Genomic DNA, 142,895 nt, shown 5'->3' on the forward strand with positions numbered 1-142,895 from the left:
GTGCCTGCAGAGCTCGGAGCTAACGCGCAGCGCGGTCGCAGCCTGGCCTGCGCGGCCTGCCTTCCTCTGCCCGTGCGATAGCTTGCTGAAAATGAATGCATAAAGAAACGGTTGTATTTAGAACAGGCCAGGTAATTGTTCTTCCCTTGTGAAAAGTCACAGTGAAATTAAATGTTTTATTTATTTACATAGCTTTTCCACGTTTTCATTAACAAATGAAGCACACGATTTTGCTTTTCAGCAAAAACATCTGTAGTTTGTATGTGTGTGCGAGTATTTTTGATTTACCAGCTTTTCCCCTTGTGCTTGGCACGCTGCAGAGCAAGTTAAGCAAACAAGCCACCCAAAGACGCTTTTAATCCTTTTTTTTTTTAATGTATAACAGTTATGCCTGAGTTACAGAGAGACACCTACAGGCAGCAGGTAGTTAAAGCAAATACCAGTTTCTCTTTCTACTATACTACTCCATATAGCTGAATAAATTATGGTGCGATTATATATATACACACGCACGCACGCAGGCACACAGGCGCACGCACACATACTCCCACGCAGGCATACACATGGAGCAAAATGGCTATGAGTCAAACACAGAAGCAACATATCCGCAGTTACTAGGAATAAGGAATGTCCTATAGTGCTATGTAGATATTCCCCGGGTGGGTATATGGAGGTGTTAGGGATGATGGGTTAGAAGCATTAAATACACAAAGTCTCTGAGCAACAGGAGCCAATCTGCTGAGTTACTGGACACGGTGAGGAAATGTCCATTTTGTGGTCTCAGGACGGCGCTGAGAGGTGAAGGCAGGGGCGTGGGGAGGTACAAGAAATCCACTCGGCGGTTTTCCTTTCCCCCAGGGATGTCAGTTCTCATCTGCAGGCATGGAAGAAACGTCGACCTGAGAGCGCGTCTCCGGAGTGCGTCCCTTCGCTTGGTGGTTTGTTTGGATGAGGCGCAGAACGATTTTTGGATTCCCAGGCACCCTCAGAGTCACCGGTAGTGAGTATCTGCTCAGTCCCCGTTTGGTCTGCCTCGAGCGACCGCCACCGCACGTTCTTCAGGGTCTCGCTGTCCAACGCTTGTCTGCTGCTGAGTGCTACTCTTCCATGCTCGGTTTTGTTTCGCCTTCAAGGCACCTCCCTCTGTTCTGTCCCCCCCTCCCCGTCCCACCCCATCCCCTGAGTTTGTCTCTTTTCAGCAGAACCGAGGTTGGCACTCCATAAAACAAAACAAAACAAAACAAAAAATACTTGGACTTTCATACATGAACGTACCTTAAAACAAAACAAAGAAACCAAAAAAATCCCCAAATCAAACCCATCCCACCCCAAAGCTTCTGGAATGTATTTTGAAAACACACGATAGGCAAATTTCTACAGTTCATCCCCCCTCCCCCATTTTTTTTTCTTTTTTAACTAGCACGGCACTCACTGTGGTTTTAGTATAAAAAAATGTCAACTTTCTATAAACATACAGCACATGACCAAATTTCCAACTAATGTACAAAGTGCGACCACGAGGGAAAGGTCAGAGAATAGCTATTTGCGCTAGCATGGGGCGTTTTTCGTATTCCTCTAAGAACTCTATTTACAGCAGTGCCCGGGTGTTCACGGACTTTCTGGTGAAGGTAATTGGCAAATAGGTTTCTACAGCGCTCCCTCTTTTTAATACTTTTTATTTTCAGGGTCCTGCACTCTGCGCTGAGCTCAGCTTAAGTCCTCCTCGACAAGGTGCTCGCTGCGAGGACCAAGTGTCCCCTGCCGAGGGATGCTTGGGGGACGCGTACAGATAACGGCGAGAAGAGAGAACGGCGGGGAGAAGGGAGCTGACAGGTTTGGCGAGCCGGAGCAGCGGACAAGCAATTCTCATGACAAACCGAAACTTTCCTTCTCGTCTAGCAGGCAGCTAGGAATACATTTGGTCAGAAATTTCAGTAGAAAGAACAAGGGATTGCAACTGTCTGGGGCAGATACGGGGCCAACAACCACCATCTACAAACCACCATCCAGTGGTAAGGAGGCTGTAGATCTGAAGGTGCTCCCAGACGGGGTGATTATCGGCATTTGGCCTCTTAAATACTATTAAATGTGGCACGCAAGAAAATCCTGGGCTCTGTTGTTTTAGCAGTCAGCTCAGAATGATACCGAGTCACAGGAGCAAATTCAAACAGGGGCTTCAGTCATGAATCCCTACGCTGGTGTCTACGGCAGACACCCTTGCTCTCACCCTCGATCCCCCAGTTCAGGTGAGGCTGAAGGTTACTGCTGTCGGGAATGACATTTAAGCCAGGACTGGAATTCAAAAGGGATTTAAAGCTTTGTGATCCAAGGAAAGTCTTTTGCAACTAGAGGGAAGCTGTATGTGTGATATAGCTGGACAAGCAGAGGCAGAATCGGGATCTCCGGAGCGTAAATGACAGCAATACAGCTTCTGGATGCGGACGTCGCCCCGCACAGAGCTCCTGCGCAGGAACAGGCGTGTGAGCGTGCGAGAGGCAGAGTAGCCAAGCTGGTGCAATAATATGCTTTTAGGAATGTAGAGTAGGCTCCGTCACAAGCGTAAAGCAAAGCTGATGAAAGCCGTATGTGGTTCTGCTAGGATGCTGAGCAACGTAAGCAGCACAACTCTGCTTTGGTCAGAACGGGTATTGTCCTCATGGCTCAAGAGAAAGTGGCTTGATGGTTCATGATAAATGATGTTGGGGCAAGGCAGGGGATAGTTCCCCAGAAAAATGTTGTTTCAGCTGCAAAAACAAGATCAGATTATTTGAGAAAAACGGAAGAAGCAGCAGCAACAGAAGAGAGCACAAGAGAAGCATCTCCTTTAACAACCTAGGAGCATATGCTAGACCAGAACTCATCCTACCACGTGGCCCCCATTATCGCCAGCGGACAAAAGCAGACATTCATTATCCTAAAGTAGACGTATAAAATAGTAAGTGTATTATAAACCCTAACAGTCTGTAGATGACTTTACGTACTGCCTGTTGCCATTGGACTTTACACATCAGCTACTGGCTGGCAGAGATTCTGTGCACCGGGGTGGTTATCTCGGGGGCAGCTTTCCTTGCCCTCTCCAGGTCACATTTCAGTGCGTTCTTGAAGTGAGCAGGAAGGTGAGGGGAAAAAAGTCTATAATATTAGCCATCTGCTTAAGAATCATCAAGGATCATCACCACATGCAAAAGGGAAACTATTTAAAAACCCATGTGGGTCACGACTTAGGAATAACATCTTATTGTTGGCTGCTTTTGTCTGAGCAGTGCGATGAGCAGAATTGTGAGCCGATACAAAAGCGAGAGCACTGGCTGCTACAGAAAAGTGAGGTGATAAATCCAGAGAACAAGATCTGGCTTAGAGAGAGAGAGGCTCCACCACCAAAATGAAAAGCAGAGGGAAGGGACTGCGAGATTTGAGTTGTACAGAATAGTACACGAAATGAGAGGGGTGGGGAAAGAGCCGGGAGGATGGACAGGGGCAAGCACTTCTCCTGGCAGCCAGAGGATAAAGAATGCCATCGGTAAGGTAAATCTTTTCCTGCAGTACAAATAGGTGCAATGTTGCAGCTGAGAGCACCTTTCCCTCCCAGCTGCTGTTAGAAAGACTCTTCAGGTCACCTTCCCTCTGGCTCCACAGCCACGTCCATCCCTCAGCGAGAGGCAGCTGCGGGAAAGCACCTTCGGAACAAGCACCATTTTCTTTCAGATGGCCCTTTACTGGTAGAAGAACCTGGCTTTGCATACTGACCCCTCCAGGCAGGCAGCTAACGAACACCTCTGACTCTTCCCTCTCCTGTCTTTGCTCTCATGGCCAGCTTCTCTCCAGCTGAGTGAAAGAAGGGCCACCGACAGTCCTCGCCCTTCTCGACTGGACGGGCAAAAGCTCCAATGCGATCGGCTGTATCTGATGCCCTTCCTCTGTGCGTGCAAGGCCAGCGTTCGCTATCGCATCTCCTGCTGCTATCTGATGCCCGTGTCTTTTCAGTGATCATCAGGTCTAAACTGGTCCCTAAGAGGAAAAGTAAATGTTGCTCGTGCCTGCGCCCATAATCTCCAGTCCTCATGCAGCAATTTACATTTACACTTTCCAAAGGTCCCAGGCTGGACGGACTTACACCCTGCCCCTGCGTAGCAGCAATCCGGCCTGCTTCGGCCCTGCTTTGGGAAGCCATCAGTGAGAACGGAAGGGTAGAGTGGGGTGGGGAAATTTGCTGTCACTTTAATATATGTTTTTCTGGTTTTGTTTGTCTTTGTGGGTTTGTTTTTTTTTTTTAAACAAGTTCTTATATTTGGTCCATAGGTCTTCTGTGGTCCCGAATTATATCACCCTTAATGATCAGCTTGGTTATTCCTTCCTATACAACATTCACCAAATTTACAGCGATGGAAAGAAAAGGAAATAAAATGAAACATTTCTTTTTTTACAAAGCAAAAAAGATCAATTTGGCTTTGACTATGCCAACTACCTAGATCAATGGAAAGTCCTTAAGCGTGGGCAAAATGCCATGGCCAGGTAGGTTAGAGGGAGGGCATGAACTCGGGGTTAATAAATGTACCCAACCCGTTGTCTCTGGCCACGGGAGGAGTCAGGTCACAGAGGCCAGGCTTGCCTCTGAGAAGAGCGCTCTGGGAGGAGCTGGATACTTGGAGAGCCCTCCCCCTCTTTCCCGTCTCCTTCACAGCTCAGGTTGGTGCGAGGTGGAAGGGAATTGAGAAGGAGTAGGGTCCGGGTACAGGTAGATCCCTGGAAGGCTGGTGGTGTTTTCTCCAGTGGTACCAAGTTGCTGGAGCGGGTTGTTGGCACAGTCGGACTCTTCAGTAAGCTTGGCCTGTCTCTACTGGTAGGAGGCCCAGAACGGCTGAATGTTCTCCCAGCTTCATCCTACGCTGTGTAGACAGACTCACGTTCTTGGCCAGATAATCAACAGCGGCTGAAGAGGAGGGGATAAAAAAAGGAGGGTGAGAAAAGAGCACAACGTTAGCATATAGTGGAAATGAGGCTTTCAGCATCAAAGCGCGTGTAACCAACAGAGCTCGCAGACTGACTCTTACGGAGGGGCCCAGTGCAGGGGTTCTCACAGACACGGGGGTCCTGCTGCACTCCTAGGAAGGAGCACAAACACGTGATGGTCCTGCCAGAAACCCCCGATGGGACGGACGCTGCTGGGGTAAGCGCAGCTGCGGTGTGCAGAGTGCGCTCTGCGCGTGCTGCGGCAGTTCCTTGAATCTCTCCATGGACCTACCGAAAAGAGCTACAATTCCGCTTCTGCCATGGAAAATGGTGTTCCCAAGGGAGCTGCCTGAAGATAAGCCTGAGCAGAAAGCCAGCAGGATAAACCTGCCAGCCTCACCTCCCCGTATCATCTCACAGTAGCAAAGCCAACTCCTGCACTCAGTGATGCTGGTGTAAATGATTCCAGAGATTTCAGTGGAAGCTCACCAAGTCTGGACAGGGCTTGAATCCGACTCATCCGCTGCATGCTGACTCATCTCTGCGAGCTCTGCTGCCTGCCTTCATCCTCCCTTCCTAAGGGAAACCACTCTGCTTATCTCCATCTGGGTGAGAAATGCAGCCACAACTCCTGAGGCGATGCGTGAACCTGTATGCCAGCTCGCCTGACTGCCCCATGGTCTGAGGGGGAAGAGGACCGGGGCAGGATGGTGACATTGCTCATTAGCTGTGCTTCAGTCAAAGTCTCTCCCTTTCACTAGCTTTAATGTCTCAAATTAGATTAATAAGGGGCTGGCAGGAGATGTACAATCGGTGCCAATGAGTAAACAAATTTCAGCCATCAACGTCTTGTCAGACGCCTGCCCCAGAGGAGGTCCCTTCCAGACACAAATTCTTATTAGACTTGTCATATCTATTAGAATTCCTTTCACGCTTCTGCGTTCCATCACCGGCATCATTAACACAGCTCCGGCCTTTGGGAACCGCAAGGACCACATTAATCTGGCATCTCTGCTCCTCACCGGCTGGGACAGCACAGGCTGTGCAGGCGCTGGCAGGCTGGCGCGCTGGAAGCGAGCAGGCTCGGCGCAGGGTGAGTTATCCGGGGCCGAAGCGAGGCCTGCTGGGGAGCACGGCTTCTGCAGGCGGCCGAGTCTGAAAGGAGCTGAGATAGGCAAGTGGAGCTGGCACGCTGCAGGCGCTCCTCGGGGACTGGGATCCTGGAGTAGCTCGACTCGAGCTCTGTAATGTGTTATGGTGCCTCTAGCTTCAAGGGGCGTGTGCACAGGATTAGACCCCAAGCTATGGCTCTCGTCCAGACCTTAGCAGCTTGGTCCCCTGATATTTCAGGTAACCACATTAAATAATGTCTTTGAGAGGCTGTAGGGAAAGAGGAGATTCACTCCTCGGACAGGCTGCGTGGGTGTGTGTGGTTGTGCCTCTCCTCCTGTTGTCACCCGTGCTCTGGGTGAATTCAGATGGGTGCTTGGGAAAGGAGGGAGGTGAACGGTCGGAGCCGGTCACCCTGCTCTGGGCAGCACCCAGCAAAATGGAAATTTGATGGCAATCCCATCCTTCTAAAAAAAAAACAGGCTAAACTCCCAATACTGCTTTTTGTGCCAGTGGGAAGAGTTCAAAGGCACCAGGGTACCCCCCATGTCAAACACATGGTTTGTTGCTTTAATACAGCGGAAGCCAAAATAAAACCAGTAACTTACCAAAAGTGCTCTGGGTGTTTATTTGCTTATATGAGAGAGAAAGTGTGTCTGCTTTTGTGTCTCTAAAACACAGAATAAGGAGGAGAGAAGTGGGGAGAGAGGGAGATTCTCTGCAGGCCAGGTCCAAAGCCTATCAAAGCTACAGAGCTCTTATTTACAAGCCCTGGTTATAGCGAGCCTGCCCCCGCCATAACAACTCCCCATTTTCATAATATCACAGTGTTCACTAAAAAAAAATTCTGATACTTTTTTGCCACATCAGAGAAGGAAGAAACATATAATTTGAACCGAACATCAATAAATGATCTTGTGGAGGTCACCTCACACCGATCGGCATTTAAACAGCATTTGAAAAGAAGCAGTGAAGAATTAAAAAGCAGGAGGAATTAGAATTATCTGCTAAATACAACATGCACCGAGAAAGACAAGAAAAAGTGTTGCTCTATCAAGGTCAACTTCATGTAAGTGATTGCTCTAACAGGACTAATTACCAATGCAAACTGTTGCCTCGCATAGAGATTATTATAAACGGGGCTATAAATGTTATATTATAAATGGGGCTCATTATAAGAAAGGTTTATAGTGAAGCGGACGTACACTGCCCGCACAGAGCTGTAAGTACAAATATCTATACGCATACGTGCACACGTGCGGAATTTGCTGCTTAACGTAGATCCCACCTTAGAACAGCTACAGTTGGTTTGTGCTGCATCTGCCGCGCAGCGTGGCATTGGTTTTGGCTGTAAGACTTGCTGTCACGCTGGCTGTGACTCCAGCTCCCAGCGCTGGGAAGCGGTGGCACTGTGGATGGTGTGTGACGGTTTCTCGCCTACCTTCCTGGCCCCAGCAGGAAGAACGCCTTCGTGAGAAGCTACCTGCACGTCTCTAGGCATGGGACACGTCTGGACTAACTCTGTCGACCGCGCAAGACTTGCTGCTGGGCACAGACCTGTTGGCAGCCTGGACTCTTGTGACTATTAACAGGAAAACATTCCTGTTCCGAACCGAGCCCAGCGGGCTCTGAACTGGACTTGTAAATTGAATGGGTGTCCAGCAGAAAAGAGAGAGCCGGGCGACAGAAATCAGGAAAGGGGGGGCAAATAAAACAACATAACTAGGGCTGCGTGAGCAGTTTTTCATCAGCACAAGGAGAGGCCCAAGTAAAAATTCCTGCAGCAAACCAAGACAAACCCTTCTTTCTCTTTCCTTCTCCTTTGCTGGTCTCTCTCTCTCAGAAAACGTAGCTCGTCCTCCTTATTTTATTTTTTACACACATGGGTGTGACTAACGTCTTGCCCAAGGGAATCTTTATTGGAAATACATGGTATTGGAATTTGTTTAAGATTTTTATCAATAGCACGTGTGTCCAGCCTCACATCCAGAAGCGAGGGGAAGGTCAAGGGGTCACAGATCAAACTCCCGAAAAACAAAAAAAGGAGGGGTGGGGGGAAGCTGCTATTGATCCCGTCTGCCGCCACAGCCGGTTCTCATTTAGCTGTAGAAGTTAAAGACATTAAAGGGCTGTGACGGAGAGGGGAATAAAAAGCCACAGCCAAATGGAAGGAAAGGTCACTGAGGACAAGCTATGGGCAAGCAGGAGCGCTCCCGGAGGAAGAGGATGCACCTTTAACCCTCCGCGGATCACTCTCTCACAACACCACACTTATTATTAGTTTAACACCGGCAGGTGAGCCCTTTGCCAGGCTCGCTGGTGTTTTTGTGACCCAACCATTCTGGAAAAGAAACAGACCCTCCCAGGGTCTCTCTGCCTTTCGGGTCTGAGGTTTGGTTTCAGGATTACAGTTCCAGCCTCACTTCAGCTTTCGCAGAACCACAGCCCAGTTGACAGGCATTGGCTTAATGTTTTTCGTAGGAAAGTCTCTGAGCGTGGACCCAGCCCTTACCTTACGGAGGGCAGGGGGGGAAGCGACACATTCAGTTCTGCATCACTAAGGGATGGCATTAAAACCCCAGCTTTCCTTGGGCTGAGCAGGGTGAACACGTTGTAGGGCTTTTGGAGAAGCGAGAATTGGAGAGGGGGAAGGAGAGAGGTCTGGAAGTTGTCCTTCTTTTCTAATAGAAATGTTTTACCTAAAATATTTTAATTGGGACTTTTGAATTGGACTGCAAGGTTGCTGGGGAGGCTGTGTGGAGCAATCTCCATCTATGTCTGGTGAGTAAACTCCCTTTTTCTCTCTAGATGGACAGATTTCCATGGGAATCCTTTCCAATACAATATCCACACCTTCTTACATCCCCTCCCTCTCTTCTCCTGCTCCCTATGCAGGGGGAATACAATCAGCGTACTTACTTTGTCCGTACTGTCCGTATTGGTAGCCAGCCACTGGGTCCACACTGTAGCTGGTGGTGCTGTAGGTGGGAGGACAGTAGGACTGGGAAGTCGGGAGGCTGTCCACGGACTTGATGGAGTCACTCCGCTGGCTGCAGCTGGCAGAGATGGAGTTGGTGGTGTCCAAGCCGCCGTGAAGGGGAGAGATGGAGAAGTCAGCCTGGGGTTGAGGAGGAACCCCGCTGGGGTTGCTCAGGATGCTCATCACCTGGAGAAACACAGGAGACAACAGGTCAACGTCTGGAGGAGAAAGGGTAGGTGTGCAGCTGCCTTCATGCATACCAGGGAGGAACAGCCTACGCATAGTGGTGCTCGATCGGTATAATATACAACACCTATACAGGTTTGGCCAGGCTGGAGAATGAAGGCCTGCTTCCACCAAATAACAACAGACAGACCCCACAGTTGGCTCCTCTGTGTCTAACGCTTTATTTGAAAGACCTTAATAGGGATAATTGAGAAGTTCCTTCACAGCACACTCAGTCTTTGGTCCTTCTTTGCTGACCTGCCAAGGTTAGCTGTGCTGTTCCGAATGAACACTGGAGAAAGGAATAAACCTGGGACAAACCTGCTCGACACGCTCTGCCGTAAAGTAGCACTTCCTCCCTTCCTATGCACAGCCCTCACAGAGGAGGAGACACATGAGGCAGGGAGCAAAAATACCTATTTTCAAAAAGGGACGCTGAAGACAGCCCCTTTCTTTGGAAGTCTGAGCGGGGCTTGGTTTGCAAAGGTCCCTAACAAAACCAGATGCAAACCCTTTCTGGCTTTGATGCAGATTCAGCTTTAGGGACTGAAATGTCAAAGTTCTCTTTACCCTCAAATGTTAAAGGATAACAGGTCCTGGTTCGGCTCATTTCAGTGTAGGGCTTGGTTTGAAAATGTAATTAAATTTGCACACAAGCGATCTTCCTGCTTTGAGACCTGAAACAGATGAACTTACTATCCTTTTTTTTTTTCCTTCTTTTCCAGCAAAAATGCCAGATTTGTTCCCGTGGATGAGGTTGGGGTAAGCCGCTGCCTACAGGCCTTCACACAAGGACCCTGATCCCACTAGCGCTTTAATGCAATTGCCTTCTGCAATCAGCAGAATTACCCCCGGGCTGCCAAGTTAAAAGTGTAAAGAGTTTGCAGAAGCGGGGCCGTGGCGAGGGAAGGAAGGGAACTCCTGATGCCTCTCGGTTGATCTCCGCAGCCGCCGCAGGCGTGCCTTGCCGTATTCGTGCTGGGGAAGGGCGGGGGGAGAGGGGACAGCCAGTCACCTCGGGGGGCCAGGCCAGCGCTCAGATGCCGAGCGGCTGAAAATCTCCGAATTTAGCATAACCTTATTGACATCAATTAAAGTGGCAAATTGGAAATATTTGGAGCCTGGCAAGTGGTAAAATGAGTCCTTTATCCCCCACCAGCGGCCTGGTGAGCTATTGTGCGGAGGATACATTCTCTGGAAGGACACAAGAGGGGTTGTATAGAGCGGCGTCTCCCCTTCCTGCTCACCCCGACACCTTCCCCGTCCCCTCCTCCCTCACCTTCCCGGCGGAGCGGGGGCTTAGGCTGAATGACCGGCTACGCGCTGGCCTTTGCTTTCTAAAGCTTCTCCTCCCCCCGGAAGGACTCAGGAGTCCTGCAAAGACGCTTTCTCTTGATGTGATGCCACCTCCCGACTCAGCCGGCCTGAGATCCTTCCCAGGCATTTGTCTGGGAGGGGAATTCGGGAGCAGGGGTGGCTGGACCCCCGCGGAGGGGGAGGCGGTGGGGAGGTACTGGGGAGGGGGTTAGCTAAAAAGCCTGGAAAATCAATCTAACCCCGACCACTGGGTTTAGTCTGCAGTGTGGTACAGACACAGGAACGAGCTTTGAACAAGCTAAGTAAAAGCAGCGCAGCGGCGGCAGCATGGAGCTCCGACAGGGTTCATTCACCCTCTCCTACTGCACTGAGCTTGGAGTTTGCTACTGGTCCCCAAAAGTTAAACCTAGCTTAGCTGTCTGTACACTGCGGGGCAGACGGTGCTCCAGACAGAGCCTAAATTACCTCCAGCTCTCCAGACCCCCCAGGCACAGCTTCTTAATCACAGTGATTAAGCCTCGAGGTATCTAGATGAAGTTGTTTAGCCGTAATGCTGTGCAAAGCGTGCCCGTGGAACTCCCTGCCCCAAGACAGCCCAAAGACTGAAAGACAGGGGGGTGAAGAAAGGAAATTGCATTTAAATATGCAAGACAGAGTGGATTAATACGAGAATAGGGCTGTCATGCTTTTCTGTGTGGATGTAACGTAAACCTCTCTGCCTCAAGGCTTATGCAGCGGGGAAATCATGGGAGTGCAGCCTGAAGGTCGGTTTTCCAGCTGCAAAGTTATTTGTAACCTTCCACTAAGCTGGGTCACGAACTTTGATCTGGCTCAGCTACGAATCCTCCTTCTCTGCCCCTCCATCCCGCCGGCTGCAGGCAGACCTCATAGCTTCAGCGTCGCATTAGCTATAGGTATTACACCCTGCACCTCTTTGCCCTGATGGATACCCAGGACGCTCGCACATACAGCAGCCACGAGACATTACTGGATTTCATTTGCAAGCGGAATCAGATGTTTAAAACAATAAACATCCTTCTTGCATGTGCAAAAGCACAGACGTATGAATTATGAGTTATTTTTGGAAAGCTCCAGCTCTGGCAGCGCAAAGCCGGGCTGGTTCGCCTCTCCCTTCCTGAGCTGTCCAGGTCTGGCAGTGCTGCCGGGCTGCGGACGCGCTGCCCGCCCCGCCAAGCCCTGCAGGTGCAGAAAAGAAATCATGAATGTAAAACGAAGGGCAACTGGAACCACTCACAGACCAGAGGGTTTTCTAGTGCTCTCCCTCCTGGCCATCTCCCCAAAAGAGTCAGCTGCTTTATATTACTCAGAGAAAATAAAAGGCTCTTAAAGCAAGCAGAAGTCACATTAACACTTCCGCTAAGGCCCTTTTAAAAAGAAAGGGGGATGTAAAGCCAAGTTGGTAAATGAAACCCAGATTCACACTCTTGAAATTCAGAGGAGCTGAGACCGGAGAAGACACTTGCGCAAATCCTACTAAAGACAGTAATTGGCTTTAATCAGTCAGAATCAGGACTGATTTCTAATCCCAGCTCTGCTACTGACTCACAAGGGCTTGTGCAAGTCACTTAAGCTAGGACTCAACTCAGCTAACCTTAGCCATGTGAAGTTAAGTTCCTAGTCTCTGCTAATCCTCCAGAATCCCTCTACAGAGAGACTGACACTTCTCAAGGACAATTCATCCCATCCTAAGACCCCTTTCTGAAAAAGACGGGCTGAATTTCCCTCGGGAAATCCGTGGTGAAACACAAGGATGCCAATATTTCATCATGACGACGCCAAGGTGGTGGACGGGTACGTAACTGTACGGAGGTTGGAGAGGGGAGATGCTGGGAGGTGGCTAGGAGATGGCCCTCCCTGCTGGACGCTGCCATGGAGGCGGGGTGGCCGAGCGCTGCAGAGGAACCCTGACGGAGGCTGTGGGGCTCAGCTGAGCCAGCAGCCCCACGGATCTCCGTTCCCTCTTCAGCAACGCTGACCATGGGAGGCCTCTGCCTTTTCCAGGCACGCTGAGAACAATTTGGGGCTGAGCTCCCCCGAGACTCTGTTTGCACAGGTTTATCAGAGGACGGCATCCCATCTTCCCCTCCCCAGGACACAAAGGTGTTAGAAATAACAAGGGTGAACCGGAGATTTCTATTCCCTCTTCGCTACGCAGCCACCCAGCACGGATAACCCTACACGAGCCCTCCAGCCTCGGCAGGCCCGCGTTATCTGACTTCTTGTTTCAGCTGGATAAACTCATTTTCCAGGCAACTTTTGAACTTAGGAAAGTCTGGGGCATCTGGAGAAATCCCCTCCTCAAGAATGCAAAGTCCTTTTACCTTTTCTTTTTGACCTTGCTTTCTTATAATTTATTACTTCTTGGTGCATTATCATCACTAACTAAAAATCAATACCCACTTCACATCTGTAAGGTTTTATCTGGAGGGAAATCTGCTACCCGTCCATCACAGTGATTGACAGCCTTCCCTTTCCCCTCCCTCTCATCAGTTGTCTCTCTCCCTTTCCCCATCTCCTTTCCCTTTGCCGCTGTCCCAAATCAGTCACAGGCGTGGCGTGGGCTTGCACTTCAGGGTAAGTCAATAACGGCCACGGTGCTAGGAGCCTTCGGCCTTGTTTCTACCCTTTCCGGAGGTCATTTGTCAGGGGGGAGAGGGGGTAGGGGTCTTCATGTGTTGGGGAGACCAAGGTTAATGCACAAAGACCCTCCTGGATGAAAGAGCCACCCCCCCCCCCCTCCTGCTGCTGCTGCCTCCCTCCCCACCCTCGTCTCTGCAGCTCCCCTCTGTTCCCCCCCCCAGGACGTTTCATCACTCTCTCCCATACTTTAAAAGAAGGGGAGTTAAAAAAATGTAATTAATTCCCTCCATTTCTGAGCTGGCCCTCAGGGCCTCTGGCCGTGGAAACTGTAGCAGGGGAAATGTGCACCCTTTATGATAAACGAATGCGGCTTTGGAAAGGGAAGTGCAATTAGGGCCTTCAATCTCTGCAATCAGGCCTTCAGATTTTAGGTTTGGGGGTCGGGGGGGCGGTTGGGCGTGTTGGGGGGGCCGGAGGGGCAGACAAGCGACAGGGAGAGATCCGGCTTAGATAGAGAAGGGTGTGAGCGCATCAGGGAGGGTAGCAGATAAGTTTCCTAACAAAATCTTGCCCCTGCAGACCTGGCTGCTGCACCTCGCTGGTCGCTGCGGTCAAGAGCTCTATGGGAAATACCAGAGCAACCCAGGCCGTGCCGGGCAGGCTATACATCCTCAGGGTCCCTACACCTCCTGCCCCGCGTCATCAGTTTGCTGTAGGCTTCCTAAGATACTAGCCGATAGAGACATCGGGCCCTGGACGCAGCGGGTTTTCTCTCTGCACTCAGTGATGCTACGCTGCCCCACGACCAGGAGGACACAGCGGTGGCGTACGGAGATCAAACTCAAGCAAACAGAACGATGGGGAGGCAGGAGCCTGCGGACAGCATTTTCCAGAGTGACCCCTGATTCTGTGGTGTCTCCATTTCTGGACGCTCGATTTGACACAGCGCAAAGCGTCCAAAATCAGAGGCTGCCTTAGAAAAATGCTGCATTTAGAAACTGCTGAGCCTGGCTAAGTTCTGAATAAAGGGAAGACGTAATGATCTGCCACTAGCTGAAGGGTGTTAAGTCCAGAGAAGCTGCCGGGTGGTCCCGAAGGAATGCAAACTGGAAACCAGGCAGAAATGAAAAAGGGAAAACCGGAGGAAGGGTCTCCTGGCAGCGGGCAGTATTTGAGGCTGTGGTACTGCTTTCCTAGGAATGGGTAGAAATACTCTCTCTTTGGGAAAGGCTGGAAATGTGATCGATTGGAATATTTGATACTACATCAGGCAAAAAGCACCAGGAAATTCTCTGTTGTGAAGCGTGTTTGTAGGCTGAAATCTCTCTTTGTTTCAGCTTCTGTGGTGTTAACATTTACACCGCTGCCTAGGGAATGGGAAGTCTGACAGGGGCCTGATGCCCGTGCTGGGAAACATGCTGGATCTTATGGATTTACTAACGACATGGATGAAGCTAACGATTCGCTCCGAGTTCCTCCATGAGGGCTTGGTCTCTGCCATTCGTGGTTGATTCAGCTTCTGCTCTGGGTAGGTCATGCTCTGTCCTCCAAGACTGTTCTTAGCTACTGGGTGGGGACCCAGCTTAATCTCTTCCATCTTTGTTTTGCAGCCTGTTCAGCTAATCTTTTCCTTCTCTCTTGCAGAAGGCAACCCTTCCTCATATTAATGCTTTTTGATCTCTGTGGATTCATTTTCACTTGGTGGGAAGAGGAAGAGTCGATTATTCTATACATACATTAAATGGAAACAAAATGAAGAGGTGACTGTAGGACTACTGAAAGCCAAAGAAAGAGTTGGGAGGAGATAAATACAGCTTCCCCAAAGATCTTCACTTGAAAGGAGGATAAATATATGCAAATATGCCCCTAGGTGGGACTAAAATGACTTATGTAGCAATGACTAACACTGCACTCACAAAACCAAGCAATTAATTTTGAGTATTTTCTAAATCACTAGACGCAGCTGAGTTGGATCCCAATATGCCAAACCAATCCAGTAAGTACACCCATCAAATTTGATTTTGCAATCAGGCAAAGGATCCAGACAGCGCTTCACACTTCTTGCACCTAGAAAACATCTGATCCGGGTAACTGCAGTCCCTTCCATCTCATGTGACTTCCAACTACATTTTGGAGCCCCGGGGAGCAAACTTCCCATTAGCCTTCCTTAGGGGTAACTTCACTGACTTCAAGCACAGTCCTGATCCACACTGGCGTAAATGAGCAGGTGATTTAACTCCCTACTTCTATTTTGTTGTGGGTTAAAGTTTAAGAAACCTGATGCTCCACTGCCCCAGCTTTACCTCATCTAGCCAGGTATTTAGCACTAGTAACAGGCTGATGGATGGACTATAAAGAGAGCAGCGTTATGAATACGAGCTAGCAGAATCTCACAAGTCCTTCCTGCTACGGAAGGAGTCCAGGGCTGACGTGGCTGCTGCTGTATAGCGGTAACGTCTCCTTTTCCTAACCTTCCCCACTCCGTTGGAAAATATGCGGAGACCAGTGAAATGCCTTTCCCAAGGCCACGCGAAGTGTGTCAGAAGCAAAGCTGGGAACAGAACGCAATGTGCCCGAATCCGTTGTGGTGCGTATGGGACAGATCATACCAGATCCCTTCAAAGTGGTCAGAAATGGTTCCTGTGGGCCTGTGCTTGAACAGCGGTACAGCTTGGCAGTGAACAATAAACCCAGAAATATCATCAACGCCTTTCAGTGACTTCAAACATCTGAAGGATGTTTCAGTGCCACAGGGGAGTGGTCTAGGACACAGCGGGTGAAATGGAGATGAGCGTTTGTGTCCTAAGATGACCCTGTTCACTTGACGGATGAAGAACTGCCACACACTCATGATGGAGAGGGCTTGGGGAGATGCTGGGGATGAGATGGAGCTGGGGATGCAATGGTGAGCTGCAGCAAAGCAGGCCAATGCAGGCTGCACAAGGGGAGGATTAGAAAAAAAGGCGATGGGAAGTTATTACCTGATTGTTCAAGGCTATGGTGAGGTTCCACCTGGAGCACTGCATCTTGTTTTGGGCACCCTGCTTCTGTAGAGATGTACAAATTATGGAGAAGGTCTAAAGAAAAGTTTCTAAGCTATACAAAAGAATGGGAAGGTCTTAGCTATAAGGGTAAGAGAAATTGCTTAAGTCTGGATGGTCTGGGAAAGAGGAGTGGGCTCTTCTGGCAATGGAAATACTGTAAGGAAATCAGAAGCACCACGGGGTTATACATCCGTAATTGGGAGAGGAGTGGGGGGAGGCATCACTGTGAATGGGAATTACATTAAAAACCGCTTGATCTAGAAACATCAGCCACTATCCCTGCTATTAGGGCACCAAACTCTACTATCACTTAGAAAAAAGCAGATGGTAAAGTTTTTAGTAGCCTGGATAACCAGAGAGGAAACAAAAAGACATGCCGTGCTAGTGCGGGCTGTTTAAGGTAAAGCGGGGTCCCCGTTCTATGGGCATCAATTTAACTAACAAGCAAAATCAAGAGACATGGGCTCCTCCCTTCCAGAAACAGGAGAGACTCAAGCCAAAAGGCTAAATAGCGCCTTGCCGCCTCAAAACTGTCAAAGGGGTTTGATTTTCATGCACTGCTGAGTATCTCCCCTCTGAAAATGGGCAGTTTGTGCTTTACTAACCATCAACATCATTAGTCATCTCGTGTTACCTAAGCATGAAGTGTTTTCCCCGATTAAATTGGAGTTGCTAAGCCATTTTATATAGAATAACCAAAAGAAGGCCAATGCTTCCCAAATGTGCTGGTCGGCAAACTGAGCCACCCCATCCTCCTTCTTTCTGGGCAGCAGACTGCATTAACCGAAGTCACCACAAGCAAACTCTACCCTGATGCTGTTTTCCCCGTGAATACGTTTCTCTGTGAAGGCCAAGTGAACGCATTGGAAAAGAAAGTCTCCATGGGAAAATCCCTTCGTTGAGATACGGAGCATCTCTGGGCAACTTTACACAGGGTATTAATTGCAGGAAGATGAATCTTAGTTGTGGCATTTTGGAACTCATTAAGTCACCTGGGGTGAGAAAGCAGAAAGGCACAACCATGGAAAACTGGAATTCCTAAACATTTCCAAACCAGCAGAAGGACTCAGGTTAGGTTTGGCTTTGGAACTGGGCTGGGCTCGTGTCTTTTCTTCTGCACCTCTTTGTCCATTCTTGGGTAAGCTCAGACATGCTGATGGCAGGTGGGGAACAAAAAGCTTTGGGGGCTTGGTGAGAGATTCAAAATACCAAGAAATAAACAAACACACACCAAGGTTTCCTGCTAAATCAGCCCTAAATCTATTGCTGTGCATCTGCCCGAGGTGAATAATGGCAGGGCGGGGAGACCACGCAGCACAGCTAAGTCCCAGCAAATTAAACCTGTTCTATAAACTTCTGTTATTCCTCTCTTCAGCAGCCCCACACCGACAGAGACTAACAAAGACAAACCATAATTCACAGAAAGGTCTCCTCTTCCCCTCCTCCCTTTCCATTTCTGTCCCTCATTTTATTATTATTTTTTTTTTCCCATTTCTCAGCTAAGCTGATCTGTGCTCACTCACTATCACAACCCCCCGCGGACACTGGTAATGGAGTGCGGGTGCTGACTTACTGCTTCGAAACAAGATTTCCTGAGATCCTTTGAGTCCGCTCCATGCCCCCCCTTCGCCTGCTTTTCTCTCTCTGTCTCTCTCTTTTTGGAGAGTGGAGGGGAGCCTCTATAAATGTGAAAGGAGCTGCACTACAAAGAATCCCCCGAGTGGCATATCCCAGCCCCAGGCGAAGCTGCTTGGTGCACTGATAGCCCTGCGTATCTGCTCTAGGACTCCTCTTTCTCTTCCCCTCCCTCTTTCTCTGATCAATCAAGGGCTGTAATCAGTTAAGGTCCAGCTTAACTGCAGTGTAAGATACACCAGTTAAGCAAAGCCAATGCCTCCAGGGTTCCCATCGTAAATACGGAGAGGTCATGGGGAGATGAAATAACCCTGATAAGTTCAGCAAGTGCAGGGCTAGCTAGGCTCCCACCAAACCCTTAATAACTCGAGCTGGCAAAAGAATGGAAGAAAGGGAAAATCAGAAACGCTTCCTATTGCCAGTTTCTCTGCTGCTTGTTTGCTTGCTCTCTCAGTTCCCTGCTTTCCCAGGGGGGGTTGGTGCATTTTTTAAGGTGAGGGTTTCTCTTTTCAGCTCACCCTGACGAATGAACAACCCAGACCCCAGTTCTGTCTGGGAGCACCTCAGCTCAGTTTGGATCTTCTGAGGCTACCACAGGGATGAATTTTTAAAGTCAGGACCTCTTCTTCCCTCACCCGAAGGCAAATCACAGCTCCTGAACCCAAGGCAATGCCTTTTGCAGCCCTACACAGGGCCCTGCGCGCTTCCTTCAGACTGCTCTCTGCTGCTAGGGAGCACTGGGGTGTTTTCAAAGACAGGGAGCTGCTTGCTTTTGCCAAACACGAACCCCAAAACCCTCAGAGGATCCGAACTCGGGGATAATGGAGCCGCATCCACCAAGGTGCGGAGTCCACTGGTGAGGAGGCATTAGTGTAGACAAACAGGAGAAAAGAAAAGAGAAGAAAGCAGGGAACCTTGCTGAAAACACTGGCTTTAGTAGAGGATTGCCCTTACAGCTAAGATGTTCCAGCTCAACAACCTCTTTCCCTGTTTTGCTCCGTAGTAAAGCTTTTCCTGTCTCTCCAGAAATGTCCATTCTCAGAGATGGTCCAGGGAAAAACGAGACCTTTGTATTCATTATTTGTAATCACCTTTACACTAAGTTCATGCTGTGCTGGATCCAAACAGTTTATAGTTTCATAAGGCACTGCTTGAAGAGGAGGCTGGGGGCACTTGGACTGCCCAGGGGACTCTCCTGTGCAGGACAAGCTGCTGTCTGCTTCCATTTCTGAAATCCCAGAGCTCATTTCTGCCCCTCAGATGTGAGAAATCTGGCAGGATTCAGTCACCATCAAATCCATCCCCAAATTCTACCCGCTCTTAATCCCGAACTCAGGACTCTAGCTGAACACAACATGAGGTTTGGCTCCGAATACCGCTGCGCTGGCTCCCGTCTCATTGGGCACTGGACCACTAGGCATTACAGAGAGGGGAAAAAAACCCATGTAGGATTTATTAAAAACGATGCAGACACACAAAGAGCAGAACAAAATCTTTAACCAGAAGCGATAAGAAAGCCCTAAAGGATTTGAGTTTAGATAAGTATCCCTCTTTGAGTCCTCCAGCTCTTTAAAAGCTATTTGGACCGGAGTTTTCCTGTGGTGTTATAGGTGCTTACTTAAGCAGGGGATGAGATTAATTCTTCCCTGGGTATTTTGGCACTCCTGCACCTGGGGTCTGCCGAGGAGCAGCACAGACCTTGATAAGTTTGCAATGATTATTCGAGTAGCCATCACAAACAGGTGAAGTCTTTGAACAATAAAGTATAAAAGTAGAAGCTCCTGGGCTAACACATCATTAACTGCACTTCCTTCTTATTTGCCTAGCGCAGTTTGATTCTGGCTGCGTCTGATGGTACTCCAAAATAAAATATTTTTTAGAATTACAATATGAAGCCACGAAGAAGCGATCTCGAGCATCAGAGTAGGGAAATGCCTATTTTTGAAACCTTGCTTTTCTTATGAACATCATTTACTGCCTTGAACTAAGTGATTCTTAAGAAGAAAAACATACACGGATGAAAGGTTGCTGTCTGCTGGCAAAGCTATGGCTGCGCCAAAGGGAAGGGTCGTTACCTCATTAAAATTAAACCTCTTCCAAACGAAAACAGCAATACATTTACTAAGTGGGTATGTAAACCAGCACGTAGCTTGCTCTCCTGTACAAACGCCAGCAAAGAACTTTATACATTAACCCCACAACTCCTGGCTGAGCTACAAGCTCTCTTTAATGAAAATATCTTGATCAAAAGCCTCCAAAAAATGGCACATCCTATAATTTGCAGAGTAGAGTTGTGGCCCTCGCCTGTTCTCCTCGCTGCGGGGCCAAGGGGAAGAGTGAAGGTATCAGACCCTCGTATTACTTGAGCAGAGTTTTTAAGGCATCTCCGGCGTGCAGAAGTTTAAAAGCATACAAGCCACTGCTGATCCAGAGATAAATGGTGGAAAAGGGATTAGAGATACTTAGCGGAGGAGAGGGAAGACTCAGGAAGGGCTGATTATTTTAAAGATATGACTATTTAAAGATAATGATTGCATAAATTTAATTAATGCATTTTCATGCTGCAAATGGCCATTTTGTAATTAATGTATCTGGCCTCGCTAAGCATGGGAGATCACATCTCCCAGCCCCCCCTCCCCTTCTCAATTCCCCCCTCCGCCTCTCGTTTAATGAAAGACAGAAAGCAGATGACAGAAACAATTTGTCAGCCAGTACGGGTGTCAGATGCCTAATTGGTTGCGCTGAGTTAGTGGAAAGTAAAGGGGGAGAGGGTCGAGGCTGGGGGGGCTCTTTCCTCTTTATCCGAGGCTTCAGGGTGGGTGTCTGTATTGGGGGGGGGAGCGAGGGGGCGAAAGTGTTTCTTGTTAATTGATGGAGATTAGGACACAGATTGGCTGTGGCAGGGACTGGGCAGTGACAAGAAGGGGACAGGAGAGGCTGGTTAACACCCGTGCAAACAAGCTGCCATATCTCACAACACGTTAAGTCCCGGCAGCGCTGACAACATCAATGGTTATCTCCTGTCTCCCCGCTCCCGCTGCACCCCTGTACCCCCAGTCACGACTGCTGGGGGAAGAGCTTAGTGCACGGATCAGCAGCCCTGGGCACGGCTCTCCCCCGTTTGGTTTCCACCCTCTGGCTTAGAGAGGAATCGAGACCTTGGCAGAAAGTTCAGGACCCTGGGGAAGGGGTGCTGCGCATGGGAGAGTGCAGGGCTGAGGCCACGGGCAAAGCAGAAAGACCGAAGCCCAAAACCAAGACCACTGCCTGGGTCTCCCTTTGCCCCGAGCCTTGCCCTGGGTTCAGACCACTGTGTCAATGGTAGCACCCAAGAAATCCTCAGACAATCTGCGTGTCCTGTCTCCTCCCGTCCCTGCCCCACTACAAGACTGTCTTAAAGACTACACGATTAAGCAAAACTGGAGTTAATGTATGTACCAGCTGGTGCCTGAGCTTTGGGGGTGCATTTGGGTCACTGATAACAAAGCCCCCATCTGATTAATTCTCCCCTGGTCATTATGTGGAGAGGAAAACCTCCTGTCCACACAAAAAGGCCCAGGAGTCCGGAGCTTTCTGCATCAGGGAGCCGAGGCCCCTGAACTCCAGCGAGAGCTGGGCATCCCGACCCTGCAGACACCCCCCAAGAAAGCAGCAGGACAGAGCACGTGCTATCCAAAGTCACACCTAGGTAAAAAGCAGAAACGTGTCTTAGTTCTGCAACATTTTTCTTTCTTCAAAGATTTCTGTGACCTACTTTAATGTATTTATCACCAGCACTAGGCAGAGCGGGGCTGCCACCTCTCACCTTACGAGTGGAAAAACGAGCCCAATAAAGCTAAAACGCGAGACGGCGCAGGAGTTTATGGGGGAGAAGGGATTTGAACATCCCAAAGCCAAGGTTGATGTCCTCATTCCAGAGAGCCTTACCTCTCCTCTGGTGATAAGTTAAGCACAGAAGCAAGGTGAACTTCAAAACATTAATGCCATACGATGCTAATTGTTTAGTGTATCTATAGGCCTTTCCCTGGAAGACAGAAGAAAGTTTTACACAGGTGGGAACTGTTTTATCAGCTCTGTTTCACTGCCACACACAAAACAGGAGATGGGTAGAGAGGCGTGAGGAGAAAGAGCCAAGAAGAGCAAATGTTGACTTTCCATGCTGGGCTCTGATCACATTTAAACACGCAGCCTGCAGTAATGAAAACACTACTCAGCTTCTGCATTATATTACAGGTCCTTCTATAAAAGGTTTACAAAGGGTCGACAGGTGATGAATAAATGTTATGAAAAAAAGAAACAATATTTTCGTTTAGATGAAAGAAAGCCTCTCAAATAGCATAAATGAAAATGGAAAGGAAATGGGTGAGGGATGCAAGTGCAACTACAAACTTTTGATCGAAAGGTCAAAATGAAGTAAAACGCTGCAATTTGTAACAAAAAGATATTGAAAACAAAATATCCAGTTGCAACATTTTTGTCCCTTTGTTTATAAAGAGAGAAAAAGAGACTCTCTGGAGAGTGTTGAATGAAATGAAACCATTTTGCTCTTCCCAAAACGTCCCAGTAACCCGTCCCCTCATCCGTAGTGATCTCGGCCTTCCCGCTGCAGGGCTAGCACGTTACAGGTACACGACGGGACTGGGCGATTTATAACTGAAGCCGTTCCTGTTGCAATTTATTTGTGTTACAATGACGCACAAGTGCTGCAGTCAAGGAGCATGTCCCACTGCATGAAACCCTGCACAAAAAAAGAAACAAAATCCAAAAGCTCCAAAATGCCGGATACTTCAGATCCGGGGACTGGCCGGCTCCCCTCGGGCCTGGCTCTCTCTCTACTCCCATCCCAAGAAAGCGAACCCAAAAGAAAAAGAAAGGGGGGGAAGGCACCAGATTCCTGAATCTATTCCCCTGCAAAGCCAAGAGAGTAGAAACCAAGTCTGGTCCAACTTTAAGAATGCAAAAAAGGGCCTAAGGTGCTGCAGATAAAACGGAGGAATGGGAATTACTAATTAATCCCTTCCAAAAATTCACCATGCCCAGGCACTGAAGAAGTACTCAGCATTTACTCCTTCCATAAACACAACCCACGCATACCCCAGCATAGTCCTTCAGACTCTCATATACACCTCGCTTTTTCCTTCTGGTTTATAAAACACGAGTGTGGATCACGGAGCGGTGGAGCTCTGCCGGGCAGGAATATGCTCTATTGTGTATTAAACAAACGCTAAATGATTACAAGCACCATATTGCCTGAGCAAAAAAGCAGGCTGCGGTGAGCTGTGCCTGTCACGTCACTGCTCCTGCTTGGCAAATAAGTTCTAATGCACAATTGGTATTTATTAGATGACATACAACAACTGTCTCATTAAATCAGGGCTTGCGCGTAGGCCGGAAGTCTTAATTTAAAGTGTCACCAGCTATTGAAATCAGATGGTTTAGGCAGGAGCGGAGTGAAGGGAAGGGAAAAAAAACGGGGCCTAAAGAAGTAGGAAACAGTCACTGGTCCTAACCCACCTTTTGAAATGGGTTGCGATTTCTATGCTGGTCTGGGCACTGGTTCAAAAAATATTTGTTCTGCATTTGCTTTCTCTACGTGCACTTTCAAACTCTCCCCCTAATAAACGGTTGGGCACCTTTCTGTGTGTTTTAAATGCAGCGTCGAAAGCAAAGGTTAATGCTGGAGATTGCATTCCAATTGAAAACGCGGCAACCGGTAAATTTGGTTTGTTTAGAGTGGAAATGCTTGAACTGCTGTAGATGGGTGGCGGGTGCGAGAGCGTGGGGAGAGGGGGGCGGGAGACGCTCCCTGCGCCCCGGCTCCTCTCTGGACAAAATTAAATTTCAAAGTTTAATGAGTTGCGAAGGGCGCTGGATTAAAAAGCCTGGTCCCTGTGCTGCCAAAACTGAAGCAGTGCGATGAAGAGAGAGAGAGAGAGAGAGAAAAAAAAATCCCACCAAACCCAAAACGTCAGGGAACAGAGCAAGTGAAAAATGTCAGGGCAAATTGCTCTTGACAGTGTTAATATCTGCACCTCATAGCAATAATTACATGTAAATAAATAGTGAAATAGCTCTCAGCTGGAGTCTGTACTCCGAGTGCAGATGCCACTAACAGCCAGCTGGGGACCTTTCGCTCTTCGACTGCCGCTTTCCCCCCTTTCTTCCCTCCCTCCCCCCGTTTCATCTATGCCAGAGCTGAGAGCAATTGCTGGCGACTGCAGATCTGCTCACAGCCCTCCCCCCTTTCTCATGGCACCGCGTTCGCTCCCTCTTCATATCACCCTCCCAGCCAGGGGCTGCTGTCGGCGTCCAGGGAGAAGTACGCTGCTTTTAGCCCCTTGCCAGGGGAAAATAAGCTTTACTGGATTCATGTCTGGCCGTCGCGTGAGTAAAGCCGAGGGGATGGGAATGGCGTGGCTGACTATCCTTCCATCTCTGTGGGCTCCTAAAAATGTCAGGAGGGATGGAGCTAAGCGTTTCAAGCACTGGGATTATGTTCTTCTTATCACCAAGGTTGTCTACATTTCAAAAGGACACCGGAGAACATACGGTTTGGCATCAGGATGCAAAAAGATGCTTCGTTCCCACAGGAGACGCATCTCCCACTGCTATCAGTAGCATCCACAGAGATTTATAAGCCTGAGCTGGTGCCTCTAACCCTTGCCCAAGCACAAAATGCACTTCTACAAACCCCCATCGTCCCTTCCAAGGGCCTCACTGCGAAACTGCCGTGGCACAAGCAAGGGGAAATAAAAGCCACTGCACTATCGGCATCGCTGGTGAAGGTGGGCTGCAATCAAACCTTTCCTGGTTGCTCAAGCCCCAGGATTCGATGGCAGCCTAAGAAATCATGAATGGCACGGAGAGGGTGAATATCAGTCGACTATTCACCGTCACTTCCAGTATGAGCCCTCGATTGAATATAGGAGGGGTGAAATCCAAAGCAAATGAAGCGGTGCTTCACTCGGTGGAGAGGCAACCGGTGGGACTCCTTGCCACGAGAAGCCATGGATGCTAAGCTGCGTGGATTGAGGAGCAGGCTGGCTAAGTACTTGGAAGGAAGGTCCACTGAGGATTACCAGACAAACCACCTTTCTTAAGGAAATCCCCTGAGCTGAAAATAGTGAGAGGCCAGGAAAATGCCCTGTTCTTGATCCTCGTGAGGAGTCTGCTTACGGTCGCTATCGCAGAGGACCCACGGGGGTCGCCACAGAGGACCCACTGTGATTGTCACCGAGCTCTCAGCAGCTCCAAGGGAAAAACTCCCATCATCTCCCAGGCACTCGGCTAAAATGGCCAAAGGGCTGCGGGTGTCTGAGTGGGGAGGGAGGGAGGACTCCAAAGGACTGAAAATAAACACACAACTGCACACAAATATGGAATTACTGAATACGGAAGCACTTTTACAGAGAAGGCTTCTTGAGGTAGCAAAGGGCCTTGACAAAGTCTCGGATTCCTGCCTTACGTTTAAGCAGGATAAAAACCCTGTGCCTCCATTCTTGGCCTTGGAGATAACAACCTTCCCTGTGGTACCGTGAGGAGAAGCACATCTCAGGATGATGAGATGCTCAGATATTACGATGAAAGTCTTAGATAAAGTTAAGCTCATTATTTTAGCCCTATTCTCTTCCACTCGGTCAATTTATCTCCCTGTGCCCTCAGTTTAGCTCCCAGCCCTACAAGTCAGGGTCTAACTGTGAGCCACAGGACTCTGCTGGCCATCCAGCAGCCCCGTCATGCTCACCCCCGAATGACGCTGGCGAGTGCCCGGCCCCGCCGCCAAAAGATGCCATGCTCTCACACCGACAGAGCTCATTAGCCACTCCCTAATCACTCCGGGGCCAAACTTCTAGACCAAAGCAAATAATTAAAAAAATAACCTGCCACTGATAGGAGGGAGACGTTGCTACCGAACCACTGCCTTGTGTAAGGGAGAAAAGCTTTGAGGCCTTTCCTTTCGGCTAATGAAATTCACACCACCACCCCACACTGCACTGAGCAACAAACACAGCTCCATTATTTGGAAAACAAATATGTTCTTTAGAGCTTCCTGGTTGTCAAACACCTTTTTGTTTAGCTCAACAACTAATCCACTTATCGGAGGATAAAGCTGCCAGTGAATCACCAGTATGATAAAAGCATGCACAAAATTAGCAAAAATTTGCCTATGGCTCCTGCACATTTAACAAACACCAGCTAAGAGAAAAATAATTCCTTTTTTTTTTTTTTTTTTTTTTTAATAACTGAGATCCCCAGGAGAGATTCTGTCAGATAGCAGCTTTTATTTTGCTTGCAGTTTTTTTTCCCCTCTCTCTCTCACTCTCCATATAACCCAAGCACTGAGGCTGGGAGATGCTGGGAGCTGATATCAGATCCACGGAAATTGGCAGTATTTGAATAAGCAAGAGATGCAGCCGGGCAAAATTTTAATAAGTTGGAGTTTTTTAAAATAAAAAAAAATAGTGCTCAGACATTGGCTGCTTCCCTAGGACCTCCGCACTGCTGGATGCTTTGCTGCTCACAAGGCTGTAACACCGAGAGGATGCTGGATTTGTCCTTCCCTGCTCTTCCGTGTGTTTTGTAGCCCGTTGTGATTTGAGCCTCTCCACATTCCTGCGTGGCAGATCCATGCTAACTCTCCCTGTTACGTGGCTGGGGAAACCCCTGCAGACAAGAGTAAGCAGTTTGCCAGGGTTGGGCAACCAAGTTAGCAGCAGGGCACCTGCTCATGACTCAGTCTCATGACTTCCAGCCCTCTGCTGCCACAAACACTAAACCACCTTCCCTCTCTTGAGCTCTTCCACCGAAACCTGCGGCAGGACCTGGCAGAGCATTAACTGGGTACGTGGGATTTGCCCAGTCTCTGGAATTCACTCAGCTACGTAAACCTTGGGAATTTCTCCAGCGTGGATGTGTGCAGAGATGTTCTGGTGAGGTTTCTAGCATTTCTGGACACTGTTATAAACCAGCGTGCGTGAAGGAGGGAATGAGAAAGAAGGAAAGAGAACTCCTTTGACGTGGACTCTAGCAAAAGACTTGTTCCAAGAATGACAAAATAAATATCTCCATAGTCCATGGCATCAACAAAGAGCGATTCGGTTTTTCTGAGGTCTGACTCATTTTCTGAACAGCCCTGTCTCTCTGCACTTATCATATAGAGCATGTAAGGCGACTGAGCCTCTAATGGAAGCGTGTTATTTAAGAGGAATGAATTTGGGTGATATTCTCTCTTTCTCACCTTTAAACGATGACAGTCTGAAAGGGAGAATCACCACAGCACAACTATGCTGCCTTCAAGATGACTGAAATCACGCTACCATAGCTGTTGCTGGTCAGGAACCAACACAAGCTGACTGACGCACTTGGCAGCAGCCAGACTTTGCACCACACAGAGCTCACAAACCTCTTCAGAGCCCACCTCCAAGGCTCCAGTCAGCTCAGATGATGAGGATGCTCCCTTGATCCCAAACCCTTATTTTCCTGGACCGTATCAACCTCAGTTGGGCATTTGCATCGCTGTAGATTAGCAAGAAGACGCAGTTGGTTCAGAACTGCACCACAGCAGCCAAGCTGGGGGAACTGGGGTCTTTGAAGGTTTCTAAGCTCGCATCTTTACTTGAAAGTACTGTCAGCACGACGAGTGCTGGAGGTGAAGATCTTCAGCTGTTCCAGGCCATGGTCCCATTGCAAGAGCCTGAACGGAGAGAACCTAATGCATTCCAATATTCTCCTCTTTTTCCCCCCCACCTTTGCCTAGGCTTGAACGGGACAACAGCACATGACGACGGGAGCATTTAGGGGAGCTGGGAATTAATCAAGAGGCACCCACCTGTCAGGCTGGTATCTGGAACTAAATGGAAACACTTGCTAGTGCTTGACCTCTCGCCCTCCAGACAAGCCTGCAGCTCTTGAGTGGTTTGAGAAACCCTCTTGCAGGGACTGCAGCTCTGAGACCCCGGGTGAAATAAAGCAAGGGGAGCGGGCAAGGAGAGACACAGGAGCTGGCTTACGAGGGGTGGGGGAAGGAGGAAGAGGCAGGAGCTGCTGGGGTTGACGGGGGGACTGGCGATCTTCTGGCATGGCTGGGAGAATGTAGCTGGAGAGCTGGCGTAATGACGTGGGCGCGATGGGAAAAACCAGAGCACCCAATGGGCTGGCCAACAGGCCAAGAGCAAGAGCTGTCTGAGGCTCAGTGCTGGAGGTAAAAAAGGCTGGAGAGTAAAAGACAGTCGAGATTAAATTTAGAGTCAAATATCCCCATGACTTTCTGTATATCCCCTGGATGGGGTTTGCGTTGGGTGAGATATATTTGATACATCAGTGCGTGCTGATTAGCAGTCCAGCACATGTTTCAGTGTTAAATCAGCCTTTCTTGTAGTTAACGGAGGCCAAAACTCTTTGCTGACAACCCTTCAAACAGTGAAACCTAAGGCAATGCTAACTCTGCTAAACAGCAGAAGAAAGCCCTGCATGCATGCCAAGGGATTTTGAAATACCCATCTTAAGGTACAGGATTAAGATCTTAATTTTTAAAGAGACGTGGGGCACTTGCTCTTTAAAATGCATGAACAGACTCTAAGCTGATGTGAAATGGCTCGGCCACTCTGGTAGCATTGACCTCAGACCCAGATGATGTGACCAGAAAGATGCCACCCTAGTTCTGACTTTCAGATTTTCAGTTTTAGGACTTTTGGGGTGTCTGTGTAAACACCTGTGAGAAGGGAAAGGACAAATACTTCAGGAAAACCAGCCCTCTCCACCTGCTTCAATACTGAAGAGAGACCAGTACAGAACAAGACCTGAGCCAACAGCGCAAAGGGGTTGGGACATCCTACATCAGCGGCGGCATCCTATAAGTTCCCGTACGTCAACAAGTGCAAGTCAGTTTGCCTGTACGACAGACCCTGACGTTTCCAACAGGCATCTGTTACACCTGCTTCCTCCTCATCTGAAATAAAACCCCCTCCTTTCCTTGGCAGCAGAAGTCACTCAAGCGTTGAAGTTACTGAGAGCCTTAAGTCTTGCCTGTGAGAAACCTAAATACTGGGGGTTCAGTATGGATCTATATGGTATGGACAGAGTTTATACTAGAAACCTGCTGGACCTGGAACATAGACCCTACAGTTCTTTGCATGAAAGATGTCACTTTATAGATGGGCACAGAAATGAGGTAGGGAAAGGGGAATGGACATTCATGGGAGCCGGGCAGAGACTGAGAGCTAAGGAAGCAGCTCAGAGTGAGGAATTTATTTGCTTTCTGAGTTATAATGAGCCTGTGGCCTACTGATGGGAGCAGACAGACAGAAGTGGCTGCTGCAGAAACCAAGAAAACATTTTCTGCAACTGGTCCCTGCTTTTTTTTTTTCTCCATTGCTCCAAGCAGTGATGACTAAAAGCCCCAGGGAGAGCTCAAGCCGCTGGTGTTATACAGAAATGCACATTCCCTTGGGCTAAAAACCTGGAGCTACAGATTCTGCGGCGAGCAATGTTTTATGGAGTATCATACGTAGGCAAGATCAGGAAACAGAGCACGGATACAACCAAGGATGCAAAAAAGTCTGGGACACAGCAAGCAGCTAAACTGAACGCCCTAGGAATACCAGCCCTATCTGGTGCTGAAACCACCTTGCTCCCTAGGAGAGCAGAAAGCACCGTGAAACCACGCCACAAAGAGGGAGCAAATTCCTCTAGAAGCAGGCAGGACCGCGTCCCTTTTTCACTGCAATACCAGTGACCACCTCCAGCCCAGCTCTCCTGCATCGCTGCCCTGCTCTCACCGCTGCTGCTCATTTTTAGGGAGCCCTGGGCCCCCTCGAGAAGCAGCTCCCAGGCAGCCTCGGCATCGCCTCCTCGCTGCAGCACGCGAGTCCCCACGGCAGGAGCTGCTGCCCACCCGGGGTGGCTCCTGCCCTGTCTGCCGGGCCGGAGCAGGGCACGGAGGTGCTATTAGCAGCATGCGTGGCCCAGAGCTTCATTAGAGCTGGCGGACCCACGCTCCCGACAGAGCTGCTGAAGCCGGTGTTGGCTTTTAGGGTCGGGGAGACCCCATGTGGCTCCTAATTCGGGGCTGGATTTGTGCTCAGCTGCGCACTCTAATCGCTAATTAAAGGTTTGCCATCATCCTCCAGCAGCTGTTAGTGTCCTACAGGTCGATCCCCAAGCAACACTCTGCTGAGCCAGAGCCGCCGACTGGAAAGTTCATTGGATGGGCAGTGTCCAGCCCCCTCCCCAGTACACCCGGGTATTTATTTCCTCATCAGAAAAGGGCTGCAACATCAGACAATGCTCTGCTTTGCACCACCTCTTCTTTTCCCCTCCTTGCAGTCAGCCCCCAAATATTTCTTGCTTTTCCCTGTCTTGTTCATCCTTTTCTCTTTCTTTTCTTTCTTTTTTTTTTTTTTTTTTGAACGAAAAAATGTTATTTTGTGCCTCCTGAGCCTTGCTGGCTGGGCTCGGCATCTGTATCAGCTGGAGGAGCTTATGAGCCTCGTCTCCTCGGATTTAGACTGAAATTTTGATTTTCTGCCGCGCTCAGATAATGTGGAAATCCTGTTCCCCGATATTTACTGTTTATCAGCGCAGCACAGCGCAGTTCGGGGGGGAAGGGAATCTCTCCCTCCGTGTGTCCCCCCTCGCTCCCCTCCACCCCCCATCCTGCATGCTAATGGAGCTTCACTTCGGAGCAGCCGCTACAACAATAGCCTAATTACGGCGAGAGTGGAGGGGAAGAGGAACTCCCTGGCAAACACGCTCTGCGTCGCTGGGATGAACTCTGATCCCTGTCTCCATCACCTGAGCCAGCCGGAGCACAGATCGTCCCTCATCCTGCCAGGGATCACTAAGCCATCTCCCCCTGTCTAGGCCAAGACTAAGCCAAGCTTTGTCACCTCAGGCGGACCCCGGTTCCCCTCCAGCCTTACAAAGTTGAGGACTGGGAGGCGCAGGAGCACGGTGAGCCATGCCACGCCTGCTTTCCCCCAGCTCCTCACCTGGATTAAGCGGTCCAGTCTCGTGTGTCCAAACCAGGTTGCCCTCAGCACCACGGTCTGTGAGGCCACCTCCCTGTCCCTTTCGCATCACGTCTGTCCTGGAGGGAGCCCACGTGTTCGGGGACCCTCCTGACAGCCCAGCTGCAAGCACAGTCCCCTTCCAAGGCGTGTATCCTGCTCCCCCATGTGCCAACACGCATGCCAAGTCCTTCATCCTCCAGTGAGGATTAGTGTCGCTGAGCCCTTGCAAACTCATTCCTGCAAGCAACCCGAAGGCGAGAAGGGAAAGGGGGGACACCTCCCTGCATAAGTGACATGAACTAGGCAAGAAAAATAAAACAATAATAAAAAAAATCTGGGGCTCAGCAGCAGGGGAACAGCTCTAAGGACCACTTAAGTGGCCAGCGGTGCATAATGCCTTGCTATTAATGAGGCCTGCTGCCGATCCCTAAAAGGATTGGTTATTGTCAGATAAGGTACGGAGCTTTCTCTCTCCCCCTCAGCCCCTCGCGGGGAAGGCAGGCATTTCCCTGTGGTTGGGATTGAGCTGAATAATGTCCCGGCCACCTGCAAATGCGCTGGGCTTTCTCTGCAACTGCATAATTAGAGGCGGCATTGGGATAAGGCGGCAGGGTAACGCAGCATGTAGAAAGGAGGGAAAGAAAAATGGGAAAAAGAGGGTGTTGTGGGTTTTTTTTAAAAAAAAGAGGGGGAGAGGAATGGAAAGGGAGACAGGAAACATGATAAAGCTCAGCCAGGCGCTCTCTGCTCGGCTGTTGTCTGTGCAGCTTGGCTGTTGGCTGGCTCTTCTGGTTTAAAGTGACTCCGCTTCTTATGGAAACGGAGAGGCGGTATTAAAAAAAAAAAAAAAAAAAAAACAAGACACAGAGAGCTTCCTTATCTCATGGAGACAGTTGTCAGGAATCACTTTGACTGAGTCGTTTTGTCTCCATGCTTTTTTTCCGCTGTCAAGCAGGCCTCAGGACATGGATCAAAGGAGAGGCGCCGAGCGCTCGCTGAAACTTCTGATCCCTTCTCGGTACAGACGCGCGAATGGCAGACAGCTCTCCTCCACATCAAATGGAAGGAGAGAGGAGAGGGAGGAAGAAGGGAAGGGAGAGGGAGAAGAAAAGCTGGGAGAGAGACAGAGAGAGAGGAGGCTGCGAGGGGCTCTCTCTGCCGCTCCGGATCTCAGGGGAAAGACAGACAACAGCAGCCTTTGCTTTCCCTCTTCCCCATTCCCCCTCGGGAGCGTCCCTCCAAAAGGGCAGCCGGAGGGAGGTGTGGGGCATGCAGCAGCGCAGATATTTCCCCCAGACTAACAGGTGAGCTCCCCACAGGGCCTGCCTCAGCCCAGGCTTGGCCCCACGCATCAGTGGGTCCCAGACCAAGCTTTGCACTGAAGCAAGAATCGTGGTGAGAGCTCCCACCCGCGTGTGCCGATCCCTGTTTCAGCTCTGCCCTGGCTTGGTGGATGAATTCCTACCCCAGAACAACCCCCTTGGGGTCAGCCTTGCCTCCTTCCCTTCAATCTCTCAAGCCACTCCCTGTGATTTTCCTATATCTGCTTGGCAAGCAGCTCCCCACCCTTTCCCCTATGTTGCTCACAATTCCCTTTCAGGTACTTATTCCCTGAAATAAGATCTCCCTCATCTCCAAACTGGATAGGCTTAAGGGCTGACTCCAGCTTACTGCGGCGAGCTAAGACCCTCTGCACCTTTGATCAATTTACTACTCACACACCCCAGACCCCGCTAGGATTTCTGATCTTCAGCCCCCGCTGTAAATTGATCTCGCGCACGCCTGTCTGACAGAGGCAAGAAGCAGCATCTTGCAGCAGGAGGCCTCGCCGCACCCAAGCCATCATCCCTCGCATCCACCACCGTGCGAGGTGGAAACCCGCCCACGGCACCCCACAACCTGACAGCCCCCCGTTATTCATCTGTTGCACACGCAGCTCTATCTCCTCTCCTTTGCACTTCCACACTCCCCGTACACTACAGAAGCCCCTGCACAGCCCTGTAACCCCAAACTGCTAAAGCACGTATTGCACAGCCATATACTGCTCCCTGCTCCGCACGCAGTGCATCGAGAGAGGCGGCACGACGAACGCTCTGCAAGCTGACGCAACACCCAATCTCCCTTCCACCTCACACAAAAGACCGGCGCAGCATCCTTTTAGTGTACATCTGCCCCATAAGCCTCTCCTGATGCTTCAGGACCTAGCAGCTCTTCTGAGCAGCCCTCCAGGATGCTCCAGAGAAGGATACAGCCCCCACAGTCCTCCCTGTCCTCTCAGCCCCAGAAGTCCTGCTTTCAAACTTTGCCCCAAGATGCTGCAACCCATCTGTCAGTGATCCCAGCAGCTGGCTGGCTCTGCGATGGGAGCGCATGCAAGCTTCCTGAATCGTTAGCACACATAGATCGTGAAGCAAACAGAAAATAAGCCGTACTGAATAATGACCCCTTTCGAAATGCGTCCGTCAGCTCTGGGAAAGCTGGAGGTCATGGCATATCCCCCTAACACGGCACTATGTGAGCAACACACAATCCTGCGTCCATCTTCAATGCGTAGTGTTTCCTGAGCTGGGGCAGGCTTGAGGCTCGTGAGGAGAGCGATGGACCTGCGTACACCTGCAACGCACTGTCCCAGCCCCTTCCCCAGCATGGTATCTCTGCTGTTCTGTCGCACCCGCTGAAGTTAATACACTTTCCACAACCCCTCTTTGTGGAAAAAAAGAGGGGAGCACGTTGGGGTTACTGCCTGATCCACTGCAAAGTATGTTGCTGTAGATTTTTCCTATCATAGATGGCTTTTCACAGCCAGGGCACAGCTGGAGCACAGCTGTTACACCATTGCTAGATTTTAACAGGCACGCACAACGCATGGGCACACACACTGGTGTGCACACAGGACACTGATGCCCTTGTGCACGCAGGCGTGCAAGAGCGCGCGCTCATGCCCCTGCCTCTGAATCCTAATTATTCCTTTTATTGCATTCCTCCCTTTTAAGCTTCCCCTCTATCTCGCATCCCTCATTCCAAGGCTGCCTTTCCCCGCTGCGGTCCCTTGATTCCTCTCGCAGCTCAGCACCAGCTCCCCAGTCCCTGGGTTATTGCAGCTCTTCGAGCCACGCGGCGAAAACACTCGCCTCTGAATGCCAGAGGTCGCTCAGAAATGCCCGTCACCAGGCTGGATGCTGTATTAATTGCTAATCTCTCATTTTCTCTATCTGCCCTGCCTGCCTTGTCTCGAGTTCCCTTATTAATCACAAAGCAGGGCAAATCCTGCATTTGAATTCTCCGAGTCTGTGTCTCCCGGCCAAGTCCCTCTTACCCTCCCTGGTGTGGAAAAGAGACAGGACCCAGAGGAGAGGTGTTTCAGCAGAGCTGAAAGCCCCACCAGTCCTGTCTGGATTTCCGCAGGAATTACAGCCCCTGCGATGCCTGTTCCAGCCACCCGGCTTCGGCTTTGCTCCCACCACCCCGTAAACGGGTAGCAGGATCTGGGTGGGAAGGGATATTTAAAGATTTTTGGGTACAGATTTCTGTCTCTTAGCCCTGGGTGTCTTAAATACGTGCTCCCTGCTCTGAGGTCTGGGGGCTTATCAGACACTTTCACACCTCCCTGCATTTCTTCTTCCTGCTGTCATTGGTCTTGTCATTCTCCTCAGGTTTTTTTTTTCCTGTATTTCTTCTCCTATTTACTCCTTATTCCCCTTTCTCCCCAATTTGCCTACTTCTGATACTTGAGTTGACAAATAGTGCAGTGCCGCAGGGGCTGATCCTGAACCCGCCGAAGGTAATGATGAAGCTCCTATCGAATTCAAGGCTCAGGAAGCAACTCTTTGCTCTGAAATCCTTCAGTGTTTCTAGTATTTTAACATCCCAGTAATACACACAGAGAACAATGTCTGGAGTGGAAATCACATAGGAATAAACACGATCAGTGCCACCCAGAGCATTAGAGTTAGGGTTAAGGTAATAAGATGCTGCCTTATTTATTTCTAATCAGTTTTCAATGGGATCTGAGCATCCAAATCAATCGAGGAAACTCATGAAAGCCCAAGGCTGACAGAAAGCATTTTGGCCCCTCAGATATTAATTTCCCCCTTCACACCCTACTCCTTTGCTCACAGAAACAGAGTCTTTAGAAATCAGGCAAATAAATACGTATCTATTTTCACACGAGAAAAATGTTCCGTTCTCCCCTTTTTCCCTTGCTGGGAGCAGAGGCGTCTAATTGACAAGAGCAGATGGGCTTTGTTTGGTTAAATAAAAAAAAAAAGAAAGAAAGATACTTTAGTGGAAAAACTACCAGCTTTCCTGGGACACATAGGTTAAAAGTTTAGAGAGATGGAGCCGCATTTGACACTGAGCAAGGGGAAACGCCAACGCAGTCTCAGCAGAGCCAGTTTCTCCCAGAGAGAAACCTGGAGCTCCCATGCCCCCTTACCCATCGCCCTGGCAAAAAAAGGACACGGATTTTCACACGTGTTCACCTCTTTCTCCAAAAATCCTGCGTGCAATCTGCCACAAGGTCGTGGGGAGGCTGAAGACGGCTCACTGGGGAAGAAACTGGGTGCAAGGAATAATTGTGACTCAGAAAAGGGACAGCAGCCACTTTCTGAAGGGCAGACGCTTCGTTTGAGGGAATCCGGGTCCTCTGGAGAGATGGGGCTGCAGGGGGAACGCGGAGGAGGCGGCGTGGGGGGAACAGAACAGAGACCACATGGAAAAAAACTGGAGTGGAAATGGAAGGTAGGAGAAAGGGGAAGGAGAGATGGAAAAGGGAGGTAGAAGAACCAAGGAGGCAAGGTTAAAGAAAAACCCTCGTGTGGGGTGGCACCCAAGAGCGTCTGAGGTTAAAGAATATTAGAAGAACATGTTCCTACACTAAGATAAGCCGGAGGAATGAATCCTTATCCGTCCAAAACCAACCCTTTAAAATTCGAGCGAGAGAAGGGTCTCCTTTCAGGGAAACGGGGAATCCTTAATGCTTCCTCCCTCAGCAACTGTAATGCCAGGATGTTCCCAATCTGCTTTGAGGGATGGAAAGATTAAGAATAATAAAAAAATTGCAATAAAATATGTGTGAACGAGGGGGTAATTGTGGACAAATGCAGCATTCAAATTCATTTTTCAGCTCTTTTACACACCATTTCAATCTTATTTTCTGCTTGTTAATGAGATCTTGTTGGTTGGGGTGGGCACGGCTGCCCAGTATCGCTTGGGTAATTGCACATAATTTTCTCTCTACTAGTGATTTGCATCAGATTTTTTTTTTCTAATTCTTTGCTATTTAAACCCCCTCCTCCCTTTCCCCCTCCCCCCCCAAATCTCACCCTCTCCTCCCCCTCTTTCTTCCCCTCCCCTTCTCCTGGCCCAGCAAGACTCATTTTGAATGCTTATTATAGGCACAGTGTCTCCGACAAAAAAAAAAAAAGAAAAAAAGAAAAAAAAAAAAAGAAAAGAAAAAAAGGAACCAGACAGAAGGGATCCGTGTCACTGAAGGAAGGAGCGCTGCCTCGCTGGAGCCAGACACCGCGATGCCTGCTCCTCTCTCGCCAGCTAACATCATGTCCTTCCCAATTGCCAGGTTTCCCCCCAAAAAAAGGCCTCAGCTGGCTCTTCTCATGCTTCTGCCAGGATCAGTGTGCTCCTGACAGGGATTCAGATGATCTCTAATCCCACCCCAGTGAGGCTGAGGAAAATGTTACCGTGGACGGTGGAAGAGAATGGAGCCCTGGGACAATGTCAGGAAAAACAAAACTGTGCTACGGTTGTGCAGACTAAGAAGGTCCCTGAGTTTAGAGTGTAAATTTGTGGGCAGAGCCTGACCTGTGGCCTCAAGTGTCCCTCCAGAAACACTATGAAGAAACGGTGATAAACCAAAAATTGTAAAATCTGACTCCAACCTTCAGATACTGCCATTACACCGGGAACGAATTTGCTCATGGAGCAAAAAAGCCACCGAAAGCCCTGAGAAAATTAAAGCAACAAATATGAGATGGTGAACAAGTTTCTCTTGGCTCCTCGTATTTCTGGAATTGTCTTAATCTCTGGGTGATCCTGTGGGTTTGTTAAAAGATTCAGAGGTCTCAGAAATAACATGTTATGAAAGTATAGGAAACGCCTGACTCTTAACTACACCCTAATATGTTCTCCAGCTAGACAGAGGCCATCTGCAACAAACTAATGATCTTTCGCTTTTGAATAACCCCTTGCAAGACCCCAGCATGCTACAATGAACGGTCAGAGACATTGAAGATACAGGCCTGGATCTAAAAGGGCAGCAGAAATTTTAGGAGGCGAAGAAGTGGACAAAATCCTCCTAAAAAAACATGAAGACATTTTAAAAGGCAAAAGAGATGTGCTAGAGCTGAAAGCAGCCCAGAATACAATATGACCCTACTGCTTTGCTTTTTGAAAAGCACCCAGGGAATCTCCCATCATCACAAATGGCACAGGCAGAGTCAAATGTGGCCCTCACTTTTCTCTTTATGTTGATTTGTAACATACTGCTTAATTCACTTCATCTCCTCCCACCTCAGTCCGCACTGCAGCATACGCATTTATTGAAGGACTGTCAGATGCTGATCAGGGCATAACTGGACTTAATACCGAGTTTACCGTTGTAATGAGCTATTTGCTACAAGCCTTACCCCAGCCACAGCGAGGGGCGATACCAGCACAGGTCTGAACTTCGAAAAGGATGGATGAAAAGTTTGTTCTTGCTGCCAGGGTGAAGCGTGACCTGGCTAAGGATGTCTCGGTGCCTGGCCTTGTTCTAGTTGAGGTTGATAGGTATTCTCAAATAAATGGCAAATGACTCCTCTGTGGGATGAAAATGAGCTGGAAATATTTGCAATGTATTTATGAAATCCCACCCACACAACACTCGGTTTATAACCCACGCTTGTGAGAAATGATGAGACAGAAGCTCCAGGGCCAGAAATCACACTCTGTATGACTGCTAACTGGTTACTCTTCATATTTAACTTTGCTTCGGGTCTCTGTGTCTTTGCTAAGTTTTGGCACAGGCATTAATGCCAGCCTGGAGGCAGTTACAAGCCACTGAATCAGCCCAGCTGAATCTGTGACAGCTGCTGCTAACCCACGCGACCTTTGGGGAGCGACGGGGACCTCGCTGCTGCGTGTTCTTGCGCCCCGCTACTGAGCTACTTTCTGATAATCCGTGACTGCTGCAGCCACCGAGTGCATCCTGACAGATGCAAGGTGACTCATCTGGCTGCAGCTGGCCAGCCTGTGAAGTTCGCTTTCTCAAACAGGCAAGGCTCAGAGCGAGATCTCTCTCCTACAAAGGCTGTCCCAGCACGAAACCATCACAAATCACTGCTCGGGTTACCCTGAGGTCTCTCCCTAAGGTCTAGGAAGGAGTATGACATGAGAGATCACGCTAGGTAGTGGCTTAATCATGTGGGACTACCCTTTGTGCTACCAAGTCGGTGTTCTTGTATGAAGTGTCACAAAAAACGTCATCATGGGATGAAGCAGTGGAAGACAAAACCTCCCAGCTGACCTCTCACTCCTCGGCAGTCACAGGTCTGGAACAGAGGCAAAATGGCCTCTAAGCTGGGGAAACTGCATGGGAAATGCTTTGGGGGTCCAGCAGCAGAGCTGGACAGGCACAAGGCTTTGTGTGCTACGGGCTGGAAAACAAGCAAGAAATGTGGCCATTTCCCACGTGAAGGCTGGGTAAAACTTCCAGCAGTGTCTGCTCTTTCCGTCAGGAGGGGGAGGACTAAAGTGCGGGTGTGCGTGGGGGGACCGAGCCCGCAGAGGCCAAACGTAATCCCCTTTTCTCTGTTGTGAGAATGGAAATGCCATGCTTCTCCTCTAGAATTTCAGCTGCCAGCACCGAGCCCGTCTGGTGGATTCTGGCTGGGACACCCAATCCCGGGGTAACTGGATAGCGTGCCGAGTGGCAGCAAATGCTGGGAGCTCTCGGCCAGGCTGGCCCCCACCTCCTTGTCTAAACTGCAAAGAAATCTCCCTCCTGCTGCTGCTAAGGGATGAAACCAGAGAACTGTCTGTTTGCAGCTCAGACAAATCGCCATCATTTTAAGTTTCCAATTTTTTTTTTTCTATGTCCTGAACTCCTTCCTTCCCTGTAGTTGATATTTACCCCTGCAGAGAGCAACCAGATACCACAGATAGCTGGACAGGAGGAGGAGAGGGTTGAGGTGCAATGGGTTTTACCTGTAATGCCGTGGAATAGCTGAATTATGCACAGATAAGTTACACAGAGTATCCCATACTGCGACCTCACAAAATTTTTACCCAGTCCACTACATAAAAGAAGATGCTTCTACAGAGTTCTCATTCATGCTGTTAGGAGTATTTCTTGCATCCTTCCACTAGGAACAGCAGAGGGCTTAGAACGGCAGGAAGGTAGCAAGATAAGCAAATGTAAAGCAGTCATAAAATAACCTGGGTTAGCCTTTCCATGCACAAAAGAAATAGAAGAATTTATATCCTGATATCTTGGCCCTCACATGATTAAAAGCATTAGGAAAATGGGAATCTCCCCTTCTTGGGGGTGCAAAGCTCTCTTTTCTTCAGGACTGCCAGATAATGTATCCTCTCTTTCCCATACAAAGGGCTTATTGGCTCAGGACTCTATCTTCCCCCAGCCTGAGCCTGAGGGCAGGGTAATTTGGGAGAGGGATAAGCATAGAAAAAGCGTTGGTCTGGTCATTTCAATGAGCCTCTGATTTAGTGAGCGGGACTAGTAAGTAGATGATGAAGCTACAGAAATGGAAATTGCATGATGGACTTGTATATGTCTAGTGCTTGTGCAGCTTATCACGTGGATCTCATCCTTAACTTATTCTGTGGTGCTAAATTGCACTCGTGATAATCTGAATTAATCACGTGCCCTGGACCATCTAACCTGCAGTCTGCCTTTGAATTCCATACTATATGCTCATCTCCCAAGCCCAGTGCTATTAGAAATCCCTTGTCAGAAAGATGTCTCCTTATTTCCCCCATAAATTACACTGTTTGAGGCAATATTCAGCCTCATGCCAGTCACACTTTTACATTTTCTATCTGATGACCATTCAGAGCTAGAAGTGGGATTTTTATACCATTTCAGAGAAGCTGCAAAATTTCCCTCTTTCCATTGACACTCAATGTTTGTTTTCACACTCCAGAGATCACAAGCTATTGGACCTTAAAATCTATATACCTCTCTGATGTCCCTGTTTATTGGACTCCTCTCTAAACAGTTGTAGCCTTTTCATTTCAGATGCCTACCTAATTTCTCCTTGTAGTTTCAAATTATTTTGCGCTTCCTGTCTTAAATAGTGTTACCGGACACTCTGAAACAACCGCTATAGTGCGCTTCATATGTCTCCATATTTCACAAGTGACTGAGAGCAAGTAAAACGTATTTGGTACCCCTCCAGGATGGCAGGCACCACATGAATACAAGTCCTTGCTGTTAATTTTCAGCATACAATATGTGCCTTGTTCCACTTAAAAGCAAAGGTGCATTTGGAAAACAGATTACATCAAGTAAACCAAAGAGAAGGTTCAAGGCTCTATCTAATGAGGTGACAGAAAATTAGAATTCTTATCCCAGGATACTGAGAGAGAGAGTGGGCTGTTCTCAGGGGGCGTCCATCCTGGCATCTCCACGGGCTTCAGTGCAGCTCACCAGTGGAGAACACAAGCCTACTCCCATAACACACACATAGCACAAGCTCTGCTCTCTCTAGACTGGCTGATGATGGAGGCTTTAACCTCTCTACGCTGCCGAGGCTTGCTTCTCTGTCACATGCAGCACTGCAAAGCCACGCACACAACTGGCGGCAACCTGATCAAACCTGGGACGGGGCCCTTCGGAAGGCAGCTGGGCGGAGGCTTGGAGCACAGATCCCAGAGTCAGGTCACGGGCGCTCTATTCTGAGCTCAGGCAGGGATTTTAAAATCAAGGGTGTATTACATGGGGAGGCCGTGGCTGCTGCCTGGTAAACTTAAAACACACATGCTCCATTCTTTTACACAAACAGATGCGTGTGAAATGTGCCTTTCCTCCTTTAAAGCTTATCTACACCTCTTATTATGACCTTGTGAAAAGCATTAGCAGAACTGTTTACATGACAATTAGTTTCTCAAAACTAAATCCCAGATTTACATCCCTGTGTTTTGAGGAAGCTCAGATCCATGGCACTTTCGTAAGTAAGGGCTTTCCATGTTCCAACCAGACTTGAACAAGCTGGCTTCAGCAATCTCTAAATCAGTCACCCACAAATCATGGACTACTTCTAAAGCAAGCCTGCAAAAAGTAACTAAAAAAGTCAAGCATGGTGTCATTAGGCTAAAATCCACAATCCAAGGGCCCACACCTGCACTGGCATTTTTTTTGAGGGCTGAGAAGACGAACGCCGATGATCTAGGTCCTGGTGTTTGCAATTACAGTGTGCTAACCTGAATACGGGAACTAACAGGATACAAATGCTCTGGCAGTACAGGGCTGAGCTCAGGATAGAGATACTGCTGATAAACAAATTAACTAATTGCTTTAACTAGGCTGCCTCCAAGAATTCGTGACAATAACAATAACTCCTTTGTTAACCATAATACACTGTGATAGCCTGAAGCTTGCCCTGCTCTCAGAGGATCTGGACCAGCCAAATACTGTCAGCCAAAGAAAGAGAATAGAAGCAGGTCACGTACCTGTGGAGAGAGGCCATTGCTAACGGGATTCATGTGGTTGGCAGGAGCTGCAGCGTTCATGAAACTGTCCGAGTAGCTGGAGAAGCTGTGTCGGGCCCCGTAGGCAGAGCCAGTGTCGGCAGCGGCGGCTGCGGCAAGCCCTCCCTGGTGCATGGTGGATGGCGGCAGGGGCTGGGGTCTGTGTACAGTGCTTCCCCCATCTGTGGAGAGAGCGTTCAGAGGTAGAGTCACGGGGTGTTACAGCCAGGGCTCTGCAAAGCATGGATTGATGGCGTGGCTATCCTGATCTCAGCTTCTGCGTCCCACCATCTCTGTGCTCCATGTGAGCACAAGCATATCAATGTGACAGTAGAAAATATGCAAACCTGGGATGAAATATCTGCATTTTCTCTTCATTTTCCCCCAGACCAAAGCCACAAATTCCTTTGTAAAGGCCAAGGCCAAAGCCAACTGGAATTAGCAATACTGCTTCCACTGAGCCCCAGTATGGAATTTTATCCAGAAAAAGGGATCCCCTATATGATACTCACTTTGGACTGATGTGCTTTCCATTTCAAAGCTGAGCAGAAGAACTACAGTCATGAAACACATGGAGACGGCAGAAAGGACCATGAGACAGAGGAGAAAACTGTGGAGTTTCCATTAACTTGAGGAAAAATGTGGTCTTCCCAACTAAAGGACAACCACCTTATGTATTACAAGAGCCTTAGCGGGATGTCACGAATCAGAAAGGGAAGGGACGATGGGGCGACATAGGGCAAGAGAAGAGGAGCAGCGCAGGCAAACGGGTGCTCACCTTGGGAAATGGTGGTTGTTGGGTAGGTGGAGTCTGGCAGCTGGTACGGGGGAAGAGTCGGCATCCCTGTCGGCGGGAAGCCCCCCGGCAGCAGGTGATTGAAAGCCGCAAGTTGGTTTGCTCCCGCCTGTTTGCGCCATCTCGCTCTTCGGTTGCTGAACCACACCTGATGGGGAGAGGAAAGACCACGTGTGACTTGCTGAGGGCTGCTCTCCCATCTCACCTGGGCTGCTGATGGAAACACATCCTGAATTACAGCACTGGCCAAAAACAGGTTCAAGTTGCTGCCTGACACAGACTTTGTGAGTATTTGTCTCCCTTCCCCTGTTTCCTTTCTCCCAAATGACACTACTACTGCCGCCCTGTCTCCTGGGTGAAGATACATGCATTTACAGTTGTTAAAGATACTACTAAGAGCCTGGGAGGGTGCTATCAGCAGTAGGGTGAGATGAAGAGGAATAATTTAGCTTGTGTATTCCGAGAGAGTTCATACCAAATAGATGCATTGCTACCACCTGGCCATTCTGCCTTGTTATCTGACAACTATGTGAATTATGCTGAAGGATTAAGTACCATAATAGCAACACGGCTGCACTGTTAGGAGGGATAAATAGACAGATTAGCATCATGGTTTCTATGTTAGACAAGCTAAATAGATAGAACCAGACCGGAGGGAATACAGGGTTTTCTTAGCGTCTCTGTACTGCAGCAAATCACTGTTGTCTGTATGCTAAGACATGCTCTCCTTGCAAGAGGCACTGCAGTGTGCACTAGAATTGTACTGCAGCCAATTTAAACCTCTGTGCATTAAAATAAACCCAGTATTAATGCATGTGCAAAGCTGGGCTCGTGTTTCCTACAGTGCTAGTTTACCTGTAAGACTCAAGGGGAGATTTTTCTAAATGCGTTTGTCTGCCCTGATGTGTTTTATCATGGGCAATCTCCCTTCTGCATAGTGGAAAGGGCTTCTCAAGCTGCCTCTTGGGCTTGGTTTACTTCATTTAATCAGAGAGACTCTCAGGCCCGATCCCTGTTTGGGGTTCAGAAGTATGCGGATAAGCTTTCAAGCCAGATGAGAATGCAGCTGCTGGACTTTGTGAGGCCTAAAGGGCTAGAAAACACGATTAAATTTCACAGCAACAAGAAAAAATGGAGCAAAAATCAAGAGTGTAAAGCATTCCGGGGGAAAAAAATCCTCCATCAGGCTTCCAAGCTGCTCAACGTCATATCAGAAGCTGGGGTTACAAGGGTTTGAGGCACTGCAGCCCAAACTGTCCCCACATCTTGTGAACCAAAACTCTCTGCTCCAAAATACAGCAGAACCTTAGTCCGATGCGCTTTGCATTTCAGACATGATCCAAATCTCAAAGGGGGTGTCTTTCTCTGGCCTTTAAATTGAGTCCCCCTGTAAACGGTCACTTGTTAGTCTGCCTTTTTCTTACTGGCACCTGTGGGTATGTATAGTTCACTCGGCATGACAAGACAACGTGTTTTCATTGAGAGCTGCTTATTTAATGGAGTGCTGGCTCTCGGTCCATATGCACTGCAGCAGTGCTTGCTGCAAAAATAAGCATACAATGAGCTTCACACACAAACCTCTGTGAGGTTCTCTGGATTACAGTCTATTATTGCTCTTTCTATGTGTTACTCATCTACTAGCGTGCTGTGGAAACAGTTTGATTAAAACCTGGTAACGATAGTCGTGTGTGACCTGCTGCTGATGGCTGGGAAGGACCTAGTGCTGGGCAGTCCTTCACTTCACGCTGTTATTTACATCCAGGTACAGTGAAAACAAAAAAAGCCCACTTTTCTTTGGAGGAGTTGGTCTAAATTAAGCCCCCTGAAATGTATACAGGGCTGATGTCAGGTCCTTGGCACCAAACGCATCTTTTTACAGACCTGTTCCTACTGCACTGCACTACTGGCTGAAGCAGCATAACCTCTTAGCACCTTCCAAAAGCGTGACAGAAATAGGTCAGCTTACATCCGATCTGCATTGATCAACAAAGTCCATGCAGGTCAGAATCTCTGTGTCCATTTTTGGCACCAAAAGTCGCTAGCAAAATCTAGGACAGAGTTAAGGAGAGAGAAATGAATGAGCATCAAGGTCTGTAGCACTTTACAACTCTTTTATACAGTCCAATTAATGGCGCAGTTTCTAGGAGCAGTGAGCAACACAAATGAATAAATAAATAATCTTTTGTTTGCCCTGGACATGCAAAGAGGACAGTCCTGTCCTTTTCTCATGCATGCATGTATGTGTAATTCATGCTTTGAATTAGGGACACGGAACTTGGCTCGTCCTCTCCTATCATTTGCTTCCACTTTCACAGTTAAGGACATAAAAACTGTCTGAATATTTCTGTTAGCTGAACATAAGGAGATAAATAAACCTTCTCTCTTCAGAGAAAAAGGCCTAGTCCCAGTCTGGAAGAGCTTCCACTCAAAAAAAAAAAACCAAACCCAAAAAATCTCAATGCTGAGAATAGCATACAGAATTCAAATACCTGTCGGGAAAACATCACCGAAGCAGCACTGAAGCCAGGAATCGAGAGGGAAAGAGAAATTGAACTCCAAGAATGTAAAAGCCACTCCAGTGATTTCTGACGCTTTCCCGACATCACAAAGGGTGGGAAAATTCCTTTTTTATAACCAAGAGCCAGATGCTGGCAAATCCACTCAGGATTAGAAGCTCAGAAGAAACATGTGGAGCGAGATGGCCGGGACACATTTCTCCAACGACAGCCCCAGAAGCACTCGGCTCCCCCGTGGTGGTTTGTCAGCTGGCTTGGCTAACGCATGATCAAAACACAACTTTGAAAAGATTTGTGTTGTCTTACGTTACATCGCGTGAGGTTATTGTTGTCCACGCACCAACACGCACGTTTGCGTCCGCTGTTCAGAATTAAAATTCACGCACACATGTCTAACTCCTCCCATCTTGCTTCTCCGCATCCAGTGAGGGGGGTGTAGTTCCTTTATTTTTTAAGGGAGATAAAAAGATACTCTGGATCCTTTTACAACCAGGTAGAGTCGACCAAAAAGGCCTGTGCACGGGCCATTCTTGCGGTGTCTTGCATACTTCAGTCTACAACGCACATGGGCTTGTGAAGGAAGGAAAGCTCACTTTCAAGATAGTGGGCTATCACAAGAGAAAGAAACTCCGTTCTTAATTATGCTACGGGCTCCTTCTGTGACTTCGGGAAAGCTATTCCTTTTCTGATTTGAAGTCAGTGGAAACATTGCTGCATTCAACAAATGTTGGTCCTTACACAAGCCACGCATCAGATCACCACCTCTAAACCGAAGATAAAACCCACATTTTCTTACATTTTAGTTTATTTCAACAATCAGCCATCTGAGATAGAGGCTCTCTTTACCCGCCAGTAGGCACCACACCCAGCGCAGCAAGATCTCTGTCTTGGCTGGAGCGTCGCAGCAAAACAAATAATAAATGATAATAATAGTAAATACACATGCACCAATGAGATTCACAACTACATGCTTAAACGTAGTGCTTCCTAACAGCCTGGCTGGAGAATCCAGCCACAAATACACTGAAACCTTCCACAAAGAAATTGATAGGATTTATCTTCCCGTGCAGAGGAAGGGACATTTCATGGCCCAAACAGGTTGATTCTGCCCCTTATTTATAACCCACAGAAAAAAAGGAGATACATTCCAGCTAATGACGTTAGCAATTCTTTCCCTTCCCCCGCCTTAAAGGTGGCTCAGGCCTTTATGCTTATAAATCATTTTATTGGTAGTTAAAATATAGAGGCTAGAGCATCTAACTGTAATGCGAGGCGTACTTCAAAGGGAACCTGCTTTCATTTCACAACAGTTAAGGTTTTATCAGCCACTAAAGATTCCCCCTGCCAGAGGATCCTGTTACACCATGTTAAGCCTGGGGTGAAGGCTACGGCTGCTAAAACCAGACTGGTGGGAAGAAGATGAGGAAGAGGAAGAAGTTTTGAAGCTGCTGGTCTGCCTGTGGAGACGTTGTTCTGGAGGGTGCTGGGGCTGGATCGTACGACTAGAGTTTTAGGCTGGGACAAACGTATCCAGCACTTGGGAAAAGGGCTGTGTGAAGAACCCAAGAGCAGAAAAACCAGCATGTCAGAAACCTGCTTTTTCTCAAAAAGACAAGTTCTTGGTGATCATTTGCCTGTGCGTAGCAAAGAGATCCTGCGCTGTGTAAACGTGCTGCTTTCCAAGGGTATGGAAGTATAATATAGGCCACTGAAGACAACAGTTTGTACCTGCTAAAGACATCTGGGGCTTTTGTCCCTGTGAATTACCTTCCAAAGAATCTATTACGTAGACAGGAGATGCGTTACAGAAACTGCTCAGCTCTACTGAGGGGAAGCAGATAGATACAGGAATGCCCGTGTGGAAAATAACTTAAAAGAAGATACCCAAGCAGGTTCTTCATGTTCTAGTCATGCCCTGGGTCCAGGTAAGACGAGTCCCTCCCTGTGCCACGTGCACCTTGCTCAGTAAGCGAATATGCTGCTACAAGGATGCTGAACGCTAGATGTTCACTGCAGAATATCACTCAATCTGTTACCTTCACCATCCCCGTTGCAGACGGGAGAGGGAGGCACAGCGAGACTAAGAAACCTCTCCAATTCATCACTGTCTGCCTTGCAGAACCAGCTGATTTCAGAAGAGCCCGTCCTCCCAGCCGGATTGGGTTTGGGGCAAAGGTTAGCCCTGGTTCTTATTTAACCTGAACGCCTGCACCCAACCCTGCCAACGGCCGGCCCGAGATGTCCCAGCCACTTGTTCTCAACCAGCAGAGCAGCGGAGAAGGGCTGCAGAGACAGCTGCCTGCCAGGATGGGGCTGGACTGAATTATCCCCGCAGCCGCTGAGATATGGGTCAGCTCCCACAATTTGTCAGACAAGGAGAGGAAAGGAAGGTCAAAAAGAGCCTCCTGTGGGAAAGAAAGCCTGTTGTGTTCCTGCTCAGCCTAATCAGGACTTGATGTTGGAGAAAGATAGATGGGATAAATGAGCTCATAAATGGAAACAGGGATGGAAAAGCCAAGCCGTGCCTTTGCTTTCCAGCAGAATGGAGGAGATGCAACATGTGTTTGCTTTCACAGGCCCAAGAGGTTGCAGAAACCAGGTGGAAGAGAGTCACGTGGCCCCTTATGGCCCAAGCACACCAAAAAAATTCCACCAAAGTCAGATGAGGTCCCTCCCCAGGTTGCACAGAGGTGACTCTGCCAGATCAGGTCTTCTCCAGGTTCTCCTTTGAACCTGAGCAGATCCCTGCAGTGCCTTGCCTTGTCCATAAATGCTGCAAATCCTGGGCTTCCCAGGAGGCTGATGCAGAAGGCTTTTAGAGAAGAACTCTAGCGGCAACAGCGATGACAGACCAGGAGGAGTTACTGCTCCACCCGAATGCCTTCTTTCAGATGGTGCTGAGAGTCAGCCCTCCCAGACTGGAAAGGGTTGAGATGTTACAGCAAGACGGGACCCTGTGAGTCCGTACAACAGTTTAGTGATGATTACGCTTCCTCGGCCAGGTGCTGAGGAGTGTGAAAAACAGACATCAGGGACGTACAAGCATCACTGAGGCTACTGAGAGAATTCTTTACAGACCAAGAAAAATAGCCCGTGAGAGCGCACAGATTTCAGGCACGTAGATTTTTATCTGCACGTGTAGGCTGTATCTAGTGACACTTTGGTTCAGTGCCTAAAACGCTGAGTCTCTGTCACGTGTGGGTGATATGGTTAAGATAAATATTAAACAAGGTTAGCGGAGCAGAACAAATGACTCTTCACAAATGAGATTATCCAATGAATTTAGCCTATATTTCTCCCGGCATATCCCTGTTCCTCAAGGTGTTAGCTATTTATAACAATCTAGTGAAGAATTTCAACAAATGGTTTGTGGTATGGGGATTTTTTTGCAAACCACTTTTTTTTTTGAAACAAACCATTGTTAGCAGTGAAATATTTGATCGTGACATTGATTACTCTTGCAATATTCTTTCTAATCTTTGAGTGGCTGTCTAAGAATTAATCACGTCACGAACACTTCCTCAACCAAAAGGCCGTCTCTACCTTTAAATGATCATCACAGTTTGAACACTTCATAACTGCTAACGGGTTTCATACTCCAGACGGGGAAGCAGGAGGCAGGAGAAATGGGATGGATCTGTCCACTTTCACACTGAGACATCCTAAGCCCAGGTTTGAACTCATGGCTTCACAGCTCCAAACCCAATCCTGCCCCCAGTGATGCAGCTTTACCCCTCACTGTAATAAAAGTTAATAATACTTACAAATAATAAAAAAATTATCATTGAATGAAATAGCTATTGGATACTGAATGTTTGTTTGCAAACATTGTGTTTTCCAGCTCTACATTTTACAAGCTGTGTTTCTCCATGATTATTTCAGTTGTCAGAGGAAATTCTGTTAAAATAAAATAAAATTTAAAATAAAACCTCTGTTTTACTTATCTGTTTATCTCTTTATAAACCCTCTGTCTGAGGATGAATGGGACTTGTGGAAGCTGAAAGACATCAGGATGAGCTCACTGCTGTCAGAAAGCAGCTGCAAGGTAGTGTGTTTTACGAAGTGGTTTCTCTCCACTTGAACACTTGCTTCTGAGCCAGCCAAGTCTTAATAGCGTTAGAGTTGCATTTAAACATTTCGGAACAGGCTTTGATGTTCACACCTCACTGAGGTGAATGAGATGTTGGGAAGTAGATTTCCTGCTGCTGTTGTTTGGCTAGAGATAGGCTGGGCTTTAGCAGCAAACCAGCAGCACAGCAATTCCCACTATCAAGATTTTCTTTGCAAAAGAAAAAACTCTCAGCTTTTAAAAATAGCTTAAGCGCTATGGGAAGTGGCTCAAAGATTAAAACACCCTGGCAAACCCTCCTCCTGATTATTGTAAACATTTTCTATTGTTGACCAAACAGAATCTATTTAATTGGTGTCCCAGTAAACAGAAAGCCCCCTTAGCTGCGGAGATTGAGAACAGACAAGAGCCATGCCTGCTGCCTGCTCGAAGCAACGGCACGCTTGCTCACTTTACCAGGCACACACCGGGTGGTGGCTCTGTTAGAATCAGATTCGGCATAGGGCATACGACCAAAGTATATGAGAAATATTTTGGTCCACGCCCTCGTTGGACTAGAAATTTTGTGATAAAGGGTCTTCTCATAAAACCTCTGGGAGGCCCTATTTGTTTTTAATACAATGGGACAGACACTCTGCTGCTATAAATCAGTGCAACTTCACTGACTTCCATTTAGACCAGCTGAGTGCGCAGTGTTATACACAACCGCTTCATCCAAGGAACTGGGATCTCGTTCATTGCTTTGGCCTCTGGGCCCTCTTTCCTTTGTAAGAAAATCAAATCATTACCGCATTGTTTAGGGGATCCCTTTTTCAGCCTGCGACCGTGAGCCTGGCAGTTCTGCTCCTTGGTCCAAAGCAGACCAAGAAAAGCAGAATAGGACAAACAATCAAAAAAGTCAGCTCTGGGTTTTGCATCTCAACACGAAAATCCAATTTTATCTAAAAATCATGGTTTACTGAACTGAATGGATTCCTCCACGTGCAGAAGCCAGCAAGTTCAAAGGAGCACTTTGTGGCATAAATTTCTCCACTTGTTTCGTACAGGTTCCCTGCCCCACACATACAAAACACGCCGGTCTTGTCAAATTGTGCTGCAAGTCCTGAACTTTATATTCATTCCTGTTGATTTCAACCAATGCTTTGCCAGAAGGATGACAGGATTAGGCTTATCATTTTCATCTTCAGTAAAGTATAATATACTTAATGAAATAGCGCTGACTCTCTCCAGCAAGATGCCCTCAGGCTTACGCAGCTGGGACTGTGTCCTCTGTCAGTGGGACATTTCTGTTTCCAAGGGGGCTGGTTACTGTAATTCTACTACGAATACCAAAAGCGCTGACGCTTTTCTAAGCAAACCCTTAGATACGGACATAGGACGTGCTTGTAATTTTAGGAGATCATCTCTGGCTTTTCCAAAGTGCAGGTGGAAAATGACTTGCTGCTGCAGTTTGGATACCTGGTAATTTACTTTACAGTTTGTTTTTGTTTATTTTTTGTGTGACTAGTAGGTGGACTGAGGGCTTATTTGGAGCGTATTAGCTGGGACAAGCATGCCATGGGTTACTCTCTTCTTTAATTCAATTGCATTTCTGTTTCTAATTCAGGCTGAAGAGATGTGAAAGAACAGCAGCACTGCCGTGAGACATCGAGCACCAATTTGCTAAGCAAACAGAAAGTAATGTTACAAGACTGCAACCGACCTCTCTCCCTCATGAGCAACATCTTTCTGCAGCAAGATCTCCAGGAGACGTGAGGGGGAAGCAGCTGGACCCTCCTCACCATCCCGGCTGCGTTCAGCCCTTGCTGGCTTTACCTTGCAGAGCAGCTTCGTTAAAGCTGGCTGGAACAGCGCGCTACCCTCGCCCCGACCTCTCCCGGGAGCTGGATGCCGCTTGGCATCGCACCGCTGGTCTCTCGACGTGCCTGGGCACACGCACCAGCAGCACCACCGCGGTTCTCACGGACCGGCTGCTGCGGTGCCAGGGGCTGTTCTTGCCGTGGCCCGTCTATCTGGACGCTCTGGTGTGTGAGAGCACGGCTGGCCCCGTGCCGTGGAAAACGAGCGTGCCAAGCCAGCCTCTGCCAACGAGAGCCCCAACTGCCGGCTCCTCTGCACAGCCTCTCAGTGCCCCGGCTGCTGCCAAAAACACAGGGCAGCTGTTGTGTCATAACCTCATCACAGCCCTCTTCACAAGAAATGTAAACTAGTCAGACCCTCAGGAAGAAAGAAAACATTCTCAGCTGACCTTTAAGGGAGGGGGATTGCCTCAGAAGAGCCAGTTTGGACACATCTCAAAGAGTTAGGGTAGCAAAACACCAGGCAAACAGCATTAGGCTCCAGCAGCTTTGCATGACTCAAGTTAATGCTCAGAGCGGGGGGAGACCTGCTGACTGCCACGCCATCCCTCCCTATCACACCTTCATCTTCAAAAAGCACCATCTCAAGGAACAGGACAGACCTTTGACCACAGCGACAGCTGGGAGAGAGCACTGGGGTCCCCACCAGCCCACAACAGAGATACTTGAGAAGTTCCTGAGAAATCCCTGTATTTTCTAGAAACTAGACTGCAGAGTACTGCTGGTAAACGGTGGTTTTCAGCTTCTTTGCACGGAAAATAGAATTGCTTTGCGAAAAATTTCAAGCAAAATTGAATGGAATTTCTTTTCTGGTGCTCCATGTGGCATGTCTGAGCCGCTGCAGCATGATCTAGAATATGGCTGTTTGTTTACTACAGTTTGAAACTGTGTCATAAAATACATATTATGTGAGTAGCCTAGAAATGCACCGAGATTTCAGAGACAGAATTGCTCTGAGCCTTTTTATTAAATGAAACATCCATTTTCTCCCAGGCAGAAATCACAATGGTATCCATCATAAAAATGATCAATAAAGCATTGGGTTGCGACTCCTGCTGTCTAGTTTAATTTTGTTATTGAAATAACGGTTTCTCAGTGCATGGAATTTCCTGGGGATTAACAACAGACATCAGCATCACAACACACCCACCCCTTCCCACTTCTTATTTATTTCCAGAAAGCACCCACTGCCCAAACCACAGGAACTAGGATTAACGTACTTGCTAGCGGTATGCATGCTTGTACTCGGCTGCCTGTGGTATGACCATCCGAATCATCCACAGGTGATGCTGAGAAGAAAAACTGCCATCCATTTTTTGGGAACAATTTTGGGAGCTTTCTGGGAAAGCTTTTTGAGATATTGCTTTGGCGCCTGCCACATCTGACTCAGTATAGCACCAGGAAAAACGGAGGTGGGCTGCTTGCGTGGGAACCTACGCACCGAGGTCTATTTGTGAAAAACATTTTCAGTGCACAAGTTTCTAAGTGACTTGGGATCGCGGTGCTGACCTGAGGACAATCTGGGCACATGCACTGCTTTGTTTTACCTCATATTCCTTTCTGTTGGTATTGTCCAAGTAAAAAACAGAAATAAGCACTGGGGTTTGTTGGTAACTAGCCCTAAAATGCAACACATTTGGGCAAACAGGTCGACAAACGGGATCATCTAGAAGGATTACGTTCAACTCCCTAGACCCACGGCTGACATACCTGGTGTCTCTTTTGACATTGGCGTTGCTTTGAGAAGTCATTTCCACACCTAGACAAGAACTTCCTGACAAAACTATTTTCCTATTGAAAAACACTGTACTGACAAAGCTAAACTGCTTGTGAGAAAAGGGCTGTTCTGAAAAATGCCCATTCTCTAGAAATGCCGGGGAGAAAAGTTCCAAAATTATCACAGAATCCCGTTTAGGGTTTTTTTCCATACAAAAACTTTGACATCATCAGTTAGATAATTGCAAAAAACCAGTGTAAAATCCCAAAATACATTCAAGATCAAAATCAAAGCTTCCATTAAATTTGCTAAGTGAATTGCTTAGCTGTTAGACTTAATTTGTAAATCCATGAACGCTTGGCATTCAACAGCTTGTTTTCTGGAAGGGTGGAAATGGGAGCTTGCAGATGGGCAAGAATTTGTTCAGTACTGGACAATTAGTGTGGACACATGAGTCAAGACATTGCCTTGCACAAAAACAAGTCAGTGGGAATTTCCACTGGTGGCCTTGCTGGGCATGGATTTGGCATTGTAATCCTGATCCTTCCGGAAATCCATGGCAGTCCCATCCCTGGCTATGCTCAGTTTGGGATTAACCTTTTAATGGCTCATACCTTTGGGTGTGTTGAAGTCTGAATGCTGGAATCCTGCGTCTCAACCACACAGACACTGCAGTGACCTTGCAAAAATATTGCTCACCCTCCTGTGATCTTCCTAGCAGATGAGAAACCGGAGCTTGGAAGTGCTCCCCACCACCACCCCCTCTTGTTGTTCAGCTTGTGAATTTTATTAGCTGTCAACGTGTCAAACTTCCACTTAGCTGGACAGCTGCGTGACCAGCCAGACTCTGAGGCCTGCCAATAAAGTTTAACAGAGCTATCAGCTTTTCACATGGAAGAGATTATGGTACGTGAATGCTCAGGTACCAGAGAGAAGGAATGAGACTTAGGTAGGTTCACCTTTCACATGGTAAAGCAAAGAGGTGAGGAGGAGAAAGAAGCAAAGAGATGGACAGGCCCGCTTGTTTTTGTTCAGTTTGCACAGTGATTAGCAGAATAGGATTCCAGCGCAGGGATGATGTGTATATGCGATACAGTAAGAAAGCCTGATAGCAACACCGGAGCCGTGATTCAGAGACTTGGGTGTGATCCCGGGATTGTCCAGCCATGGCTGCACAGCAGACAGACGGCACTGAGATCCACAAGATGGATGAAGCAATGACCAGACGTTGAGGAGCAGCAAAGGCTGTTTTGTGACTATGGGTCACAAAACACTTTTCATATGTCTGCCTCCCATTTTACATGTTAACATGATAAGCTTTTGGGGACAAGATAGATGGGTAGGTGTTGGCGTGGCCCCAGAAACCCTGATCTCAGCTGGCCCTACTGTTATTACAGCCATCTTTAATCCAAAGCACGTCTCTTGGCCTTAAAAACTCTGTTGAGACAGGAGTAAGACCATACGGTGGTAGAAGATTCCCTGCTGGATGGGTACATGTGTGGATGTGTGTGGATGTGTGTGTGTGTGGCTTTTTTTTTTTTTCCACAAGAACTTGATTGACTAATGTTTGTAGGTCCCGAGAGCCAGTAAAAGATCTGCTCTGATATCCAGAAAATTTTACAAGGGGCGGCAGGCTTAAAAGTGGTGGGAAGAAGCTGACTCTGCCAGGATGTCGGAATGAGAAAGCCATCAGGAATGTGCCTCGGAGAACAGCTGCTACTGGAGCCCTGGCAGGAACCTCCACGCAAGCTGCCTGGGAGCAAGCAGGGAGATTCAGAGATCACAGCTTGAGACGAGGGAAAGGTTCTCTTTATTTATTTATTTAGCTTTCCCTTTCTGTTTTCACCTCCCTCCTTTCTCCCAAGCCTTGTCACAGTGAGGTCAGAGTGCGTCGGAAAAGAGAGAACCTGCCTCTGGTTTTTGCACTCCCTGGCACTTCAGGGCTTTTTCCTTCCTCCCCAGCATGCCCTCATCACAGCTCAGGCAACGCAGGTTTCTCTGACTCCATAAAAAGGTGTTACCTAAACTCTGTTCTCCCCTGAAACTCCTTTTTTTTCCAACTGTTTGCCACAGAAACACCTCTTTTTATTTTCTCCTTAACATCTTATGTACATCTACAACAAGCAAGACCAATTAGAAACAGAATATGCAAAACAAAACTGGGGGAATTTACACTTTCCGACTCTTAGTAGCTTATAGTCACCTAAATTAGCCACTTCCCCAGGCTCCATCTATCTACAAACCCACATGGCTAGCAAGTTAACATTATTACTGTTGAACACCCTGGCACAGTCTTTTGGCTAAGATCAAAACTAGAATGAGTTTAAAGTTTGCTAGATTTCCTTTTTGCGGTCTCCATAGCCACATCTTGAGGGATGACGCATTCAGGAAAATCCAGTACCTCTCAAGAGAAAGCTGGAGGAAGGTGAGATGGCATCTGCTGCAGTGCTGCGACTGGCTTAGCACTTCTTTGGGAAAGAAGGCTAATGGGAAAAGTCCTTAACCAGTGAACGTCCCAGGTGTGGGGGAAAGTCTCCATTCCCAGACAGCTTGGGGAAAACAGTAAAAACTTTTGGCGGTTTTGGCTTCTGAGTGAGCACATCAAGCTCATTATCCTGAGAACCACAGAACAAAAAAAACCCCAAACCTGTTTTGTTTTGGAGGAGCTGGTTAATTGACTGACTGTTTCCCTGTCACAAGCCTGGAGCACTCTTTCCCTCCTCTCTCAGTACCCGCAATTCAACTCTCTGCTGCGTGCACAGAGACCCCTGTGCTGAGCCTGAAACCTAATCACGCTGGCCACACGGAGGACGGACTGCTGGGGTCTCCATTTCACTTCTTTAACCCAGCACAATCCCCAATCCCTCCCCCTTTCCTTCCCATTCCCCAAGGGACTCTATTATACCCCCCGATCTGTTCACACTCCTTATCCCTCTGCGTGTTTGCACACACTGCTGACCCAGCCTTTATCTGGAAGACATAAGGGTCTCTGTGTGGAGTTCCCACAAGGGCTATTAATCGTGTAGATGTCAGAGTCCCCCGGCTCCAAACCCTCCCTTCCTGCTCCTCCCCTCTTCTTCCCTCCCCCCGCCCTTTTTGCGCTCTCTGGAGATCGAGGAAAAAAAAGTTTTATGAAAATTCACACACAGAACTTGCAAACTTTGCAAAATATGATCTGCTCCCCTGGGCAAGGTTGGCAAATGGCGTGATTTCTCCTAAAACACCAAATACAAACACACACACACACTGCTTCTTCCTAGGCAAATGGAGGAATTTCCTCCAAGAGAAAACAGAGAGCTAAATGCCTTGCCAAGTTAGGGAAAGTTTGGCTCCTGGTCCCAACCTGGATGGAAACCCTCCAGCTGGTACCTCTGCAACACGCCAAATCCAAATGGCATATCTGCAAATCCATGGGAACGTGGGAATCTGCAGAACTGGATTTAAGTCCCAGATCCTTGTGGCCCCAGAGAAGAGGTGCATCCACATCACCACCTTTCGACACCCTCATCCCCAGCACGGCCACCTCCTTCCCCAAGGTAAACGAGAAGCTGTGCCACCAGGCTGACTCACCACGCGCTGGCTCTAGTCCTTACCTGAACTCGGGCCTCGGTGAGCTTGGTTCTCTGAGCCAGCTCCTCTCGTGTGTAGATGTCTGGGTAGTGAGTTCTCTCAAAGGCCTTCTCCAGCTCCTCCAGCTGCTCAGCGGTGAAAGTGGTTCGACTGCGGCGTTGCTTGCGCTTCAAAGGCAGGTCTGGTTCAGATTCGACGTCAGAGCCTTCGTCCAGCCTGTTACCTGGGGTGGGAAAGACATGGGAGATGAGGCTTGTGTGGTGAAAAAGCCATAGGGAGAAAGGCTGTTGGAAGAGTTAAGCAGCCCAAAAAGGAATCGCAGTTCTACTGTGATGGTGTCCATCGAGACAAATACTCATCTACCAGTTTTATGCTATTTCTGTAGTTTCTTACTATTATTTTTTCCCACATTGTAAAAAGACAACCTATGAAAATCGGAACTGTTTGCAGGAACAGGATGCTTCAAAATCCACTATTCAAATTGCTACAGTGAAAGAACTTCCAGCTGTTCACTTATTTCAAGAAATTACCACTTTTTATTAGAAATGACTGTGCTTCGGAGTTGCACATTTTACACTGAAAAGATGTAGAAGCTGAAATGAGCACATAAAGAAATTCCACACACAATGCTTTGACTTGTGCAACCTAATTTCCTCGCGTGTTTTGTCAAGTATCAGTGCTTGAGACTCCAATTTTTTTAAACCACCTCAGGAAGAAAAAAAGAAATATTAGGAATTTTTTCAGCTGGGAAAACCCTTTCCAACTGCGCTTCACCTCTGGGCTGCTCACAGGATACAGTTGTTCTTTTCTTAACTTCCTAAATTTCAGCAGGAGTTCTGCACAAGGCCAGACCCCTACAGCATTAAGATGCCATCAAAGTCCTTTACCAAGGTCTAATTAGTCACTTTTTCCACCTTCACTTGCCATGGACTTCTGCCTTTCCCTTCTCCCTGAGCCCTGGACCACATCTATTGCCTCCTGAGGCCCTTATCAAACCTGAGGAAGCATAGCTGGAATAAGTAAGCCCAGTTTTGATCTTTTTTTTTTTTTTTTTTGTCTGGAGATAAAGCAGAAGGCACTGCATTGATATTCACCAAGTCTACAGCCAGAGCCAGTGGCTTTTAGAGGGGACGCGCCGAGAACAGCATTAGCTGTGACTCTAGTGTTTGCCAGAGGCCTCTCATGGAGCAAAGCTAGGGTTTCAAAGATGTGCAGGTTATCAGTTCCCTGTGGTGCAGATGTTGATGTATGAAGGATCTCAGCCAGGCCAAAACTTTATGTCTGCCTTTGGGACAGTGAAAAATGTGCCACTGGCTCATGGCAGCAGAGAAGGAAGAATATGATATATGAAACCTTTCAGCTAGGTGAGAGATCTGGCCTCCGTCACCTTTTCTTTCTCTGTCATGAAAATAGGAGACTCATTAAATGTGCACTCATTTTTTTTCCCCTGCCAAGCTTGACTGCTATCTTTCAGAGTAACTGCACAGAGAGCCAGAATTTGCTTAAACACTGTGCTCACAGAGAAGTGTTTTTTTCTTTTGAGTAAACCTTTGCTAATTTAGGATTAAAGCAGGACTTACATACGCTCATCTTGATGATAACATTCCCTAAAGTTACTAATAGTGTTTTCCAGTCCTCTCTTTGCTCAGCTTCTATACTATCATCACCCAAAAATCTGCCTTTTTCTTTTCAGAGCTGGGAACAGCAGCTGTGACTTCCCCAACAGCTGCTCGAGAGTGGCGGCAGTTCGAGGAGTATGAGGCAAATATCCCATCGGAGCTCACTTGTTTATACTGAGATCACCACAAAACGCCATTGCATTCAGCTTGCTGCAATACAAAAATGCTTTTATGTCCTGGGGCTTCACAGGGAGGGTGCGGTGTCAGAACTCAGCTAACTACAGTTGCGCTGGAGTCAGAGAAACTCTGCTGCAGAGGAGTGGGTAGCTTGTTCTGGGGGCAAACGCATCACCTTGAAAGGTTTTCTCTTCTTTTAGCTCTGGCTTACCAATACACAGGGTCTTTACACACATTCATCTTTTTAAATCAAGAACCCTTTATTTCTCACTGAAGTCAGTGAGAAATTCACTGTTGACTTCAGAGGAGCAGCAGCATCTGCCCCACATTTTAAAGGCAGTTTTATCGTACATAGCAGAAATTTGTTACTAAACTAGCTTTTTGGTTACGTCTATTTTCAGGGAAGGTCTAAGAGGCTCAAGTGGTGTAAAAGGAACATCTGTACTTGAAAATAACAGCCCTCCACATCTGGGTCCCAGATGATTCGGGGCAGGTAGAAGCACATCTGGATGTTGGGAGTACCATGCTGTGCAAAAGCACATCTGGAAACCTATAGCATACAGTAAATTTCTTTAAGTTAATCACTTAGGTCACCGACTAGTATTGGTTTAATTAGTTAGTATCTTTTCTAGAAATACTTGATATGAAAAAAAATAAGGATGGAGGTGTGTTCTGGTCCAGGATGCGAGAGGGCCAGTGTGAGGAAGGGGAAGGAAAATATACTAAGGTAAATGTCATTTAACTCTGCAGCTGAGTGTATTTCTTTACAGTAAATACACATTTCTGTATAGTTAGTGTGCATGCTTAGTGGCAACTTTCAGCCTGTGAGCTCTTTAGCACAGGAATTGTCATTTGCAGCATGTTTCACGCCTGGTGCAACAAAGCCCCAACCTGCTTGGCAAGTACTATGGTGACAGCAATGTCAAAATGACTTTTTTTAAGATCTAACTCTTCTCTTGGCCACTTGATAGCAATGCTGTAACATCTACCTACAGCTCGTCCACTTGCTTGCTCCAACTGCTTACATCATATACAACAAACCTGGGATCCAGTATCTCCCCAAGCGAGGAAAAAAAAGTCCAGAAAAGGATCTGTAACATGTTTCATCTCCCACACTTTGCTTTGCTCACTTTTTTTGCTGCAAAAGCCTGGAAGGGAAAACAGCCAAACTTTCTTCCATAGCTTTATGCTCCTAAGTAAGGATGCCTAATCTGGCCAGAAAGTTTTGGGAGAGAACAACTGATTGTCATAAGTAACAATCTGTCCTACTCACAGCAACACCGGCAACTGTGCTGGCCGTCGTGCTGGCTACAGGGTTAAAAGGGTAAAGAGCCAAACCTTGCAATATAAACTGACGAAACCCTTTCTATCCGCAAGTCTCCAAACAGCTCCCGACTGGCATTATCTCCATTTTACAACCGTGGCAGGGATGGCGGAAGTCACCCACCTACGGTCACCCTGTGAGTCAGGAGCAAAGCTGGGAAAAGAAGCCACAGCTCCTCGTGCCAAGTCGGAGGCTCCAACAACCCGACTACAAAGATGAAACCAAGAGAAAAAGAAAAATCCCAGGGCATGTCTGGAACCAGCTGGTCTTAGTAGGATGCAGCTGCCGCTGTCAGACACAGATTCATTAAATAATATAGAAAGGCTTTCAGCTGAGACAGACGAGTCTACTATCAGGGGACAGTCTCCCTTACCTGCCTAAGATGCAACTCAAGGATCTAAGAGGTCTTTTCCATTCCTAAACAGCTGAAACCTGCTGGACAAACCACTGCCGTAATCTCTGCAAAGCTTCTGTGCAATGAGAAGTTTTACAAAGCTGCAGGAGTAACCCAAGGAGACTCCCTCACTACGCAAGCCCAGGGGGATTCATCCAAAACTTCATTTTTTGCCACGCATCCCTGTGTGAAAAATGGATGCATGGCACTGCCATGGGGAGAATCCCCATTTGCACAATGGGGCGATTGCCACAGAAATAATCATTAGCATGCGCTGGTAGCATTTTACGCTTACTCACAGACAGCAACGAACACCCTGTAAATATAAAGGTGGAGAAATATCTAGCAGCGGCTTCTTGTGTGGCTTACCAACCACTAGTTGTGATGAAGGATGGGAAACAGCTAGCTGGCCGATACGCAGCTCCCCTAGGATATCATACTGGCTAAAGACTGACAGAAAAGAACAGAATGGAGAGAAAAATCTCATGGGAGGACAAGTGAGAGAAAAGGAAAAACTAAGAGGAAAGTGTGTGTATTACAGTACACACACACTGATCCCACTATATTTTCTTTTTGTAAGAGTGATTCCATCTTTGTTATTTAGCATTACTGCTCTGTAGCTCAGAAAGAAAAAACCCAAACTGCTCAAATCTCTTTGCTTTGCAATACTCTTAGAAATAAAGAGACATAGGCTTCGTTGTGGGAATGAAAGCAAGGTTGCCAGTGTGAAAATTCATAAGCTTTTCCCTCTGCTTGGGGGGGGCTATTCAAATGTACAGGCACCTTCTTGGAGCAGAGAGACAACAGAGCTCGTGCAAGAGGGGAAGAGACGACTGTGTGAAGGGACTTGCTGAAGGTTCGCGTGGACCAATGTCAAGTCCCACATCTTCAGGGAGGATGAGCTGGGGAAAACTGAATAAACCAAAATGGTTCTTTCTCCCCATGGAAATGAGTGCAGCCAGAGCATGTGTGCAGGTGTGTGCGCAGGATGGCATTGGAAAGGTGACAACTATAAGCCCGGGCTTGTCCTGGGACCCATTCTAGCATGAGAAAATGTGTAAATTATGGCCCACAAACTCACATTCCTGAATAATGCTGCCGGTTCAGGTTGGGGTACAATTAGCAAGAGCTGGGCAGAGCTCTCTGGAGGGGTTTGAAAGGAATAGAAGTAGACTGGAGCTCGAGGAAAGGAACAAGAAAAACCCTCCGTAATTATGGACGGGATGTGTCCTCCCTCTCCCCATTCCCTTCACTCCTCTACTTCCCTTCCTCCCCCTCCGCCTTTCTCCTCTGCACCTCCATTCACTGCTTCTGGGTGCCTCTTAGCCCTGGAGTTAAATTAATCAACAGGATTAGGTGGAATCGGCCACAACAAGACCCTCCAGGCTCAGACTGAGCCCTTGATGCTCTACAAGGACCTGCTGCCTTGTCTTGAAGCACCTTGGTGCCGTCTGGAAGGATTGGCAGACAGGACCAGACATGAAAACGCATTCATTAAAGTGGGGATCGGATTTTGTTAGAGGGTAAAGGGGAGCTGAACATTCTCTCCTTCAGTATTTCTCATCTCATTTCCTCTCTTTCTCTCTTGCTTCCAGCTGCACCATCCTGAAAATGAAATGTGTGTTGGAGGGGAGAGATGAAGAGGGGGGAGGGAATGGTTTGGTGAATGGCTTAGCTATAACTGCACCTTTTGTGCTGCAACTGGCTTTAGCAAACTCACCCAGACACTGCTGGAGCAATGACAACACACCACGAAACCAGATCTGGAGGTGACTGGCTGGGAAGCTAACGCAGCCACAGGGGAACTTGGATTTAACAGCATGAGAGAAGCAAGAAAAATCTCACTTTGAAGGTACCAGCAAGATCTGAGCACCCCCACGTTACAGCCCCACACCAGGTCCCCCCTTCTTCACAACGCTCTCCATCCACCAAAGCTGTCGTGCTTGGTGGCCCCAACAGCTACCCCCGCATAAACGTACACATTCACATTTTTCTAGTCCCATATGTACCTGAACTTCAGGTACATACAATAGCTTCAAGTTATTTTATGCTGGAGGACAATTAAAGAGTCTCTCAATGACCTTGAAAAGGGCAGGCTTCACTTGCCACGTGGTGCAAAAGCGGCCTGATATTGCCTTAAAAAAACGGAGCCATGAGGCAGCGAGAAGGTACCCATCTCACAGGTGAAAATATCTTCCGACTGTGGGTACCTTGTCATGAGGGCCTGAAATAAGATACACGATAGCCGAGATCCTTGCCGTGGACCTCAGCTGTAGTACGTCTGTGGAGCAGGAAGGGTGGGACTGCACAGCTCCCACTTTCTGCTCCCCCAAAGGACGTGGGTTGAACAAGGGTCACCAAGATGCAGCCCTTTATTCACAGAGCACGTCCCCTGTGCTGGACCCTGCAGTCAACGGCTTCAGAAGCAAGAGCTGAAACTCTCCCTGACTTCTTAGCGTCTGCCTTTCCCTCTGGCAGAAAGCAAACAAAACCCATCAAAATGCAAACAAGACTATGAAAAGCCTGAGAGAAGGGCGACACAGTGGCAGCATCGCAGGCACAGAACTGGATTGCCTTGATTTTTCTTTCCAACGTGAAAACCAGAACATCCTTTTCTCTCTCTTCTTGGAAAACGATGAAGTCCTGAGTTCACAAGGAGAGAGGTGCACATATGTGCACAGAATAACCCCCGCTCACCTCCAAACCTATTCAACAGCAGGTGGGACCGCAAAGGGGGACAGAGGTGTTCAAATTCATCTCTCGCCCCCCTTACCCTGTCCAAGCACGTTCCCAGACACAAAAACCCAATAATCGACACAGCACATACAATAAAGCTTGGGTTTCTCCCTCCCTCCCCTTTCCAACCTGTAAACTCCCCATTCTCCAGCATTTGCTCGTGCCTGCACAGCTGTATTACAGTTTAACATAGTTTAGAGGGCTGTGGTGTGGAGCAGCGGCAGAAAACGAATCACATAATAGTTGATATGCGTTTTAATCAAGTAATTCGGCCCAAGCAGAATGATAGTGCCTGTTGGTGGGGTGCCCTTGAATACCAAACAGACCGGGTAGCAGGCATAGGAAAATGAAAAAGTCATTTACAGCTCAGCTGGGGACTGCAGTGTTCAGCAAAGCATTAGTGTGGGGGCCTTAGAAGATAAAGGTTTGAGTATTTTTCTATTTTTTTCTTTTTTATTCAGGCACTGAACTGGCCAGCTGCAACCAAACCATGGACTGAGGTAATGTCCATTATGGCCTTTACAACTTGGAAATAATACTCACAGTAGAGCTGATGCTCTTGAATGGGGAGGCAGAGACAGTGTGTGTCTGTGGGGAATATAGAAGGGGGGGGGGGGGTCAAAGAGAGAGGTGTTTCACAGCTGGATAATTCCCTCATCGTATCAAGATCTCTTCTGAATAAGTGAGATCATATGTGGAAGAAGAAGCTGTAGGAAAGAGGGAGAAAGGAAAGCTGGAGGTTTAATGGATGAAAAGGGAACATATGCAAAAGTGTGCACACCTCCCCACACATGGGTGACGGGACGTGGCCAGGCAGCAGGACAACCACGGTGAGAACCACACAACCTGTTCTGGCTTGGAACCAGGGATCCGATGATTTCTCCATGTCTGAATCCTAAAGATTCACCCAGGAGGAGCCCCGCATTCACATGCTGGGCTTGAAGACTCAAAGGTGGTGCAACGTGTTAAGTTTTACCTGGTTCTGGCTGTCCTACTTCCCTGAGCGCTCGTCCAAAACTTACCAGTGTACAGTGCACACTCCCAGCTGTGCCAGAATTTGCCTCCTAACTCATGGATTGGTTTGGGGATTTTCAGAAAACTCTTATACAGGAGCATCTCACCTGGCACTTGGCCATGAAATACATATATGCCTCTAACCAAAAGAATATAAACTTCTCCTTGGTTAGAGTGCCAGTTTGGGATGCACAGGGGTACAAAATTCACCTCCATTTTCCACTATAAAATCTCTGTATCTCCTTGAACGAGTACCTTAGCCTTCTGGGCTCAGTTCTAGCTGGGTTCATAGGCACAAATACAAGTGGATCACTACAAGATTTTGGAAAGAAAAAGCTACGGAGACCTTCTTTTCCTTGGGATGGTCATCCATCACCAAAAGCCTCTTGCCAACATGAGGACTTGCACTGAGTGGAGACATACCCAACAGCGCTCTCTGCATTCCCCTCGGTATCAGTTGCAGCCATTCCAGGTAACTCCGTTCAGGTTGGGAACGTACTTTTGCCTTGAAGCTGGAAGCTAAACTAGATGAAGGCTTTTCCAAGCCCAGAGAGAAGAAGGAATTGCATCCCTAACCAGATGCTCTTTCATGATCCATGCCATGCATACAGACCAAGCAAACTCCTTTGCTGACGTACACCAGCGCAGTTCTGGTAAAAGCCAAGAAGCTGTACTCATTTATCTTGGTGGAGGGATCTGGCCCCGGAGGGTCCATCTATTCTGCATGTGAAAGTAGTAAGAGACATCAGGGCCCCAGCAAATCCTACCGCAAATCAGGGTCTGGCAGCGTAGGTACCAGCTGCAGTGCCCCCACGCAAAGACACATGGTCACAAAAAACACAACATATTCTGTTCCTTGCGAGTAGTGAACAAAACCAAATCATCCAGAACATTTGGAGGAAGATAGGGAGGGAGGGAGGGCGAAAGACAGCCTACGTCTCCAACAGCCTTTGTTAATTCCCAGCACTGGCCTGAACATAAACAGATGGAATATCCATCAACTCCAGTCGTCTTTTCTTTTCTTTCAACTTTTTTCTAGTTCTCGCCTCCCTGCCCCCTCCACCCCTAACACTCTTTCTTCTGGCTTTTGTTTGGCCTTTTAAAGAACCCCGAGGTAATGAGGCCTGCCCCAACTCCCCAGCACATCTGTGAAGTCCATAAAAGGCCCCTTTTTCACTTCAATATTCATAGCCGCGTGCTTGTGGCAGGCGCAGGATCCAGCGGAGGGCTGCACGAGAGGGACTGCAGGGGCTTGCTGGCTCCTCTATTTGAATTGAAACGATGTAGTTGGAGAGGCATCAATAGTGTTCCCAAAATCGGGAAGCAAAGGGAGACCAGCTGGGATACAGGGGGAATAAAGAGGCAGGGAGAAGAAAAGGTCTGCTCACTTTCTCTGGAGTTTTCCCTTTTTTGCTTTATTCCCTTTTCAGCTTCAGCTCTCCGGTTCGCTTAGAATTTCTCATAGATGTAGGGAAGTTGATGGAGCAGCACAAACGTGTCCCACTCAAGGGTCTGAGCTGCACAGGAGAACTGGGCATAGGTACCCAGGATGCTGGAAGCCTGCTAGCTTTAAGGATGGGAGAACTGATCCTTTGATAACCCCCTTGACTTACAAGTTAAAGCAGCAGGCAAACCCAAGACAGATTACCTGGCCTGCAGGGTACGAAGCCACGCCCTTTATCCAGGCAAGAAGGACTAGCGTGTGTATGGTACCTGGGCTTGAAAAAACAGTAGGTGACTGACCAAAGGGTAAAATTAAATGTAGATGTTTAGCTTGGCACTCTGCATTTTGTTTCCTGGCAGAGGTACTTAGCGCTTGCCTGGGGCAGCAATATGGCATGGCCCCAATCAGCACAGCCTCTCACCCCGGTGCTCAGCTTGAGTCCCTTACTCTCACCCGCTGAGTGCATGCCATGCCTCGACAGGGCTGCAGCTCCAGCTGGGGGCCAAGGAGATGCAAGGAAACCCCAGTGATGCCCAGCTTGCTGTAATCCCACTCTTTGCACTTCCGCCGTGCCCGTTTTCCCCCCAGCAGCAAGCGTACGTAACATCACAGCCACTGTAGTAAGGGCGTGAACCTCCAGGAGCCCGTTACACCAGTTTGCCTCCTCATTCTGAGCACAATACAATATCTAACCGCTCCCCACGTGCATTACGACCACCCTCTGAGGGTGCCTGGAGGTACAAACACCATAATAGAAAAGACACTGTACTACTCAACCACCTTTGTGAAAAGAACACTCAGATCTGCAGGAGAGAGACTCCGAGCTGACCCCAGCCAGACGGCAGGCATCTCTGGGCAGTTCTGCCCCTAAACCTCGGTTCTCATCTTGAGAAGCGCGTGTTCTTCTATGCCAGCCCCAATCTCCCATCCTTAACCTACTCCAGTACTTTTTACTTAGTAATCGTCTCAAAGGTGACTGAGCAAGCACCGCCATAGGGTGATACCTAAGCAAATGTTACCTTTCTCCAGCTCTGGGCTGGAATCCACTTGGTGTAGCGTGTTTACCAGCATGTCACGTATGCACAGACATGCCATCTCAGATGCCTAGCATCCTAGTGAGGCGCACGAATCCAGGTTTCACAATTTCTCATCTGTGACAACCTCTGCTTCCCCTGGCTTTGTCCCAGTGCGGCTCTGCTCGTGTACTTGAAGTACTGCCACCCCTTCTGTTCCAGTTCTGGGCCCCACGTGCTCTGCCAGCACATCTCAATCTTGGCCGATAGCTGCCTTGCTATTCTTACCCTGGGGTCCCTGCACAGCTCTATCATTGCTCCTCCATCCCAATTTGCAACACCCTCTTTTATTTTCATCCTAAACCCCTATATAGCTCTGCCAACGGCCCTTAATCTTGTCCTGTAGTTCCTCTGCTGTTCCAGCCCTGGGCCTCCCTGGCTGGATACATCAAGTTAAAGACCTTTCAATATAAGACTCTTTCAGGAAAGATAAACAAATTTAACCTCATAAACCTTTCCCAATCCTGAAAAACCAGCCCGTGAGAATGAGGCACCAGAGACCACTTAACCACACATGAGAAACACATTCCTCCTGCTGTTCGCAAGCCCTGCTTCATTTATCTGAATGTCAGACCGACCGCCTGAAGCCAAGAGGTGTGCGAGAGCGGGCACGAGCAACCACTTCCCTTCCTTTACTTTGTCCTCTACCGTGTCTGTGAAAACAGAGGGATGCAGCAAAAGTCGTTAAGGCAGTTGTCCTTGGAGAACAGCTGATTCTTTTGCCCTTCTTCTGCTTCCTTCCCTTTCCTATGTCCTTATACCTTTTTATTTACATATATGCCTACACAATATATATATACAGACATATGTGTGTATACATACACACATCCTCTCTTGCTTCACTGCTACTTCCACTTGCTTTCCTGTTCTCCCTACTGCACTTCTGCCGGCTCCTCCATCTTTCTCTCCGTATTTACACCCCTCCCCTGCCTACTTTTCTGCCAACACACACAAACACTCACAGCTTTATATTAATTTCAGCCCACGGAGAAAACACCAAAGTACGTGACTGTAAAGAGCTCTGGGAGTAAAGGACCCGCAAGCAGAGCGTGCCCCTCATGAAGCTGGCCAACAGCAACTCCGGCTGCTGCTGAAAATGTGTTGAGAAGCTGGACTGTGACATTCGCCTGCAATTGAACCCCTCTGCTTGTCTCTGCTGCTCTCTGCTAGCTGAGCCGGGAGAAGAAAGAGAAGAAAGAAAAGTATCGGGAGGAGAGAATGCAAGTGACAGAAAGAAGGATTGAATGAAGGAATGAAAAGAAAGAAAGATATCCCTGCGCCGCTTGGTCCTTTATCAGCCCTGTCATCTGGTGCAGGGCCCTGTTCGCATTGTCTCACCTTGGACAAAACAAAAAGGCGTTTTTGTGCAGATTCCTTTAGAGCTGCCAGAGCCCGCACCTTAGGGGGTCGCTAACGGCTGAATGTGCAGCTGACAGCCCTGCGCAGCCCGATGTGATATCAATAAACTCCGACACGTCAACTCTTCAGCACAGCTCATGTGGAAGGTACGGCTTGAATATTAAAACCTCCAGCGGCCGGGAAATAAGCTTGGGGTGGAGAGGGGGGAGGAGGTGGCTCAGAGCAAGACGAGGTCGACGCGCGAGGGGGCTGCACTAGCATAAGCTAGGGGCAAGGCAGCCAAACGAAGAGACACCATTACAGATCTGCTACCTGCTGTCTCAGTAAGTGTGCAGTGTCTTTTTGCTTTTATTCTTGACCACCAGCGAGGATAAGAGGCATACGGGCTTGTATGACAGTTTCTACTACAGGTCCTGGGACAAGGATTCTCCTCAAGAACCAAACTGGACAGGAGCCCAACAGCCAAACCAGAACCTGTGCTCACCTGCTCGATACCACGTCCTACCTCCCGCTTGGTGGACATTTGCTTCAGGGCAGGCGTAGTGTACGCCCAAGTGAGCGAACACACTACCTCTTCACATGCTGCTGTTTATTACATGATGGTGCTCAAAGGCATCCATCAGGGACCGAGCCTCAGCTGTGCTGCCAGCAAAACTTCCAGTCAGAGGGACAAGCCAGGCAACAGAAGTGCCTGTTTTGCTGACGGGACCCTGAAGCCCATTAGCAATTTTTTTTGCCGCTTCTGACACTATAGCAAGATGCTTTTCCAGAAGAGTAGGCACAGCATCGTGATGGAAGCACTGGTGAACTTCATGCCTGTTAGCACTGGTTACAAAATATTTTCCTCTGGTGACACTTTCCATCACTAGGTTCCAGAGTGAACACGTCCAGTTGAAATAAAAGAGGGAGCTCCCTCCCTGAGAACTGAACTGTGTTAAGCTCAGAGCCAAGCTCGGCTCTCTGAAGACTACCTAATGCCCACAACCTCCATTTCCAATCAGATCACAGCTATGAAATTTTATTTTTGTGGTAAAGGTTAGAACATATTTTGCCCAAATTAAATACCTGGGAGCCTCAGATGCCAGTTCCTCTCAAGGGGTGGGTGGGAAGCCAATCCCACCACCAGAGCAGAGCTGTGCTGAACATGTCCTTTAGCTCTGATGGAGGCAGGACACAACTGTCCCATGAGGCCGCGATCAAGACAGAAGTAAATTTCAAAGTCTCCAGCCCTATAGAGGATTTTTTTCAGGAGGTAGCTAGCTATATATGCATGATATTCTCTGGGTTTTATCTGCCAAGTATTTCTTCGGATATATGACTTCATTCTTTAGATATTTTAAAATGTAACAAGGGATCTTTCAGGAGCTTGTGATGATATCTTTTCCTCTTGGATCGTGATCCTGTGAGGCAGCGGTGCCCTGACAGACACACAGCATAAGCCGAAACCTTTCACAACTACTTCTTGCTTAGGAATTCAAGATGAGGAGCAAAGTCAAAAACATTTCCCACCATCATTAAAGCAGAAGGATGTGTGCAGCAGAGCTCTGCTCCTACCAGATGGAGAGACTGAATATGTGCGGAATAACGTTCGAGCTTGTCAGTCACAGATGGGAACAGGTATTTCTGCCACTAGGTCTGTTTTGGTTAGAGATGTGCAGATTGCGAGTTTTCCAGTTTGACAGTCAAATTCCCCAAATGCAGGGAGGTGAGAGTGTTTCAGGATAGCCTTAAATAATTTGTTTGCCTGGGCTGTTTGTTTTTTTTAAAAAATAAAGAATCAAAAGATTTTAATCTAAGGTAGTAGAAACATTTCAGCTGACCTGAAATGAAAAATCTTGCTTTGTTTTCACATTATTTTATTAGAATTTTTTTTTTCCATTAAGAAATAGCTTCATTTCAACATGAAGTTGTGACTTGAGAAGACACTGAAAAGCACTTGGATTTTTCAATTCCCCTCCCACACGCGGCCAATGGCTCCGGGATCTTTGCAGAGGCCTCTGGTCTTGCTTTGGTTCAGTTTTGACCATGTGCCCTTTGCCAGGCACAGAAGTCAAGAGAGCCAAGAGTTGGTACTGTGTTGCTTAGAGACGTGATGTCTCTAACATCAAACTGTTGGTTCCCCCATGACTACTACTGTGCAAAAAGGAGAGGATTTGTGTGCCTGGCTCTCTGGGACCTGCGCAGACACATGCAGTCTTCTGTGGCATGAGCTGATTTCTGGCAGTCATGCCAGCGAGGTGGCAGGCATGTGAAATACATCTCATGAGCTACATGTAGGACTGGCACTAGCAGCTAACAAAAACAGATTCTGAGCAAAATCAGCAAATAAAATAGATACTAATGACTCTCACTCGGAAAACAAGTCAGAAGCACAAAGAAACCTACTTGAAAACCAAGCAGTGAAGTGTTACAAGAAGAAAATTCTCACCCTCAGCTTGAACAGACAGAGCAAGTGCACAAAGTGTCACAGGAAAAATATTTTTCCAGCTACTGATGAGCCCACATGAGAACCACTCACCCTTCAAGGGGCCCGGTAATATGTAAGTTAGTTCCACGCCATGTACAGTTTTGAAAGCTGAGCACTGACCATGTAAAAGCCTAACCCCTTTCATCCACCCCTTCTTCCCAACCAAATTTTACAGACCAGAGAAAATTAGCTGGAATGTTTAATGAACCTTTTGATATTCATACTTCTTCAGCTGGTAAATAATTTCATTCTGCACGCTGAGGACATTCAGGGTGCAAGCATGGAGATTTTCCTCTTGGGACAGGGTAAGTTGGCTTAGCTAAATTAAGAAATTACCCTCCCCGAAATCTGAAACACTTCAAAAATGCAGTTGTCTGAATTGTCCAGATTCTCTGTGTTTCAGAGTGTGAAACAGTATTAACTGTTATTTCGGTAGTTCCTACGGCCCATAACTAGCGTTAGGCGGGGTGTTTGCACTGTACCAAAGCAAACACAGACAAACGATGGCAGGAGGACAAGACGAGGGAACTAGATGGTGGAAATTCGTTTTTACACGTCTGAGTCAATACTGGAAATAAACTTTGGATGTCCTGGCTCCCAGGTGGCTGCTGGGTCCACTGGCTGATCCTTTTTAGATTATAATGCCAAAAAAAAAAATTCATTACTTGGTCTGATTCCTTGCACCTTGCCAGATGTGCTGCATAACTCCTGTATCAAGTCCCAAACTCCTGGTTAGGTGAAAACATACGTTTTTGCAAGACATCACTCTGCTGAATATCACCTGCAGCTCTAACACATTATTCAAGTAATTGATTAGCCTGCCCTTCTTACTTCAACACTTTCCTCCATGCCTAAAGATTCCCATTTCATGCTTCAAAAATCCCAGAGAGAGCAAGCTCTTGGTTGCACAAGTTTGCTGGACAACCCCAGAGCTGTTAGCAGCAGTAACAAGGCAGACCCCTCTACTAACCAGCAAGCAGAGCATTCAGATGCCATCTAGCAAATCCAACAGGTCAGCAAAGGCTTGAAATCAAAGGTGCCCTTTGAAAACTGGAGTGTTTATTTGTTTTAATGGATGTTTTCTAAACAGCAGAACAGACAAGGCAAGGTAAGAACAACTTTCTCCACAGTGCAAAATTAACTGTGCAGGAGGACAGTCAGAAGAGTAAGCAACAGACCTAGACTGGAAGCCTCGGCAAAACACAAGCCAAAGAGCTGGACCGTACTCCCTGGGTATTAATTTTAACCCCGGGTGTGCTGCGGTTTCAGTGGGGAGAAACCCCACCGGGATATTCAAGCATTGGGCTCCAACTGGCAGCAGCGGGAGCTGAGCCCCATTCTGGGAATGGCAGGGCTGCCCCGGGTCACGTAGCCACCGTTCCACTCCCCACTGCGAGGGGCCCCAGCGCTGGATATTTGCAACCGGCTTTAGCGTCACAGTGGGAGCTGGAGAGGACTTACCAGCCCTTTGTGATGGATACGCTTTTCGGTCCAATGCTGCCAGCGCTATCGCTATTAGAAATGCCACCAGAATACAGGATAGATTTTCCACTCCCTTCTCATCCATTATCTTATCTGTCTGTATTGTCCCCTGGTTGGTATTGGGCTCGGGGACAGCTGACACACAGACACAACTCAAGAAGTTCCAGCAAGCCTTGAACCTCGTCGTGCGGGCCATGACTGGGTCTTTTAAAGGCACGCTTTGCACACTGTGTCTCTGCGATCTGCGCGAGATGCTGATATTTCTGGGAAAAACTTTCAAAGCGCGGCGCACGCCCCGTACCTACTTAGTATTAGGTGGAGGCACCCATCTCAAACCAGCAGAGACTGAGTACTCTCTTTGTACCTACAAACGACCTTCCCCTGGCATTGATTATTAAAGATTTTTGCCTCGCGCTGCTGACTCCGTGGGAGCTTTGTCGCAGTAGGTGCTGTACAGAGCCGTGAAAGCACATGGTACCTGGTCCACAAGCGAATACCAGCAAACCCCAGCATATATACATTTCGATAGCTGTGTCAAAAACATTCACGCTCAGTTTTAGTTAAGTCCGTAACAACCGTCCATAGCCAGTCTTAGAAAACCTGTAGGAACGGCACAAATTTTTCTTTACAAGAAGCGTAATCTAACATTTATATTATTTTATATTCTTGCAGAATTTCACTTAGATCAATTTCATTCCCAGAGGACAGAAGAGTTTCTCTTCCAAAACCTGAAGTTTCCATCAAAAACATGTACAAACTTGGAAGCGCATATTTTTTATATAAAAAAGTAGCAGTATTTATAAAAATAAGAATTTTTAGGCACAGAAGTAATGTTATTAAGATTTAAAATATTTTCTTAGTCCGTGGCAATGCTACATTAAAATAATTCCTTATAATTTGTTATCAATTTTCACAAAACCTAACTTACTTTAAATTTTAATCCATTCTGAACACTCGGACTTCAAAGTTTTTGTTGATGGTACTCAAGATATTTCCCAAACCTGCACAATGTCACCCTCTGCTGACACATTCAAATAGAAGTTTTTATAACAAAAGAGATAAATGGTCAATTTAATCCTGTATCCTGCCCCTGACCGCTCCCAATGCTGGATACCTCCCGATGGAGACATTGGCTACTCTGTAATTATCTCCTGCATCATTACTCCTGTTGACTGAAGAGTAATCTTCCCAGCGCCAATTAATTCACGGCTGACTTGTGCAAAAACCTGGATTGCTTTTTCCCTTAAAAATAGTTATTCAGTACATAAGATCAAACTGGGGTAGTACCCAAAAGTTCAGCTGCTATCTGGGACAACGTGAGCCTGAAAACCTGGGCTGGAAAAAATCTCCCAAGAACCACAGAGAAATCAACATTTGAAAGTTATTTACATAAATAAAGAGAGGGGAAAAAAACACAAACACTTCATTACTTGCCAGCAAAATTCTGAAAAAAATGAAAGTCTGAGAGGAGTTAGAGGCTATCTAAATAAGGTCATGAATAACTATTCTTTATTAGAAAAGCTTTTATATTCATGAGACAAGGCCTGAGTCCCCTTGCCGGTCTTCATCCCTCCTCAGCTCCCTGTGCAGAGGTGCTCACTTATTTAACAGTTTGTCTTTTGACACACACAAAAACCACACAGATTTAGCACTGGTCTCTTAACACTTCCTAAGTCCTGTTCCATAACTTTTAATTTGAGATTGAAATTACACTCAAAGGCTTTCGTCTGGTACTTACTGGGTTCAAATGGCCAGGTAAATTTAAATAGAGCAATACATATATATACACATACGTACGTATAGAGCAATACTATACATATTTGCTTACTAGCAAAGGTACACACCTAAATAAAGACGGCAAAAAGCATGGTAAAGGCTAACAAACTATATATCAATAATATACAGACCTTCTTATATGCTTACATATTATGTGCATGATACCTAAAGATCTGGGCAGACATGGAGAACAGAAACAGGACTGAGGTAAGTAACAAAAGGGATAAGTATAAATTACAGGTACGTGAATGAAATTGTGTCTCTGAGGTTCTTTGTGACTTCTGAGTGCCATTGACAGAGGCATTTCTAGCACTCATCTTGTGTCCTGCTATAGCACTGAGCCAGTAAGCTCTGTGCTGATGTCTTGTAACAGAGAAGTGGGATTTATCCTAATAAATGTTCTGGAGTTAGGAGTTCGAAAGCCTTGCTCCAAGGTAGCTGTCACTTATCAGGTATGCAGTGAACGCAGGCAGACACAGAGATACAGGGGACTACATGCCTGGTGGGTTGACAAATGATGGGCAAGTTTCCTTCTTAACCTAAAAATTGTCACTAGATGGAAAAGAGAGGAAGTGGGAATGACTGAAGGCAAGAAGTGTACTTTCATCAATATGCTAGTACCTTGAAATAAAACAGGAGGAGAGAAAAAAAAAAAAGTCTGGAAGTCCTTGGGGATGAGATCATCTGTCACCACAGGCCAGCAGAGCTGTCGTGAAATAAATAAATGGTCTGGATTGTCTGCAAGGGTGACTACAAGTCAGTGACATTGATCCACATGTCCATCTGGATGAAAACTTGTTTGTGGGCAGACCCTTCACTCAGTGAAAAGTGCCTCCTATGGCTCCTTCTGCCTATCATTGCTCTCTCCTTTCCCTGAGTCAGAGATAATGAAGTTACAGAGCTCGCTAAGAAGGCAAGGTTTTTTTTTCCCCCTAACCCTTCAGCTTCCTCTGAAACAAACCCAACAACAACTCAGCTGGTCTTCCTCTATTATTTTTGTTGGAGAGGCTCCCCCAGTCCCTCCCTCCCTCCCTACGGATCTGCTGCTATTAAGAGTGATGCAAGTTTGTTGTACACCTGCCAAATTTTAGGATGGGACCAGAAGCCAGCTCGCATGGTTGTTGTTTTTCCTGGATGAGAGAGCCTGCAAGGGCTGGCAGGAGCGTGGCAGTACCTGAATGCTGGGGCTGGAAAACACGGCAGTAACTGCCCTGCACTCCACCACCGTGGTGGAAGAGGGAGTGGGAACAAAAGGGATGGAGAAAAAGGATGGAAGAGCACATGAATATTAGCACTCAGTGAGGAATGCCCTTGGAGAGTGTTAAAAAGCAAACTCAGCCCCTGTGATGTACTTTGGGGAGAGAAGCAGAAGCTGAACCTAATGCAGCATTTACTGTGCACTGCTTTTATTACAAAGCCCAGACATTTGTCTGCAGTAGTGCCCAGGGCTGTACAGATACACGAGCACAGCAGCACACAACGGGAAGGAAAGCCCAGAAAGGGCTAAACCAACACACCAGCAAACTTGGACACCTCCGGGAGCACTGCAGGGAGGCAGACAGCAATTTCAGCACAGACTGCAAGAAGGGCTCTGACCTTGCCGAGGCTGTAGCAGGTCGCTGGGTCCCCACGGGCTGCTGGAGTAGCACCATGCTGGCTGGCTGTCCTGACCGCTGGGCCGCACCGCTCTGGGTGGGCTGACCGCGGTGAGGCTGCTCCGCTGACTCACGACACCACAGCCACCCTGAGAGACCAGCCATGGCCGCCCTGACTAACCGCCTGCTCCAGGGCGGCCCTGACTGGCTACCTGCCCACATTAGGGCTCTCTTGACTGATTAATCGCCTAAATCAGGGCTGACTGACCCTGCCACAGCCGCCCTGCCGGACAGACAGACCGACTGCCAGCCCACAGCTCCGCCCCGACCGCCTCTTGTCAGCAGCCCGGGTCCCCTCAGGTGAGGTGGGGTGCTCCCATTGGCTCCCTGCCCTGCAGGCCCGCCCCCTGCGGGTAGCCCAACCAATCAGCGCTGGGCAGGCACCTGGGTGTGGTGGAAGGTGCCAGAAGCGGGAGGTACCTCAGGTGCCCGCGGTCGTTACTGGCGCGGCTCGATGGCTGCTCCGTCAGGGACTCGGTGCCCACGGTGGCCTGAAGAAGGGCTGAGGGGTAGAAGAAACTCCATTTTCCCTCAGCTGAAAGAAGGCAGGGCCCTGCCTTAGCTTCCCTCCAGCCTGAAGGCAGAATGGGGTTGGGAGTGCCTGCGGCGTCCATTTGCTGTGAGGGAGCAGAGGGCGGCAGTACATGCAGGCCCCTCGGCGTACCTGACCTGGAGGGTGATGACGAAGGGGCCGCAGCATATTGATTATACCCACATCATAGCATCATACCTGTGCTTTTTCACTGAGAGGGACATTTGGCTTGTGTGCATAAACGGTGGCCTCTGGGCTGCTGCTGACATTGCAGCCCGATCGGAGGGGCGCAGGCAGCCATGAGGTGATGGCAGCTTGAGGGGGGCATGACAGGCAAAAGAACAGGGCAGGAAGAGTTTTTGGGGAAAGACAGTTTACGGGATTGATCTCCCAGATTGGGGAAATGGTTCGCAAGGGGTGAAAGAAACGGGAGAGGAGAGGCTGGGGGTGCAGGGAGCGAGGACGGGGCAGTTATAATCGGGGTAGATTACACAGGTCCTTATGCAGAAAGAGCAGGGGTTTGATGTCTCCCTGAAGAGAGAGGTGCTCGCCCAAGGCCTCGAGGGGAAGATGGATTTTAGCAGCATAACTTTGAATAACCAAGAAACCAGGGAGGAAGAAACTCAACAGCAAGAAAAAAAAAAAGACTTAGTAGGTCATCTCCTGCACGCGTCAGTCAGCACAAGGCTGTTCTTGCCAGTAGGAATTTTTCCTCCAAAAGTCGATAGTTCAGTTTAAGTCCCAGCGCTTTCTCTAGTGTCCAAATACCACAAGAGAGGGAAATCCGGGCAGTCCGACTTCACTAACCGCTAAGTCCTAAAATCTTTCCCCCCCCCGCCCCCCGTCCTTATTTCTTTTGATTCAGACAAAACTCCCTCTGAAGTTGAGTGGACCAAATACGAGAGCATTTACTCAAAGCTCAATTCAGATGTCACCGGGGGTAAATCTCCATAATGCCAGCTGGCGCTTGCTTGAGTGAGCAGTCATTACTCTCTAAGTCGGCTGCCCAGTAAAACCTGAACCGGGCCCATGGGAGGTGTAGTGGTAAAGGGGCAAGCCTGATATTGAGGAAAATGGGGTTCAGAGCATCATAGACTTTTATTTAATTAAGGATGTGCTGTTTAGCATCCGTGTTTGCAAGTGTGGATCGCAGCACAGTCCTCGGAGAAAAACAGTTTGCAGATATTCTGGTAATAAGGCCAGGCAAGCAGCTTTCTCCATAAATTGTACCAACTAAGACAACTCAGTTCGTGTCACAGCATCCCGATCTGGTCCATTGAGTTGTCTGCAGAGCGCTTTAATCGTAATTTACGGAGGCTAAATGCCTAATAGTGGACTGGTTTAAAAATCACAGGCTCTGTTGAAATTAGCGGTCCACTGGTTTAGAACAGTTAAAAATATGTCTCACAGGCTGCTAGAAACTGAGTGAGATGTCCTTGATCTTTTTTTTTTCCCCACTCTGCAGGCAGGACCTCGTGGTTATTTCTTCCAGCTTAAACAGTATAGGACACATTAAAACAGAACAAAGCAAAAAAGCCCGAACAGAAAACCTTGATGGTAGGAGGGGGGGAAAAGTTAGCGAAAACTCAATGAAGGCAACAGCCGTTTCTTCCCGCCTCAGGTCTGATTCAATCAGGTCTTTCAAAAGAAACTCCTGTCACCACAAACTGCCTTTTCATGCCAGAGTCCTCCGGCTCCCCCTCTCTGCCCCATCCCAGCGACTTCCAACAGCACCGATCAATCTCCGAGCGACACCCTGCTCCCCCCGCTCCCAGCTGCCTCCAGCCACCGCCGTTCCCAAGCAAAAGGCAGCTTCACCCAGGAAGGTGGTGGAAAAAATGTGGACAAATTTCTGATTTGCAACACTCTGGGAATGGGTTTATTGCCATTGTTTGAGTGCAAATGTATAAATAAAGCAAAACGAAGATTCCAGGGTGAGTCCGATGAAAAGCAGAAAACAAGAAATTTTATGGCCATAAGTGGCGTGGGCTAATGGTGATTTTTGAGGCACTGGACCATGGTAGTTACTTAGCTAAATGATTGCTGTGAAACCGGGCAAGAGGCTTATTTCTTAATTACTGTTACATATTATGTCAAGCTGACACTTCAAGGCGTGCTCGGGCACTGATAAAGTTAGCCAAAAAAAAAAAAACCAACCCAACCAAAACACCCTTACCGTTCTGAGGGGCTGTTTTTAAAGCGTGTTACTTGGGGGTGACGGCTGGCGCTGGGAAAAGGCAAGGCTGGCCCCCAAAAAGGGGTGCAGCGGGCTCACGCTCTCCTTACCTCTAGATCCATAGGGTAGGGCAGGAGCGGATAAATCTCTGGGAACCTGGCAGCCTTTCAGCTGGCTGAGCGGGAAAGCTATAGGGGACTGGAAGGAGCCAAGAGGACCAGTGGCACTAGGACAGAGGAAAGGGACAGTCCCGGCTGAACGGCTGTTTGGAAAGAGCGAGAGCCAGATTTTCCTCCTGGCCGCACGGAGCCAGCCCACCGTTTTCGGAGCCCAGGCATAATTCAGCCCCGAAGAGGGACGCGCATGGGATAGACCATGAAGTAAGGCAAAGCAGCGTATCATCCCCGTCTCCCTGCAGCTCCTCTGATTTCTAGTGGCTACAGAGCTGCCTCGGCTTATGCGCAAAGCTCTCCAGAGTCCTGCCAGGACGGCAACCCCCTCCTGCCTCTGCAGGTCCAGGTATTTGAATTCAGTTTCCCTGGGGCCACCTCTCCGCTGCTGTGCCCTGAGAGCAGTCGCTGGCAACCGCTTCTCTTTTGATCGCTTTGCCCCGATGTTAACATCGTGGCTAACGTGGGGCACGAGCAATCAAGCTGCTAATTCCCTACTCCCAGATCTATCTCTCCAGCCATCATCAATTATATTATACATATGCTTTGATCATGTATAGCCCATATGTAAAAATCTCACTTGGAGGTAGCTCAGATTTACAGTTCCTTATATATCCCATAAGCTTACAGTCCCACAGGCTGTAGTTCTGTTACTTTACAAAATAAATATATATGTATAGAGTTCCCAAGATACTGTCCTCTCCCTCGGTCTTTGCCCAGTGCACCAGAAGCGTACGAATCCTGAACAAAAACCTGGTTTCTGTGCTAAAATCTTATAACCTGAGCACATAGTTTTGTCGGTGTATTCCTTCCCAGTCTAAACCAGTGCATTCCAGGAGAAGAGAGAGAAATTACACATTTGCAATGCCTCGAAATAATTGGCTCACCACTGGCATGAGTTGGATATAAAAAAACACCAGAGAATATTGCGCGAGGAGAGATGGACAGAGCAGCATCACAGTCCTACAAGATCCTTTTTTTTAATTTGATTTAATCGGCCAAATCAACACCTCTATCTCCACGTGACCCTTCAATTTGTGGCATGCAAAATCCAGATACCAGATTTACAGCTAGGTCAGTTTTACCCTATGTAAGCTGATTATACCCTACATTAAAAAAAAAAAACAAAAAACAAAAAACAAAAAAAACCCCAAACAACAAACCTCACTGTGCAGGAAGGCTAATGGCAAAATATATTCACAGGTTATTTAATAACCCAAACTGCATAATTGCAACAAGTAAGCTCATCCCGAGGTGTTTAACTTATTTTTTGTGAGCAGAAAATTCTTCTCCCTGAAAAAAGAATGGAAAATGAAAAGTCCTCGCTGAGACTCCTTCTCGGACTGAGAAATTTCATTCCCTTGGAATTAGTGTCTGTCCTCAAAACTCCTCTGAACAAATGTAATTATTTGTAAATCGCGGGGCTTGCTTCGCAGCTAGCTGGCCATGCTCCCGAAAATGCGTTGGTTGCCCATTGATGTTGGAGAACAAGTAAGGGCACTCTTTCAAAACTTTGGGAAAAGGAAACAGAAAAAAAAATGAATACAAAAAGTCAGGCTTTTTTTTCTCTTTTCCTTTCAGTTCTTTGGAATAATTTGCCTTCAAGAGCCCTGGATTTGCTCCAGTATTTTTGAGGTAGGAAACATGCAGAGGTTTAATTCTTTATTGACTCCATCAGGTTCAGGTTACATGTTGGGGTATAAAATTATAAACAAATGGACGGCATTTACATTTCTGAAGTGTTTCCAATCCCCTCAGCCTCTCGCCCCTCGGAAAGGTACATCAGAAGCGGTGCCGCCTGGGTAAAGGGAGCCAGGTGGCTTCACTGGTAAACAAGACATCCTTTCTGCCCTCTTCCTAGCAGTGGGCTGCTCTCTCCCTCGGGTTCCTGGCTTGAGTCCAAACTGAAATCCTACGTGCACCGAGTAGGTCAGTCTCAGCTGAGCCCTGAGGAAATCAGACTTGGGTCCCAAACCCAGAGGTCTGAGCAATTATAATTTTGTAGTCCCGGTAATGTGGAGAATAAGCTATAAGTTGCCCGGTTTTGTGAGCAGATCACCCCTAATCAGGATCAAAGAGAAGGAGTCAAAGAAATGGGACAGGAATACACCCAGTAATTTTCACTGCAGCTCCCTTAGTGCCACTGAATTTTCTGGGGGAACGTTGATTGAGATCAGCTTGGTGAACAGCCCCAGAGGTGTTTTCTCCCTCCATTGAAAAGAATTGCCATCACTCGCTCTGTTGTCATATTTGTGACTGGGAAGTGAGGAAATGGAAATTGTAAAGTCGCACAACTCTAATTGAGGCTTATGGTTCCCGGAGAGAGGAGGCACAAAGTGACACCGGCGCCACCGATGTCACTTTTTGTTCTAATGCGTTTCAAGTAGACAATCCTGCCCAACCCTCCAAGCCCCCCGCAAAGATCAGAGGCTTGAATGGCAAGAACGCGCAGGCAACTGGAGGGAATGCTGGAATCAAAGCCAGCCAAGCCCTGTACAAATCACCGACAGCCCGAGTTTTCCCTCGATATCACCGTTTGTCTGTAGTAGTCAGAAGCGCGGCACTTCTCACGACGCCATAACCTTGATCGTGAAATGGTAACGACGCCGCTTCGCAATTAATACCAACGTGCTCCTCGCACATCACTGCGTGACTGCAAAGGCAGTGCCAGTTGTAGCGAGGGCTCATTTGAAGATCCCGACTGACGTGTAACTAGTAAAAGAAGCAAGAAAAGGAGTCTGACTGCAACAGGGCAGCTTTCCATGAGGCAGACTCTTAAATACCCAAAATGGCAACAGCCCTAAGTCTACTTAGTAGACTTAAGGGACCGATAATTATTAAAAGCAATCCTCTTGGAGCAGGTACAACATCTTCGCTCTTTCTGAGACGTGGTGAAGAAGTGCTAGTCCAGAGTCGGTTCACATTCACCTACTGAATTACTAACAGCAGCTCTTGCAGCACTTAGATGTTTCTTAGACATCCTCCAGCTTCCGATGCTTAGCTAAACCAGAGCAGCAGTGGACTGTGTTATTATGGCAAGAATGAGACAGCTTGGTCATTTTGGTTCGCCGTTACGCTAGGCACTGAATGAACGCACAGTAAGAGACTACCCTTGGTCAGACGAGACACAGGTGGGAACAGAAACGGAGCCACGGAGAGGTGAAGCAGCTTGGTCAAAGGCAAAGCAATCCAGTGGCAAAGCCAGATTTTAAAAGTCTTCAGAGCCGCAGCTCAGTTCCATATCCACCAGGCAAATCTGAGAGCACATACAAAGCAGGACCAGGTTGCGTGTTTGCAGATTAACTAAGCCGGTGGTGGTGAAATAAAAATCAGATTTTTTAAAAAATCAATATCTAGAGTTAATCGATGAAGTTCCGCATTTGGTGCAAGCTCAAGTAGGTCCCTCAAATTCACGGGTTTATGGCAGAATCTCTCCCTTAAACCTGGTGTGTGAGCACAGCTCTGCTCTAATGAGTGTATGAGGAGACCCTGCACCCTGGGGAATGCTTATTGCTGATGGAGCTAAGGATCCCTTTTTCAGCTGTTCACTTGTATAGGGGGTGGTAGTGGAAGTACCTTCTTAATCATGTCTGTATTTCATACGTGGAGGCTACTCACATGCGTAAAGTTAAATATGGACATAAGTAATTGCAGATTTGGGACGTGAGACAATAAGGACCAAATTTTCAGTGGCTAAGCCTAGGCCTCCAAAACTGCATGCCTTAAATTGGGAGATGTGGTTATGAACGATCACGTTTTCATATGCCCCAGAGCTCTGAAACACACACAAACGTATTTTGCATGCACCAACCTAAGTTCCGAGCAATGAAACCCAGACCAAAAATGTATGGATATGGGGGGAAACTAACTGATCCCTTCTCTGATCCAAATGAGGAATCTCCTATGAAATACCCTGTTTTCCTTGCACGTAAGGAACATATTTCTAGATCGGTCCTCATCAGATTTCTTAGATGTATCAGCATGGACAATTCTTACCAACACAGTTGGGCAGAGAGGGGAATCATTTGCCAAATAATACAAATGCTACGCCTAGAAGTGTATTAAAACATAGGAGATGCAGAGTTTGTGGATCGCAGACCCCAGATACCAAAAGCCCGTCCTCAAATCCGCAGTCGGCGATCTGCTCAATTCACGAAACTCCATGAAGTGAAGCCATTTTACGTTATTTGAGAATTGGACGCAGGGAGTGGGTTGAGCCTCAGCACCGGGATGATTTGTGAAGACGGAGGAGGCTGTGATGGAGGGGGGAATCCCATGAGACACAGATTCAGTTCCTTCCTTAATTCTGAGCTCCCAATGGGACACGAAGTGACATACCTGTGTAGCCTGTGCTTTAATTTCCTTACCTATACGGGTATTTTTAATACCCGTCATATTGCCCTTCTTCTGGGGTACGGTAACCCAAAATCCAGTAACGATGCACTAGTGAGTAGATGACATGTTCCCAGATAGATTTTTCCGGCTGGTCACATTTCACTGTGACCTTTTAAAACGGTTTTTGTGCTGCTCCAGAATACAAAATGCCTGTTTCTGAGCGGAATAAACCAGCGAACATCTATTCAGTGCTTGCTTGCAAATGAAAAAAAAAAACAAACCACCCACAACACTCAGAAGAGATACAAGTGCTCACAGGAGCCTTGAAATATATTTTTTTTGGTTAACTGTGATGTTGCCTGTAGCTCTTTATGGCACTTTTAAAGCATCAAAGCTCAGATTTGTTATATTGAACCTGGAAAGCTTCAAAAAGTTTTTGTAAATTAAAATAAAAAAAAAAAAAAAAGAAGATCCCAAAAGCTATGAAGTGGTATTTTTCAGATGGGAATGTGCTTTGATTTCGGTGGTTAATGCAAATAATACTCTCTCCTCCTCCTCCTTCCCCCTGCACCCCCAACGGAGTTTTGAGTGCTGCAGACGGAAGGTGGGGAAAAACAAATATGACATAAATTGTCTTGGTAAACAAGTAAATAGTGTCACTTAACTCTTCCCCCTATGACTCCTTGCTGGAACTCGGAATTAGTTTATGGCAGGGCTCTGTCAAAAGGCCCCCCTCCCTGGAAACAGAGGTGAGACCTCAAAAGCCATTGTCTCTTTAGTTAATTAATTAAGGTAATATTGAGTAGAGCTTTGCTTCTAAGTTCAAGGAACCCAGCTGGGGGCAGCAGCCTCTTGTTTGATGCCATGAATACGAAGGAATGAGCTCCGGGCCCTGCATTAAAATCCAAAATCATTTAAAACATGCCAGGGAGGAGGGGATGGGGGGAAGGAGCTGGTGGGGGGAGCCCAGTTTAGGGAGCTTTACAGCAGGGTCCAGCCTTCTTCAAACAACCACGGGGGGTCACTTTGCATTTTACACCACCGCCAGCTAAGTGGCGACCAGTTCCTCAGTTCTTGACTCTTGTCTTTCAAGCCTAAGACAGGAGGAGGCTGTTTAAGTTTTGCAGAGCTGATTTCTTTCCCTGCGCAGCCTCCTTCGGCTGAGGAATGCTTCTTACCGGTGCCTGGCCCAATCCCTAAAAATGTCGTATTGGTCAATTTTGCTTACATGGGGAATCCTCTCACAGACATGGGATGGGATGACTCATTTGGATAAAGTCGCCCACAAACGTAAGCCTTTGCAGGCCTAAGCTGGAAATGTGTTTTATTTCCAAGTAGCATCTAGTTGTTTGCTCTGTGAGCTGATTTGCCTCTAAAGAGAAAAAAAAAAAAAGAAAAACCCAAATCTCCAGGTCCATATTCAATCTTTGGGTAAAACTCCTGCAGATACCATGGGAATTTTCCTGCATAAAATCACCAAAAGGCTGTGGATGGAGCTCTGCTTAGTAATTTTTACACAAGGTTCCAGTCCTGGCTTTGCCGCTGATACGCCATGTGAACCTGGGCAAGCTGCTTCACTTTGGTTATCCCCCGGCTCTTTTCCATGCCGCAGGCTGGCTCTGGCTGTGCATCCACACACCGCCTAACGCAACGGCTGCAAATCTCAGTCCCGGCCCGTAAAGCAAATAATATTCATCCATCCCATCCGCAACGCAAGGCGTGATGCCCTACCTCGCTCCCTACCCTCGTGCTGCAGGCTCCCCGCGCGTAAACACCGCTCTATTTCTTTCTCTTTTCCTATAAAATGGGAACTAAGAAGCTGACGGGTGCGGGATTTAATGCCTGGAAACTGCACGATCTTTGCGGATTTGAACCTCTCTTTTTCCCCTCGTCCCCATATGCTGTGTATGAACGTCTGCCGCTGCGTTAAGTCTAATTTAGTTTGGTATCTTCTCAGGGGAGAGGTTGGCTCTCATCTGTACGTGGCTGCCGAGCGCCAGGCACACCAGTGGCACTGTATAAATAACAGTGATCATAAAGAGCTGACAACACCTGCTGGTTTTGAATCGGCAACAAGTGATAATCCTGCGAGCAGCTAAATGGGACTTTGGGATTGCGGGTATTGGCCTGGGTAACTGGCTCCTTGGTTTGATTATGTGTTTGTGTTTTCCCATTTCTTTTTTGCCTGTGAAATGCCTCAGGGAGCCACTATGGGAACAGGAATGACCCAAAATCTGTTGGTCTTTCATCACGTCAGCTCCTCATCTGTTTCTTTTTTTCTTCTCCCCGGCCCCATTTGCGATGCTTTCAGGCAAATGTACCTTATGGAAAGCCCAAAGGGAAATAATAAAAATATTCCAGCACTTGAGGGGCTGCAAAGGGTCCCCTGTCCTGCAAAAACCCGGCCCCGTCAGTAGGTCCATTTACTCGTATCAATAAAACCAAACGTGGGTGCGTTTGCTTGAAGGGTCGGAGGCCTGATTAATTCTAGCATAGGACCAAATTGCGATGCTTCCCTGAAAATAATCCCTGCCAACAGGGCTTGGGATTGGGCACGTGCGTCGGTTTATTCCGGAGCTGGTCTGAGGCAATAAGATGCTGTCGCTGCGTGCGTGCATGAGCACCGTCCCTTTGTGGAAGGCATCACCGCCGCTAAACCGCAGCTGAAGGTGGGGATGCTAAAGTCCTCCGTGGGTTTGCGAGGAGTTAAACAGCAGGACCGTCACCCCAACCCCGCATGGGTTCCTACAGTTCCCTGCAAACTATTGCCCTAGCTAATTAAGCAGGTATTTCCCTAATTAGGAAACACTTCTGCTTTCAGTGGGTTGTTTTTTTTTTTCTATTGCTCAGTGTTTCTTCTCCTCCTTGTTGCTGTTTTGGGTCTTTTTTTTTTTTTTTTTTAAATAGAATGATTTTGCCCCTGTGGCTCCGTCTCCGCTCAGGTCACCTCTCCAGGAGCACGTCTCCTTTGGAAAGCACTAAGTGCAGGTTAGGAGGGTCATAAGTCGCATAACCCCCTTGAGGGAAGTTTGGCTTTAGCCAGCCATGAAATAGCAACTCTTCCGCTGCAGAGGGGAAGGTGAGGCTGGGGAAAAGGGGGGTAATTTTATTATTATTATCATCGCTTGACCTCCCAACCCAGCGCTCGGAGCTGTCTCTCGTTAAGGAGTGTGCAAACAGCCTCTGCAAGCACCAGAGACCCGCTAGACCGATCCATCCTGCCAGTTATCAGCCCCCAAAACGCCCTGTCAGCCGCTGCTCCCTCCTCAGGGATCCCCTCGATGTGACAACGGGGACGGAGGGGACCCGCAAACACCCAAGGCTGGGATGCGAAGGCGAGGATGGAGGCGTTTGGGTGGGCTGGAAAATCTCTGCGTTCAGCTTTACACCCTGCCTGGGCTATTTGTTGCGGTCTGTGCCTCTAGAAGTTATTTCGAGGGCCAAAGCAATGAAAAACTTGCTCTTTCCCTATTTTTTTCCACCATCCAAGCAACTAAATACCCCAAGACCATAAAGCTAAAACACAGTCAACTGCAAAAACACATTAATACCCCTTCTCCCCTTCCAAGGCTTTTAAAAACTTTTCTGAATTAACCTTAGCAAAGGTGGAAAATGTCTGAAAGAGGCAGAGGGGGAGAATGCTCATACGGCTCCTTGTGATTTTACGGGAGAAACCAAAGCTGCTCAGTATTACCCAAATTTACCCAAACGCTGCTCGACCCTGTCCCCTCCGGCCGCGACACGGAGTCTGGAGCGGCCGGTGAAAGCGAGGGGACCGGCAGCAGGTTTGGGCATTAACTGGGGGACTTTTCCGAGCACCCGTTGCCAGGTTTGCCGTCCCCTACCCCTCTCCACGGGATGCTCGGGGCATTTCTCCCCGCCACCGCATCCTGACAGCGCAAGGCCGATATCCCGGGGAAAGGGAAAAAAAAAAAAAATAAAAAATAAAATAAATCCATCAAAGCCTATTAGTTAAATTGCTCTGTGCAAACCTAATTGACCACGAGGGATCTCCTAGACAAGCAGGCCGTAAATCGCGATTTTAACAGCGGCAGGGGGAAGGAAAGAGGAGAGGGGGGGGAAGGACAGAGAGGGAAGAAAGTTTGCGATTGCTGGGGATCATTTTAGGCGACTGCCTGGCTGGAGGCTGCGGAGAAAGGAGGGCTGATCTGCAGCATATGGTGCAAAGAGCCGGTGCTGGGGGTGGAAGAATAAAAACCCCGAAGGCCGCAGATCCTAAGGAGCTATTTATTCCTCCCCCTGCAGATGTACATTAATGCAGGAGGAGTAGGGGGAGCAGATCTTTGGGTTGGAGAAAGAGAAACAGCGCTCCTTCCTTTTAACATGCTGTTGTCTGGCTTGATCTTGTCACTCCAAAGGGACCCATTCAGAGGTATTCATGCATCTGCCTCGGGGGGACAATGGGACCTTAGTTTATAAACTGTCTGTCCAGTTGCCTGCGGCCTTTAGTCCTTTTGTTTTCGCTTCTCTTAATAAACTTTTTGGGGGAGTTCATCAATACGCTTGAATAGCTGATGTTCTCATTCTCAGAGAGGGGAATAACAGAAGGTCTCGAAGGTTTTTTTTTTTTTTTTAATAGGGGTGGGGGTGGGTTTTTTCCCCCTTAAAGGGGAACCGAGGCTTGAAAAGCATCAGAATAAACCCTTTAAAAAAAAAAAAAAATCTGAATCAACCCCAAACAAAACCTCTATTCAAGAGAGATGGAGAAACGCGCAACATTTAATTGCCCCCCCCTCCCGAAAGCAATTTTCGTCCTGCCGACAGAATTAAGACGATCTCCGACTAATTTTGCAGCTCTCAAAATATTTTGGGTAGGGGGATTGGGAAGGAATTTCGGAGACCAGGCTCATTTCCAGGGGATTTAGGCCTGAAAGCTGGCTCTAACCTTTCCCCCTCCGTTCCCCCCCATTCCCCCTTCCCCCGGCAATTGCAGAAATCACAGCCCAGCAGCTATATTCCCCGCACACACTCCCAAATCGCAGGGAATGTCCCCAAACCGAAGTCGCTGGCCCGGCCCGGCCCCTCGGGCAGCCCGCCGAGCCCTCCCCTTCCCCGGCGCCTCCTTTGTAGCCGAGCCCGGAGGCGGGGGGGTGCGGAGATGCCCCTGTTCCTAAGGCACAGCCCCCTCCCCGTGCCGGCTCCTTCTCTCCTCCCTTGATTTCTCTTTTAAGGCGTTTATTTTCCTGGCAGCCCCCTTCTCCCGCCCCGCGAAGCCGAGGGAGCCCCGCTGCAGCCCGGCGCGGAGGCGATGCTGGGCTGCCCCCCTCCCCACCTCTCCTTCCCGAGGCAGCCCCCCACCAACCGCTCTCCCCAGTGACTCCAGTTCAGCGTTTTAAGGCCCTAATGAGTGTTGACAAGTTTAATGAGTTTGTTTTAAAGAGGAAAAAACTGGTCAAGTCGAGATTTCCGAGTCAAATCCATTAGGAGATCCCATTCAAACCCCTCCTGACAGCTCCGCCGCTCTCACACTTCACCAGCCAGCGCAGGGCCGGGCTGCTGTGTGAACCCCATCCCCCTGCCCCACCGCGGGGACCCCCCAGCCCCTCCGCGGGGACCCCCCCAGCCCCTCCGCGGGGCTGGGGACGCGGGGAGCCGGGGGTGAGCAGCCCGTCCCCGGCGCCTCTTGCAGGGACGGACCCCGGGATGGAGGATGGGGCCCCGGGATGGAGGATGAGGCCCCCCGGGGAGGGGGGCGAGCCTCGGGGCTGTCCCCTGAAGAGGAGGGAGGGGGCTCATTCCCCCGGGGAGGGTAGGGAACCCCCTAAACCCGCCCGACGGGGCAAGGACCGAGAGCACCCGGCGGCCAAACGGAACCATCCAGCCACGCAGTAACCTCGCGTTTCTATAGGAAATTTCATTAAACGCCCCGCTTCCCCCCCCCCCCCCCCCGTCTCCCCCCAACCTTCATATAAGCAAACAGCCCTGTGAAGCCGAGGTGGAGGTCACGTTAAGTCATGCAGTCTGACTTGGTGAACTTTGAGCTGGGTGATTAGGAGGGGGGTTCTCCTTTTTCAATTTCTGCACTTCCTAGGTCTCTCCATTGTTCCAATTCCAAACAGCTGCTGGTGCTAATCTTTCGGTTATTTGCAATCAGGAGGAAGAAATACCCACACCCTAGAGTGCTCCGATATTAGCCAGCGGAGCAAAGAGACCCTTGGAAGCTGGGGAGATGGAGGAAAACAAAACAGACCCAAGTTATTGAACTCAGTTTGACTCTGAGCCTTTCAGGTACCTCTCAATCCCAAATCCGCGCCGGCAGAAAGCCATGGAAATCAGGCTTACAGGTACCACCACAGCACTTAAGGCCAGACCTGATTTTTTTTTCTTTTTTTTTTTTTCCTCCCAAAGGTTAAACTCCTCCATCCACTCAAAGTCTGGCCAGGGCGGGAGGGGAGGGAGGGAAAATACCAACCGAGGGCGAGCTGGGAGGAAAAGAAGCGGCCACAAAAGCCCAGTTGGAGGCAAACCTGGAGAGCTACGCCCAGGAGGGTTTTGCTCGAGCTGGCTCTGAAGGATGCTTTTTTTTTTTTAAAAAAAAAACTATTATTAAGAAGGGATGGAGAAACTGAAGGGTTGAAGGAACCTGCAGTTTCCCTCGTACAAAAGAAACCATCCTACTTCCATGTGGGAAGGTGGCGAGGCACGGGAGTGCTCTGCCCCATACGGGTGGGTCGGAGGTCCCCTTCTAACTCATTTATTTCCCTAATAAATCGGGCGATGGGTGCCCGGTAACGATGGGTGCCTACCTTGAGGCATCCCGAAGGAGAGAAGGCAATCCCCCCTCGCTTCCCAGCCAGCAGAAACAGCACCAACAACTCAAACCTTTGCCAAAAGCCTTCAAAACCGGGCTCCGAAAATTGCTGGGGTGGCCCCACGCGTGTCCAGGCCGGGAATAAACCTCCGTTTTCTCGGGGTTATTAATATGCTGCCCTGGCGCTGCCGGGGGGAGCCCATTAGGCCTTGCTGGTCTTACCCAGCCCCTGCCTGGCCCGCAGCCCTCTCACCAGCAACGCGGAGCCTTTATTGGTTTACTTAGGTGTTAATCCCTTAACAATCAAGTTGTCTGACCATGGAGCCCCGTCTCTATTCTTGTTTACATCTAATTACGGGGCTGAAATGCCACTTCCCTTCCCACCCACACCCCCCCAAGCCTTCAACCCAACTTTCCTTTCACCCCCTTTCAGCAGGTAAAGCCCCTGCTCCCGGGGAGGCAATTGAAGATAATTACGGCAGCGGTGGCTCGGCAGCAGCTCGGGCTCTGCCGGGCGCAGATGGCTGGGAAAAAGGAGGCTGGCGGGGGGAAAAAGGGGGTCTGGGCACCAAAAAACCTGTGTGTCCCCCCCCGTAGCACAGCCCACCCTTCTGTCCCGCATCCAGCCCCACGCCGGCGGGGCTCCGGTCCCGAAAATCGGCAGATGAAAGGAAGAGCTCTCGCATCCCGGTGTCCCAAGCATCTCAGAGCTTCCCTTAATTCAATTAAACCTCGTAACTCCAGGAAACCAGCGGAGATCCACCCGAGCAAGGCAGTAGCCGGGACTAACAAAGGACCTTTCTTTCCAGAGGGTGCGGGGACCCCGGTGTCATCCCTGCCCGGCGACTCCTGCCTCCGCGGGGTTAACGATCCTGCGAGCTCTGGGACTGCAGCTCGGCTTAGATAGCGTCTCAGCCCTGGGGCAATTCCTCTAAATCAATTTTCAAAACAATCAGTTTAGGGGCTTTTAATTAAGCTTTAAACCAGTGGTTAAAAATAGCAGTTTACTTCTTTGGGATGCAAACTAGGCTAGCGTAAAAATAAATCAGAGAGACGGGCCCGCTGCCTTTTGGGATTCAGGGAGACGTAGATTATATACGTCCCAAGATTACCAGGATTTTTTTTTTTTTTTTCTTTCTTCTAATTCTCATTCTCTCTCGCAGCAGCTGCTCTTTCCCTGCCAGACAGGGAACTGTCCGTAGGGCCGCAAAGCCGGGGGATGCCGCGCCGCTCTCCCAAAGCAAGGCAAAATTTGGGGCGAGGAAACCTCGCCAGCCCGGTCCTAGGCCAGGGTCCCGCTGCGAACAGCAGGTTGCCCGCCTTTTTCTATATATCACGAAGGGGAAAAAAAAAATAAATAAAAATAAAAGCAAATAAACTCTCCGGCTGGGCTTATTGCACGGAGGAAAAGCCCAGCCAGACCCCGAGCCCGGAGGGCTGCAAACCCAGCCTGCTCTCCGCAAAGATGAATTTCGCTTAAGAGATGAATTTAGGCTCCTTTTGTGCCTTTGTAGTTTAAATCGGATCCTCCAGGTTCTTCCCACCTCCCCGCCACCCTCTTCCTTTGTTTAATACTTTTATAATTACAGCGAAAGGGATGCTGGCAGGGCCCGGCCCGAAACACACGCTCCACACCTTTAAAGCCCTTAAGCTGGAGCAGGTTTTTGGCTCCCCAGCCTCAGCCGGGAAGCAGATGCTTAAACGCAGCTCTCGCACCAAAAGCAGCTCTTTAAAGGGACCACTGCGTTAGGTTGATTAAAGAGTAATTAAGGGCGGTGGGACTCCTTTGGTACCGCTTCTAGGACTCTCCCAACCCGGAGGATTTCTCCCTAGGTGACCCAGATAAATTACAGATAGGGCTGGAATAACTTTTGTCCACGACGGGCCGGGATGAGCCTGGACCGCAAATCCCGGCTCAGCAGTGGCTAATGAGGCAGTCATGCAAAACGCAGCCAGTTAAACCTGAAAAGCAGCGGCGTGGGGTGACTTCTCCTCCCTGCCAGACCCGCGGGGGCTCCGCAGAAAGGGGTTCCCCCCCCCCCGATCCCTCGCAGCCCCTCATTCGCAGCCCTTCTTGCGGGGCCGAGCCCGGGGAGCCGGGCTCCTCGGCCAAACGCGCAGCCGAGACCTTGAACCAGTTTATTCCCAGTTTAGAGAGAAACCCGGGGTCTGGCCGCCGGGCTTTTGCCCCATCTCCGTGCTGTAGCAGCGCGTTGGGGGGGTTCCCCATGCCCTGTGCCCCCCAAACTTTGGGGGGAGACGATCGTGGGGTACCACCAGCTTGGGGAGGGGTGCTGCGACCAGCCCGGGGAGGACGCGCAGGTCGGCGGGGTGGGGACCCCGCACCATCCCGGCCCTGTCCCCAAGAAGCGGGGCTGGGGTTTTTCCTCCTTTTTTTCCCCTCTGCCAGCGGGAGGAAAGACCCAAATTCCCCGTGGGGAAGATGGAGAAGAGCTTTTAAAAAAAATAAATCTCACCACGAGGGAAGACACAAGGGGAGGAAAAAAATAATGGGGGGTCGGAGGGCGAGTGGGAGCTTTCCCCGATCAACCTGCTCTTGGGCGGGGAGGGAGAAAAACCTTTCCGCAGTTGGATTAATTCCCCCCCAAACTCTCTCCTTCCCTTTCCCCGCTACTTTCAAGGACTTGCTGCTGCTGCTTTTCCTCCGCTCCTTCCCTGAGCATCCCCCCCCCCCCCCCAGCGCCTTCCCCCCCTTTAGATCTCAGCGTGTTTGCTCTTGACTTCATCCACTAAGTCAATAGTTTGGAGATGCCCTCATCCTCAGAGGCCCGAGCCCCCGTGTCCCCTCCCTGTTTTCTCCTGCGGATAATGGCAGCCTTTTGTCGTGTAATCAAGCTCCCGAGGGGTTGGGAGACAGATATAGATTCTTGGCATTTGTCGGTGAAAATGAAAGCTGGATTAGGCAGAGGCGGCTGCACACTCCATGGTAAAGGACAACAACTATTCCCCCATTGAAAGTCCCATTCTGGTTTGGTTATTTTATCTTTAAAAGTTGTTTGTATTTCTAAAGTGGCTATTGATGCACTTAGAAAGTGTAGCAAGCTGTAAAGCCTCGCTTCAAATGAAAGGCGGACAAAAAAAAGAGGAGGTTAAGGGGAGAAAACAGAGTGAGAAAAAAATACCGTCAGAAAAGGAGGGGGGAGAGAGGAGGGGGGGGGTGGCAAAAGAGTTAAAAAGATCAAATTCAGCCTGGGTAAAGTTTAAAATCGCAGAGAAAAGTCACGAAGTCACAGCAGCCGGGAGAGGAGCGAGGGCGCGGGGGTTTCGGCTCCGCTTTTTCCCTTCCCTGCCCGGCCGCCCGCCTCGCCGGGCAAAACCCATCGCAATATTCAGGTCTCCCGGAGCGCACTCAGCTGGCGGGGGGGTGATGGGGGTAGTTTTTTCTCCGCGGGGGACACTTGACTCTTTGCAAGCGAACTCCAAACCCGACCAGCTTTCTGCTCGGCGCTGAACTTATTTTATTCTTTAGCAATTGATCGCAACCACCACCCTATTTTGCGCCTTGACAGAGATTTGCTGCGACGCTTTTGCCAAGCAGAAATGGGCAAGGTTGCCCATCTCTGCACTATTAACCTTTGAGCATTTTCCCTTGAGAAGCACGGAGCTTTTAACATTATATATATAATTTTCCCCCAAACATCTCTTGGCTTTAACCATCTTGGATCCCCTCGTCCTTCAGATGCGTCTTAATCGGGGGCTGTACGATCTCCCCCTCTTTCCATGCCCCCCTCCAGTGAATAGGGGGTGGCAAAATTGGGTTATTTTGTTTGTTTGTTTTAAAAAACCCTACATTTGTTACCCCCCGCCCCAAACTTTTCTCCTCCTTTTGCTGGAGTTTCAGGAATGGAAATTGCAGCTTACCCGCTGCGAGCATATTCAGCCGCCCGCACAAGGGAGGGTTTGTGGCTGGAAGGAGATTAAGGGGAAAACTCCAGGAAAAAGAAACAGAGCAACAAGGTACAAACCAAATAGTCACATTCTCAAAAAAAAAAAAAAAAAAAAAAAAAAGAAGAGAAAAAAAAAAGCAGCTTCAAATAGCTCAATTTGCTGCTATTTAGCATCAAACAGGCATGTTCTCGAGAAGTGGGGGAAGAATTTAACAAGAATTAAGTTACTGCACGGAAATCGCGAATCCCTCTGGAAAACGCCAGCTTTTTCCCAAATAGGCGCGGCCATCCGTGGGTTTGTACATCTAGTCCTTTAAAACCCCCGGCAGCTCCGGCTATCTGCTCTCTCCTGGATAATTTACACCACAGAAAGGCTGGGGGCTATTAATCCCGGCCCCCCCAGCCCCCATTCCTATTCATGTCAGTGTTTCTTTCTTTTTCCGAGCAATCAAATGTGCCGGAGACAATTGTAGCGAATTTAAACATGACTGTCCCCTGAATATCCCTCGACATCGAAGTGTCCTTTGTACCTTCACCCTCTCCTTTTAGAGACGTTTATACATTGAAAAATGCAAAATAATGCAGCCAGTGGATCTCTATTAAAGCGCAAGACGAGGCTCTGGTTGGATTGATTTTTCACAAGGGGGGGGGGGGGGAATCTTTACGAAGTTGTTTAACAGTGGGAAGTTTCACGGACGATTTAAGGACCCTTCTTCTAACTTTAAGCAAGGAGAAAACCACCCGAGTATTTTTAACTCCACTTGGAGGGGAGTTGCTCAAAAGCAGCAATCCTGTCGAGTCAACTTTCCTCCCTCTCCTTTAATTCCCAATAAAAATGCAAATCAATTCGTCCCCATAATGGGAATGAAAAAAATAAATAAATAAATGCATGCGAGAATTGCGGTCGCTCCGGACTTTCCCTTCCACTCCAGATTGGGATGCAAACGGAAACGACGGGAATGGAAAAGAAATTCCCTTGGAAAACGGCACAAGAACATTTTTTCGGACCCCCCCTTCCCTCCCCTGGCTTTGGGGACCGCAGTTTCTTAACTGGCTCCCCCCCCCCCCCCCCGCCTTTCTCTCCTTTAAAGATGCCACCAGGTCACTTTGATCCGCGGTCTTTAGGGTCTCCGGACAAAGGCGGCAGTGAAGGCTGAAGGCTGCCGGGTGCCCCCCCCCCCGCTGCCCGCACCTCGCCCGGGAGGGAGCCCCGCCGGCAGCCCTGCCCTCAGCCCCGCTCCCCAGGGTCAGGCAGAGTGCTGCCTTCCAATTTTAGCAACAGCAACAAAAAAAAAGAAAAAAAAAAAAAAAAAACCAACAAGAGAAGAGTGAAAACCAAGAAGGGTTTTTCCTCCCTCTTCCAGAGAGCGAGCGAGCCCGGGGGCAGGGACAGCCAGCTTGGAGGGGAGAGCGGGTGTAAAAATAGTCTTGCGCTTCCCCTGCCTCCGCCGAGCCCCCCCGAAACCTCCCTCGGGGCTGCGCAGCATCCCCCCGTGGGCAGCATCCCTCCGTGGGGCTGCCGAGCATCCCTCCGTGGGCAGCATCCCTCCGTGGGCAGCATCCCCCCGTGGGCCCCATTCCTCCGTGGGCAGCATCCCTCCGTGGGGCTGCCGAGCATCCCTCTGTGGGCAGCATCCCTCCGTGGGCAGCATCCCTCCGTGGGGCTGCCGAGCATCCCTCCGTGGGGCTGCATCCCTCCGTGGGCAGCATCCCTCCGTGGGGCTGCCGAGCATCCCCCCGTGGGGCCGCATCCCTCCGTGGGGCTGCCGAGCATCCCTCCGTGGGCCGCATCCCTCCGTGGGGCTGCCGAGCATCCCCCCGTGGGCAGCATCCCCCCGTGGGGCCGCATCCCTCCGTGGGGCTGCCGAGCATCCCCCCGTGGGCAGCATCCCTCCGTGGGGCCGCATCCCTCCGTGGGGCTGCCGAGCATCCCTCCGTGGGCTGCCTCCCTCCGTGCCTCCCCGCCTCTCCCAGCCCACCTCTGGCGGGGCAGGGCAGCGGGGGGGCCGAGCAGCCGTAGGAAAAGGCAGCCCCCCTCCTTGAACCCCAGCTTTCCCCCCCCAAAAACCCTCTTTTTTTCCCACGTTGGCAGGTGGAGGTGCGAGGGGAGCCCCCCTCGGGTGGGATGCTGCTGAGGGGAGGGAAACCATTTCTCGCCTCACTTGCCCTCTCTACAAGGAGACTTGCATAATCTTTTAAAAGTTATTTCTTAATTATTTTTTCATTTTAAGCCAGCACTTTTGCTCCTCTCCCTCCACTCGAGCCCCAAACCCCCCAGGAGCCCCAGAGCTGCGCAGCCCGGCCGGGGACCGCAGCCGCTCACAAAATGGATGAGCTAAGATGTCTCCCCAGCTACGGACTTCATGAATGAGCGACCCCCTTCCCCCTCTCCCTCCCCATCTCCGGCTATAGATTGATAGATATAGATATATTTCATGAATGAGCCGAGGGTCCTCCCCGCCTCCCCCCTGCCCTGGCTATCCCTGCAGAGCCCATAAACAGCAACGGCCCTTTACAACAATTCATCACAGGACCCAGAGCCATCCAAGCAAGTAATGTGTAGCCTCAGATCTAGTATGTCCCACAAGACAGAGCGCCTGCTAATTAATAGACAGTGATTCCTGCAAGCAGCCCTAGCAGTCTGTAATATGATGAACTTCCTTTGTACCGGTGTCACCACAAATGTTTCTGATAAGGAAAAGCATCCAAGGATCAAAGACTATAAGCTTCTCAATTTCCTCAAGCTGCCTCTACTTTTCCTCACCTACTTTTTTCTTTTCCCCCCTCCCCTCTCCCCTTCCCAGCCCCTCCAAGGAGATGCAACCCGTCCAAGGAGATGCAAACCCCCTCCAAGGAGATGCAACCCCCTCCAAGGAGATGCAAACCCCCTCCAAGGAGATGCAACCCCTCCAAGGAGATGCAAACCCCCTCCAAGGAGATGCAACCCCTCCTAGGAGATGCAACCCCTCCAAGGAGATGCAAACCCCCTCCAAGGAGATGCAACCCCTCCAAGGAGATGCAACCCCTCCAAGGAGACGCAACCCCTCCTAGGAGATGCAACCCCCTCCAAGGAGATGCAACCCGTCCAAGGAGATGCAAACCCCCTCCAAGGAGATGCAACCCCCTCCAAGGAGATGCAACCCCTCCAAGGAGATGCAACCCCCCCTCCAAGGAGATGCAACCCCTCCTAGGAGATGCAACCCCTCCAAGGAGATGCAAACCCCCTCCAAGGAGATGCAACCCCTCCAAGGAGATGCAACCCCTCCAAGGAGACGCAACCCCTCCTAGGAGATGCAACCCCCTCCAAGGAGATGCAACCCGTCCAAGGAGATGCAAACCCCCTCCAAGGAGATGCAACCCCCTCCAAGGAGATGCAACCCCTCCAAGGAGATGCAACCCCCCTCCAAGGAGATGCAACCCCTCCTAGGAGATGCAACCCCTCCAAGGAGATGCAAACCCCCTCCAAGGAGATGCAACCCCTCCAAGGAGATGCAACCCGTCCAAGGAGATGCAAACCCCCTCCAAGGAGATGCAACCCCTCCAAGGAGACGCAACCCCTCCTAGGAGATGCAACCCCCTCCAAGGAGATGCAACCCCTCCAAGGAGATGCAACCCCCTCCAGGGAGATGCAACCCTCCCTCTCCCTTCCGACAGCCCTGAGGCCCGCTCAAGTGCAGGGGGCACTCGCAGACCGTGCCCCCAAAATACCATCAGCATCACTTGCACCTTCATATTCTACCTTAAAAAAAAAAAAAAAAAAAGCACTCCGACTCTGGTCCTCGCCCTGCCCCGCACCTCCTCATCTCTTCCCCACTTCTCCCCAACTCCGGGTGACAAATGTCTTTATAAACAGGCATTAGCTGACATCTAATTTCTTTTGTGGTAAGATCATGCAAAGTGCGAGCGCAGGGGCGAGCCCTCCCGAGCGAGTTCCATCCCCGGGGCGGGATGAGCCGGGAAGGAGGAGGGGGTTTTGGGGAAGGGGGAGATGCCGGCAGATTGGGGGGGGGATGCAGCAAAGCCGCATCCCCATCCCAACCTCCCCTCCCTCCGTGAGCTGCACCTGCGCTTCCCAACTCCTTCATTTCTTGTTTTTAGCCTGGGGGGGGGGGGGGGGGGGGGGGGAGAAGGAGCCCCCCAGCCCCGCGCCCCGGGGGCTCTGCTTGCTCCACCTGCATCTGCACGGCTGCCGGGAGCGGGAAGCGGTGCCCGGCCGGGCAGCAGCGGCTCCCACCCGGGGAACGCGGGGCTTCCCCTCCCCGGCCCGGAGCCCGCGCTGCTTCCCGGCCTGGGACCCCCCAGCATCTTCTTGCCTCCAAAAAAACCCTCAAAAAACCCAGAGCCCAAAGCGGAGTGAAGTTCAGATTAAATTAAAAAAAAAAAAAAAAAAAAAAAAGGCAAAAGCCAGCGGTGGAGAGGAGAGTAATGTGGCAGCTGATTGAAATGGACTTTTTCTTTTTTTAAGAATAGTCTCTATAAATATATAATATCTCCAAAGCTCAGGTCTTAAGAGGGTCCCTTATTTGCTTATTTCTTTTGTAGCAAACGTAATTTTCAGAAAGATACTTCCCCCCCCGCCTTACCCTAATGCTCGAGTAAGTACCTTACAGCTTTAAGGCTAGTGTTATATGTGCTTTAAAATCCTGCCATGTAAATTCCCCTGAAAAATTTGGAAAGCTTCTCGGGGGGGCTGGGGGGGGGAACTGGGAGAGGGGGAGGGGGAGAAAGGGGAGGTTAATCCGGGTTTAATGCTATGATGCAGTCACAGGACCAGGGCTAGGCTGATTGTGTTATCTCTTCCCAACATTTGGGTCTCCCATATTTCACCCAGCCAAATAGCTGCGAGAAAAAAGTGCGTATGGAGGCACTCCTGACGCCTCAGGAAAATATGTTATTAATATCTAAATAACTTCCCAATACTGTCTCTAAATCTCCCCTTCACCACTCCAGATGATGAATTCGTTTGAAGTGTTCTCCCGTCTCATCTTTTCAGTGTCTCTCTCTCTCTCTCCCTTTTTTTATAACCAGGCTTATTTCAAACTGGTAAATATCTAATTCCTTTAACCACACTGCAGACACGTCTCTCCCCTCTTATATACAACTCTCATTTGGAGACATCCACATATACATGTCTCTATAAAAGGCCCCAACACGGCCTTAAACTACTTCTTTAAATTATTTGGGGGGTTAAGAGCGGGGGGGATGAGTTGTTTCCGACGGAGCCCTGCGCACCCCTGGGCCCCGCCGCTCCCTCGGCCCCTGCCCCGCTGACGGCCGAAACCCCGCATGAGGAGGAGACCTGGCAGCTCCCTTCCCCCCCTCCTCTATCGCGGCTCCCATCTCCCCCGCATCGCCCCGTATCCGCCTCCCACCCCCCAGTACCCCGCAATCTACCGTTCCAGTTACAGACCATAACGCGCATTGCCCCTCCGAGCGAGCCCCGGGCACCAGCCGCCGCTCCCCCTGCCGCTCTTCCCCCCCCGTTTCCCCCGCTCCACACTTGAACCTATTCTTCTCCCCCCAAGAAGGGGGGGGGGATGATGTAAAAAAAGAAAAAAAACCCCAAACAAACCCTGGATCACAAACATCTCCCTTATATTATTTCACTTCCTACTGTATAATTGAACCTCTCTCCCCGCATCCTTGTCTTAAGTTTGTTTTTTAAGACGTCTTGTATTAGATTATACTCGTTTATTCCCCCTTCCAACCTTATCTCTCCTCCTCTCTTCTCTCCTTCCCGTCACACTTGATTTAGGAAGGAGTTTATCTTGCAAACATTTGCCTACTTTGTTTATGTAGACCAGGTTCTGCAGCTACTTGTTCCCAAAAGCCACTGTTTGCCTTTGTAATTGTTATCTGTGTTTATTGTTGTACCTCATTTGTCTCAGCTTTTTTTGTGACATGTAAGCTCCGTGTGTGCTCACATCCAGCCCCCCCTTCTCCCTCTCCCTGCTTTTTTTTTTTTCCCCTCCTTTTCCCTCCTCTCTCTCCCTGAAATATGCACAGAATAACTCAGCCTAAAGCCAATGAATTGCTTGACACTACCCTATCTCTTTCCTGCCCCCCATTATTAGAGCTGATCCCACTCGCAACACTCACAAATCCCGCCTGGTCTCTGTTTGATTAGATTGCCAACCTTTCGTAATCCCTTGATTTGATGAAGTGTCTGTTCCCCCCCACTCCATCTCCCTTCTAAACATACATTTACAGAGAAAGCGCTTGTTGGTTTTAAATCGATGCAGATTGTTTGCTGATAAATTGACTCCGTATCCCCTCTTTCCCCCCACCCCGGCTTGGGAAACAAAGCCCTTTTCCAGGTGTGGGGGGCTCCCCCCTTCTTTTTCCCCTATCCCTTCCCTCCCCCGAGCCTAATTAAATTGGGCAGGACCTTGTAAACCCAGTCCAAGCAGCTTCCTCCTGTCTCCAGCCCCCCCCAAACCCTACATAAGCGGCAGTGCCTGCTACCAAATTAAGTCGTTATCACCTCCAAATGTCCAAATCTGCCCCCCAACTGCTCTTCGCACCTGTACGCCTTTCCCACCTCCAAGAAAAACAAATCCCGCCGCTATCCCCGGCTTTCCCACTCGGCTTTCCCCATCCCACGCCGCCACGGGGCGGGTCTCGAAGGAAAACCGGGCGGTGGCAGAAACTCCGTGCAATAAAGCGGAGTTCGGAGAAATAAAACAGGGGAGAAAATGAATTCAAAAGCTGTTTTCACCCCAGATACAACCCGCTGGGTCCCCTGCGAGCGGCGCCCCGGCCCCGAGCATCCTCCCCTGCGGCCCGGCGCGGTGCAGGGGCAGGACCGGTTGCTCCCACCCGCGGCCGCGGGGGGACACGGAGCGGGGGGAGCCGCTCCGTTCCTCCGGTGCGGGCTGACCGCCTTCCCCGTAACCCCGCGGCCCCCCTCACCCCCGTCTGCTCGCAGTTAGCACCCCGCCAGGATGAGGCCTCGCCCCTGCTCCTCGCTGAGCACCTTCCCCAGCACCCCCTTAGATTTGGGGGTCCCCAAATTATCCCCCCCCCCATCCCCTCGGATCCGCGGGGTGCGGGAGAACAAGCGCATCACCCACGCGTGACCCTCCCTAATAAACCCCACCAGTCATAATAAATAACAACAACCCCAAATAATAATAACTCGGTCTTAACAAGGATAAAAAAAAAAAATAAAAAAAAATAAAGTGAAGCCTCATGAATATATGCCCAGGGCTAGCTGGAGTGAGCCGTTTAAAGATGAAAGTGCAAAGAAATAAAGGCTCAATTTAATCTGCCTTAAAACCCTTCAACTTAACGTTTGTGCTGGGAACTCAGAGAGTGAGTACTGATTGGGGATAAATACATTTCTTAGCATGCCTTGGAGCTATTACACCCTTCTCCAACACAGCTCCCTATTCAACAGCCACAGTTTTCATTACCAGCTCTAATAAGTCTTAACATTATTAAATGCCAAGCAGACGATAGAAAGAAACAGGCGCAGGGTGGAAGCTTTCTTTAACACTTAAAAAGAGAGAGCATTTAGGGCTGTCTTCCTCCGGCTCCCCGCAAGGAGAACCCGCAAATGGAGCAAAGGCGTTTGTCAGGAGGAAAAAGGCCAAAACAAAGTTTTCCCCTCTCTCCCCCCATCCGCAATAATTAAAAAAAAATTGCATTTAAAAAAAAAAAAACCAAAAACCCCAAAAACCCAACCCAAACCCACACACCCACGCGGTAAAAGCAGAGCTGGAGAACAAGTGTCAGGAGTACGTTAGTATTTTTATTTTTATTGCAAGCCTCCCAGGAAAATTGGTAGGGTGGGGGGAGAGAGGTCTCGAAAAAGCATTATTATTCCCGAGCAAAAAAAAATAAAAGGAAAAAAATACACAGCTCACACTGACCGCCTCGGAGTGTTTTACAAGTCGAATCATCAATTAGCTTAATTGGGGCCATTAAAACTTTTCCAGACGTGAAAATATACATTGACAGCGGTAAAGTTGGGGTTTGGGTTTTCTTTAATTATTGGTTTTTTTCATTGCGCTCGATCTTGTGGCGATCGCGGCGGCGCTCGGATCCAACCCGCGGCGTCTGCGGTTGCTGCTCCCCCCTCCCCAAACCCCAAAGCAGAGCTTTTTCTTTTTTTTTTTTGGGGGGGGGGGGTGATTTCTCCGCAAATCTACGGAGTCAGGAGAGGGGAAAAAAACCCCCAAAACCTGATAAATGGGGGTTTATCTCCAGGGACGGGAGCGGAGGCTGCGCGCTCGGAGGGAGCCGGCGCTCCGCGGCTCCGGCATCGGGGATTTGCCCGAACGAGCCCTGAGCGCGAACGGACCGGTTCCCCCAAGAACCGGGGGCTCGGGTTTTGTTTGTCCGCGATATTACCCACGAAGGAAGAAGAGAGCGGTTTGGTTTGCTTATTGACACGCACTTCTGCACGTTATTAAGGAAGAAAAAGCCTCCAGCTCCTTCGCTCTTTTTTTTTTTTTTTTTTTTTTTAATTTTAGGGGTGGTGATGGGGAAAACACGCACGGAGAAGGGGAAAAATAAAAATCATTCCGCAGTTTAAAAATCATAGATTTTTTTTTTCAAACGACGAGGCTGAAATAAAATAAATCTTAAACCCAAACAGCTCTTCCCCCCCCCCCCCCCCCCCAAATAAAATTAAAACCACCCCAAAGTGATGGGGGGAGCTTTTCGCGGACACAATAGCCCCGATTTGCAAATGAGCATCGCCTGTTTCCAAATCACAAGCAACATTTTGCAACGTCCAACGGCTATCCTTTTTCCAACAGACGGTCCTATAATATTACAAAACTATCTAACAGCAGGGAGTTTTGAATAATTTATCTCCCTTTCTTCCCTTCCTTGGCCCTTTGTCCCAACTTTTTCTCCTCCTTGCAGAATTTTGAATGAGAATAGACAAGCCCTCCCTCCCCCATCCCTTTACTCCATTTTTAAGGCAGCCTAGGGTTTTTCCCCCTTTCCCCCCCCCTTTCTTTTTTTTTTTTTCTTCCTTTTTCTTTTTTTTTTCTTCTTCTACTGTTTGCTTTTGTGGTCAGGAATCTTTTGCTTATAAAGCTTCAATAGACTTGAAGGTCTTTGTAAGTGAAGTTCATCTTCAAGGTTGGAAAAAAAAAAAAAAAAAAGGATCGGATCCTTAAAGAAACCCCTTTTGTGCACCTTCATTTAAAACTCCCAGGAACGTTTGATGGTGACACGGAGAAGCTTTTTTCTGCCCCAAATTCCCCCCACTTCGATATTTCCCCGCTCACCCGCATTGTCCCAAAATGGGGAAAACTTTGTAGCTAGTGAGAAACTTTGTAAGCGATTCCCCCTGCTCCCCCCACCCGGACTGGGGACCCTCTCCGTACAGCAAATGACTCTCGCCCCATTCCCTCTGGGCCCGACACCGATGATATCGCAAATCCCCCGAAACTCCAAGCGACTCAACCCCGAGAGGCCTGGGCCATCGCCATTTTGCCACCAATTTTGGAGAAAAATAGCAAAACCCAATTTCCTGAAGCCCACCCCCAAGACTTGTATAATTGCTGTTTCCCCCCCAAAAAGCGCTGAGCTCTGCGACGCAAGAAAATCATTTTCTGCCTAAACCGACACAGCAGCTCCTCCCTCCCGTTGCTTAAAACTTCCCCATCGTTGCAAATGCCCTCGTTGATAAATCTCAATTATGCCCTCTCAAAATGCCATCTTTCCCCCTTTTTTGGGGGGGGAAGGGGAACCATCACCCCCCCGAGCTTGCCAAAAATAAAATCACAAGCGCTGCAATGGCCGGCTCCAGCCGTGCCTCGTCCCCCACCCCACATTTACAGCACAGGAGCTTTAAAAAGTTTAATTTTTCCTCCCATGAGAGGAAAGCGCCAACCGTGGGAGATGGTAACAGGCCCCCCTGCTCTCCCCCCACCGGCCTGGCCGCAAGCCCTTCATCAGAAATGCCAGATTCCTTTTTCCTGATTTTATTTAGGGGGGCAGACCCCTGTTTCCTCCCATCCGAGGACCCCCCATCTCCCCTTGGCGCTTCCCCGGCGCCGGTGGCTCTGCGGCAGCCCAGCGCAGCGCCGATCCCGGCTTCTCTAATTGATATTGATTGGCCAAATCGGTCAACTGTCAGCCAGAGTTTCAGGGGACCACTTAGAGAGCAGGAGAGAAATCTGTTTAACAAATTCATTTAGGAATCAGAGATGCCTCCCCCCCAGCCATCTCCTTTCCCCCTTTATAAATAATTGATCCAGAGCAAACCACCACCAACTCTTCCTCCTGGGAAAGCATCCTCAGCCCGAGGGGCTGGGTACCACCTTCCCCTCCCAGGGCCCTGCATCACACCCTCGACCCTGCCGTCAGTCATTTTCGGAAAGGACAAACGCAAGAGGCTCCGGAGCCATCCCCTCTCTTACTCTTGGTAGGGAGGGACGTGTCCCCTCGCCCAAACGTCCCCTCCAGCCCGGCCCCGGGGCACGCACGGCCGCCTTTACCTTTGTCGCCCAGGATGCCATCTATGCTGTGCTTGGCCTTCTTCTCCCCGTCTTCCTCCTTCTTGTCACAGTCCTCCTCTTCCTCTTTCTTCCCGAATTTGATGCGTAGCACACGGCTAATCGAACTCACTAAACCTCAGACAGTCAAAGACAAGAAGGCAAGTATAAGCTGCCTGGGAAGGCAAGGTGGGAGACGGCTGGGAAAACCCAAGCCGGAGCTGCGCGACTCGGGCAGGAGGCCTTGCACACACACGAAGGGCATCTGCACCCCCTTTTCCCAGGGGTACGCACCTGCCCCATCCTCCGTGCCCTCCGAAACACCCCTGGGTTTGCCCCCGCCATCGCACCGAGCCGCCAAGCTGGACGCCCAAAGTTGGACGCGCTCATCGCCATCCCACCGAAACACCCGGCACGAGCAGCACCCGATTGTGCGCAACGCCCCACGGAGCACCCCAGCCGGTGCAGCACCCCGGCTTGCGCACCCCCGGGGCTACCACCTGCTTTGTGAGAGGGAAAAGGCCTCCCAGTACCCAGCTTTCACCCCAGCCCCAAATGGGACCCTCAGCTTGGCTTCAGAGCTGGGCCCTGTCCTGCTTTGGGGGAGATGGGCCCCGCAGAGAAGGCTCAGCCCCCCAGAACAGAGGGGAACTCTCAGCCAGGCCCCAAAAGCTCACACGTCCCTGCAGCCCCAGGGCTGGGGTGCGGAGTCGCTTTCCACGGGCGATGGGGATCCCTGGCTGATGGAAACGCAGCTCTGCAGCCCCCACCGAGCAAGCGAGTCCCAGCGGGGCGCCCGGGTCCCCTTCAACCCTGGCTTTGGGCTCTGCCTCCGTGCACGCTCCCTCCACGCCGGGAGCCCCCCTGCTTTCAAGGGAATTGGAATAAGTCGGGAAAATTGGTTTATTTGTGTTTGTTTTTCCAGCAGACCGCAGCGCGGCCAGGGCACAGCCCCCCCTCGCCTGGTGTTTATTTGCTGCTGTGGCTTTGCTTGGGGTGATTTTTTTTTCCCCGTGCCCTATCAAAGCAAAGGCCGAGAGGATGTTTGTAGCCCCTGGAAACAGTTTTGGTGGCGATAATCATTTCCCTCCATCTTCCAGCGCATATCGGGGTGTCCTTCTTGCCAAGCTGCCTTCTCACCTGAGGGCACGGTGCTCCGGTCGCAGTGCCCGTCCTTCAGGAGCCTGTCTCGGATCTCCCAGCTAAACATCCCGGGGTTTTCCCGTTTGTATTCCTCGATTTTCTTCTCCACGTCAGGAGTAGCGACCTGCTTTTGTGATCAAGGGACACCGGTGCGTGCCCGCGTGTGCAGAGAGAGGGAAGGGGAGAGAAAAAAGCACTTTTAATTGAAAAGAAAAGCTGTTCAGCTCAGTTCAATCCTCCTCGCCCTGGCTGCTAGTTTTGGGGTTAAGAATGAGGATTTGAAGGGGGAAAAGGAGGAAAATAAAGTTGGGGAAAGGCCCTCCTCTCCCAAATGTTGGCCTCCCTAAAAGCAGAATCTCTGGGGGCCAAGGAGATGAGCCGGGGTGGGCTTATCCTGAGCCCCGGGGGGAAGGAGGCAGCAAGGGGGTGCAGGGGATGCTTTTTGGGGGGGTTTATATACACCCAGCAATTTATTATTCCCCAAAACACCCCGGCTTGCCTCTTCCCCACACACCGGGGCCGAAGCGAATGCTTGAACGCGCACCACTTGTTGCACATGGGGAAAAAAAAAAAAATCACTTTAATTTATTCATAGCCTTCAACTCCGCACTGATTTTTACCCATCTGAGCCCGCAAATTGTGGCTTTATTAAAGCCCCTTCCCCTCCTCCCCCTTTTCCCCCTGAAAAACTTATACACCCCCAAAAAAATCTTAATTTTTTGTAACGTAAGGAGGGTGGTTTCGCGCGGCTCCCGCATTGCACTCACCCTGGGCTTGCTGCCTCCGATGGCTCCGGGACGGATGGAGCCCGTCTCCTGGTACCGGCAGAGGATTTTGGAGACGCAGCCGTGGGAGACGCGCAGCTGGCGGGAGATCACGCAGGGCCGGATCCCGTGGTGAGCCATCTCCACGATTTTATGACGGATGTGGTTGGGCAGCGGTCGCCCGTTGATGAACACCCCTCCGAGCTGGTTCACCCTGCCCTGGCCCAGCGGGGTGGAAACTGGAAAGCAAGGGGAAAAATAAAAACAAAACCCCAACACCAAAACCCCAACACCACCACCACCACCCCAACACCACCACCACCCCAACACCACTACCACCACCCCAACACCACCACCACCCCAACACCACCACCACCACCCCAACACCACCACCACCACCCCAACACCACCACCACCACCCCAACACCACCAAGGAGGGGGAAAGTTAAAAGAAGACAAACCCCCAGCAAAACGGGGTTCAGCATCTCTCCCCGCACCTTCGGCATCTCTCTTTTAAATCTCTTTAAAAATTTGAATTTTTAAAAGAAGGGAGAAGCCTCCCGCCCATCCCGGACCTCGGTGTTTGTCTCCGCATCCCGGGGAAGATTTTTCCCATCGATGGAGGGAAAAATAAAAGCAGCCCGTGACCCGCATGCCCACCACCCCGCTCCCCGGGCTGGCCGCTCTCTTTCTGTCCCTATATCGATATTTTTGGCATTTCACACCTATGTTTTAAATCATACCCGACGTTTTAAATACGGACAGATTTCAAACCGCATGGCAAAGCCCCCCAAAACTTCCCATTCCCCCCCCAAAAAGCGCACGCCGCATCTCGCTTCAAATTACGGAGCTACCTGCTTTCTAACAAACTTTTGGAAATAACCTCTTTAAATACCCTCGAGGGGCTTTTGGGGGGTTATTTTGGGGGTTTGGTGGGGGTTTGTCGAGCGGTTTGGGGAGGTGCGGAGCGGGTGCGGAGCGGGTGCGGAGCGGGTGCGGATCCCCCGCGGCCGCGCCGCTTCCCCGCCACCTTGCGCGGCGCATCCCCGCCCGGAGCAGGGGAGCAGCAGCTCCCTGAGCCCCCTCCCCGATTTGTTTAATATCTCGCAATGTAGATCTTGCAGATTAATACGATTTCACAGGCTGGAAATTAAAAAGAAAAAGGAAAAAAAAAAAAGCACGGGGCGGGGGGGGAGAACTCAGCTGGGTAATTTGCAGAAAGGCTGGAGGGGGCGAGGGACAGGGAAGGCGAGGGGGGTGATTTTTCTCTTTATACAAAGAAAAGTCGATTCCAGAAATTGCCTCGCGATTTAACAAGAATCATGCACCACTAATTCCAAGTCACTTGGCCAGCACTCCCTGGATATATCATTATCGACAGATAACACTCGAGTGGCCAATTTTACATTCAAGAGGTACTAAAACCGCCGGCCGCTCTCTCTTTTCATTATTCCCAGTCATGTTGTGCAAATATTGTTGTAATCCTTTGATCCTTTCCCTTGCCGTCTGTTTTACTTCATTTGCTACAGAAAAGCACTTCAACAAATCCCCCCAGCTTGTATGTTTTGCAGCCTGCGTGGTTTTCCACAGGTTTGAGTTTCGCCACTTGATCACGGTCAGGATGAAATTTTCCTGTTTAATAAATGCGGGGAGAGGGGGCCCGCTCTAATTTTACCCCCCCCACAACTTTTTTTTTTTTTTTTTTGTCTCTGTGTGCTTAGAAATAATAACCCCGTCACACAAAGAAAAAGCAGATGATGGGGACAGTTGATGCGCTGCGAGGTGGCGATGTCACTTAGCGAGGTGACAGCTCCCAAGTCCCCCCCTCCCCTCGCCAGCCCCGGCCAAGGACACCTCGGTTCCCCACAGCAGCGCCTACCAGTTTGGGTTGGGTTGGGTTTTTTTCTTATTTTCCCCCAGAAAAGTTGAAAACAATCAATTTGGTTGCTTTTCCCCACCTTTTCGGGGAGATTAAATCGTCGGGATATTTGCGGGTTTTAAAAAACAAAACAAAACCAAACCAAAAAACCAAACGCAAACTAGGAGAACCTGCCCCAAAAAATCTGCGGGATGCGTGAAACTACTTTAAATAAGGGGGGAGAAAGAAAAAAAAAAAAACCAAAAAGCCCCAAGCCGGTAATTTCGCGGGGCCGGAGCGGCTCCAGCGGGAAGGAGCAAAACAGCGGGGAGAAGCTGGGGTGTTCGGGGCCCCCCCGGCGGCGCAGTTCGGCTGCATCCCCCCCCCAGCGGCCCCCGGCTATAGCGAGGTGCCGGGGCAGGAGCGGTGTGGAGAGGTGCCGTCCCAGACCTACCTTCCAGGGGGAAGCCTGTGCGAGGGTAGTTTTGCCCCGGAGCCGGGCGCATCATCCGAGGCACCGTCCCGGGGAGAGCTGCCATGGTAAAGGGGAGGGGGGGTCGGGGCGGCGGAGAGGGTCCGGTCCAAACCGGGGGGGGACCCCTTGGCCCCGGGAGAGCCGAGAGAGCCGGGGCTGGGGGGCTGCGGGGCCGCCTCTCCTCGGAGCCGAAGCGCTTCGCTCTTCCAGCCCGCGGCTGCAAAACAAGGGAGAAATCTTTGCTCCAAGGGGGAAAAAAAAAAAAAAAAAAAAAAATTAAAAATAATAATAAGGAGGGGTGGGAAAAAGAAGGGGAATCACCCACCAGAAATTCCTCTTAAAGTTTTAGGCTATGTCACCGCCGGCCTGAGCGGGCGCTCCGGAGGAATGTAAGCCCGACTGCCGGGAGCGGCAGACACATCCAAAGTTGCCTCGGTGCTGGGCTGGGCTTAGGGCTGCGGGGGGGGGGGGGGGGGAGCCGCGTTCCCCCCCTTATTTTGTTGTTGCTTTTTTTTTTTTTTTTTTTAAGTGGTGGCTGCCTGTCGCTTAAGGGATGCTGGTGCCGGGGGGGGGGGGCCGGGAGGAGGAGGGGGTGTCAGATGGAGGGTTTGGAAGTTGTTAAAGCGCCGAAGTTGGGGCGGCGGGGAGGCCGAGCGGGCTGTGATAGGCTCCGGCGCCTTTCTTTTATCCAGGGCCGGGGCAGGGGGTACCGCGGCGGGGCCGAGGGACCAATAAGAACCAGCAGCTTCCCAGCGCGCAGGCAGAGCCGCGGGCTCGCCTTATTTTTTTTTTTTTTTTAAGATGTTATTATTCATTACCAGGCTTGGCTTCCTTTTGATGGAAAGCTGGGGTCCCCCTCCCCCGGTTTGTAAATATGTCGGGGTGAAAGGAGCGAGGAGAAAGTTGAGGAAAGGTTTGGGGTTGGGTTTTTTTGTTGCCTGAGAAAGTTAGGCGCGCTTGGAGCATCCGTGCGGGTCCCGGCGGGGTAAAGGCGGCCCGGGGCGGGGTGGGGGGGCTGATCCCGGCCTGGGGGCTGCAGCGGGGATTAGAAATAAAGAAAATAAAAATAAAATAAATAAAATATAAAGATAAATAAAATTAAATAAATTAAAGAAAGAAAGAAAATAAAGAAAAAATGAAAATATAAATAAAATTAAAACAAAGTTAAAAAATAAATATAATAAATAGATAAAACACAATCCCCCCCCGTAGCTGCCCGCCCGAGCCCGGCACTCTCCGCCCTGCAGCCCGCTCCCCCGGGAGGGGGTCGGACCCCTTTTCCCCCCCTTTTCCCCCTTCCCAGCGGTTGAGGGGGGGCCAGGCCCAGCCCAGCCCCGCTCACACCTGGGCCGGGCTCGCTGGGGAGCGGGATGGGGAGCAGCCGAGCGCCCCCGCCCCAGGTACCTCCCCGCGCCCCTCCCTCATTAACATCGCATCCTTAACGAAGAGACGGGCTCCGAGCTGCCCCGCCGGTACCGTATTGCGGGGGGGGGACACCCCGGTGCTCCCCCGCTGACCCGGCCCGGGCTGAACAAATAGTCAATGTTTTCCCCCCAAAACCGGGAGCGGGGCAGGAATCCTCCTCGCAGCGGGGCATGACGCCAGGGCTCACGAACCCTTTTGTTTGCAGCTGTAAAAGGGCTTGCCGTGCAAACCGCTGGAAACTTCTCTTCCCCCTCCCTTAACAGCATCCTGGGAGGGGGGATAAAGCAGCCAGCGACGCTTCTGGCCCGCCTGGACCCCAAATGTGGTCCCTAAATCTGTCCCCCCCCGCCCCGAGAGCATCCCCACCCCTAATCCCCCCCTCCCCTTCTCCCGGTGCCGGTTTTTGCTTTGCAGTGAGAGCCCCGGCTGGACCCCTCCCGCTCCGGCCACCTCTTCCTCGCTCCCCGCAGCCGCAAAGCTCAGCCTAAACCCGCGCCCGCCTGGCTGCGCCGTCCCGGTTTGCTTTTCTCACGTTTCCACGCCTAAAATTCACCCAAACCCCCCCAAAAAACCACGGGACGGGAGGGGGGGGGAAGAAAAGAAGCGACACTGAAATTCTTTCCAAGGTGTCGAGTTGCTCCCAAAGTCGCCAAATCCCGGCGCAGCCCCGACTTTGGGGCTCCAGCAAACGAAAATAAAGACCCTCTCCTCCCCTCCGCCCCAAAACCGCCAATTCCCGAAGTTTTAGGCAGAAAAATAACGGGCGGAGCTGAGCGGGACCAGCCCGGAGCCCCTCGCAGCCCCTTCTCAACCGCATTCCTCCAGCCCGGCAGTAATTCAATTATTTGCCTTTCATTTGCTTGGGGGGGGGGGGGGGGGGGGGGGGAAGAGCCTGGGAATAAAGTTGCAAATTAAATGTTTCTGCTCTCTCAGCACCGGGGAAGATCAAACCGAGGCAGCCGAGCCCCGCGTCCCCGCCGCTCCGGGGTTACCTCGCCGGCCGAAAAACCTCTCCCATCAAACACCGTTTTCCCTCGCCCCCCCCGAACCGGGGGAAGATTTGACACTTTCAGGCAAAAGAAAACCCCCCAAAACCCCTTCACTTTCTCCTCCAGCACTTGCTGCCAGCTCCGGGCAGCCGCTAAGCAAAGAGCTACCTTCATTTTTTAATTATTTTCCTTTTATTTAAGCGGTGCGGTGGCATGTGGCGGCAGCCCCTCGGTTTGTGTCGGGGGGGACAAGGGGGTGGCGGGGCCCGGCCCAGCCCGGGGAGGGGGGATGCTCCTGCTGGAAAGCAATTTCACAAATCATTTTTCTAACAATTAAGGAGCGTGCAGGGGTGAAATGGCGATTTCACATGCGGATCTGGGCGCCGGGGGTGTTACCTGCGCACCCAACTGAGAGGGGGAACCCCTTTTTTAATTTTCTTAATTTTTTTTTTCCCCTTTTTTTGCCCAGTGCTCTGCTTCATTACCCATGTTCACAAAAGAGAGACCCCTTCTTTTCTCTCCTGGGAGCAGCGAGCAATAGATTAAAACAAGCATCAATCAGGAAAGGAGCAAGTAACTGCTTAAAGGAGCAGGGGCAGAATTCCTCCCCGCTTTCCCCTTTCCCTGCGCATCTCCATGGTTTCCTAAGGTATGTTTCTGGTTGATAAATGCCGTATATCGCTATTCCCTTTGGAGAAACGGCTTGTAAATCAGCGCTGAAAGCCATCTCATAAGCAGAAGGGAATGGGGTTGGCTTTTTTTTTTTTAATTTTATTTTTTAGGAGCATCCCTCGCCCCCAGCATCCTTCCCTGCATCCTTCCCGGGAGGAAGGGGCCGGAGGGCTCCTTGGAGGGGGCTAACGCCGCCAGGCCGGGGGGAAGAGGGCTGTACATCCAATTTTCGACTGGAAGAAGATGCACGCAGGTTAGCTAAGCCTGCCCAGGAAAAAAAAAAAATCACTGGGGCACGAGCGCTGCGCCGGAGGCGAGCGGCCCCAATCATCCATTCTTATTAATTATCATTCTCCTCAAAAAAAGTCCTACTTTTTTTTTTTTCTTCCCAAGATGCCAGCCCATTTCTAGAGCGATGCGGATCTAGAAACGAGAAATGTCCTTAGAAGATAAGTCAGACGTGTCTCATCTGGTCAACTAAAAGCTGAAGAATTCGATCACGATTTCCCCCCCCTCCACCAGTAGGATGCAAAAAAACCCAAACCCGCCCGGGGATGAATTATTTAATGAAAAGTTGCTACCTTCAGCAATTACAAGAAGATTACTAATGTGGGAAGGTCCTCCATTTGAGATCCCGGAGTAATAAGCATTATTTTTTTAAGCGATTATCCAATAAATCTCTCTTTAAAGGGCGATAAATCCACCTTGAAAACCGGGGATTTAAAAAAAATATTTCTGAGGGACTTCCGCATTTTTAAAAATGACCATTGAAAAAATCGTGAAAGGAAGAGTAACACATTCAGCCTGAAGGGTTTGTTTTTTCAGAAAACCCAGAAAGGAGAGAAGGAATATTTGCAGCGAAGGCAGGCTCAGGAAAAACGGGCTGCTTGGTTTAAAAGGTGGCTGAGAGCCGGAAAAGCAGCTCCTGGGCCAGGACCAGGGAAGCCAAGTCCACCCATCCTCCACATCACCCCCAAAATTATTTTTTCTTATTTGCATTAAAGCCCAGAAGCTGCCGAACGAAGCAGACGGGGTTTGGGTGCGGGGATTCGGTGCCTGCTCCCACCCGAGCCTCTTGCAGCAGCCCTGACCCGCGGGCGCAGAAGTGCCCGCCCATGTCCCAGGTCTCAGAAGGTCCCAAGTGTCCCCAGGTACCGGAGGTCCTTGGGCAAGGCAGCTCCTCAAAGGGGGCTATCGGCAAAAAATAGACTGCATTTATTGCTAACACCTGCTGTCGGTTACAGGTGGGTTAGAAGAAGCAAAACCCGGGTAGGGAAGGGAAATTTAAGGGCTTTGCTTGGTTGCCCAGCTCCAGAGCGTGGCCCTCGGGTTGCGTGGAGAGCATCGTCCTGCTCTCTCATTCTCCTCCTCCCTCCCCGTCTTAGGGGAACTGCTGCTGCTTTGCCAGCGATGCTCTTAACTTCATGGCTGAAGAAGGAAAAAAAGTTCCATGCAATCAGACCACGGGGTTTTGGAAGCCCTAAAGCAGGGAGAAACCAGTTTCCACTTCCAGGACTATTTCTAAAGGAAAAGTTTGCACTTTTTTTTTAACGCAGAGTACTCCTGCGCTGTCAACACTGACCCCGCAGCTTGGCGAGGAACCGGGTTAGCCACGCTGTTAATCTGTGCATGTAGCAGGAACTCATTTCTTTTTTTTTCCCCCAGGGAAGGCAAGACCCAAACCCAAGAATAAAACTCCTCCATCTCCGCTCCCCGTCAGGATGCCAAACAAAAGGCAGAGTGTCACACCACCACCGGGCGCCTTGGATCTGCCTCTCCACTGGGTCAGCTTTAATTTGCCCAGAGTGCAGTATTAATAGGATGTAAGCTGCGCCCTTGAACAATTACCTTATCAAAGCATAACATCTATGGAATGAGCAGAGTATTTTCATTAAACAAATCAAAATAATAAGGCTGGCAATGGCCTTGTTCATTCTTTGAACCTATAAGTGGCTTTAGAGATATTCAACAGTACCGCACCAACTTCTATTCCACTGGTAGTCCCTGCTTAGTTTTTTTCTAAAGAAGATTAACTACTCCTTGCTAAAAGGCTCAGTTCTACTTTTGTCAGGGTGCGCAGACTAATTGGGTTTTCCCTGCATACAACGGGATTCCTGTACTCCCGCTACCGGCCTCGCTTCCCGTTTCACATGGCTTTTCAGGACGGGGAGAACACTTTCCTCCGTGCGTTCGATTTGTTCGGTGTTATGCAGTAGAAATAACACACGAAAATAGGGCCTGACCACGCAGGGAGAACGGCCACGCTGCGAGATGCTGTGGAGCAGAATAAGGGTGCAAGCAAGAGGGGATTTTCCTAACTCGCACCTTCCTGGAGCTGCGCAAATATTGTATTTGAAGGGAAGAGAAGGAGAGTTGGAGAAGGTGGCCGGTGCCAGGGGGAAAACGCTGAGGCTGGGCACCTAGGGGCCCGATGTGCTTTCAGAGGAAAGGGGACAGCCTGGGAGCACGGGGGATGGTAATTTTAGGGTGCCTTTCTTTGAGACGCCCAGCTTCAGGCACGCTAAAGATGGATTTACAGAAGAGAGCAGAGCACCTGCCCTCAAATAATTCAAGCTGCCTCCACACGGGATATACATCCAAATCCCTTGTTATCTGGCCCATAACTCACCTGTTCCCAGATTAGTCCCACTCCAGTCCTAAGGGCCAGAACATTTCTCACCCCCATAAAGACATCACTCTTCCTTCCTTACGCTGGGGGGTGAGGCAAGTGCACCCAGACGCCTGTACGCAACACCCCGGCTGCTCGCGGCGCTTCCACAGCTGCCTGCGCTTGCCGGGAGCCGAACCTACCGGCGCTGCAGTCCTCTGTGCAGGCAAGGGGACAGCGAGCTCGAGGAAGCCCTTCGAGAGCCAGGTAAGGCAGAGCACGGGGCTGGCGTCTCGCCGCCGGGGCTGGCCCCAGGAGCCTGCCAGCACAGAGAAGAGCATTGCAGCAGCAAGAAGTCCTGGAAAAAGTCAGGAGCATGGAGGGGAGAAAACACAAAGGGTTTGGTTTGCTCTTTCCTGAAGTGTAAGGAATCAGATGGAGCCAAGCTGCATATTTGTCTGGGTGAATTAAAAGCACAATCCTCTCTTCCCAGAGGGAGCAGTTGCTTCATATTTATACATTTAGTCTTACAGGTGTAAAATAGCTTCCCTTTATGCTTGTATAATAATTTTTTCATTTGAATTTCAAGGCTTTATTCCCTTCTTTGGATTCAAGTCTCCTACCTGAGCCTGATTCTCCATATTGCCATTAATTCCTTCATCACAGAAATGAATTCCGTTTAATTCTCTATAGCAGTTGTTAAGGCAGATCAAAAAGTGCATTTGCAAAGGCTTCTTCCCCTTCTCCCTTATAGTTTCCAGCTCACCTGTGTCCTGAAAAGACTCGAATTTGAAGCCATGGCACTATTCCCCATCAGTCCCTCGCACTGCAGAGGGGAAAGGGATGGCCAGGAGCAGCCCTTTTTCTCCCCCCCAGTTCCCAGCTGGGGCCTTTCGCCCTGACTGGGATTAATCAGGTTCATTACTGACACCAGCTGCAGACACAGTGTCCCTGTCCCACCAGGTGAGGTAGAATTAGGCAAGAGCTGGCCCCAATGGAGCTGGAAAGCCAAGACAACAGCAGAACCCAGGATTTCCATGAGGAAGAGGATGAAGGCAAGGAAATGGAGAGATTTAAGGAAAAACTTCACGAACCACACAGATTTTAGCAAGACCAGGCCCCATTTAAGCAGAGCATTTCTAGTCAGCTCGTGCTGGTGGCAAGGAGAAGCCACGCAAGGCTTCCCTGGCTGTATCAGATGCTCCCCTTTCTGATAGAGAAAGGCTTTTCTCACAAAAAGAGGAATTAATACACAGACAGTGACTGAGGACAGCTGGTCACTAAAGGAAGAAGCTCAGTACTGTGTTTTTTCACATTATCTATAACACATAAGATGACTGTAACGCTGTGGTACCCCAAAACCAGCCCATCTTTGCACCATCCTGTATGGAAGCACAGCAAGAACAGCTCGGCTAACTAACACAGTGACAGAAATCAAGCAATAACACTAACATAAGACTCACACAGACCATACCAGCCTTCAAAAAGAGAGATATAATTATATGAGGCTTACTGCTGTAACCCCAACATTATTGAGACCAGTTAGAACCTCCTTGTTCAAAGCCCTTCATTTAAAATTGCTTGGCATCTCAGTATAAAGCCTGCCTTTTATTCCCATTTCAGTTTAGGTCAGGTATTTAGCTCTAGTATTGTGTAAGTGGAGCTGCTTTGTTGTCAATTCTAACATTGCACAAATGGGTTGCTACAGTAATAAAAAAAGAAAAAATAGGAGAGCTGGAAACCCTCTTCTAATGCTTAATTATAGTATTGAGAATTAAAACTCCCACAACACACCTTCACAGCTTAACTAGAGCCAACAAACCTCAGGATTATACACAGCAAAACAACACAATACTACGGTTTTGCTTAAATAGTTGATGGCACAGAGTAAAGCACATACCAAGGACTGCAAGCCAGGATGCTGCCCAGATGTGGGAAGGGGAAACTCAGCAACCATTGACCTTTATAGCGCTGGAGCCTCTCTGGAACCAGTATAAGAGCTGTGCAAGCTGCAGGTGTGACTGGTTGTGGGGCTGATTGGGGAGGTGCTTGGGCTTTGGGCCAGTTGCTTTGGGGCTTGCAGGGAGTGCAAGGAGATGAAGCAAGCTCTTGGAAAGGGCTTAATGTAGCTCTTAAACTTCTTTCTAAGGTTGCTAGAAAGCTTAGAGAAAGGTATATGCAGAGCGGCAGGAGCGATGAAGGCGTGCAGGCTCTGGAGGCTTCGGTTTTTGTCTGGGCTGCCTTCTCCGACCTCAAGGTAGGTGCTGTGTGGTTGCTTGGCTTTTTATCTTTTCAAAGCTGATAATTCTGTAGTTTTATTATTTGCGTGTTTGGTCTCTGAACTCAAGATAAGCCTTATCTAAAAACTACATTGAAGTAGTTAAAAAAGATTAGTGTTTCTTTCAAAAGAAATAGGGTTTTTTTGTTATCTGTAATTGTACGTGGCTGAGTTGGCTGCTCCTTGCTCTCCCCTCTCAGGGGTTTCTGGGGCAGGTTAGTGCTGGGGGGGCAGCTCGGGTGAAGGAATACGCTGTAGCGTGTATACCGTATATACAGCGTATATGACTGTAAATACGCCTTTACAGTCGGCGAGCGAGGCTAGAGCTGTCGGAGCTGCCGTCGGGCAGGCCGGAGGGGCTCTCTTTGCTCCCAGCCCTGTGCCGGGGCACTTTGGGAGGGGATGTTCCCGACCGCCAGCAGCGCAGCTAGAGGCGTGGATGGATGCAGGAACAGCCTGAGCTCCCTGGGGGTGTTTCTTATATTAGCTATATATTTTTAATATTCAGCTAAAAATCACTGGGCGGGTAGCGTGAGCCTGAAACAAGCTGGTTTAGAAGCAAAGCAAGGTGTTGTTGCTGAGCATGATTTACTTCTACGGAGGCTGGTTTGCAAACTTCCCTTGCGGCAGTAGGAGAGTGTGTCCTTCTGGTTGAGGGACTTGGCTTTGTCTTTAACTGGTTGAATTCTTCCTTTTGCTATAGGTTTCTTAATTTAACTTTGGCTCAACCTTTTAGTAAAAGCAGGGTAAGGTTTCTGTTCTCTCCTGGCTGTCTTGTGCGCGAGCTCTATAGGGCAGCGATGGCTTGCAAACTCCTGAGTTTCCAAAGAGTTGTAATTCTGCAGTTTCCCTGGTGAGGTTTGCATGAAGCTATGCACATCTTCCTGAAAGCCAGTTTAAATTTTGGAGGCTTCCAGTGCTGAGGAAGAGAGAAACAACCAGCACAGGGGGAGAAAAGGTTAAATCCCGCCGAGCAAACCTCCAATTCCCCTCTTTCATTCCCACCAGGTAGCTTCTAATTACTCCAAGAGGAAAAAGGTCAGGAGGTGGGAGGAGGCTGCCACAATAGGGAGGAAAATGTTTTATTAGCTACTAAGTTAAGGGCTCCCACCCCCTGCCCAGGCGTCCCCCTGCACCCCGCCACGCTCCGCAGGCTTAAGGCTCTCAGCAATGCTGGGCTATTTCTTGTAGGTGATACCTTTGATGGCCAGGTAGGTTTTCTTTAAGTGGAAAAAATGTTCCCATATTGGTTGGTTTTCTATAACTTTAGTGCTAGGTTGTGATTTCCATATCAATTTAGATTAATGCAATGCCGTTAGCTTGAGCAATATTGCGTGGAGAAGGGCAACTCTCTCCGCTTTGGAGCTCTTGGAGCTGCATTGGGTTGTATTAATGGCACATGTGGCGCCTGAAAACGATGTCTCTGTCTCCATCCCTGCCCAGAAGTGCTTGGGATGAGGGATTATTTTCTTCCCACGCAGGCAGCAGTGGTATGTCTTGCTTCCGTAAGAATTTTCTCCGAGTGCTATTGTAAGACCTTGCTAAATTTGAGGTGAAGATGTTTCCTTTTCTAATGTGAGCCTCGGCGGTGTTTTGTCTTCCTTTTGAAATGTATTTTTATAGCCATTTTTTCTCATTCTATAATAGTGATTACACCAATTCACAGTGAGACGCAACATTAAAGGGGAAAAAAATCCTGGTCTAAGAAATGCATAATTTTTTTGTCTGAAGGAGATAAGTCTTCAGAAACACAGAAAGAAATTTGCACGCGGCTCAGCCTTGTAGTGCTTAATCTCATGCAATAATCGCTGCTGCTTGGGTTGGCAGGAGAATAATTAAACAGATATTAAAATTGCAATTGGCTGTCACTGAAATCTAATAGGAATCCTGGGTGATCAACATCTGAAGGGCTGTTTGGGGCAGAGAAGTCAAGGGGAGCTTTCCCAAGCTGGGTTTTCCCCATCCCTGCTGCAACAACCTGGATCTGGAGTTGGAGAGGGGTGGTGGGGCTTGCATTGGTGCCGGCTCCGCAGCTGGCTGAGCAACCTGTAGGATGATAAATCCTTTTCGTCCCTCCGGAGTCCGTCCAGATCAGTGGTTTGCTCGTGTGTAGCCAAGCCTGGGCAGGAGGTCTCTGATCTGCCACAGCCCATCGAAGATGCTCTTGACTTAGCGGAGTCTGGTGCTGAGATGTCAACTGTGTACGAAGTCCATGAGATCCTTTGCAGACTGGCTTTAAGTCTGAAAGTGTTTGAAAGCAGCAAGAGGGGGAACGTTATATTATATTTACCATTAAGGAAGCAAAGGATCGACGTTGGCTCAAACGAGCCCCTTGGTGCGCAGCTTGTAGGGGCTTGCTTTAATTTGGTGCCGACTTTTACACATGATTTCTTTTAGTTGAGACCAGTTCAGGGGCCTGAGATGAAAGACAACCTAGGCACTAATGCATCGTAAGTAGGGGTGGAAAAAAATCCACTGACAAACCCAGTAAATAAGGCAGGAGGGTATTTTTTTTCCGAAGAGTCAATTCTAATTTCCTGAATTTTCATTAGAAAGGAGGGGAGAGGTTTATTCTTTCCTCTTAATTCCTCTCCCTAATCGATTGTTTTGCTTTAATATTTGACATAGGTGACAAACTGTTGAAAGCAGGTAATTTAATTGTTTTGCTTTCGATATACTTAAGTATTTGAAGAGCGGCCTCCTGTTTCTGGCACCATTAAAGCCCGCGGAGATGTCCATCCCTGCCCTGGGAGGAGGGTCATGCCCATGTAAGAGGGCATGGTAATGGCCATACCTGACTCCTGGGACAGTGGTGGTGCAGGATCAGGTCCTCGTAACAAAAACAGGGCAGGAGATTTTGATCTGAATTATTTTGGCCAAAATCCAAAGTAACCCATTGACTTGAGCGCAGTTGCTCCGCTGGATGGATGCCCGGTGTAATGGAAAGCAGGGTTGGGGGCCCTCTACTAAACGCAGATATTTAACATTCACAAGTTACTTCTCAGCATTAGGAAAAATGAATTAACAAGCCTCCAGAAGTGTTTCTTCTCCTGGAACAGTGAAATTGCTGTGTTTTTTTTTTTTTTCCTCTTTGTCCCTTAAAACTAAAATCTTTCCGTCTTCAAGACACTTTTTTTGGATTTTGCATTTTTTTTGAAGCCATTACCTGTATAATTTTTTAAGCCCATGGTTATATTAGCCTTGGATGATGCAGTATCTGTAAAAGAAGGGTCTTTTGCTCTAACGTGCCCGCTGCACTTGACTGTTTCCTATTGATAGGAGATAGAGCAGCATGGAAAATAGCCTGCGCAAGGCCAGGTAAAGGGAGGGAAGTCGGTAAGTCTGCTCAGCATATAAAACCACCCGTTCCCTTATCATAATCCGTAGACCCACTTTCCTAATATCACCTCCGCTCTTCTGGGGAGAGGTAGAGCTATCTTCCCAGGCTGGAGAGAGCTAGATAGTAGACGAGCTGCACACTTATCGCCTGGCGCAGCGGGCGTAATGGGAACTGAAAATTGCTCTAAAATAAAGTTGCTGGGGAATTAACTTCTAAAGGGTGGAAATCCTTGGAGGAGGGGGGGTTGGGATCCGTACAGAATTAAAATCAGGCTTGCGCTTGGTCTTGCTCTCTTCCTGGGGAGTTGAAAGCCTCACGTTGGCCAAGGTTTTTTTTCCCCTGAAGACTTAAAGCTTTTGTGCAGTAGCTCCGATGGATCAGGGCCTGGAAACGCACTCCTACCGAAGGTGAGAAAGGCGGTGCGATGCAAAGCTGTCTCGCAACCCCTGGCTGCTTTGGAGCATGTCTTTGGGCTGGCTTTGCTGGGCTGTGCCAAAAGCACGCAGCGTGCTGCTGCATTAGTCTTTGCTGTTGAGCGAGGCTGGCAGAGCTGAAACCATAGCACAGCTTGAAGCTGAGCCTTCTAAAACCGGCTCCTGGACCTTGGTGAAACCATGTAGACCTTGCGTGGGCACTGGAGACCCCTGCCAGGAGCCCTGCCTTCTCCCTGTGCCGGCTCAGCGGAGCGTTTTGCCTCCGTCCCTGCTCAGTCAGCAGTCGCGGGTGCCTCCAGGGCCTCCGCTGAAATTCAGGGGCCTTTAAGCTGTGCTTAAAGCAATTTTGATGGAGCAGGGGAGGGAGTGCACTGGCGGCGGGCAGGTATTTTGTGGCTGGGGGGCATGAAGAAAAGTGCTGCTGGGAGGAGACAGTTGTGCGGGCAGACCAGGGGCAGTCAGGATTGCCAGCTGCTCCCTGTGAATCCCATTTTTTTCCAAGTTTTTAAATCTAGAAAGCAGGGTTGTTTTGTTGTCGGTTGGCTTGGCTTCCTTGCAGTCAGAAGCTGACTTAGCCCAGCATTTCATCTACTTTTCTTTCCAAGGTCAGGCTTGGAAATAAGTCTAGAAAAGCACCCTGAAGTGCAGGCTTAATTCACCCCACCTCCTTGGAAAGATGCTTTCCTGAATGGGACAAGACCTATTGGGTCAAAGAACAACAGCTAGCAAAAAAAAATAAAATAAAATTTGGAAGTCTATTTACCATATTGTAATCCCAAAGAGGTCTCAGGATAGAGCTGGTTTCAGCATGGGAGTTGCTGTGATGCTCCTTTTCCCTACAGCAGCAGTCGCCCAGCTCCAGCGAAGCCAAAAGACGTTGTTATAACCGATGCATTGAGAGTGGGATAGAAAATAAATTGCTAATAAAAACTCTAGGGGATGCCGTGTGAATGGGAATGGAAGTAGAGCCTGGCATACGTTTTTATTGACTTCAATGGCATTGCACCGTGTTGTCCCCACACTTGCTTTTGGTGATAAATTACAGTGCATTTCTGACAGGGGTGGAATGATTAAGCTCAGATGTCTTATTAAGATCTCTCCTTTCCAAAATGTCATGTTGCCTTGATGTTTAAAGGTCTCTGTTGTGCAACAAACACGGCATTGTGGCGAGCAGCAGGCTCGCTGGGGCAGGCAGGCAGGACCCGCGCGGTCCCGCTGGGAAGCACGTGGAGGGGGAGGGTTGGCAGCTCCCCTCTCGCAGCCCGGGCTCGTGATTGCTGGGGTCCCAACCCCACCGGTGGCCCTAAGAAGAAGAGGAATGGGATGAGCGATGCGGGGCCTGGGGTGAAATTTGCTGGTGCTTCCAACCCTCTGCCTCCTGTGCCAACTCGACCACCGGTGCCTTCAGATACACCCACCAAACTTCTCAATACAGGTTTGTGGCTCCTCACTGTTTAATCTGACTGCACACACCATCTCCAGCCTGACGTCCTTGCCCTGTCCCATATTGCCACCTGAGGGATGCACGTACCCAGAGCTGCAGCTCATGCAGGACCTACACGTGGTCTGAGAGCTGTTCCCTCAGACACAACTCTCCACCAAGGGATGGAGGGGTCTTTGAAAGCCTCCTTGAGCCTCCTGCCCCTCAGGCCACCCCTTTGCAGAGCCTGGGACCACTGTAGGCTGCCGTATTCTTGCTGCTGGTCATTGAGCAGCGAAGATGGGGCTCCAGTTCGAGTCCCTCTGCAGCATTAAGAACATATCAGTGTCCTTCTAATGGCACAAGCTTAGCGTGTGGTGAAGCATCGGGGTACATCAGGAGCTTGGCAGCAAACCAAGTCCGAAAGGGGCATGGAGAGAGCAGAGGAGGCTGGTGGCTTGGTTGCCCTCCTGGCTATGGTGCCTTTGGCCCTGCTTGCCCTGCTGCAGGGAAGAGGGGGTTTGGGAGCCCTTAGGGAGAGAGGGGTTGTCACATGGAGGTCACTAGTGTGTCCCCTTCGTCCTGCAGCACTGACCAGCAGCGAAGCCTGTGCACTACCAGAGATGCAAAAGGATGCTTGCCTTCCCTTCTTTGGAGGGAAGACCTTTGCTCTGCTTTGCTCAAAGTTTGTCAAGCCTGCTCCTCGGTTCCTCACCTCTGCAGTTTTTCGGGGGGGGGTAGCAGAATTGGTGCAGAGCATGGCATCTGCTGGGCCTCAAGGGCGCTGGTCCCTGCCTGGGTGCCTGGCTCTCCATCAGCAGATGCCTGCTGCCACCCCGTGGCCTTGGCCGGGAACTTTCGGGGAATGATGCCCTCCTGCCTTGCTCCCAGCCATCCTCATCCTCCTGGGCAGCTCCAGGCTGGAGCCGGGTCAGTTATGGCCCCATCACTGGGATGCAGGGGTCGGAGGGGGGCTGGCTCTGTCCTCCCAGGTGCAGGGAGCCTGTAGCGGTGAACAGGGAGATGTTCGGGAGAAATTGGATTTCATGGAGTTCTTGGCATCTTCGGAGCAGGGTTGGTGTGTGTGATTTAGGTTTGGAGCTGCACCCTCTGGGCGTCCCGCAAGAACCAGCTCCTTGAAGGCTTATTCTTGCCCTTCTGCTCCAGGTGATTCCTGCAGTCTGGAAAACTTCGGGGGGGGGGAACGAAACAGGGAGGGAAGTAACCTGATGCTTTATTTTTTTCCTAAAAGTTTAGTGTGATTTGGAGACTTCATTTTCTCCAGACTGGTTGAGCTTTTCCTTCCACCTCTGCCTTGTCTTTCTCCTCCACCTGCAGCCTGGGGGGCTTTCCGTGTATTAATGGGTTCTTTGGGGTGGCAATGGGGTCAGCTGCCCCCGGACCACGTCTGGGGGAAAGGGAATTTAGGCTGACTGCCAGTGGGACTGGGCTGTAACTGCTCTTCGGTTAGGCCATTGCAAGGAGGATGTGTGAATAGCCTGGTGACAGGGCTTCCTCCTCCTCCAAGGGTTTTAGGGGTTTGGTTTGAGCCCATTTCTGTTCTATGGGTTTTTTTGAGGCGCTTGAGCACATGTAGACTCCTAACTTTGCTTTTAAAGCAGGTGCTCATGTGTTTTGTTGAATTAGAACTTGAATTTGACAGAAGAAAACCTCAGTGTTGCTTCTGCTTCTCGCAGCTTGATGCAACAAACTAAAACCAGTGGTTCAGAACAGGGGCTGGGAGGGCCAGGACCTTCCCTGGTCCTGATGCTTCTCCTGACACACGCCAAAATCAGCTTAGAGGGGCTGTGGGTGGCTCCTGGGTGCTGCAGCATGGGGCGGTCACCCTTCCCTCCGCCTCGGCTCGTAAATCAGGAGCTGGGAGTGCCGCGAGTCCGCAGACGAGCCACAGGCTCGGCTCGCGTGCCGTGGGAAGTCACTCCTTTCCTGCCCTGGGCTCTCTGCGGAGAGAAGCCACTCTTTGACAAGCTTCTTTAATTAGCCAGAAAGTTGGGTCATAACCACTGCTGTGTCTCCCCTTGTCATGGTTAGACTCCAGGGTGTGTGAAAAATCGAACCAGTACAATGAGCGTTTAGAGGAGCTCATGTTAATTTTAGAGAATGAAAAGAGGAATTTTCCCCCCCGCCCTGTTGATAATCATTTTTCAATACCCTCAGGAAAGGAAGAGAAAGGGGTCTCTTTCGAAACGGCTTTAAAAACGTGTCCCTCCGAAGCGCCGGTGGCTCGGGAGGGAGGCGCTTGGCTCCTGGGCTGGTGCAACAGGCTCTTGTATGGGATGGCTGGGGCTGCCGGAGCTTGGGCTTTGCTTGCTCTGTGTCGGGGCATACAGCGGAGCCAAAAGCAGATAATTTAACCCTTCCTCATCCTTTGGGGGCCCAGAAGTGGTGCATTTAAATTGTGATGCTGGATGGTTTGGGCAAGCTCTTGGCTTGGGATCAAGGTCAGCAGCTTCCTGCAGACCCTCATGCTTGATGAAGCATGTGCTGCGATTCCTCTTTTGATCCCAGTGACTTTAAACTTATTTTTTTCCCTCTATTGGCATTTTACAAGGTACAAGACATGCTTTCCTTGCAGTCAGGAGTTTGTTGGCAAACTTGAGGACTCACTGAAGTCTGCTCTGGTCTAGGAGGGAACAGGGTGGATTTCCAAGATAATCACCCAGACTTGACCTGTGACTTGCTTCTTACCTTTTTCTTAGCCTGTCTTCTGCTGTGCTTGAACCTGAAGCTTCTTAAGACCATAGTAGAGGTCACCGAGCCCTTCATGGGATGGGGACATGGCCCCTCTTGCACTTTGTGGTGTCCTTGGTACATCACCTGGGTATTCCTGTCGCTGATGTCCTTAGCCGCTAAAACATGGTCCTGGTTGCTCCGACCCTTCCTGCAGCGCCCGATAGACTGGCTGGGTTGACACCTGTGTGCAGTGACGATGGGCCAGGGCTGCTTTGCAGACCGTGGGGTGTGATGTGCAGCAAGGATTGCTCTGCCTTCTCTAATACTGTTGCTACTGGCGTATCTGATTGCAGTAGGTGACAGTGAGGAAAGGTACTTGTGTGCTTTAAAGCCTCTCAGTGACCTTAGGTATGCATGAAAGCCCTGGCCAGGGGTGTCTTAGGCCTAAGGGCTTAGTATTTTGTGTGTGAATGAGATCTGCCAGACTTTCCTCTGGTGCCAGTTGCCTTGCAGAGCTGGAGGATGCTGGACTTGGTGTAGTTAGCAATGTCAAAGCCTCAGATCCTTCTCGGAGCACAGAGCTCCTGGGTTTGATGGGCTAAATGTCACCTAAGTCCTCAGTCCTTTTGGCATCCTTGTCTGGGGGCCCCTGACAGCGTGTTGTGTGACCTTGATTCTTCCCAGACGCTGTGTTTGGGTAATGAAGCCTTGATATCAAGGCTGATGAGGTATTACTGGGTGCTGAGTGTAGCTGTGGCCTCCAGCAGGAGCTCCAAGTGGGGTTTGAGCACGCATCCATGTCTAATGCATTTGCAATTAGAGTGGGAAGGACCTGCTGGAGGTGTCAGCCTCTGCAAAGCGAAGAATTGGGTGTTGCGGGACCTGTTTTTCCAGCTTAGCTGCAGTCCTCTTGTCACAGACAGCCGTGTGAGGGGTTGGAGTTCTGCAGGTGGTTTGTAACCCTGCTCTGTTAGTGGGCGATTCAGAAAAACAGACCCAGTTCTTGCTCAGGCCCTTTATAGATGCAGAAGGAGGCAAAGCATGATGTGTGAGCAAGCTTTTATTCACCTTAGCCCCAACCCCCTTCTTAAACCATCTTAGCCAAGTTATTTCTGGAGCTTGTGCCTCCTTTAGCTGCTATAATGTTCAAAGCTTTGTTTATACAACAAGAGCAGTTAAAATAATGGTAAGAGCTGCGCACAGATTTTTCTCAAAGGCATGGGAGTCCAGAAAAATGTGTATTCATTCAAAAACCAATAATTACATGGAAGGTTTCAGCAGCAGGGAAAAGAGCCCTGCAGTGTTTCAAAGCTGAACGCCTGTGCCAAGCCTCTGAAGGTGAATGAGTCAGGTAGAGTGAGGCTGTCTCATCGCGTTTCTCCGTTATTGGCTTACCCTGCCCCGGGCACGCTGCCATCCCTTCTGCAACATCAAGCTCATGTTCCCTCTGTCTCCAGAGCCATCGAGCTACTGTCAGCACGTCCTGCCTGCCCTTGGGTCTCTCTGGGTCAGGTTTGGGTCAAGGTTAGGTTTGAACTTTCCAGATTCGTGGTTGACCTCCGCCAGCTAACAGGAATGCTTAAAGCAAAGTCTGGATACCAAGAGGTGAAATGTTGCTGGCTTATCTTTGCTTTTTGGCAATAGCTGGGACGGAGTGGGCTGGAGAGCCTCGCTGCTCTGGCACAGCAGAGCTCTTCAGTGTCGCAGTGAAGGCATCAACATGCAGGAGCCGTCAAAACTGATGGCAAAAAGATGCTTACACAAAGACACTGTTTTGTTTATTTTTTACAGCAAGTGTAAAATAAGGTGCGCAAAGCCAGAACGCAGCTTTGTGGTGTACAGTGCTTAAGATCCAATAGATATATCAGCTATGGATGGGAGCTGAGGCTCAGAGGAAAGCAAATCTCTCCAGAAAGTCTGGTTTGGTGTCGTGGTTTAACCCCAGCCAGCAACTAAGCCCCACACAGCCACTCGTCCACTCCCCTGGTGGGATGGGGGAGAGAATCAGAAGGGTAAAAATGAGAACACGTGGGCTGAGATAAAGACAGTTCAAGAGGTAAAGCAAGAGCTGCGCACGCAAGCAAAACACAACAAGGAATTAATTTGCTCCTTCCTATCGGCAGGCAGGCGTTCAGCCATCTCCGGGAAAGCAGGGCTCCATCACGCGTAACGGTGACTTGGGAAGCCAAACGCCATCACTCTGAATGTGCTCCTCTTCCTTCTTCTACCCCAGCTTTCTATGCTGAGCGTGATGTCGGATGGTATGGAATAGCCCTTTGCTCGGTTGGGGTCAGCTGTCCTGGCCATGTCCACTCCCAAATTCTTATGCCAGCCTGCTCATGGAAAAGGCCTTGGCTCTGTGCAAGCGCTGCTCAACAGTAATGAAAACATCCCTGTATTATCAGCACTGTTTCCAGCACAAATCCAAAACATAGCCCCGTACTAGGTACCGTGGAAAAAAAATTACCCCTCTCCCAGCCAAACCCAGCACATTTGGTTAGAGGAGATGCAGGTTCATTGCTCCAGCCCTTACTGGAGTTAATGGGTTGCCAGATGCCAGTGTTAATGCAGCAAATGTCCGACCCAGAAGGTCTTATGTTGACACTAGCTCTTCATTAACCTTCCTTAATGGGGCTGGAGCAGAAGAAAGTTGCCTTGTGATGGAGTTCTTCTCTCTTCCTTCCGATGGAGACACTTATAAACACTAAAAATGGCTGGGAAGTCCATGTGGGTGCTGTGAAAGCAAGTTGTACCTACATCTTCATCGTGCAAGTTCTGGGTATGGTCACCAGGCTTCAGGAGGTCTCGGGGCATGAAAAGGCAGAGGGAGTGCCCCTTAAGGCTTTCCAGTTATTTCAGAGGGAGTTTATAGTATGTAGAAAAAGGGAATTTACCTCATCTGGATAGACCTTTTCCTGTATTAAGGTACAGGAAACAATAAATTAAAGGGGTGAAATCTTTTGCTTGAGCTCCCAGTGTTAGTGGCAGAGTAGGAAATATCTCCTTGTGGGTAAGCATTAAGAATGGAAACAGAATAAATTTCCATTTACCACTTGCACTGTGGACTAAAAGCTCTAATCCAGGCATTTCTGGTCTCTGAAGGCAGGTCCATGTGAGAGCACCCTGCTCGGGGGGCTAGTTCGGAAAGAGAAATGTAAGGCACAGTACGGAAATCAGACTGGCTTCCAAGGGGAAAGTTCCTTTCAAATGATGTCTGTCTGCGTATCTCTTCTCCTGCCTGGTCTTGCTAGAAACCTTGCTTCAGAGTTGGTGGTGTGCGTTCAAATGATGACTTTGTCTTTTCAAATCCTGTTAAGAAATCTCCTAAAAACTGGAGCGAGATGTCAAAGGTTGAAGTTTCACCCCATGCCCCTTCCCCAGACTGACTTCAACACTTCTCCTCGATGGTCACAAGATGATAATTGATTTAAACCCGTCATTCCCACTTGACCTTTTAACAAAAGCTGAATCATGAGTCCCTACGACATGTGTACACGCTTGCAGACCCACACCACCAGACCCACAAGTGCTCTAGCACAGGAAACTTGGCTTGTACTTGTTGCTTTCCAAAAGGCCACATTTCAGCAACTTTGATGCATTTGAGATGTTTGACCTGGTGCATTTAGGAGCTGTGTCCTTCAGTGTGTTTCTGTTGCTTTTTAAGATGGGTGGCCTCATGTGCAGTGAAGAAATAACATAGATGTCGGGAGAAAAAGCCCCTCAAAGCTTGTAGCAAGCTGCCTGTGTGGATGTACAGGTAAGGGAGGAGATGCGAGGGGACGGATGGTGGCGGCTGTGATGTAAAAGCTGGGATGGAGAAAGGGCAGCTCCTCTGCCAGGAGAAGTGGGCACTGGAAGGCGTGCAGCAGAGCTGGAAGGCGAGTCAAGGAGCAAGGGCTTTGAGCTGAGACTGAAGTGACCGGGAGAGAGGCAGCCACCTTGGGGCAGGGGCTGAGGGAAACTGGTGGATGAGCTCCCTCTGCAGTGGGCCAGGAGACGCCTTGCTGGTGCATTATCTCCCCCACTTGCCATCAAGCAGAGAGAGGCCTTGGGGGTAGATGTTGCTGGAGATGCAGGACTTGTCGGCTTGGGCAGCTCCATGAAAGAGCATGCGTCAAGGTGCTGCTAGCTTTGGAGGAGACCTGGAGAGTCCTGTGTCTTCGTACCAGGTGGCCCCAAATCACGGCAACGCACAAAGCCGTGATAGGCTCTGATCTGCCGCAATGCTCGGCATCGTCAAAGCACCAGGCTGGCGCCGGGAAGCTGGCCACCTCCGGAGCTGGGCTTTCATGCAGGCTGGGCGCTTTGTGAGCTTCTCACTGCCTGTGCTGTTGGGCAAAAACATCTGCAAGGACATTATCTGCTGGGCTGGGAACTGTCCTCCTCGTGTCGCTCCTGCTGCTCGTTGCATCCCGCTCGAAGCATCCCTGCAGGATGGAGAGGGGGAACCACGGTGCTGCTGGGGCAGTTGCGTTTCTGCTGTGGGGCAGGGGCGTTCCCATCTGCAGCTCAAATCCCACAGGGGAGCTGGCAACGTGCTTTGTGGTCCTTCTGAGTAACTGGAAGTGTATTTATAGCCAGCCTCGGGATGTTTACTGCTAATGAGATGCACACAGGGCTTCAATCATATGAGTCAGTGTTGGCACTCTTCGCTCAACTGATCCATGTTTGTTGCTGTTAGTGGCATGCAAGGGCTTAAGAAAAAAAAGCTCTGGGCTGTGGCTTTGGAAGAGCCGGTGGTCTCAATAGACAGAATAAAAAGCCTTGGGGGGTAAGGGAGGTGTACAGAGGGAAAGAGACTTGTGCCAGGTCGCAGCAGAGGTTGGTACTGGGCGCAGGATGGATGCAGCTGGGGAGCTGTGTTCATCATCTCCCCTCCTTGCTGTCCGAAATGCACGGAGGTAGCAAAGCACAGCGCGGGGGTCTCCGAGGATGTGTCACCGGGAGGTTCATGTGGATTCGGTTAGGGGCATGAAATAGCGATGCTGGTAAGAGTGCTCCCGTGCCATTTATCACTGTCTGGATGGAGGGGTGTGGGAGACGGGTGAAGCCAGCTGACAGCCCTGCTTGGTAGCTGGAACACAGGAGTGAATAATGACAAGTGAAATCCCACCTACCACAGCCCCGCTCTCCCCCAGCTCACCACACACGCTTCTCCACTCAATCCTGTCCTCTGCTTAGCACCTGCAACATCTCCAGCCCTGGAAAGAGGGGCTGGGGGGTGTTTGTCAGCTGCTGTGAGAAATGCCCTTCATTCCTACTCGGGGCTCCTCTTCCCGGGCAGAGTCATTTGTTTCTCCACCAGAGGATTTTTTGGTAGGTCTCTTGTGCCAAGATTATGTCAAAAGGGAGGTAGGGGAGCAGACGAATTTGGAAGACAGATGTCTCACCTGCTATGTCATGTTAGTGTCAAGGCGCAGAGATCAGTGTGAATGGATATTAAGCTGGGAAACACAAGGAGAGGGGAGAAAAATAAGGTGCAGCCATAAGGAAAAGGCGCTGTCACACTGTCTGCTAGTTTGATGCAGAAGGCTTGGAGCGGCTCCGTGGCAGCTTATGAGCACTGCATGCTGGGCTGCTGTTTGGGTTTTTATTTATCATGATTTAGTACGATAAGGGTCACTTGAAGGTGGGAAGCAGCATCACTGCTTGAGGCTCAGTGCCTTCTGCCAAACAAGAGTGGTCTGGCCAAGGCGATGAGCTTCTCGTGAGCGATATCCTTTGTATTCGTCCCGTCTGGTCAGGAGGAGTGAAGGTCGGGGCTGGCTGAACATGAGAAACTGAGCTAAACAGGGACCACTCGCATTGAAAGTGAGAGGCGGTGAGGGCTGGTGGGTGCATCTCTGCCTCGTAAGAAGGAGCATCCTCCACCCGCCTCCCACAGCGAGTGTCTGAGGGGGTTTATTTGCATGTCCCTCATGCCCTGGGGTTGACTCGGAAGGTATTTTCTCTAAAACCTAGCAGGCAGCCAGGGGATGCGCGCTTGTGCTCTGAGTAGCATCTTTGTTGTTGGGGATGGAGGCAGCTGGAGGTGGGCAGAGGTTTTGGACCTTCTGGTTTTTTTCTGAGGGGGGGGTAGATGGCACAGGGGGTTCTTAGGTTGAGAAAACCAAACCCTTAAGAAATACTCAAATTCCCTTTGGGCTGAATAGTGATCATTCTTTAACCTGTGGCTTAAGCAAGGAAAGGTCAAAAACCTTCATTTCCCTCTTGCTATTCCCATCCTTGGCGTTCTGCTTTGCTTGGTTTCTACCAGACAGCCCGTGAAGCCTCAGCATTCTCCTTCATGGGCTCTGGGCAGATGGGGCATGTCTAAACCTACGTAAGCACCAACTGCAGGGTCCAGAGAGCAGCAGTCTCCTTCTGTCAGCATAAGCACCTCTCAAGCAGGTCCAACAAGCAGAGTAAATCCATCAAACGTCTACCAAGCAGACTGAAATCGGGTTAAGAGGCAAGATACAGGCTTGAGGGAAGGTGGTGGCAGGGATGCTGTGGTAGCCACTGCTTCGAACCACGTGCTTTGGGGGTGATGAGGTGTAGGGAGGAAGATACTTTGAGCCAAGGCAGCAAGCTTTGGAGAAGCCCAGGGCAGGGCTGAGCAGAGAGGTTGGGTCTTGAGGCTCTGACTCTTCTGAAGCGCAGGGCTGCTTGACTTGGTGTCTTTTATGAAGCTCTTGTACAATTAATCACCAGTAAACCAGGCTCTAGCCCAAATTATTGTCATCAGAGCCTTGTGCACGCTATGTGGAGCAGCCTCCACTGACATGGGAGGGACGGTTTATGTCCTGCCCTGGGGGAGTCCGAGTCTTAATTTGGGGAATCAAGCTGATGGAGCCAGAGGCTCGAACAGCCTTGAGGCGCTGCAGTGAGAACATCAAACGCCAGTTCAAAACATCTTGGGTAGGAAAACAGCTGGAGCTGGGCTAGGGCAGTCAAACTAGTTGAGACTAGCTGGTATACAAAGTCACATTTGTGGCTTTTCCTCCCTCTGGTCTCTTGCTGGACCACGAAAACCTCTGAGAAGTTTGCCCCTAATTAGCATGCTGCCTGTTGAACAAACAGCCATTGAGCCTGCAGGTCTCCACTGGCTCGTGTTGTGCAGCCTCCGGCTAAGGGATGTGGCAGACAAACATCTATCAAATGAAACGGTTTCTATTTCGGTCTCAGAGGTAGCTGTGGTTGGCCCCAGGTCATGGCCAGGGCTGCTTGGCACGCACATGGCCACTGCAATGAAGCAGTCCATCACAGTGAAGCATTATAGGTGATAGGATGCCACTTGAAATGCTGTTGATTCCTCCAGACTCAACAGCATTTCAAGTGGCATCATCAGAAGCTGTTAACAAGGATGTCTGAGATTGCGTGCGAGCTTATTTCATACCTGTGAACGCTAGCGGCACAAAGAACAGAAGCAGTAGCCATGTTCGTGTCTGGTCTGTGGTCACACTGTGGAAATAAGCTGATTTATCTGTGTGTTAGAAGTTGTTATATACGTCAATGAGAATAATTTGAGTCGTTGTCTGGCTCCAATTTCTTCAAGCCACGAGTCAGTAACTAAGAACATGTGCTTAGCTCTACGTAAGCAGCACTACTTGTAAGCTTAGCAAAGTATTTTCAGGATTGGGGTAGGAAACCTGCCTAAAACCTGCTGCGGTGATGTAGCAGCGCTGATTTGTGCTCAGGCACTTCATCACTAGATGGGGACAAACACAAACCCAATATTCGAAGCCTGTGGTGTAGACATTTATATTCAGGTAGTCTTATTAATGCCAGAAGACCTGCTCTTTGCATAAATACTCGTTGCTGTGTGTGAGCGTTTCAGCAGTTGGAGATTCTGAAGAAGGTCTGGCATTGCTGCTGATCCTATGGGACAGACTTGCACGGGCCGGTTGGTGATAAAAGCTTCGTGCCAGCGACTGGATATAGATCGTGCATGTCATGAGGAGAGGCCATGTGATGAGGAGAAATGGCTCCATAGGAGAAGGTTGTCCCCCCTCTCGTTACTCAAGGCTATATATAAAAAGTCACCCAGACCCACGTTTTTCCTTGCGTGTAGCCTCTGATCTGGTGTCTGGATAAATGGAGCTTGCATACACATAAGGGTGAGGAAGAGGAATAATTAGCGATCTGAAGATATTTATAATGACTTTGCATGTGATCCAGCCTCTGCACTGGATAGACTTGTTATTGTAGTGCCTTGGTCACGGTGGATGCTGCTGACACATGATAGAAAGATGTCAGGGAGACCATCAAAGCTGGCTTTTCACAGGGAGTCCTTGTCTGCATGGAGTCCTTCGGACTGACGTGAAATGAATTTGGGTCAGCAGGGGGGAAGCCTTAAATGGGCAAGATAAATTAGAAAGCCTTCTGGTCGTTAGATAAAATAGTGTAGGAGAAAAAGCCATGAACACAGGGGCCTTTGCTAGATGATGAGGTGGGTTATTAGACTGACACGTGCAGAGGGATGCACATGATGGGGTGTAGAGGGATAACAGAGGCCGCGTCTTGGGGCATAGGCAGATGGGGTGAAGCCCGTTTGCCCGCGCGGTTTTAGGCAAAGCCCTTCCCTTGGAGAAAAAACACTGGGCATGGACAGCTGGGTTAAACCCCTAAAATTCAAATATGCCTCTAAGTGTGGCCTCACGTGGCTCCAGGAAACCTCATTTTATGATTTACAACCATATTTTCCAGATGGGCGCTGGAATCTCTGCTTTTTCCTCCTGTGCTGGGCAGCTCTGTCTGCTCCTCTCCACAGCCCAGCACCAGTCAGTAATGTCCACCTCAAGTCCACCCAAGACTTGTTTCTATACTTCTCAGCACATTACAGCTTTCTATCCTATTTCTGACCCCTTCCCCAGGGCCAGATCACATTGCTTAAGGTTCATAGCCAGGCAGTAAAATAATTTCCCCCCTTAAAAAAAGCAAAAATGGGGAGAAAGACGTCTTGATATCTCCCGTTCAGTTGGAGAGCTTGGGATGCTCCCACCTCCTGGGTACCTGCGTGAGGCTCTTTATCACAGCACGCTGTTACGCATACAGCTGGTGGAGATCAGGGGTTGCAGGGAAGATGAGGAACTGAAGTCTCAGGGGCCGTAAATTATAGCCGTGCTTGCAAACTTGCTGGCTGGGGAAGCAGCGCGCTCAAATATGTGAACTGGAGCCGGGCAGATTTATGCCACAGGCTGAGGGTGCCAGATTTGCTCTGTTGTGCTCGGGTGCCACTGAGGCATGCCTAGCCGCAGGAGAACAGCTATTCAACAACTCCCTGGCCTTTAAATTTCCAAGGTCAGCCATGTGCTGCCACCCTTGCTTGAGTCTCGCTTTCCCTTGGGTGGTTAGTGATAAATGTCAAGTGAAGAAGCTGCCAGCTGTGCTGATGGGCAGGAAGGCTTTGTCCAGCTCGGGAAAATCCTTCCTGATGGTGCTCGGGATGATATAGGGCATAGTCATCCTTGTATAGGAGACCCTTTCCTTTGGTTATGAGTAGAGCTGCATTGCTTTATAGGGAAAAAGGTGGGGAAAAGCCATCTATTCAAGCAGATTTTTAAATCCTGATTTTTTTTTTTTTTTAAAATGAGTGCTCTGCTGCTGCAGCTCCTGTGTGAGCACTGGGTACCTCTGTGCTTGGAGGGAGACTTCAGTAATGAAAGCAGAAGTAGATGTCTAACTGACGGATCACTTGAGAAGAGCTAGCTGGATAAGATGTGCTCCAAGCGAGTTATTCCTTGCAGGCAGGAATGGCGAAGCAACGCAGCTGCTGGTTTCCATATGCATAAAACTCTCTAACCTTTGGAATATGTAGCTTAGTTAAATAGCGTACTGCTAGCATCACTTTCCCAGCTTGTAACATGCTTTTTCATCTCTTCAAACAATCTCCCATTAAAGGCACAGCAGGAGGCATGCATCCTCCCCGGGGGAGGATGGGAAGTTCTCAGCGCTGTCTCAGATGCCAACGTTAGAAACCTATAAATAGATGTTTTGGTTCCTCCTGAAATACATCATGGACACAAATGATGCTGAACCATATCCAACGGTGATTCTCCAGATCTGTCCCATCACTGATGGGGGGCTCGCAGTCAATGCTGCAGTAGAAGCTGCTGGCCCCAAGACCTTATGGATGTCAAGTCAGGTCTCCGTAATCCTATGAAGTAGAAGTTTGCCTCCTAAAAGCTTTGGGTTGGTAATAAAGATCGGTGTTGGCTCAAGACCTATTGTGGAAGGGTTTTAGAGGTCTAGGTGTTTAGATCTGGCACTGGAGTTGCTCATCAGACAGTTTGGAGCCCGGTAGCCAAAGGGTAGGTGGGACACTGGAAAGGACTGTTTTAACAAGATGAGGTGGCTCTCTCAGTATATCCTGTACAGTGAGCTCAGAGCAAAGAAACAGCGTAACAGTCGCCTGACCACGTACCCCTGAATAACCTGCGGGACCCTTTGACCTAAGTGAGGGGATGTGGATTTCTTTGCTTCCAAAAGCATTGACTTGGTTCCTACAGCTTGTGGTAGGTGTGCCCTCAGGAGGAGCTAATGGCACTCTGTGCTGTCCTGCTCAAGCTCTTGTGTTGCAAACAAGTCAGGACTGAAGACAGAAGCTACAATATTTGGCTCCACTGCTCTCTTCCCCATCTGTGTATCCTTGTCTTCAAGGAAATGCAACTGGACCTAAAACTTCTTCTCCCTGAGCTTGATTTAAAAACCACTTCACTGCAGCGTAGAGAAAAACCATTGCCTTCTTCAGGGTTTCTTCTGAAACTGGGGATGAAGCCTCCTGAGCTGACACTTAAGGGAGTGCAAAAGGGGCCTGTAGGAGCACCTCTTCTCTCTCCTGGTCCTCTTTAGGCTGCAGTCACTGTTCCTCCTGGCTTGCTGGAGCAGACCAAGATGCTTTTTCCATCAGCGCATCCTAGCTGCGGTCAACAAGTCTACGTAGCCTTGGCTAAGGGGGGCTCCTGTCTGCAGCATCTTAGCTGAGGTCTCTTCTCTAGGTTGCCCTTGAGAATCTTCTGCTTCTCTTCCCCAGTGACCTCCTCCGCACTGGGGACTCTGCGCACGGAGAAATGTCATGAAATGTCGTGTATCTGCCCTGACCTGCTGCTCTGCCGGAGGCTGCCTCAAGGCTTCATTTCCACTGGAGATTCACATCAAGCCAGGAAAGAAGAGCCAATGTGACCATTGCTTTCAAGATGACCAATAACTTGATATTTGGGCGAACTCCTAGCCCTGGTGATTAAAAAGAGAAAGGATGTGGGGAGAGGTGGCCTTTAGAAATTTCCAGACAAGACTGGCTGGAGGTTTTTCCCCCTCTTGCCTTCCCCAGCATGTTGTGTGACTTCCCCCCCGACTGTCCGAGGTGATACCATCTCTCCCTTCATGTCACACAGAGATGCCCTTTGATTCTCATCTATCTGGCTGTGCCTCATCAATTTGACAAGCTGCTTTTTTTCTCTAAGCTTCCCATTCCTTGTATTTAACTTTATTTCAGTGCTTGTTTTCCTTCTAGAGAACACCTGCAGCAAAGTCGTGTCTGTTTTCCCCCTCTGACAGCTTTGGAAGGGCAGTATAAGGGGTTAACGGTTTTCTGGCTGTTTAAAAATGAAAATACATAGAGAAATTAGCAGTGAGGTACATCACGCCGAGGAGGAGGAGTATTCTTGCATGCTCACTTAACAGAAGCAAGTATTATCTTGTTCCCAAACACGGTTTTAAGTGGGTTGATAGAATATGTCACTGAGTAAGCACTGAGCCTTGTCAAATAGTGATTTCCAATACAAGCTACATGATGGCAGACTGAGGCAAGCTATTGCCTGTGAAAAAGCTTATTAGTATGCTGTGAAGTGCTTTTTCTCATAACTTCTGGGCTGGAGGGGGCTCTTGGGAGGGATGAAATCACATAATGCACCGTGCGTGGGGTCTCACGGTCCTCTAAATCAGCCTTACCCTGCTAGAACTAAGGGTCAGATCATAAATTGGCCAAAATCCACTGAAACTATAGGGCTTTTTTACAGCTGTACTCTGCCCTTTCCTTTGTATATGGGGTGAACAGCAGGAAGAAATGAGTGTCCTTCCCCGTTGCAGAGTAGAAGAGGGAATAAGGGCCTCAGCTCCCAAGCCCTTGGTCACACCACGGTGGGACACAAATTACTGTGTGGCTTAAAAGATTTCTTTTTTTTTGGCATTATAGTTTTATTGCCCAGCCTCAAGGGTGTCCTTTTGTACCCTCAAGTTTTTCCTGTGGAAACATGCAATCCTTTGTGGCAGTAGTAAACCTTAGAAAAACACTGACTGTAGTAAGATTGAAAGAAGAAAAATTCTGAAGGACCCAAGCTGCAAATGAAGTCGGAGAAAATACGGATGGGAGAGCAAAAAAAAAAAAGTTGTCGTGGTTCCTCTGGTCTCATGCTGCTTAAAGATGGAAATAGTGTGGGGGGGAAATCCCCTTTTTAGTGTTTGCACTCAAGCGAGGGGCCACTAGATGGCAAGAACACCCTGCCAGCAGCTGGCAGCTGGGCCGCACTGTCGGGATGCTCAGCACGGTGATTTTGGGGCCATTTTTGGTGATCCTGAGCCACAGTTGATGTCAGGATGCGTCTTGCCCTCCAGCACCGTCTCTGAGTGCATCCAACCCATTGCTGTGACATTTAGCTTAGGGTGGTTGCATTTTTAGCATCTCTAAAAGCGGCGTTTTAACCTCTCTGCCCACTCAAATACTTAGCTGGGCAGGGAGAAATCTTCGTCTGATGTTGCACTTTGTCATAGTAGCTGACAAAAAAGCTCTTTGGAGGAAGCTGCGGTGATGGAGGGATGGTCTGTGACCTGGTCAGTGGTCTCAGCAAACCTTAGACCCTCTTTTCATGCTTATTCTTGGGCTGCCTGATTATTTCTCCTTTCCTCCTCCCACTATCGCTTCTGTCTTAGGGAAGATGCTCCATTTAAATCACAAATACCGCGCTGCTAATGAATCTGGCCCTGGTAAAGGCTTTGGGAGCATCTGGGGCAAGATGCGGGTCAAGGAGGTCCCCAGCTCTGCTTTAGGGTCCTGGCCATCTGCAGGAGACCTCCTGACTGAGCTGGGCTGCCTTTATCCAGTTATGTACCCTGTAAATAAAGTTTAGTGCCCCTGAGGGTGGACAAGAGCATCAGCCCAGGTCTTGCAGCCTTGTCTGCTGGCTCCAAAAGCTCCATGGCAAAGTGTTCGAGTGGTTCCCCACTCCCAGGGCTGAGTGGTACAATAGTACCTGGCGCTCGGTTAAAAAATACCTTGACCTTGGTATTTTTTTTTTTATCCAGGACCTGTGTTACTCTGGGGACAGGATCTGAAGTGTTTCTGCACGTAATGAACCACAGCTGGTACCTGCTTCTCTTTGGAAGGGAGATTTGTGGCTTCATTTTAGGAATGCCCCTCACAAGAAGGTGCTGTGCAGCCTGCCCTGAGGGTACGGCCCAAGCTGGGTCCCCCTCCTGCGCTGCCCGATGTCCCCGGGGAAACGCAGGGATCCTCAGAGTTTGCTCGTCCTTTCTGGGACCGGTGAGAGCAATTGAATTTTCAGGCATCTCCTCTTCAAGGCACATTCATTTTCCACCGAGGGCAAGCGCTGATGTGTGGAAGGGGATGCTGTGGGTTTATGTGTTTATAAACTACTGAAGACATCTCCGATCAGCGCTCTGTGCTTTTTATTGGCCATAAATTCCCACTACTGCAACACTTTATTGCACCATAAGCAGACAGGTGGCTGCTCCTTTTAAAACCCCTAAAACACCACATTTCTCACCAGCTCTTGATCTTCTTCCTTTTACACATCTCCAAGGAATGGAAATGCAAGTGTTGGCTTAAAGCGACTTTGGCCAAATGTAATAAATGGCAACCAGGAGTCACCTCTGAGGGCTTGGACCTGAGTTGGGGGTGCGTGGAGAAGGAAACGGGTTGCTTTACATGGAGGGGAGAAACATCCGTGTTGCTGAACTGCTTTGCCATCCTTCGTGTCGGCTGCGGGAGAAGGAGATGAGGGCACTGCAGAACTCATGGGGCACCAGGGCTGGGAGGAAGGAAGGAAAGCAGCCGTGTTTTGGGGGGCTCCAGGGCTGAGAGGGGGATGTGGTACCCATGGGGAGCGATCTGGGGGTTTGGGCTTCCCTGCGGTCTGCCCTTGAGTGGCAGGGAGTCTCCATGTGGCTGCTTAGCTGCTGGGCATCCAGCTGATCCTAAATTACTTCTGGAAGCAGCAGTTCAGTGGCGAGTACGGAAAGGCTGCAGGTATGGATTTAGACTACTTCTGCAACTGCTCTCTGAAGTCTGGTACTCACTTCTAATGATTTCTCCGGCAGCCACTGTTAGAGATCTCGTTCAAGTGCCTGCTTCTCTCTCAGCACTGCGCTCGGGAGTTCATTATCTCGCTTGAGGGCAATGACTGAGACGAGGGAGTCAGCGGTGGGGAGTCTTGGGAGATGGGAACTGCGTGTGCCTGTTAACTTCTGCATCCCCCTAGCATCCGTCTGCTTCACGCTGTAGAGGCCATGGTCCCCCCTGAATCGATGCTCATCCAGGACTGCCCAGCGCCTGGTGGTGGTTTCTGCAGGACATGGTCTAGGGCTGTTATCAGTGGATGCTGTTCTCCTATTCTTCCTTTTATTATTGCTTTGGGATGGTGGAGCTAGAAATCCTGATAGAATTATTTAGGCTGGAAAAGACCTTTAAGACCATCAAGTCCAACTGTTAACCCAGCACTGCCAAGTCCACCACTAAGCCATGTCCCTAAGCACCACATCTACCCATCTTTTAAATACCTCCAGGGATGGGGACTCAGCCCCTTCCCTGAAGAGCATCTCACCTGCCCCGTGGTCTTCCCGATGTCTTTTGGTGGGCAAGCGGCTCTCCAGCCATGCCTGGGATGCGGCCAGCAAGCTGGGAGCACGGCGGCTGAGCAGCGCTTGGATGCCTTGGCCTGAAGGCAGCCCCTGGATGCTCTTTAGAGAGAGGGGAAGCACTTTTGGGAGCAGGTTGGGACTCGTTCTCTGGTTTCTGCTAGTGGGAAGGAAGGAGAGGTGGCTGCTTGTGCAGGCTGCAGCCCAGGAGGGGTCAGCACAGCCCAAGGATTGGGAGGGGAGCAGGCAGGGGATGCTCGGGCAAGGGGCCGGGGGAGGGGGGGACCACAGACCGCTAGCTGCTCCGCACCCCATCGCCCAGGGCATCGCTCCTACCAACCCCAGCGCTGGTGCAGACCTGGGGACCGCGTCGGTGCCCTGGTTGTACCTGTTCGGACGGTTAAGATGAGGGCTATCAGCTTTCCCTGGGGAGCTCCCGCATCCCTTTGGCCCTGTGATGAAATAATTAATGATGGGCAAAGATGTTAATTAACAGCAGAGGTAGTGTGCGGTAGGTTGCTGAGAGGGATGCTTGGCTGATATTACTGCCAAACTACCTGGCGTATGGGTTTCAAAATGCCACTGCCTTCTAGCATCATGGCTGTGACACTGGCACTGTTAATTACTAATTACGGGGAGTCCTCAGCTGCCCTAAATGAATTTTCTTGTGGTGCTGCCTGCCCCAGACGTGTGCTTCCCTCTGCCAAGCTCCAGCAAGGCTTCAAAGGCTTTAGGATGCAAATCTCCATCGCCGAAGCATCCAGCAGCTGGAGAGGGAGAGGACTGGGAGAGATACGTCTCCCATCTGTCTGTAGCCTGTCTGTCCTTCTGCAGGGTGGAGGGGTTGAGCACAAAGGTAGCTCTCTTTTTTTTTTTTTTTCTCCCCTCCTGCAGGAATGGGATGCGGTGGTGCCGGGTGCAGGGCCTGAGCAGATGGCTTGGACCGTGCCAGACCTTCGCACCGGCGCTGGCTGGCGAGGGCAGGGAAGGGACACAAACCAGTTGCTAATTAGTAATTAATCAGTGAACCGTGCTGAAAGCAGGAGGCTGCAGCAGATGATGGGGATGGGGGAGGTGGACAAACGGACGGTGCCCCCGGGAAGGTGCAGATCAGGTGTTTGCAGCCTCTGCTGATAAACCAGATCTGGGATTTGCTGCTCCGCATCCTCCCCCTGTCCTTGCTGGGCGTTTGCTGATTTTTAGGAGCTCGGGCTGGGCCGCTTGCATGGGGCTTGGGCACAAGATCTGGGGGCTGGTTTGGAGCAAGCATCCTCCTGCTATGGCATCCATCCTTGCTCTGGGGTTGCGTGCAAGGGATGTCAGCAGCGCAGAAGGAGTTTTCCTTCTTTCTGGTGACGCAAAACCCTGAAGGCTACATCTCAGAATAGGAAATGAGTAAATATCTCCAGATTTGGCCCTTCAGTTAGAGTCGCGGACTTTGCACAGTGCCTTGGTGGTGGAAGAAAGTGTTGGAGGAGGTTTTGCCCATGTTCAGATTCCCCTGCAGAGCTCTTTCAGTGCTCGGTAGATCTCTGTGAGATACACGTTAGCCTGTCAGGATGGAGATGGAAATTTCTTCCTTCCCTGTATCCTGGCGTAATGCCTTTGGAAATACCTCACCCATCCATTTTCCCCTCTGATTCCAGCGGCTCGTTTGCAAAGAAGGGTAACGGCCCTCCAAGGCTGGCTCTTGCTGCAAGCTGCTGGTTTGGGAACTCGGGGATGGAGCCTGCAATGGATGAGATGGGGATGCAGCGGTAACCAGGGTACCCCAACACCCCCTCAGCATCCACCCAGACCCTTTTCACAAGCAGTGGGGATGCAGAGCTGCATCCTTCCCCTGCAAAACTTTTGAGGCTAACCTGGAGCCAGCTCAGCTTTTCTTCCGCTCCTCGGGTTTCGGTTCTGCTGACATCCCCCAAGAGGCAACTTTGCACCTTCCCTGCAGCAGAGCTAGGAAAAATAAAGTGGAAAGGTTGGTGCCGAGAAAGCAAAATGAAAAAAAAGGCTGTAAAGCAGAAGTGACTGGAGTGCTGAGGTGGCTCTGAGCACGTCTTGCTGCCATTTAAGGGGCAGAAGTGCCTAATGCATTCAGACAGGGCTGGTGATGCTCGTGCTGCTGGCGGGGGCCAAAATTAACTTCTCTTGGTCCAGCAGTAACTTTACACTGGGAGCTGCCTGGGCTCCCTGGTTCCCAGCTTTTGGAAGTCCTAGCAGCCCCCCAGCCCAGCAGGCGAGGGTTAGGGAGCAGCACATGAGCCCCCAAGGGATGAGATGAGCTTTCCAGGTCCCATTTACCACATCAAGTTGAGGACTCTCCACCTTTCAGGGCTCCTGAGGTGCCAAGCCTTGTACCCATCACTCGCCTGCATCTTGGTGGCTGTTTCTGGTGTTTTCCTTTGGGATTCAGTGGCCTGAATTTGGATGGGTTTTCTCTGGGGCAGGAGCAGACCTCAAAAGTGCCAAGTCCCTTTTTTTCCATCCCCTGCGGCAGACTTATTCTGGTGCTGTTGTGTCACAAAAACCAAGGAATATATCCCCAGCTGATGCATTTACACAGTCAGTTAATCCGGTCAATGCCGGGGTCGGCGTCAGAAGTCTGCAGCAGTAGCCTAGGGTGACATATTTAAGCTAAAAGGGCAGCGACCTTGCGGCTCCGCTCTTCTGATCCCAGTCTGGGCTTTGCTCCCCGCCCGGCAGCTAAATCACAGCGAGGTGCTGTGACTTACTGAGGGTGCTGGAAGCAAACGGGCCCTGTTGCTCTCTGCTGTCTGCCTGGCTCACCCTGAATCATCCTGTATTTCATCTCCCTGCATATGCTCACCCCAAATCTTGGCCCAAAATTTGTGTTTATGGAAGCGGCTGCCGGCTGCAGGCTTCTCCCTGCCCGTCCTGGTGGGGAATTGCCCGTCTGCTGCTGTGCTTTACCCATCCAAATAACCCTTGCAAGCAGCTGAACGCTGCAATGTGTTGGTTTTTTAGCTCGCTGACCTTTTTTCCGAGCTGGATGCTCCGGGAAAAAGGTGGGGAAAATGGAAAACTTCCCCTGCTCCATGGGGAATCAGGTGGCTGGAAGGACTCGGGATGGCTGCAAACATCTCAGCTCGTGGGGAGCCGGGCTGTTAGGCAGCCAGTTCCATGTTACTCCTGTTTATTATCTTTAAAGCCAACGCTCCGGAGAGCTACATTTTTTGCCTGATGCGGATTAAGGTATTTGCAGCGCCTGGTGATGATAGACTGGCTTAAACAGCCTGGTGCCCTCGCGTTGCTGATGGAAACATCAAGGCAGACAGGCCCCTGCTAATGAGCCACCCTGCCCTAACGAGCTTGTGTTTACAGGCTGCGGAAAGAAAGAAAAAAAAAAAGAGAAAGTCAGAAAGTACAGCCATGCATCATCAAGACATGATTCTTTTTTATTAAGGGCTGGTTTTATTATGGGTGCTTTTCCCAGCCGTACCGACCTGCTATTTCAGCCCTCGTCTATCATCCCAAACGAGGAAGGGAGAAAAAAAGAAAAAGAAAACAATTAGCTGGAAACAAAATACTTGTAATGGCTGCATTTTAATTACAAATAAAAAGCTCTCCGAATAGGCCTATCATGCAGAAATAAAAAATTTTGGATGCTTGGCTTGGTGCAGATGCTTTTCTTTGCGCAAATGGCTGTTACGGCTTCATCTCTGTTTATTTGGTTGCAAAGAAAAGGGGGGAGAGCAGCTGCATAGCAACCCGGGAGATCTCCCCGCAGCACATCTGGTGCTGGCGTGGCCGTATCCTCGGCTGGGTGTCAGGCTGGGGGCTCCGGGGGTGCAAATCGAGGGGGTTAAAGCTGCCGTGGGGAGCAGGAGCTTGGCCATCCGACCGCCCAGATGCATCTCCCCTGCTCCCGGGGCCAAGTCCCTGGCAGGGCAGTGGGCTTCATCCTGCATGGGTGAGGAGGATAGGAATGAAAATTAAGCCCTGGGTACCAGAGAGATGCTGCCGTGCTGGGAAAGCCACGTCCTCCTGGCAGTAGGTACCAAAATTGGGAGCAACAGGCGGGATGCTCCCCCGGGGCTGGTGCTTGTATCCGTAGGGCATCGTTTTCACAAGGCAGAGCATGAAAATGTGCCCTTCCCAATCCAGGCAAGCCCGTGTTTCGGATCCCACAAAAAAATTATTACAACCTACCGCAGTGTGGAGTCAAACCCCCTTAAATGTAACAGTTATTTGCAGGAATCTGGTTTCTATATTGAGCTGGCAGTGCTGATTTGGTGTTTTGGGCATCCAGGACTTTCTCCATGTGTGTTTCTTGCCTATGTCTGTGAAATTATTTTTACCAAGGAGGTGCCAGTTAGTGGGTTTGCGATGCAGGGGTGACATTTCCAGGCCGGAGGGGAGCGAAGCATCGTACGTGATTGCTGCTGGGGATGCCAGCATCTTGCATCCGCATCCAGTGCAAGGAGGGAGCAGGGTACCACAACGGCAGGGATGGAGGTGGCCGTGTAGGTGCTGGTCACCCGAAGCATCCTCTGTCCTTGGTGGTGGGATGTCTGGGGTGAGATCCATGTATAACAAATCCTCCGGGATGTTCTGCATCCAAGAGGAATGGCTGGAAAGGCCGGGCCAGAGGCTTTGCAGCTGCGAATCGATAGCACATACTGGGGCTTGCGGAAAGTTTCAGCCGCAAATGAAATGTGATGAATCTACTGCAAATTCAACCGATGGAAAATCAGGAGGGCTTGCCTTTAACCTCGCTGACTTCTTGAATTTCATGTTGGTTTGCTGGCCGGGAATTGGAAAAGAGGAAAAAGGGAGAATCCACTTTTTTTTCACCTGGTTTGATGCAAAATTAGACCCGTGGTAAGACAGACTTGGATGTGTTAGGACTGTTTGCAATGGTAGCAGTGCCCTTTGGGAGTGAAAGCAGCACTGCTTTGTGATGGAAATGATATTTTGGTAAAGTTTCTTCTTTTTTTGGGAGGGAATAAAA

General features: G+C 49.5%; 1 protein-coding gene across 1 annotated transcript; it reads right to left on the minus strand.

The window, feature by feature from the left end:
• Positions 1-4,814: 4,814 nt before the first annotated feature.
• On the minus strand, positions 4,815-107,596 carry PAX7 (paired box 7; the record flags this gene model as incomplete). The annotated part of the gene is made up of 11 exons (XM_082328866.1): positions 107,539-107,596; positions 107,193-107,430; positions 104,884-105,119; positions 104,114-104,243; positions 102,977-103,105; positions 56,127-56,326; positions 42,355-42,520; positions 41,559-41,758; positions 16,165-16,230; positions 8,980-9,226; positions 4,815-4,930 (listed from the first exon to the last, which is right to left on the minus strand). The coding sequence occupies exons 2-11, from the start codon at positions 107,275-107,277 to the stop codon at positions 4,815-4,817; spliced, it is 1,575 nt and encodes a 524-aa protein (XP_082184992.1). The 5' UTR covers positions 107,278-107,430; positions 107,539-107,596.
• Positions 107,597-142,895: the final 35,299 nt, after the last annotated feature.

This window comes from Platalea leucorodia (assembly GCF_965183815.1).
Source record: "Platalea leucorodia genome assembly, chromosome: 17".
In the NCBI taxonomy this organism is placed as follows: Eukaryota; Metazoa; Chordata; class Aves; order Pelecaniformes; family Threskiornithidae; genus Platalea; species Platalea leucorodia.